The following is a 132794-nucleotide window of genomic DNA, read 5'->3' on the forward strand; positions in this document are numbered from 1 at the left end:
TGGGGGCAACCACTTCTTTCCCCTTATCTTTTCTTCCCTTTCCTTTCCTTTTCTTTTCTTTCCTTTTATCTTTTTTTTCTTCTCTTTCTTTTTCTTTCCCTTCCCTTTCTTTTTCTTTCCTTTCCTTTCCCTTTTTTTATTTCTTTTTTTTTTTGTCTTTTTATATAAGATGTGCATGAGGTGCATGAGGCGTACACCTCTAGCATGCCTCATGAAAAAAGCGCTTTTCTTTCCTTTTCTCTTTTTTTCTTCTCTTTCTTTTTCTTTCCCTTTCCCTTCCCTTTCTTTTTCTTTCCTTTCCTTTCCCTTTTTTTATTTCTTCTTTTTTTTTTGTCTTTTTATATAAGATGTGCATGAGGTGCATGAGGCGTACACCTCTAGCATGCCTCATGAAAAAAGCGCAAGAGGCGTACGCCTCAGAGGTGTCAGTGCCTCTGGCATACGCCTCAGGGCGTTTAAAACACTGATGGTATGTCTGTACATCCAAGGCCCAATCTTAGCTGAATGCATCTTTTGCCACGTTATAAGTTTGCATTAGTCTTTCATTGCCACATTCCATGATCTAAAGCATCATTATTTCTGCAAGGTAATCTTGGACTTTTAGTTTTCATTTTAAAAGGAGTAATAGGTTAAGGCATTTTTGTGTAGTTTAGTATTCATGTTGAAGTATTCTTGAAACTGGTAAGAGAGCGTAACTGATTGAGTATGTATATATATATGACACTATCTTTTCAATAAACAGTATCCAAAAAGTGGATACTTTCCACTCTCAAATAAAAGTTTTCTTCTTCAGATATGTGTCTATCCACTCTCAAAACAGTGAGAGTAGTTAACTCCACTCTTAGAAAAAGTGCTAACTTTAGATGCATGGCTACATATAGAAAAAAAGTACCCACTCCAAGCTAGCTTTAAACACATGGCTGCCTATAAAAAAGTACCCACTCTAAAAGATGTGTGACCCATATGGCCATATCAATCTTTGTAAGTCAATTCCCTAATTCAAATAAAAGACTCATTATAAAAATTTTAAATTACAAATTAAACATTATTTATTTTTATAAGTTTAATAAGGAATTTAAATTGGATATAATTACAAAATAAATAATGAATCTCAAACAAAATAAATATGGCTGTCTGTAGTTGCTCCGTACTTGGGGTCATTATCTAGTTATAAATAATTAATTATCCAATAATAATCATCTTATTGTTGGATATATGCCTGACCTGATAAAGTTGCTAAGTGATATTAGAATGGATGGGCCAGTCACTAATTGTAGATTGATGCAACTGATTTGAGAGATAATTCGAGAGAGGTGATCCTCCTTCCTCTTCTTAGGGGAATGCAGTGTGGTTTTCAATTTGAAAACCTGCTTTTCTTTTTATTGTAAATATTAATATCAAAAGTATACCCAGTTACTATTATAAATAAATCACTCTATTGAGAAAGACAATAATATTTGTATTAAAATCCAAAAAAGAGTACATGAGAAGATATACAGATATTACCCCTGCCAAACAGTCAGCAGCCTGTCATTATACAACATCTCTAATACCAGATTGGCCTGTCCATCGGCTACAGAATTTAACCTGGTGATAAAAGAATAAGAATAGTCTAGTGAAGGAGTGTAAAGATTCTTGGACATTATCTGACATAATAGATATGAAGATCATAAAAACAAATAAATGATTGTTTAGAAATTGATTGATAACATGGTATAATAAGTCAAGATTGGTACCATGTCAAAACATGCTTTACAATGATGGATGAGATGGGATTATAGAATGTAGTCATTGGATGCTAGATTTTTAGCTGTCTATTTTTGCTGTCTACTATTAGCCCAACTAAGCAGTTAGTGTGTTGGTAGTAAACATTATACTTGGCTTGAGTTTTTTCACCATGTATTTTAATGCTATATGTTCTGAAGTTTCCTTTCTCCAAGGAAAGAGCAACCAGGAAGTTGGTCAACGCCAAATCACTATTGTCAGGCTGGAAATACATGGAATGATGGAACCACTTTTCCAGTAGTTGGGGTGCTGCTACCCACCTCCTTTTGATTGGTTCCATTTAGCCCAGAATACCATGCTAGGTTGATCCTTTAGATTGTTCCCAGAAGCTATGTCCTGCATGTTGAAGTGATTCTCCTGTTTTGCAGTGGTAGAGAAAGCTTGAGCGGTTTGGAATTCTTTACCTGGAATTTGAAGTGTTAGTAGTGCTGCAAATGCAGTATCAAGCAAGCTGCCTTATAGCTTCTCTGAATACATCTCCAATGGTTAAATATATAGTTTGATTGTTTGATTAGTAGAACCTTTCATGAATGCCTAGTTTATTTGGCATAATGTAACTAGAGTTTTAAAACTCCTACAGGTTGTTGAGGAAATGTCTGCAGATCAGTTAAGGGTTCTTCTCTTCTTCTGGACCTCATTGAAGTACCTTCCAGTAGAGGGCTTTGGTGGCTTGTCTTCTCGTCTCTACATCTTTAAGACATCAGATTCTGATGATCGACTACCCTCATCACACACATGCTTCTATCGGTTGTATCTTCCTCCTTATCCATCTCTAGCAGTTATGCAGGATCGGCTTCGTATCATTACCCAGGAACATGTTAGCTACAGCTTTGGTATTTGGTAAAGTCTACTACTTTGTGATGATGAATTTGGCTACATGCAAGAGATTAAACCAAAAGCTTGTACAGTTCAGATCATTACTTCATTTCTATTTTGTAGGGCATGCAAGAGGGTTCTACATTTATCTCTAGTGTTTTCTTTAAAGGTTGCATTCTGAGTTCTCCCTTTGACAGTCGAAAGACGTAGTGAGCTTTTGTATTAAGATCTTGAAAGCCTGAAAACCCATCTTTTGGCGTGTCTTTCTGTCCAAGGATGAGTTGAAAAAACCAAAAAGCTTCATTTAGAGCTTCTTAAAAATCGCCCAAAACGGGTTTTGTGCGTCTTTTTGGTGTGATGTTTTTTGGTGGCTAGGTCTTTTTCCAACCTAATGGAAAAAGACAAAAATGCGAGCTGACAAGCTTCTAAAAATTTGACAGCCCGTGTCAAAAGACGCACCAAATGGGGCCATAATTAATGGTACACCTGAAAGATGGCACAGAAAAAAAGGAAATTTTCATATACTGCTTTCTCTTGAGTTGAGTACAGGACAGCCAAGAAACATGTTAAAAAAAAATGAAAATAAGTGGAAAAGCTAGAAATGATAGTCATAAAGGAATCTAAACGAACCAAGATGTAGGGTTAGGTTAAACAGAAAGAATGACCAAACGGGATTCATACGTTCAACCCCATATAATTGGGATCAGGCTTGGATGACGATGGATTCTATTCTGTCTTCAAGAAGGATATCAAACATATTTATTTACGTTCTCTTCTCATTCAATGGCTTCCTCTAGAATGGAACCATTATCGTAAGCCACGTGAATGGATGGTGTGACCAATCACATACATCCATGTGTAAGGGCATCACGTGTTGGAAATCTATTTGGCATTCTTTCAACTCTTAGGAGCCTGTCGCATGCCATGGCATTAGAAGGTTGTGTATAGAGGAGCTTCATTACTAAAGCACCTTGGCATCAGAAAATTCTGATTTACCGAGTCTTCTGATACCATTAGCTGTACAAGGAGTGTGGTCAGATTTATTCTCAGGTTTTAATGAATGAAAAAGGGGCTTTCTTCCGGTCTCGTATTACTTGGCAACATGTATTGTACGATCTTAAGGGAGCCAATGCTGATCAAGCAAGATTGATATACGTCAAAGGGGAAAAATATGTAATAAATGCTTCTGGAGAGTGGAGACGATACCTTTGTATGAGTGAGTATCAATCAATTTCAGAGAGGCATAATAAGTCACAGGTTGAGGGCTATGGTGCCTTGTTCATGGAACGGAATCCCATGCTAGAGCTCCATTGCCAGTTTGTTGATCACTCGTACTTTTGGTTATGCCAAAAAATGGTTATATAGAATTTTCCCACAAGGGGGGACGGGTAACGGTTAATAGATAGATGATGATCTTCGGCTCAATAAGGAGTTGCATCCCTTAAGTTGTGTGGTTTCCTAGTATTTTTTATCTCAAACCCCAGAACTAGATCACAAATTTGATTCGTCAATTTTCAAATTTTAATTGAATTTCATTCATAGGGATAGGATTTATTTCGGATTCAAATAAAGCTAACATTGCAATCGGATATTGTATATCATTAATAAATTCTATTAACAATAATCAAAATACTATATATTATTAACAAAATGAACTAAAAATACTGTCATATTCCATATCACTTACAAATTAAATTGAATGTATCCTCCAGTAAAAATTCAACATTTAAACAAATTTTACTAATCTATACTATATCATATAGCGACTCAGTCAATGTGGTATCTTCCTTTTCCAATTTTGCTCCAAAATCTCTGTTCCCTTTTTTATAAATTTTTAATTTTTTTATTGTTATTTTAAAGCCACATAATTGAACTCTTGGACCAATCAGATCTCAACACTTTCCCACCCCAACAAACAAGTTTAAAGTGGAGTCATAATTTACTGCAAAAACGATTGTTGTTCTCATGCCAACTAATCCACGATCCCTCTCAAAATAGGACTGTGCTAGCCCATGATTGTGTTCATTACCTTTCAACCAAACCAAGAGCTTCACTTTGGACGACATCAAAACAAGGGGGAGAGCAAGAACAGAGAGAGGCCAAACAGAAAGAGAACCAGTTGTTTGGGCTCACACTTTTTTAAAACAGTCCTCTCTCTCTCTCTCTCTCTCTCTTTCATAGCTGCACCAGTCCCATGGCCAACCCCAGTTTTGGTTAGTTCACTTGCATCAAACTATGTTGTCGAGTTAGGAAGATGAGTTTAATGGGATGGATTTGGGCAGCTGCTTCAAATCTGATTCCAAACCCACTATTTAAAGTTAAAAATTAGTTCACATTTGGTTTAATCACACCGGCCCAACTCTTTTTCAACCAGACAGTCCATTTCGTTTATTAACACACCAGCCTTTAATTCTTTTTAAATTACAAACCGGTTCAGTTCGTTTTTAGAACCAGTCCAGTCCAACTAAATTAATATATGAAATATCTAATAAATTAGTAATGCATTAATTAATAAATAAATATAATTACAGTAATTTTCAGTAATTGTAATGTATAATTAATACACTAATTAGTAAGGTAATAATTAATCTCTCTCTCTCTCTCTCTCTCTCTTATATATATATATATATATATATATATATATATATATATACATATTAAAACAGGTCCTGCCATGTCAGCATGTCTCTCCTTTGAGAGAAGCTATTATCTATTTTCTTATTTTTTGATTTTTTTGATTTTTTTAATTCCATGTCATTTGTGAAACAACCAATGAGATGCACTTTCCCAATAACGTAAATAATCTCTTATCCTAAAATTACTCCTAAACTACCTCCCCCACTATCTCTCACTTTTACCAAAATTATTTCTAATTCCTATTTATCTTCTAAATTATCTCTAATTCATATTTATCTCCAAAATTATTTCTAATTTAGTAGAGAGTTTCTCTCCTAAATTATCTCTAATTCCTATTTATCCTTTTCCATACTTTTTATCTATATCTATCTAAGGAAAGTTTGGATTAAAAAATTTAAGGATTATTTAAATATTCTAACAAAATTATAAAATAACTTTAAAATATTTATTAAAAACACAAAAATAATTTTATGTTTTTACAAAATATATCACGAAATTATGTACTAACAATTTAAATTATGTTTTTTTTGGATTATCAATTTAAATGTTTTTTAAATATTTAATAATATGTAATAGCTTTAGACAAATAAAATTCAAATAACAAAAAATTTTAAATATTTTAGAGATTATTTAAATATTTAAATAACTAAATATTTATCATAACTAGAGTTTAAATAGTTAAAATAACGAAATTATGTAATAAATTTAAAAAATTTCTTCAAAGTAGAAAAATAATTATAACATAATATTTAAATTAATAATAATTTAATATATTACCAATTTAATAATGAAATTATGTAATCATAGTATAAATTATGTTTTTATGGAAAATTAAATTCAATAAATAATTAATGTTTTAAAATTTAAATATTTTACATATCATTTAAGTATTTAAATAACTACATATTTCAAAATAACAAAATATTTAACATAACTGATTTTAAATAGTTAAAATCAATAAACTTTGTAATAAATTTAAAAAAATTCTAAAAAGTAGAAAAATAGTTATAACATAATATTGAAATTAATAATAGTTCAATATTTTTACATAATATTGTAAATAATTAATTTCACTTATATCAAGTAATAATTCGAGAAAATAACTTTCAAAAAGAATAATATTTACTAATAATAATTTTAAACTCTTAATCTATATTTATTATATAATTATATATACTAAAATTAATATTTATTGTCTTTTGTGATAAATGTATTTTCAATAAGTATGTATAAATTTATTTTTTTAAGTTATTTAATAGAAAACTTTCAATAATTATTGGAGATTAAATTACTATTATTGAAAATTTTAAATTTATTTTATTATACTTATTGAATTTGTTGTGTTTTTGTTATAAGTTATTGATTAATATTTAGTAAAGATTAAATTATTATTTGAGATTATACTATTTATTGACTAAGTTAATATATTTTTAGTACTTATTGTAATTTTGTAATTTTTGTAATTATTGTAGTTTTCATTATTAATATATTTGCAATAATTGTGTATTTTTGCTATAAATTTTCAATAATTATGGGAGATTAAACTATTATTATTTATTAGAGATAAGACTTATTAATTTAGCTGAAATTATGAGTATTCATGAATTGGTTCAGTGCGGTCGTAGGCTATTTGGTCAACCAAATTGACTTGGTCAAGTTAGGGAATTGGTCAATTGAAACCAACTAACCTTTTATGAAAACTGACACACTCAAATTGTATTGATTTGGTCAGTCTGTTCAAAAGATTTAAACTTAAAAATTTAATTTAATAGTTGATTAAGCATGTGGCTGACATTCAGTATATCCTTTGATACTTTTTACGTCCCACTAGTAAATAAATATAGAGGATCGGATTAGATGGTTGGATATGCATACAACGAATTCAGATAATTCCTAATCGGATTGAATTTGAAGATAGCTCACAGAGTCACAGGTTCAATGTGTGCTCATTTTTCAATGGTAATACCAGTATAAAGCAATTTAGAAATTTTCTCGTTTATTTTATTTTATTTTTATTTTTATTCCACATAATATTCATTCATGCCTCAAATAAATGATTCTTTGGTTTGTCAACGTGAACAGCCATCACCAATGGTATTTTATTTTCTAAAAATTGGATGAGACGTGTTCATGTGGAGTGTCATTAACGAACGATTCCAAGATCTTTGGTTTTGGCCTCCGTCACGTCACATTAGTGGATGTCTCTACCACTCCATCTCCAAAAGAATACTGTTCAGCAGTAACAAATGCTCTTCCCTCTACCTTTTGTTTCATGTCTTTCTGAATATGCCGGTTTTTCTTCTCAGTTTATTGAACTCGGATGTTATTTGCAAAATATTTGGCATATTTTTATTTGTTTTTATAACACGGGTGTGCATTGCTTCCACTATTTAAATAAAATTCCAAGTTTCCAACGCTGCTTTTTTTTTTTTTTATACTTGGTGAATCACTTCGGTTACAGCATTTGCAGATCTATTTCAGTTACTGGAGTTGCAGATCCGTTTGGGTTACTCATTAAGTTCAGCTCAGCAATTTGTGGCCAAACCAGATATGTTCTCCTTACCCTTATTAATTGTGTTTATGAACTGAATATTCAATATGTTTGTGAACTGTTAATCTTGCCGGCAACTGAAAATTTGACTGGTTTATAATTGAAGTATTGAACACCAGCCTCTATTAAATTGACTGTCTCTGAAAATCCTAATAGGCCTGCCTATTCTGAAATAAGAAACATAGATTCAATATGCTGTGATGGGCAGTTTCACCCATTCTTTATTTTTTTTCCTTTCGCAATCGCCACTTTCCGGTAGTGTTGCATTAGTGGGGTAGGTCCTAAAACATAGTTGACCTCGTTATTGCCATGTCCTGGTGTTAGATGCACTAGATAGCCCCGGTTTTTTATCCTTGCATCAGCCTGTAACATGGGCCCGTTTTCCTATGTACCGGTAAAGAAGAAGATGAGCTTCTTTAGACCCGTTTAAGCATTTGCTCGAGGTCGAGGATCAACTTCGACCGTAATTTAATAATGTGCTATAATAACTATAATAAATATTCTTTTCTCATACCTTGATTAATTCTTTGATTGGACGCCATTTAACATCATATAAATAATTCTTTAGATAAATTTAAAGGTATACAACTTTAGATTTGTTGGTCTTCTAAAAAGAATAGATTTGACTTTAGTTTGATTAATTAGGTAATATTAATTTAATTATTTAGATAAGTTTAATTACAGATAAACTTAAATTATATTTTAAGTTGTATCTAATTTCTATTTTAATTACAAATATTTTAAAAAAATTATGTTATAATACTTTGAGGTTATAATAAGATATTTTAATCATGGTTTTTAAAAACGAACTGGTTAGGGGTCTGGTTATCGGTTCGAACCGTCCAATCATTCGACCCGAGCGGTCGGCCTGTTCTGACAAAAAATTTTAAAATTTTAAAAATTAAAAAATTTGGAAAACGGTCAAAACCGTTCGAACGGTTAACTGGCCGGTTCAGCGGTTTACTGACCAAAATCAACGGTTTTGGGGGAAAACGGAACTAGTCAGGTGACCGGTTCCCGGTTTTTCCGGTCCGGTTTTGAAAACCATGATTTTAATTACAGATAATTAAAATAACCATCTTTTGATCGAATTTCCCCCGCACCTAGGTTGGGGGGATTATGGGTTTGGGGAATGGGCTAACCCCGCTGTGTAGCCAGTAGCCCCTTGCAGCAAAAAAAATACAAATAATTAAAATAAATATATTACAGATAATTATTTTTAGGGAAAATTCACGATAGGTACCCTGTAATTTAGGCTGAGTGTTAATTTAGTACCCAAACTTTAAAATGTGACAATCTAATACCCAAACTTTCATTTTGCGACGATTTAGTAGCCAATATTAACCAGCCGTTAAGTGATATGCAAAAAGACAAAAATGCCCTTCAAGTGTCATCTAATTTTCTTTATCAACCATATAGTAAAACCAGACCACAGTGCTGCCTATTCATCATCTCACCTCTTCTCTTCGATTGAGAAACCTTTTCAAGCACTTCCGCTTGCTTCTTCTCACTCACCAGTAGCTTTTTGTTGTTGTTCTTTGGGATACTACACTGCACTGGAATTTTTTCTGCTCTTCTAAAACATGTTGTTTTCATCACTCACAGCTTCATCCAAAACTGAGATCCGCCGATGGTACTGACCCCTGTTCTATTGTCTATTAGAGAGAGCTACGACTCTCTTTGGGTTAAAATGGTTTCTTGTGTAACACAACCGAGGAGATGGAGATTTTTGGGTTGGAAATATTGAGAAAATTTACGGGAGTTCCAGTTTGGTCTATTGGACCTTTACTACCTCTAGCATTTCTTCTTAACCTTCCCTCTCCTACCGATTCTGATTTATCATCCTTACGCGCAGGAAAGAAACCCAGCATCACACCAGAGAATTGCATCACGTGGCTGGATTCTCATCCACCTGGTTCGGTTCTATACATCTCGTTTGGATCTCAAAACACGATCAGTGCTACCCAAATGATGGAACTAGCTATGGGTGTTGAGTCAAGTGGGAAAGCATTCATTTGGGTTGTTAGGCCACTGTTGGGTTTGATATAAATGGTGAGTTTTAAGGCGGAATGGTTTCCATAAGGATTCGAAGAAAGTGTTACTGAGAGTAGACAAGGTCTCGTTGTGCGAAAATGGGCGCCTCAGCTAGAGATTTTCTCGCACAAATTGACAAGCGCATTTCTTAGCCACTGGATGGAATTCGGTTTTGGAGAGCTTGAGCCAAGGGGTGCTGATTATAGGTGGCCATTGGTAGCAGAATAGGCTTACAATTCGAAGATGATGGAAGAGGAGATGGGTGTTTGTGTGGAACTGGCAAGGGGACCAGACGGTAGGGTCATGAGTGGGGAGGTGGAGTAATTAAGTTGGTGATTGGTGAGGGAGAAAAAGGGAAGGAGATGAAGATGAAGGCGAGTGAAGCTGCAAAGAAGATTAACGCTGCAGTGAAAAAAGGAGATCAGTTGGGGTTTTCGGTTAAGGCACTTGATGGTTTTTTAGAGATTGCTTTGTCGCAGAGATAAAGCTCTAGTTTAAATGAAGCAAATGGATATCCTTCTTAAGAGAAATGAAAATGGTGAAGGGTGTGATTGGGAAAGCAGATCAAGTGGTGAAGAGAGCTATAGCAGTTTCAGAGAAGACAAAACAGTGTTGAGGTTACTTTTTATTTTAGCCTTTAGTTTTCCAATATTCTGTTATGCTCTCGATCGGCATTTAGAACAGAGTATAAAACAGAGCTATGGGCTCAAGCTTCCAAAAGACACTTGAGTGTATTATTTTCATTCTTCTGTTCAATGTGTTAATCTCCACTGATGTATTGCAGACAGGTGTTTCCGTAATCCACCTACCCACTTTACACTGGTAACCCTCCTTCAGGAGGTAGCAGTGGTGGTGGTCTTACACCACCTTTTGGAGGTGGAAGTGAACTTGTAAGGACAAATCCTCCACCTTGAACTAGTCCGACATGCCCAATCAACGCGCTGAAAGTAGGGTTGTGCTTGGATGTTCTTGGCAGTTTGGTACACATTGGATTAGAGAACCCAGTGGAAAATACTTGTTGTCCAGTGCTTGGAGGTTTGCTAGAGCTTGAAGCAGTTGTTTGCCTCTTTCATTTTCTTGAGAAAGAAGATAATGAACAGTGTCCAAGGGTGATTTTGACATTTTCAAAAGTCTTAAATCGCACATGAAATCACACGATATACATGACTGATGGTCCATTAACAACAGGTACTAGATTGTCGCAAAATGAAAGTTCGGGTACTGGAATGTCACGTGTTTGGGTACTAAATTGGCACTCGGCCTAAAGTACAGGGTACCTATTGGGAATTTTCCCTTATTTTTATTATTATTACTTTAATTACAGATAAAACTTAAGCCTTTGGGACTTTTTATTTTTACAATTAAATTAAATTTATTATATGTATAATATAAAGAATTAAATTATATTATTACAGTTAATAATATTTTTATTATTATTAAAAGTATCAATAATAATTATTATTCTTCAATTATACATAATAATAATTATTATCATTTTAATTACAAACATTTTTTAATAATAATAAAAATATTATATTCTAACCTTAAAATGTTATTAATAATTTAAGGCTAAAAGTACTTTTAATGAATTTTCAATAATAAATTCATAATAAAAAATTACCAACATATACATACTAATTATCAATAACCATAAAAAATAATAGTAATTACTAGAAATTAATAGAAACTAGCAGAAAATTACCAATAATTACCAAAAAATTGTCATAATTACTAGAAATTATCCAAGAAAATTGCCAAAAATGAATTAACATTATTTCCAAAAAAATATGATAAATTACCAAAAATCAACATAAATAAAAATAATCATTTAGTATCAAATTATTTTTACTATTTCTTATACATAATCAATAATAAAAAATTATCAACAAATTACAGAATTTATTAGTGGAAATGTGGAATTAAACATACTTTGTGAACATATGTACTTATTATGAATAAACTTAAAAAAAATAATAGTAATTACCAGAAATTAACCAAAGATTGTCATTAATTAGTAGAAACGAACAAAAATTAACCATGAAAATAACCAAAAATAAATTACCAATATTTCTAGAAAATATAATAATTACAAGAAATTACTAAAACTAGCAGAAAATTACCAATAATTACCAAAAATATCATAATTATCACTTTATCAGAAAATATCCAAGATAATTACCAAAAGTGGATTAACATTATTTCCAAAAAATATGATAATTTTCCAAACATCAAACCATTAATTATGAAATTATTTTTACTATTTCTTATACTTAATCAACAAATTATAGAATTTATTAGTGAAATTAAAAGTACTTTGTGAAAATAATTACTAATTATCAATAATCTTCCAAAAATAATGATAATGACTAAAAATTGTGGAGAATTTAAAGTATACTTTTTTATTTGCACAGACAATGCATTATTGAATTATATCGTTTTATTACATTAGCTACATTGATTTTTTTTTTTTGTATAGATTATAAATCATATAATTTAAACATTACAATCCTATGCATTTCTATTGTTTTGCTTTCACTTAACAAAGCCCGTGCATTACACAGGTCCCCACTAGTAATTTTTACAATAATGTACACTAAATATTACCGATTATAAAGTATCATTTCTGACGCGTATCACTAATACATTCTCAAAACATTGGAAAGACCTAATAAAATTATAAAATTACATCAAAATAAAAGAACAAAACTGCATGAATTCAGGGAAAATAAAATACGAAATCATCGAATAGATGGATACAGGTTTCTGGATAGAAGATGCAGGGAGCATTGGTGGGGACGTTTAGGATGGCACAGTAGTAGTACCTGGTTTCAAAGAAGTAGAAGCAGCATCCCCAAAGATGATAGGAAGACACAGGCAGTACTCTGTAGATGTCCGCTTGACTTTGGTGAAGTTTCAGGAGAAGCAACTGTCCCATTCCCAGTGGTTGTTATATTCTTTGTAATCGAAGGCAATGGTGGCTCTGCCACATCAGATTCTGTCAGGACAGGGTTTGGAGACTCAGCAGGTGGCAAAAATTCAGCAGTAATGACTTGCATGAGAGCACCAGGCTCAACAGGGTTCATATAATATGGTTTAGTTTTTCCCATCTTCAAACATTTGTTATCTGCATTAACACGGAGTACCAACACATCAATATCTTAAACTTGAAAATGTTGAATTATAAAATGGACTACAATTAGCAGGACGTAGATGGAATAATATCTGTTGAAATAGACTTATACATGAAGCATTGCATTTGTTGCAGAAACAAACACAGTAACATCTATATATAGTAGGATCAGAACTTACTTCTGTATGCTGTAGCTGTCCCTGGGAAGTCGGTGATGATTCCATCAATCCCAGCTCCCATCACAAAAGAATTGATCTCAACAACTGGGTCTGAAAAGAAGTCCCATGCTTGAGATACAAACTCATTCCTGAATAAATACACATAGACAGTTAGGTTTGATGATTGTAACTTTGAAACAATGTTGGTAGCACCAGTGAGGAAGAGCTGATTTGTAGGAAACACAGATTCCTTTGTGATTGCCACAGAATGAGCAAATTGCTTGATATCCTTGATTGATGAGTCATCAGCATCACGGATATCTTCATCAATTTTGTAGACCAACTGGTAATTGGTTTTCTCCTTGAACTTGATTAAAACAGATCTGTTACTGGATTGGATCATAACCTTCTGATTGGTTTGGTTATTATAGCCAGACTGGTTTAAAGCATCAATCACTGCATTTGTTACACTTAAACCCAGACTCTCTGCAAGATAGGCTGCATTCTGCAAGTGAAGCAAACAAATATCATAATCCAGCTGAAAATGATGACAACTCCCGAGAAGGATGTAAATGGGGCCGGTTCAAGTCAGAATGGGAAGTGGCCATCCTTCCCAACTGGTGGTATGAATGATGTATATGCATAAAAAAAGGGACTTTCCACATGACAGGAGCTATAATGCTATATCTGATGAAAACTGAAAGTAGCAATAACAGTAAGTAACCATTCTTAGCAGGGGGCATATTAGCTGAAAATTCAACGAATTGCAACTTTTTGTTCTTTTCATTTCTTTTTCAGGGGGAGTGGTTGGTTAAAGTCAACCTATTTGATGACTAATCAATTTGGACAGAAATATTTTCTGGAGGGTAATTGATCTCAACCCTCTCTTACGCCCAAAATAAAAAAAAAAAAGAAAAGAGAGAGAGAGAGAGATCATACAAAAGAGGTATAATCCTAACCTCTTGCATAAAAGTGTTTGTACCTTTCAGTCAAGATAACCTGTAAACATTCAGCATGGGTATCTCTCTTATGCAATGACTTTCATTCAAAGAGAACAAGCAAATAGGTTGTACCATATGCACTGACCTCTATGCTGATCAAAACAGAAAGTGGCTTGTCTTTTGCAAAGGCCAGAAAGTCTTTTAATGAGAAGATGCTTCCAGCATATTTATATGCAGGATTCCGATACAAAGAGAAATCCCTGGATGGGTTCGATATAACCGCTGCAGTGAAAAGGAAATTTACAATATCAAAAAGGTATTATTCAATACTTGGTTGAGACAGCAATTTTTCTACCATTTCTATTTTAAAAAATATAGGCAGTTGTAAGACCAAGATTTTAAAGGGCTAAAGGTAGTCAAGGCAATTGGTTGTGGAGAGGCAAAGTGTAGGGCTCAGGCACTTTCCTAAATTAAAAGAAAAAAGGAACATGATTTATGAACAATAAAATACATTAAAAAAAAGACTGAGAAGTCACCCTACACATGGAAGCAACTTGTCAGACTTTGTTTCAACAAAATAATCATAATTAATCAGAAAGAACAAAGAAATGAAGAATGCAAGATCTCACATGGTTTTAAAGTATTGATACCTATTGTACAAAATGTATTGCTTTTCTTTTTTTTTTTTTTTGGGGGGGGGGGGCAGGGGCAGGGTACGTCATATATTGTGAATTAAGGCATACCATGAGGTTGAAATGTTAATATTAGAAGTCAGTATCTAATAATGGAATAGACTGCCACGCAGAAATGATAAAAGAAACAAGCATCGAGTCTGACATGCTTGATACTCAACTTTTTAGTACTGGGCATATTAATACTTTGAACCATGCTCACAAATAACTGTATTAAAGATCAAAGGAAAATACCCTAACATTTCATGATGTTGAAATTAAGGGTGTAGTACAAGAAGGAACAACCAAAACCCTTTTTTTGACCAATAAAAAATGGTTACAATGAATGGGAAGCTGATTCCTAAATAAGCTTACTGGAATCTTAGCAGGATTCACCTTCAAACAAGCACTCAAAATTCAAGAATATGGATAGGAAGCAATTCAGGGTTGTTTACCATTAAACCATACTATGAGACTCTGGAGAACCAAGCTCAGGTCTATAATTGTAGGGAGCCATGGATGCAAAGGTATGATACTATGTTGTAAGTCGCGGACCGGATGGTTGGACTGTGAAACCCGGGAACTGGCATCCATTCCAGTTTTTTGATATCTTGGTTCTTCAAATTTCTGAAAAACTGGTAAACCCATCAAAACCCAGTGAGAACAATTGAAAACCAACTGGGTTTCAGCTAACCCACTCAGGTACCTAAATTGCCACAAACTTCTTTTTTTCTTGAACAGAATCTATGACCTCTTTCTTATGTATGATAACATGCTACCATTGATCTATCATCCTAATTGTTATTTGTCCCTCTTTAATATCTATACTGTTGAAAATGCTTAGACAGGAGTATTTTTAGTCTTTTCCTCTTCTCTTGTACTCTCTCTGTATTTGGGTGCCCAAGTAGGGGCTTCCTTGTAATTTTCTCTTTTCAAAATATAAAGAACTTTTGAGGGTGTGAACAGTAACTCACACACCTCTCGACACATCTCTTCTTCTATGATGTCAGCAGTCCGTACAGGTGTCAGCGGCAGTCAATGAATCTTACATGGTTTGATTCGCCCTGATTTTAGAGGAATTTTGGTATGACTCTTGTCCTTGTTCAAAGCTTCTATGATTTTTAGTGGTTTTTTCAAGGAGAAAATCACGGAAATTGCAGATCTGATGTCGAGCCTTGTACATAATGTTTAATGACTTATTCTGCTGTAAAACCTAGACCATTCAGGTTGTTTTACACTTTAGGAATCGTGGGAAGTGGTCCTGTAATTTTCTAAGCCCGGTGTAATTTTGGGGAGTTTTTCTTCTCCCTTTATTTTGCTGCCAATCTAGTTTTTTGGCCTTCTTTTGTCTCTTAACCGTGTGGTGACCTTGGTTCTTGGATCTGTAGATTTGGTTAAGTATTGGAGGTCCTTTTTGGTTGACGAGAAAGTGTCTTGATAGAATATGGAATCATCTAAGGATGTTTAGATTGTTTCCAGTGTGCTCCCAGGAAATGCAGATATTTTCAGTGGGATGATAATTACTTTCAAAACTTGATGGAATCAATTTTTTAGAGTGTGGTCTCAATCTGCTAAACATACCATTATTGGGAGAGGTAAAATAGGATTCATCACAGGAAAAGAGGTGAAGCTAAATCTTGAAGACCCAAAATTTGCAAAGTGGGAATTGGACAACTCCCTTGTTATGTCATGGCCGATTTGCTCAGTGCAACCGCATATTGCCCGAAACTACACGTTTCTTCCAACAGCCAAGGATATTTGGGATAGGGTTGTTGCCACTTATTCCCAAGTTAACAATACTGCTAGAGTGTACCAGCTTCGAAAGGAAGCTTGCAGTATGCATCTGGGGGAGAGATCTGTTGCTATGTATTTCTCTTTTTTTTTTTTGATCAATAACATCAATTTCATTAAATTAAGAGAATAGAGGGAAAGAAATACAAAGGGAGATAAAATAACTTAGATCCCCAAAAATCAGAAAACTCAGGGAAAGCAAAGAAAATAAAAAACTAGCCTAGAAAACAGCCTCCTTAATCACTCCTTGGTTGGCCAACCCATCCGCAAATGAGTTGGCACTCCTCTTCACCCAACTGTACTGAATCTCTATGTCCCTACCCAGCCATAAGAACTGTTTTTTCTCATTGTTAAAGTTCCACAAACCACTGTCCTCTGTCTTCAACCAATTAATCACCACCTTCGAGTCACCTTCCAGAATCAAATGGCTAATATTTAGATCTTTTGCTCTTCGAATTCCTTCAAGCGCTGCAAGGATCTCAGCCCTAAGAGAGTCACCTTCTCCAATAGGGCCAGAGAATAAAGTAGTAACAATCCCTTCCTCATTCCTAAAGACTCCTCCAATCCCAGAGGGCCCTGGATTCCTTACACTGCTGCCATCAAAATTCAGCTTTAAAAAGCCCAAGGGGGGGAGGGGACCAGAACGGACAAAGAGTCCTCTTGCATCTTGCAGTGAAAGCAATCTCTTTCCAGTTTCTTAGCAAGTCATCCATAGGACAATCTGAAAACAACTCCAAAGATTTTAGCCAGTGGACTGCTCTTATAAGGATTCGATCTAACAAATCTTCCAAAGTTTTTTCCTTGTCAGAAAATATGTGTGAGTTTCTTTCTTCCCACAAAGACCAGCAAACCGCTGCCCTAATACACCTCCACATAGTCTTCCCTCGCTTCTTAGGCCAACTGAAAAAAGATGGGGAAAACAAACCTTGGACAGTCTCCAGAGGATACCAAGAACACCCAAAACGGGACAAAACCCACTCCCAAACAGATTTAGCAACCTTACAAGAGACCATGAGGTGGTAGCCAGATTCCCCATCAGCTTTACAAAGAGCACATCTATTAGGAAGTAGACAATAGTTGGGTCTCTTTCTTTGGAGTAAGTCTAAAGTGTTGGTTCTTTCCAAGATAATTTCCCAACAAAAGAACCCCACCCGAGGAGGAATAGGTCTGCTCCAAATTTCCTTAACTGGAAAGGACAACCCCAGGAGGGTAGGAGGCTGAGTTAAAGTTTCAAAGAAAAAAGCACAAGAAAATGTACCAGAGCTAGAAAGGGTCCAAAATCTGGTGTCTTCCTTAGCAGGGTTTAGGAAGACACCCTCAAGGGAGTAGAAGCTGAAGGAACTAAGAAAGAAGAAATGGGTTAATTTTTCAAGTCTGAAAGAGCATACAAGGAAGGAAACTTGTCTTTCAGAGGAGAATCCAAGACCCAAAGATGTTCCCAAAAATTATTCGATTACCAGAGTTTAGACCATACCTGATCTAAGGGGAGAAAACTGAAAGCAGATTGTGGATGGATTTGCAAGGAGAAGCAGCTGAAGCCCTTGCGAAGATTCCAGGATCCCAACCATTGTCTCCCAGCCCATGAATGCTAGCCACAATCTTAGTCCACAATTTATCCCTTTCCAAAGAGAACCTCCACAACCACTTCCCTAGAAGAGCCATGTTCCTTTTCTTGAAATTACCAATCCCTAGACCTCCTATTTTACACCTAGAGACCACCTCCCAACTCACCCTATGATCTCTCTTCTCCTCTCCAGGCTCCCAGAGCAAGTTCCTTATTAATTTTGCCAAAAGATTTGAAACCTTTGAGGGGATTTTAAACACTAACAGAAAGTAAACAGGAAGGTTAGCTAGGGTAGATCTAATGAGAGAGGCTCTTCCACCTAAAGAAAGATAACTCCTCTTCCAGGCCGCTAGCCTCTTCTCAAACCTCTCCATTACCGGAGCCCAAAAGCTGACACTCTTAGGACTATCTCCTAAAGGGAGGCCCAAATAAGTCAGGGGCCAATCCGTAATAGCACAACCTAGCTCATCTACATATTCCCTTAGGTCTCTTTCGTTCACATTCACTCCCGCCACACAACTCTTGTCGAAGTTTACCTTGAGGTTAGATATCTGCTCAAAAAGTTGTATTGTCAACTTTAGATTCCGGATCCAACTGAGGTTCCCTCCTTCACAGAAAATGATAGTATCATCTGCAAACTATAGAAGAGTTAAGGGAACCTCCTCCCTTCCTACTCTCCACCCTCTTATCAGACTCCTCGAGTCTGCTCTATGGATCAAACGCCCAAACACATCAACAATAAGGGTGAAAAGAAAAGGGGAAAGAGGATCTCCTTGTCTTAGACCTCTCAACGCCGGAAAGAAGTCAACCGCAGTCCCGTTCACCAGGATAGAATAATGGCAAGTCCTAACACAGCCCTAGATCCACTTGCACCACCTGTTACCAAAACCAAAACTCCTCAGCACCTCCATCAAGAATGACCAATCAACCAAGTCGGAAGCCTTATCCAGATCCAATTTGTAGACCACTCCCTTCTTTGACTTTCTAAAGCTCTCCAAGCTCTCATTTGCAGTGAGGATCTGATCGGTGATCTGTCTTCCCTCCACAAAAGAACTTTGGTTGGGTGCAGTAATAGAGGGGAGCACCTTCTTTATCCTGAGAGACAACACCTTAGCAATGATTTCGTACAAGCTAGTCACCAGAATAATAGGTCTAAAATCTTTTGGTTGAGAGGCATCTTTCTTCTTTGGGACTAAGGCAATGAAAGTTGAGTTCAATCCCGAGTTTATTACACCCCTCCTGTGGAACTCCTCAAAGACCAAAGCAAGATCATTCTCCAAGGTATCCCAGCAATAAAAGACCATTGTGAACCCATCTGGACCTAGAGCTTTTGTCCTATCCATAGAGAAAACAGCTTCCTTTACCTCCTCCATATCGAATCCTTTTTCTAGCCACTCTCTCTTCTCTACACTTAGAGTCGGCCAATCCAAACCCTCCAACCACACTCTCTCATTATAGGCCTTCTAAAAATAGATCCGAAGTGATTTACTAGGACCTCTGCAATTTCAGCCGGGTGAGACAAAACTGTTCCATCAACTTCCAAGTTAGAGGTGTAATTCTTCTTTCTCCTTCCATTTGCCACTGAATGGAAAAACCTTGTGTTTCTGTCTCCCTCCCTTAGACACTTACACCTAGATTTTTGCCTCCAACTGATTTCCTCCTTGATCAGGATGTCCGCATGAAGGGATAGGAAATCCATCACATGGACGCCCAAAGATTGGGGAATAAAGGGGCAAATTTCAAAAAAAAATATTCTCTCCCTTCAACTGGGAATCGAATTCCCTATTTAGAAAACCATATATTCAAGGATCATTCTTGAACCATAAATTGAACCAGATCTGAACCAAAAGGAGTAGGGAGGGATAATACCTGATACAGAGATGCAGTATCTCCCAATGGAGGTGTTGCCCAAGGTAGGATCCAAAATCTGCTCCCATTGAAGATGGCGCAGTGCAGGGTGGAGCAGAATCAGTAGTGTTCTTCCAAAAGAACTTGACCCTCCGCAAAAATCAACTGGACGGCTTGTGAAAACAACTCCCACCAATCTTTTCTCCAAAAGATTGGTATCAAGATGAAATCTTGATTTCTCCTAAGAACTGGAGATCGAACTACTGTAGGAAGGAGGCGGCAAGAGAGTATTTGCAGGGTGCAGAATTCTCTCTTCTTGTAATCTCAGCTCTGAAGACAAGGATCTCTAGATTGCATTGCATGTCTAAAGGCTGCCGCCTCCTCTTCCTTTTATAGACTTAAAGGGATCAGCTCCTAATCCCATTAGAAGTTGCTAACCCAAATCATATTTGGATTCGAAGTCCCTTTAAGATAAGGGATAACCTTTATCTTATCTGCAGATTAGATCAGCCATCTCCTAATCTAATTAGGAGGTTTCCAGGTCTAAATCTCATTTAGATCTTGGACTCTCTAAGTGGATAGGGTCTAGGCCCAATTCTATCAGCTGATCCATCTCAAAATTCGCCCCTTAAGTGACTAATCAAATTAGCCCAGTTCGAAATGGGCTTAAGGCCCATTTAAGGTTATGTATTCATTTAGCCTTCCAAACTGCTGCCAAATTGGGCTTTCTTGTATGGCATGGGACCCAAACATTGATTTACACATCAGCCACATGGGTTCGGCCCAGCCTTTGTTACAAGGCCTGGCCGAATACACTGTTATGGATAGTGTACCCCCTGAAACCCATCAGATGGGCTCTATGGGCCCAACACTTACCCTAAGTGGTCCCTGGGCCAAGCCACCTTGTAACACCCAGGGACTGTGGGCAGATGCAAGATTAGCCCATCAGGTATTATCCTCAATGGTCTTACACTTAACCTCTCAGCCCATAATGATCATACACTGCCCGACAAGAGAGGATCTATCCCTCGGCTGCAAGGAACAGTGTTGCACTCTTTGCTTATATGGATCCCGGGAATTAAAACCTTTTTGCAAACATTTCGAAACCATATATATATACTTCTATATCTCATATAAAATATATTTTGTAAAACAAATCTCAACGATTGAAATCGGTTGCCGGCAGTCTTGGTTTCCATCAGTAAGAGTGCATCCCCGATCATTACCTTTGTCTGACAAAGGGGCTGATCCTATCACTATGATCACCCACTCAGATGAATTCTCAGACTGTCCTAACATACTCAGGTTTTGACCCCCGCTAAGGATCTCACTGATTGGTACAAAGACAGCCCAATCCAAACCCTAGTGTAGTATCATAATCGAGTCTAGGGGTCGGGTGTAACTTTCCAATTTTGCCCATCAATCTCCAAGGTCAAGGGCAATACTGGAAATATGGTCCAGTTCAAAGATTCAATTAATCCTACACTGTATGTGCCTAGGGTCTCACCTCGGTAGCTGAGACAAGCCACCCCAACCGACTTGGTGGCACCACAGTGTCAGCCTTGTCAGGATAGGTCTTCCCAAACCGACCCACTGGCTATGAACATTCTAAACTAACACGAGTCTCATTAAGTGTCCAGTTTAAGGGTATTACACAAAAACATACCAAGGCAACATGAATCAAATATGCACTTTTATTCATTTACAATAAACTCATAAAGTACATCATCTTGATTGAAGCTAAGGGCATACAAAACTGTCTAACAGCTCCCACTTGCACTTAGGTCCAATCAGGTACTAGCCGGAGTCCCATGCATTCCACGTGTTTCTCAAACACTTTCTGTGATAGTGGCTTTGTCAATGGGTCTGCTACATTTTCCGTTGACGGTACCTTCTGAATTAGGATGTCCCCTCTACCAACAATCTCCCTTAGTACATGGTACTTCGACTTCGAGTGGGTTCGTGGCTCTTTAGCCTGAGCTATAGCTCCATTGTTGTCACACAACAATGGGATGGGTGATGTGCTGGACGGAACTACTCCCAACTTGTGAACGAACTTCTTCATCCACACGGCTTCTTTGGCAGCCTCACTTGCGGCAATGTACTCGGCCTCGGTCGTGGAGTCTGCAGTGGACCCCTGTTTGCTGCTTTTCCAGCAAACAGCACATGATCCTATCGTGAAAACATATCCAGATGTAGACTTTCTATCATCTGGATCCGACTGGAAATCGGCATCTGTATACCCTTGAATCTGTAGCGAACTACCATCGAATACTAGACAAAACTCTTTTGTCCTTCAAAGGTACTTAAGTATGTTTTTCACAGCAGTCCAGTGCTCCTGCCCTGGGTTGGCTTGAAATCTGCTTACTACACTCACTGCCTGAGCAATGTCAGGACGAGTGCACAGCATGGCATACATGATGCTCCCAACGGCAGAGGCATAGGGAACGTCTTTCATGCCATCAATCTCCTCAAAAGTCTTGGGAGACATCTTCTTGGAGAGAGTGACTCCGTGCCTGAAAAGGACATTTCCTTTCTTGGAGTTTTCCAAGTTGTATCTTTTGACTATTTTGTCAATGTAGGCAGATTGGGATAATCCTATTATCTGCTTCGATCTATCTCTATAGAGTCGAAGACCCAGTATATAGGAGGCTTCTCCAAGATCTTTCATGGAGAATTGCTGTGAAATCCATACTTTCACCGTAGTCAACATTCCTACATCATTCCCAATGAGTAGAATGTCATCTACATACAGAACCAAGAAGGTAACCTTATCTCCACTGTACTTCCTGTAGACACAGGGTTCATCCGGATTCTGCTCAAAGTCAAACGATTTGACAGCAGAGTCAAAACGGATGTTCCAACTTCTAGAAGCTTGCTTAAGTCCATAAATGGATCTATTGAGTTTACATACCATGTTTTCCTGACCCGCAGCTATGAAGCCTTGCGGCTGCTGCATATAGATATCTTCAGTAAGATCTCCATTCAGGAATGCAGTTTTGACATCCATCTGCCAAATCTCATAATCATGGTATGCTACTACAGCTAGCAGGATCCTAATGGATTTAAGCATGGCCACAGGTGAAAATGTTTCCTCATAATCGATGCCCTCTTTCTGAGTGTACCCTTTGGCCACTAGACGAGCTTTGAAGGTCTCAACCCTACCATCGGGGCCCTTCTTCCTCTTGTAAATTCATTTGCAACCGATTGCTTTTACCCCGGAGGGCGAATCTACTAGAGTCCAGACTCCATTGGTCTCCATTGAGTCCATCTCTGCTCTCATGGCCTCCACCCACTTCTGGGAATCTATGTCCAAGATAGCTTCCGTGTAAGTCATCCTCCTCACTAGTCAAGGTTTCCACCAGGTAACTATCCTGGTCATAACCATAACGGACTAGTGGCCTGGATACCCGATTTGATCTTCTAGGTTGGTCACTACCTGGAACTTGTGGAACATCTCCCACTGCTCCTGAGCTCTCCTCATCAAGAACAATTTTTTGACGATGGGTGTCCAGGATGTAATCGGTCTCCAAGAATTGTGCATTTCGACTGCAGAACACTTTATGCTCACTTGGGTCATAAAATAGGTACCTACAGAGCCTTTTGAATAGCCTACAAATAGGCAACGACTGGTCTTGGATTCCAACTTGTCTGTACTCGTTCTTTTAACGTGTGTTGGACAACCCCAAATCTTCAAGTGTCTGACACTTGGTTTCTTTCCGGTCCAAAGTTCATATGGAGTGTTTGGAACTGATTTGGTTGGAACTCGATTCACCACGTAAATCGCAGTCTCTAATGCCTAACCCCAAAAGGATGTGGGTAACTTTGAGTGTAAGAGAAGCGACCGGACCATATCTAATAAGATCTTATTCCTCCTCTCTGAACCACCGTTAAGTTGTGGTGTAGCAGGAGGAGCTAATTGTGATACTATCCCATTGTCCTTTAAGTAGTCCCTGAATTCGTCAGAGAGATACTCCCCACCTCGATCAGATCGAAGGGCTTTAATTTCTCTCTGCAACTGTTTCTCGACCTCTTGTCTAAATTCTTTGAACTTTTCAAAGGATTCAGACTTTACTTGTGTCTCATTAGGTACACGTAACCATATCGTGAGAAATCATCTGTGAAGGTGATGAAATACACGTGTTGATTCCGTGTCCTAACACTCAGGGGACCACATACATCAGTATGTATTAGGTCAAGTGTGCCTGTACATCTTTCAGGTTTACCGTTGAATGGCCGTTTCGTCATCTTGCCTTGTAGGCAAGGCTCACAGGTGGGAAGATCTTCTACAGTTAAAAAATCCAAAGGAGCATCTTTTACCAACCTTGTGATTCGATCAACACCGATATGGCCAAGTCGGTGTTAGACAGTTTTGTATGCCCTTAGCTTCAATCAAAATTGATGTACTTTATGAGTTTATTGTAAATGAATAAAAGTGCATATTTGATTCATGTTCCCTTGGTATGTTTCTGTGTAATACCCTTAAACTGGACACTTATTGAGACTCGTGTTAGTTTAGAATGTTCACAGCCAGTGGGTCGGTTTGGGGAGACCTATCCTGACAAGGCTAACACTGTGGTGCCACCAAGTCGGTTGGGGTGGCTTGTCTCAGCTACCGGGGTGAGACCCTAGGCACATACAGTGTGGGATTAATTGAATCTTTGAACTGGACCAGATTTCCAGTTTTGCCCTAGACCTTGGAGATTGATGGGCAAAACTGGAAAGTTACACCCGACCCCTAGACTCGATTATGATACTGCACTAGGTGTCGGATCGGGCTGTCTTTGATGTACCAATCAATGAGATCCTTAGCGGGGGTCAAAACCTGGGTATGTTGGGACAATCCGAGAATTCATCTGAGTGGGTGATCATAGTGACAGGATCAGCCCCTTTGTCGGACAAAGGTAATGATCGGGGATGCACTCTCACTGTTGGAAACCAAGACTGCCGGCAACCGATTTCAACCGTTGAGATTTGTTTTGCAAAGTATATTTTATATGAGATATAAAAGTATATATATTATGGTTTCTAAAATGTTTGCAAAAAGGTTTTAATTCCCGGGATCCATATAAGTAGAGAGTGCAACACTGTTCCTTGCAGCTGTTAGACAGTTTTGTATGCCCTTAGCTTCAATCTGATTTGATGTACTTTTGTTATTTAGTGGAAATAAATAAAGTGCATGTTTGATTCATGTTGTTTGGTTTAATTCTGTGTAAAACCCCAAAACTGGACATTTATAGAGACTCATGTTAGTTTTAAATGTTCACAGCCATTGGAAAAGTCTGGGGAGATTTATCTTGCCAAGGCTGATACTGGTGTGCCACCAAGTGTTGGGATGGCCTGTCTCAGCCATCAGGGTAAGACCCGAGGCACATGCAGTATGGGATTACTTGAATCCTTGAACTGGACCAGATTTCCAGTATTGCCCTGGACCTTGGAGATAGATGGGCAAAACTGGAAAGTTACACCTGACCCCTAGACTCGATTATGACATTTCACTAGGTGTTGGATCAGGCTGCCTTTGATATGCCAATCAGTGAGATCCTTAGCGGGGATCAAAACCTGGGTATGTTGGGGCAGTTTGAGAATTCATCTGAGTGGGTGATCATAGTGACAGAATCAGCCACTTGGTCGGACAAAGGGTAATGATCGGGAATGCACTCTCTCTGATGGAAACCAAACTGCCGACAGTTGATTTCAATCGTTGGAATTTTGTTTTGCAAAATTAATATATTTATATATATATATGTTCGGTTTCGAATTGTTTGCAAATGGTTTTAATTCCCGGGATCCATGTGAGAGGAGAGTGCTGCACTGTTCCTTGCAGCCGAGGGAGAGGTCCTCTCTTGTCGGGCAGTGCTTGATCATTAAGGGCTGAGAGGTTAAGTGTAAGACCATTGAGGATAATACCTGATGGGCTAATCTTGCACCTACCCACAGTCCCTGGGTTTTTATAAGATGGCTTGGCCCAGGGACCACTTAATGTAAGTGTTGGGCCCATAGGGTCCATATGATGGACTCAAGGGGTTCATTGAGTTTTTCAGTGAATTTGGCTGGGCCTTGTATTAAAGGCTGGGCCGAACCCATGTGGCTGGTGTGTAGATCAATGCTTGGGTCCCACGCCCACGCCATACAAAGAAGCCCAACTGGGCAACAGATTGGAAAGTAATTAGACACTGAACACTTAATGGGCCAAAAGCCCATTTCGAGGTGGGCTGATATGATCACCCATCTATGGGGCGAATTTGAGATTAAAGTTAGTAAAAGGATTGGGCCTTTTAGCCTTATCCACTCTTAGAGACCAAATTCAAATTAGATTTGAATCTGGTAACCTCCTGATAAGATCAGGAGTAAGCTAACTCTATCTGCAGAAAGGATTAAGATTATCCCCTATCCAAATACTGATTTGGATTGGGATAACTCCTAAAAAGGAGGTTTCTTAATCAAGAAGAAAGGAGGAGATTTCGAACCACCTTGAAGAGGTATAGGATATCTCCTGCGAATTGAGATAGGATCTCATTCATACTCTCCAGAAAAAACAGAAAAAGCAGTTCAGCCTTTTCGTTTTGGAAATCTCCTCCTGCCGCCGCCATCTGCCATTGCAAGATTAGATCTTTGCAGAAAAGAAAGTCAAGAAATCTGTTCTTGACATCAGTCTTGCAAGAAAGACTGAAAAAGATTCAGTGTTTAATACTTCCAGAGGATTCTTGTGAAGGATCCAGTGTGTAGGACGCACCCTGCTGGTTCTGTTCCATTCGCAGCTGTGTCATCTTCAGTAGGAACGGATCTTGGAGCATTCTTTGGGCGTGAACACCAACTTTGGGAGATACTGCTTCTCCGGATCAGGTATATTCCTCCCATTTATCTTTTGGTACAGATCTGGTTTGATTATGGTTCAAGTAGGATCCTTGAATATTGTATTCTAAATTTAGGGAATATGATTCCCAGTTGGGAGAAGGTAGGAAATTTTTGAAATTCGCCCACCCATTCCGCAACCTTTATGGCGTCCATTAGATGGATCCTACCATTCTTTCAGTGGTATCAGAGCCACAGGTTCGAATCTTGAACCAAAAGAAAATCAGATCTGACCCTGCGCAGATGGATAGAAGGTGTTCTTTCAGGATTTGCGCAGATTGTTTTCTTTATTTCAAGAAACTGTTTCTTGTTAAGGGCGATTGATCTGAAATTAATTTTATTAAATCCAAAATTTATTTAGAATTGTTCTTTATTTATTTTGATTTAATGGACTGCTCGAACCTGGAGATCACAGTGCATATTTGGCGCAGATAGTCTGCGCACACTTTTTCTTTCTATTTATTTATATTCGGTTTGTAAATAATTTTTTTTTATTTTTATTTTTAGACTGAATGTATAGGATTTGATCAAGAATGTAATTAATAGAAATAGGATTTCTGTTATTTTTTTCTTGATTAAAGAAGAAGGAAGAAGAAGGCGGTGCTAGAGGTTTGCAGTTGGAGAAATCGTTTTCTGCGATTTGCAGTTTGTGAAACTGCAACCCTTGTGATTAACCTCTGTTTTGCAGGTGGTGCGAACAGTCCATAGTTTGATTTGTGATTGTTTGAAATAAAAAATTATTAATTTCAGATCTTTCATGAATTAATTCTTGAATTGAAAATCAGTTTTGGATCCTCTCGGACTAGATTGGACCAAAACTGTTTGGACCGAATATGGGGTTCGATAGGGACTGTTTTTCAATCTGTTTTTCTCACACTTGCTGTTCCAAATCTGATGTTCAATTACAAGGATTAATTCGGCCCACTTGTAAAGCCCAGTTTTAAAGGGTTAAAACTGCAAAAGGCCCATTACTGTGAGATAAGCTGTATGGGCCGAACTGCTATCTGCGATTCAGCCCATACACCTAGTAGTCATTAATTGTTAATGACTTAGATTTTAAATGGGCTATTCAATGGGCTTTACAGCAGTTAATTGATTGGATCAATTCCTCCTTTACATGTGATGTTTGCAAGAATTAAAGAGTGGAATAAGGAGCATTTTGGAAGGGTAGAAGACCAAAAGAATTCTTTGATGTCTAGGATTGATGAACTAGACTCCAAAGAATCCTAGGGAGGAATGAATGAGCAAGAAAGGTTGTTGAGAAGTAGGTTAAAAAAGGAATTGGAAGAAGTGCTCCTTAGAGAAGAGATCTCATGGAGGCAAAAGTCAAGACACAAATGGATCAAAGAAGGGGACAATAATACAAAATTTTTTCATGCGTTGGCTAATGGGAGGAGAAGAAAAAATTATGTGGCCAAATTAGAAGTAGATGGGTAGGAAATCACAAATCAAGATGAGATAGCAAAAGTGTTGGTAGATCATTGTAAATCAATTGCAGGGAAGACTCTGAACAATAGACTAAGGTTGGAAGGTCTAGATTGGCTCAGGCTGTCTGAAGAGCAAGCAAGATGGTTAGAGAGGAGTTTTGAAGAAGAGTAAATTAGGCATGCAGTGTTTTCAATGGATAGATCCAAAGCCCCTAGACCAGATGGCTTCACCATGGCTTTCTATCAAGATTGTTGGAATGTGGTAAGAGAAGACCTTTGTGCTGTATTTAAGGAATTTGAAGTTAATAGCAAAGTAAGCCCTGGAGTTAATGCCACTTTCATAGCTCTAATCCCTAAGAGAAAAGAAGCAAAAAACCCTAAAGATTTTAGGCCGATTAGTTTGGTGATTAGCATTTACAAAATCGCGGATAAAGTGTTATCCTTGAGGATTAAAGTAGTGCTACCCTCCATCATTAGTCAAGCACAAGGAGCTTTCGTGCAAGGGAGACAAATAACAGATCAGATTCTAATAGCGAATGAATGTGTGGAGGAGATGAGAAAGCCCGGAAAGCAAGGGTTTGTTTGTAAGCTGGAGAAAAGGCCTATGATCTGGTGGATTGGAGCTTATTACTAGAAATCCTAGGGTGTTGTGGGTTTGGAGTCAGATGGTGTAATTGGATAAAGGGATGCATAAGTTCTTGCCATTTTTCGGTCTTGGTTAATGGGGTAGTCAAGGATTTTTTCCCAGCTCTTAGAGGTTTAAGGCAAGGTGACCCCCTTTCCCCTTTTCTTTTTACCCTAGTTGCAGATGTCTTTAGTAGCTTGATCTCGAAGGCAGAAGGGAAGGTGTAGTGAGAGGCTGGAGGATAGGAAGGAACGGGATTAGGGTGACCCATTTACAGTTTGTTGATAACCTAATAATCTTTTGTGAAGGGGGTGATAGGGGAATAATAAGTAATCTCAAGTCTTTGATAGAGTGCTTTAAGAGAGTATCAAATCTGAAAATAAATTTGGAAAAGAGCTGTGTGGTGGGAGTGAATCTGGATGAGAAGACCCTTGAGTCGGTGATTGAGTCTTTATGTTGTCCTATTTCCTATTGGCCTTTATAGTATTTAGGTCTTTCCCTTGGAGCCAACCCTAAGGAGAGCACATTTCGGGCCCCGGTTTTAGAAAAATTTGAGAAAAGGCTAGCCTCGTGGAAAAGAAACTATATTTCTTCAGGGGGTAGAGTTACCTTATTGAGAGCTTCCTTAGCAAATCTGTCGATTTATTATTTCTCTGTGTTTAGGATTCCGATCAAGGAAGCCAAGATACTAGAGAAATTAATAAGATATTTTCTGTGGGAGCCACAGGAGGAAAAAAAGGATCACTTAATAAATTGGGGAATAGTGTGTAGGAGGAAAGAGGAAGGTGGATTGGGACTGGGGAATTTAGTTTTGAAGAATAAAGCACTCCTAGGAAAATGGTTGTGGAGATGGCCCTTAGAACAGGAGAGACATTGGCATGAGGTGATAGCTAGCATACATGGCAGTTTGGGCAATGGATGGGATGCTGGTGTATCGCATTGAGCCACTCTGGCAACTCCTTGGAAAGCAATTCAGAGTATTCTTCCTCCTTTCCTCAGCTGTATCAGGTATGATGTCAATTCTGGTACTTTCGTTTTGTTCTGGGAAGACATCTGGGTAGGCAATTCTGCCCTTAAGGACAACTTCCCTTCTCTCTATTCCATTTCTTGCTACAAGGGTAAAGCAATTTCTCATTTTCTCCCATCACCTAACTCTCCATCTTCTTTGAGTTGGGACTTTGGGTTTCATAGGGGTTTGAGGGATCATGAACTATCTTATGTTTCAAACCTGTTGTCACTGCTTGAAAGTGTGTTTCTGGACCTTTCCAATTCTGATGTGAGACTTTGGTCTCCAAACCCAAAAGGTTACTTCACATGTGCTTCCTTTTTCAAGTCCCTTTGCTCTCCCTTAGGACAAGTGGGGTTCCCAGCTAAGGAGATTTTGGTCTAAACCTGTACCTCCTAAAAATACTATGTTCCGCTGGGAGGTTTTCTATAGGAAAATCAATACTTCAGATCTACTGCAGAAGAGAAGGCTTTCTATGTGTTTGTCTCCTAATTGGTGTGTATTTTGCAGGGCTAATGTTGAGGATTGCTCTCACTTACTTTTAACTTGTCCCTTTTCTGATGCTATTTGGGGTTGGATCTTTGCTTTGTTTGGTTGCACAGATGGAATATGACCACAGCCATAGATCAGATCTTTAATCCTTCCTTCTTTGTGTGGCCCACAAAAGCTGGTAAAACAATGTGGAGAACCATTAGAGATGCTGCTCTGTGGACAATTTGGGAAGAAAGAAATGCGAGGATATTCCAAGAGGAGAGAAATGTTTAGAATGTAAAGGATTGTATTTTGACCTGGGCAATCCACTGGCTGAGATCATTAGATTCCTTCAAATCATACTATTTTGATGACATGTGGAGGAACTGGAGGGCTGTGGCCAGCAGCAGTAACAGAAAGAACAGGGTACTAGATGTGTGGGTACCCCCTTCAGAAGACTGGACAAAGCTGAATTTTGATGGTAGCAGCCAAGGAAATCCGGGGACTTCAGGGATTGGTGGGGTGCTGAGAGATAAAGATAGTAACATTCTAGCTTTGTTCTCAGGCTCTGTGGGTATAGGAGACTCTGTCAGAGCTGAGCTCCTAACAGCAGTACAAGGCATTCAGGTTGCGGATCAGTTGGGAGTTCAGAATTTGATTATTGAAGGAGACTCAAAGTTGTTGTGAGTTGGCTGAAAAATCCAGATTCAGTGATCTGGTGCTACAGGGGTATTATGAGGAAAGCTAAATGGTTCTCAAGGAACATGAATGTCATTTTTCAGTGGGTGGGTGGAACAGCCAACACCAATAGCGGATGGGTTAGCTAAACAAGGGGTATCAAGGGAACAGTTATTCTGGGCAGCTTTGTAAATTTTTTGTTACTAGTCTGAGGTAATACATTGTTGCTATGGTGGAGAGGTACCAGCTCGTGCCCCTCCTTTGGGAAGGCTGTATTGTAACATCCTATTGATTTTATTGAATAAAACTTTAATCATTTATCAAAAAAAATACCACCTATCATGTGGCTGCCAGGATGACACCCTTTCGTGCCTTACACGGTCAAGATCTTCCCACTCTATTTCCCTATGAAAGGGGTTCATCTCCAGTCACATCCTTGGAAGAATTTCTGATGCAACAAGATGCTACTTTACAAGAGATCAAACATAACCTGAACCGTTCACAACAGTGGATGAAGAACTCATATGATAAGTGTTAGAATGCTCGAGTCAGGGGTATTTTGGTTATTCTGGTGTATCTTCTTGAAGGTGAAAGGTCTAATTGTATCTGAGTTTAAGTTATGTGTCCCATCTTCTATGAGGGACAAAATTGTCTTTCTTGTAACTCTAAGTTTTATGAATAAAATTCAAGTGGGTCGGCTAGGAGAGTGATTTTTCATATTCTCTCTTCTAGTTTGGCCGAACACTCTTCTTCTCTCCTTCTTTCTCTTTTCTTTCTTCTTTCTTCTTCTCTACTTTGACCTAGAATCAACTAGGGTTTATTCACATGGTATCAGAGCAATAAGGTCTCGTGTTTTCTTGCTGCTGTCTTCTTCCTGGATTCGCCGCCAGCTTCACAGTAGGTTTCATCATCCTACAGCCGACCTGATTGAAGACTCGATAAAGGGCTGAAAAGGAGTTGCCGTTTTTAGGGCCTGGAGGTGAGAATGCCTCTGGCCGGTGCTGTGGTGGTCATTGAAGTGGTATATTAGACCCTCTATTCAACGTACGAAGAGGGTTGGACGTATACAGGTATGGACACTGCTGTCGTGTGTTCAGAAATGGACTGTGAATGCTAATTTTTTGTGCTTCAAAAGTTGGTTGTTGTGGTGCTGGGTGAAACTGATACACATATCAGTCATGTTCCTTTGCTTTCTTGCTCGCATGTGTACTGAAAGAAGAGTAGTAGACTGCTGATGTCCACGACAGCAGTGGTGTGGTGATGGTTGTGTTGTGGTGGCTGACTTATCTATGATTCTAAATGCTTAAAAGTGAACCCCTAGACGTTGTGTGTAATCAGTTCTGTAGTATGAAGAACAAGTGTTCGATGAAATGACTGAGTAATTTCAGCCGTGGTGTGTTGATGGTAAATGGTTCTGCGGTGTGCAGTCCAAGTGATTGATGTGTTGACTGAATGATTTCAGCTTTAGAGTGTAGTGAGTAATGTGCAGTTGAAGAAGGTGGAGTTGGTGGTATCATAAGTGAGATAAGTCTTGTGAAGAGTGTGAGATTGTTGTGTATATTCAAAGGTGAAATAATTGAAATGGCTTCATCTGTAGATGGGAATGACAACAAACCGGCATCATGCTTTCCCTAGATTATCTAAGTGTCCAAATGACATCCATCAAGTTGAATGGTGAGAACTATGTACCATGGGCAAAATCTGTGGAGGTGTTCTTGAAGGCCAAGAGGAAAATAAAACATGTGAGGGAGGAGAAACCACCCTCTGACTCCCCTGGGTTCAGTGATTGGGAACAAGATGATGCACAAATAATGACATGGCTTTGGAACAACATGGAACCAAAGATTAGTGTGAACTTCATGTTCCTAGATACAGCAAAAGAGATATGGGATCATGCTAAAAAGTTGTACTCTGGATAAGACAACACAATTAGGGTATATCAGTTATACCAAGAGTACTTCAATTTGAAGCAAGGAAGTCAAAGCTTAGAAGAGTATTATGCAAGTTTGAGGAACATCCACAATGAGCTAAATGTGTATCACCCTCTAACATCAGATGTCCAGACCCAACAACAGCAACGTGAACAGCTTGATGTGACTAGGTTTCTTGTGGGCTTGAAGGCTGAGTATGAGCCTGTCAGAGCACAAATATTGGGGGGATCAGCTCTCCCCTCACTTAAATAAGTTTTTGCCCATCTTAAGAGGACATCCATTGAGCCAGTGGAACATTCTTCCTTCTCTGATAGATCTGGTTTGGTAGTGACTAAAGAAAGTGGCCGTGGAAGTAGAAGTAGTGGTGGCCCTCCAAGCAACCATGGTGGACACATGTTTAACCGGGCTAGTGGCCGGACTGGAGGCCGAGAGTCAAGGGGAGGCCGTGGAAAAGGAAGGAGTAATGCTCAGAGAAAATGTACACATTGTGGCTTAGAGGGGCACATAGTTAATTTCTGCTATGATTTGCGTGGTCCACCCAACACTTAGGCTAACCATGCTACATCTAAGAGTAGTAGCACAATTACTGAAAGCCAGCAAACTGCCCCAACCCCCTCCACACCCGCTTGTGCTTCCGGGCAGGAAATGGTGAGTGTACCGCGGGCAGTATATGAGCGGTTCCTTCAAACATCTCAGCAGAACACAGCTACACTTGCCCATTCAGGTATGACTTGCTTAGCTTCCAAAGCCTCAACCTGGATCATTGATTCTGGAGCCTCGGGCCATATGTCTGAGACTCTTGATGTATTTTCTTCCCTTTCTCGCTCCTCCACATCTCAGACAGTTACACTTGCTAATGGTTCTAGATCTCCTATTTGTGGTGTTAGTGATGTTGATCTCTCCTCCTTGTCTTTAGCATTTGTTTTATATGTTCCTAAATTCCCTTTTAACCTTATGTTTGTTAGCAGATTAACCAAGTCCCTTAATTGTTCTGTAACATTCTATCCTTCTTGTGTGTTTCAGGATCTCAAGACGGGGAAAAAGATTGGTGGAGGGCATGAAGCAGGTGGTTTGTATTACCTTGATGGTGGTGGCCCCCCAGTGGCTTTTCAGTCGTCTCTTACTCCTCTCCAATGGCACTGCAAATTTGGTCATCTCTCTCTCAAGGCTTTGAAGCTGCTAGTTCCTTTCTTGAGTCATCTTTCATCATTAGATTGTGAGTCATGTCAGTTGGGAAAACATCATCAATTCTCATTTAGTCCAAGAATTGATAGTCGTGTCTCAAGCCCTTTTGCTTTAGTTCATTCTGATGTATGGAGTCCAATTAAAGTGGTGTCATACAATGGGTTTAAGTATTTTGTAATCTTTGTTGATGACTTTTCAAGGATGACATGGATCTATCTTATGAAAGACCATAGTGAATTGTTCTCTATTTTTCAGAAATTTCATGCTGAAATACGCACCCAATTTGGTGTTCATATGAAAATACTTCGCTCCGATAATGCCAAAGAATACATCTCCTCACCATTTCAGCAATACCTAGAACATTATGGAATAATTCATCAAACTTCCTATGCCTACACCCCGCAACAAAACGATGTAGCTGAACAGAAAAATAGACATCTTCTTGAAACTGCTCGGTCCTTGAAGATCAATATGCATGTCCCAAAGCATTTTTGGAGTGATGTTCTTACATCCTGTTTTCTGATAAATCGGATGCCCATGTCAATCCTTGAAAGTCAATCCCCTTTCTCCGTGTTGTTTCCCACTTTGTCTCGTTTTCCTCTCACCCCAAGAGTCTTTGGTTGTGTTTGTTTTGTTCAACACTTGGGGCCTGGAGTAAACAACCTAGATGATCGAGCTACGAAATGTATTTTTCTTGGCTCTCGAGGACTCAGAAAGGGTATAAGTGTTATAACCCAAAATTTCATAAATCGTTTGTGTGCTTTGATGTCACCTTCTTTGAATCAGTTCCATTTTTCTCAGATTTCAGGGCCTCTTCTTCTCCCTCTGTGGTTCCTCTTCCTGTACCAGTTGTGGACTCTCTTCCCGTAGCTCCTATTCCTACTGTAGATGCACATCATATGCCCGTTACTACAGAGAGGCCGCCAATTACTCAAGTGTATACCCATAGAAGTGCTTCGGCCCCTCCTCCACTTCAGCACCTGTCGACAGATCCTGCTACTGCTTCTTCTCCCTCAGATTTTGATCTCCCTATTGCTTTGCGGAAAGGTAAATGTACTTGTACTTCTCATCCCATTTCAGACTATGTTTCCACTGCTCACCTTTCTGCTTCTCATTGCAAGTTTATATCATTACTCTCATCGGTTCCCATTCCCAAGACTGTACAGGAAGCCCTTACCTCCCTAGGGTGGCGGCAAGCCATGGAAGAACTCTCTGCTCTACAACATAATCACACGTGGGAACTCACCACCCTTCCTCCTGGTAAGCACACTGTTGGGTGTAAATGGGTCTATACAGTGAAGCAACTTCCTGATGGCAGTGTGGAACGATTGAAGGCACGATTAGTGGACTATATGGAGACATTCTCTCCTGTGGCTAAAATTGGTTCAGTTCGAATGTTGATCTCATTAGCTGCTATGTATGATTGGCCTCTCGTACAACTTGACATCAAAAATGCCTTCCTACATGGTGATCTTGTTGAGGAGGTATATATGGAGCAACCACTAGGGTTTGTTGCTCAGGGGGAGGCTGGAAAGGTATGCAGGCTCAAAAAAGCAATCTATGGACTGAAACAATCTCCACGTGCATGGTTTGGCAGGTTCAGTGAAGTGGTGAAGGCCTTTGGGATGAAACAGTGTTAGGTTGATCATTTTGTGTTCAGCTATAACTCAAAGGATGGGAAAATCTTGCTAGTCGTGTATGTGGATGATATTGTCATAACTGGAAGTGACAACAATGGAATTGACAGGCTGAAAAAATTCTTACAGGACCACTTCAATACGAAAGATCTGGGAAAGCTAAAGTATTTCCTAGGAATAGAGGTTGCAAGGTCAAAACAGGGGATCAACCTATGTCAGAAAAAATATGTTTTTGATCTACTTGAAGAAATAGGGTTGTTAGGTGCTAAACCAGCAGATGAAAGGACACATCTGCCCTTGGTACTTACATAATAAAGAAAGTAAATAAAACTGAAATAAATAACAGCTAAATTAGCAAACTGACTCAAACTGACACTACTATAACTGAAACAAATACTGCTGTCCTACGAACACAGTGGGGACCACTGCAGTGGGGCCCACATCAGTGTTCTCTACACTCCCCCTCAAGTTGGGAGTAGATATCTATCATGCCCAACTTGGATAGGTTTGTCTCTAACTTCTTCCTCGGTACAGCCTTGGTGAGGATATCCACGAGCTGCATATTGGATGTGATGTACGGAAGACACACTTCTTGTGATATAACTCTTTCTCGCACAAAATGTCGATCAACTTCGATATGTTTAGTTCTGTCATGCTGCACTAGGTTGTGGGCTATATTAATAGCTGCCTGATTATCACAATACAACATTAAGGGCTTTTCATAGTCAATACCCAACTCTTCAAGTAGTGACCTCAGCCATAAGATTTCAGCCACTCCATTAACTATTGACTTGTATTCCGCTTCAGCACTGGAACGGGAAACAACACTCTGCTTCTTACTCCTCCAAGAGACAAGGTTACCTCCCACAAGGGCAAAATATCCAGAGGTAGACCTTCTGTCATCAACACTTCCAGCCCAATCGGCATCTGTATAGACTTCCACCCTCATGTGATTATTGTTCTTGAGTAATATACCTCTACCCGGGCATCTCTTCAAATATGTTAATATTCATTTTGCTGCAAGTGTTAGACAGTTTTGTATGCCCTTAGCTTCAATCAAAATTGATGTACTTTATGAGTTTATTGTAAATGAATAAAAGTGCATATTTGATTCATGTTCCCTTGGGGTGGCTTGTCTCAGCTACCGGGGTGAGACCCTAGGCACATACAGTGTGGGATTAATTGAATCTTTGAACTGGACCAGATTTCCAGTATTGCCCTGGACCTTGGAGATTGATGGGCAAAACTGGAAAGTTACACCCGACCCCTAGACTCGATTATGATACTGCACTATGTGTTGGATTCGGCCGTCTTTGATGTACCAATCAGTGAGATCCTTAGCGGGGGTCAAAACCTGGGTATGTTGGGACAATCCAAGAATTCATCTGAGTGGGTGATCATAGTGATAGGATCAGCCCCTTTGTCGGACAAAGGTAATGATCGGGGATGCACTCTCACTGTTGGAAACCAAGACTGTCGGCAGCCGATTTCAACCGTTGAGATTTGTTTTGCAAAGTATATTTTATATGAGATATGAAAGTGTATGTATTATGGTTTCTAAAATGTTTGCAAAAAGGTTTTAATTCCCGGGATCCATATAAGTAGAGAGTGCAACACTGTTCCTTGCAGCCGAGGGAGAGGTTATCTCTTGTCGGGCAGTGTATGATCATTAAGGGCTGAGAGGTTAAGTGTAAGACCATTGAGGATAATACCTGATGAGCTAATCTTGCATCTGCCCACAGTCCTTGGGTGTTACAAGGTGGCTTGGCCCAAGGACCACTTAGGGTAAGTGTTTGGCCCATAGAGCCCATTCGATGGGTTTCAGAGGGTGCACTGTCTTTAACAGTGTGTTCGACCAAGCCTTGTAACAAAGGCTGGGCCGAACCCATGTGGCTGATGTGTAGATCAATGCTTGGGTCCCACGCCATACAAGGAAGCCCAACTGGGCAGCAGTTAGGAAGGTTAAGTGAGCACATAAGCTTGATGGGCCTAAAGCCCATTTTGAACTGGGCTATTTATTTAGTTAATTAAAGGGGCGAATTCTGAGATGGATTAGAAGATAGGATAGGGTTTTAATCCTACACTCAGAGAGTCCAGATCTGAATGTGATTCAGATCTAGAAACCTCCTAATGGGATTGTGATAAAGTTAATCTAATCTACAGATAAGATAAGGGTTTATCCTTATCTCTAGAAGAGAAGGCTGATCCAAATATGATTTGGATAAGCACCTCCTAATGGGATTAGGAGCTGATCTTTTAATTTAACAAAAAGAAGGAGGGGGCAGCAGCCTAAAAAAAAAAAAAAAAAAAACAGAGAGACCAAGAAACACATCAGATCCTCTTTAGTGCTGAAATCATGAAGAGAGAATTCTGCACCCTGCGAATACTCTCTTGCCGCCTCCCTGCTCTTGTCGCCCTGTTTGCCAGTTCAATCTCCAGCTGTGGGAGAAGTCAAGATTGGATCTTGATATCAGTTCTTTGAGAAAGGATTGAAAAGGAAACTGTGCTCACGTACCATTCTACTGATTCTTGCGAATGACAGAGTTCTTGGGGAAGAACACTGATGATTCTGCTCCATCCTGCACTGCGCCATCTTCAGTGAGAGCAGTCTTTGGATCCTTCCTTGGGCGTGAACACCTTCGTTGGGAGTAATTACTTCTCCGTATCAGGTATTATTCTCTCCCATTCCTTTTGGTTCAGATCTGGTTCAGTTTAAGGTTCAAGATTTATCCTTGAAAATATGATTTTCTAAATAGGGAATGTGATTCCCAGTTGAAGGGAGAGGAAAAATTTTTGAAATTCGCCCCTTATTCCGCAATCTTTGGGCGTCCATGGGATGGATCTCTCATCCTTTCAGCAAGAAGATGAGAAGTTCTAGGGGAGTGCATGTACTGGCTGACAACACTAACTGCATAGCTGATATCCGGCCGAGTGAGACAGAGATATAGAAGCTTTCCAACCAACCGTTGGAACATAACTTTGTCCTCAAGAGGGTCCCCACCCTCTGCACTAATCTTGTGATTTTGTTCGATGGGTGTATCGGCCGGCTTAACACCCAGCTTTCCAGTTTCCGCCAACAGATCTAGAACATATTTTCTCTGAGAGATAAAAATCCCCTGTTTGGATCTAGCAACCTCAATACCCAAAAAATACCGTAGTGCACCAAGATCTTTTACCTCAAACTCTTGATGAAGGAGCTGCTTGAGAGACTCAATCTCATGACTGTCATTTCCTGTCACCACAATATCATCTACATATACTGCTAGTAGTGTCAGAGAGGACTCCATCCTTTTGATGAATAGTGTATGATCTGACTGAGCCTGTACATAACCAAACCTTCCAAGGGATAATCTGAACCTATCAAACCAGGCTCTAGGTGACTGCTTCAAACCATACAATGCCTTGTTCAGTCGGCAAACCTTCTTACCTGTCTCTGTGTCATAGAATCCAGGAGGCAACTGCATGTAAACCTCTTCTTGTAAATCTCCATTCAGAAAGGCATTTTTAACATCCATCTGAAATAGGGGCCAAGAATGATTTGCTGCAAGGGATAACAAAACTCAAATGGTGGTCATCTTGGCTATTGGGGCAAAGGTCTCCAAGTAGTCTATACCATAAGTCTGAGTGAATCCCTTTGCAACCAGCCGGGCTTTGTATCTTTCAATAGAGCCATCAGCATTATGCTTCACAGTGAATACCCATCTGCATCCCACCGATTTCTTTCCTTTTGGTGGGTCAACCAATGTCCAGGTATTATTCCTCAACAGGGCATCCATTTCGACTTGCATTGCATCTTTCCATTCTGGAACCGATAAGGCTTCTTGCACTGTTCTTGGAATAGGGACATCGGCAATGGAAGTGAGATAGGACCGGTAAGATGGTGATAGACGATCATAGGATAGGAACTGTGAGATGCTATGAGCTGTAGAAGTGGTGCAATGTCGTTTCCCTTTGCGAATGGCAATAGGGAGATCAAGGTCATCCATAGGAAGGGAAGTGGCAACAGCGAGAGGTATCTCAGTAGGCTCTAGATCTGGAGTCGCAGAAGGAACTGGATCTGGCCGGGACTACCGAAGACTAGGATCAACCTGCCTGCATCGCCTGTGATAGACTCTCAACTCCAGCTCCCTCTAACCACCCTCACCACTACAACCTTCATTACCCAGTGGAATAGGTAAAGGAACAGCCCCACTTCCACTCTCACTGCTCTCCCCCTGAGGAAAGAAACTCAAAACAACCCCACTTTTACTGCTCTCCCCCTGAGGAGAAACCCTAGGATAGTAGGGTGTCTCCTCAAAGAAGATGACATCCATAGAGACAAACCGTTTCCCTAAAACCGGATCATAGCAGCAATAACCCTTTTGAGTTTGTGCATAACCAAGGAAAATGCATTTGGAGGCCTTAGGGTCAAACTTGGAATGATGAGGCCCGAGAAGCTGGACGAAACAGGTACAACCAAAGGTTTTAAGGGGAACAATGAACAACTCCTTGTCTGGGTAAAGAAGGGAAAAGGGGGCTCTCATATCAAGGACCCGGGAAGGAACTCGATTAATGAGATAAACTGTCGTGAGGATAGCATCACCCCAGAAGCGAATAGGTACATTGGAGGTAAACATAATGCTTCTAGCCACCTCCAAGATATGCCTATTCTTCCTTTCGGCAACGCCGTTCTGTTGTGGTGTATAAGGGCAAGTGCTCTGGTGAATAACTCCATGGCTACGAAGGTAGGAGGTCAATGGTTGAGCAAAGTATTCCTTTGCATTATCAGATCTGAGGACTTTGATTTTAGTTCCAAACTGAGTGAGAATCATTTGATGGAAGTTTTGGGTCAGAGCAGGAACCTCATCCCGAGAACGCATAAGATATACCCAAGAAAACCGGGTATGATCATCAACAAACAGTAGAAAATATCTGTACCCACCCATAGAAGAGATATGATATGGCCCCCAAACATTAGTATGCACAATATCAAAAGGGAAATTATTCCTTTTATTACTTAAAGAATAAGAGGTTCTACAATGTTTGGCAAGCTCACAACTCTCACACCTCAACTCTGATATCTCAACAAACTCAAATAAAGCAGGAAACAGACTCTTCAAAGACTTAAAAGACAAATGACCTAATCGGTTACGCCAAAGCATAACCGAACTCACAAACTGGGAAACAAAAGACTTCTTATCCACTGACTCTTCCCGTCAGGTACTCTCCCCAAGCAGATAGATCCCGTTCATCTCACGGCCAGTTCCAATCACCTTCCTCGTCTCCAAATCCTGAAAAACACATCGGTCAGGGAAAAAGGTTACTGAACAGTTCATGTGTTTGGTAATACTACTAATTGAAAAGAGGTTGGTATCAAGCTTAGGAACATGCAAAACAGAAGATAAAGAGATAGTGTCCGATAACTTGATGTCCCCCTTGCCCGAAATGGGAACAAGAGAGCCATCAGCAATGGATACTCTATCTCGGCCAGAGGACAAGTGATAAGAGGTAAACAAAGATGGCAAGCTCGTCATATGGTCAGATGCACCTGAATCTATTACCCAGTAGTGATCAGTATTACCTGAAGCTGAAGCATGGTAAGCTGAGGCTCGAGTACCTGAATGTGCAAATGCAGATGTAGCAGGAGCTGATGGGGACTGAGATGGCTGAGCTGAACTTCCAACTTCTTTTTCCAACTGTATTAGGGCAGCCCGAACAGCAGCTAAAGTCTCCAGGGATGTACCTGATGAGGATGTTGAATCAGTGTTCACTGCCATATGAGCATTACCCTTCTTATTTCTCAGTTTTGCTGGGACCAAGTGAGGATGTAGCTTCCAACAAGTATCTTTTGTGTGCTTGGGTTTCTTGCAATGTTCACATACCAGATCCCGTTTATCTTCCTTCTTCCGGTCCCTTTCTGAGTCACCCCCTGGCTTGGGTTTAATAGCTGTCAAGGCTGGGAAAGAAGGCTGAGGCCGCATCATAACTTTCCTCCTGGTCTCTTCACTATGCACCAAGGAGTATGCTTGAGAAAGGGTCACACTATCTCTTGTCAATATCTGTTGTCGCACAATGTCATATTCTGAATTCAAACCAGCCAGAAACTCAAATACCCTATTCGTCTCAACTTGTTTTCTGTGAGTTTGTGCATCTTTGGGACTCTCCCACTCAAGGGTCTCCAGATGGTCAATCTCATGCCACAAGGATTTCAAGGTAGAGAAGTAGACAGAAACAGGCTTCTCTCCTTGTTTAAGGCTGTTCACCTCACACTTCAGTTCATAGGCTCTGGCAACATTGAGGGGTTGGGAATAGGTTTCTTTCACAACATCCCATATTTCTTTGGCTGTCTTTGCCCACAAGTAATTTCGACTGATATGTGGCTGCATGGAATTACACAGCCATGCCATAACTAAATAGTTCTCTTGAACCCACTTGGTGTATATTGGGTCCTCCTTGGAAGGTTCTTTCACATCTCCCAAGAGGTAACCCAGTTTTCCCCTTCCTCCAATAGCCATCATGGCTAATTGTGCCCACTCCAAATAATTTGACCCATCAAATCTCATAGTTGTAATCTGAAACCCGGTTTCAGATACATTACCATAACTGTGGTTTCCAAAACTACTATCTCCCTGACCCTTGAACTCCATCTCCGATCAAGATTCAGTGGCTACAAACTGTTAGAGCAGTTATACCAGAAAATAGAGTCAAGGAAGTAAGTCTGAAAGCTGATCCGAAACTGATTTGATCTGAAACTGATCTGATCCGATCAGAAATACCAACACAAAACCGATCTGAAACTGATCTGAAACTGGCCTGATCCGATCAGGAATACCAACACAAAACTGATATGAAATCAATCGCCTATCAATCTGAGATGTTCTCTGAAACCACTACTATGGGGCCCACTACTGTGAGAGCAAAAATAGGGTTTCAACTATAGGTTTGAAGAAAATTAGTGATCTGAAATCACTAAAGTGCTCAGCTGCACTCTCCAAGCAGTCCGCACTAGTAGGACTTGTCGTAGGGCACTGTGAAACCCTAAAAACTAATCCCCTTTGAAGAGGGGGTTCGGCCAAACAATCAAACCCTAGACACAAACTTAATCACAGTTCGGCAAGCCAAACCCTAGAGCAAACTTGAACACAGTTCGGCCCCTCTTTCTAGATAGGTCCAACCTATCTCGGCTGATTGCAATCTCTAAAAATCAGTAAAGAAACAAACTTACTTACTGATTACCTGCCTTCGGTGTACTATCTTCTAGGGTTACCTGAACCCTAGCCTTCGCTGCCTCTTCCTGATTACCAACTCTCTGCAGGCTGCGGCAAGTCTTCAACTGCTGCGAACCTCTCCTGGTAATCTCCAAGATTCAGCCGCCGAAAAACTTCTTCAAGGCTTCCAGCCCTAGCTAGTTCTCATGTGATCGGCTGGACTAGATACACATGAGAAGCCCTAGATAGGCTCTGATACCAAGTAGAAGATCAAGACTGTAATCAGTCTTGAATCCTAAAAGGTTTTAGGTTTGTAAAACAGAAAAGAAGATGAGAGAAAAGGGAGAGAATAGAAGAGAAGCAAGAGAACACAAGTTGCTGAAAGGAGGGACAGATTCTAACAGATCTGCCGCCGCCACTCTCTTAATATTTATAGGTTTATGTTTAGTACATGATGAAAGGACACATCTGCCCTTGGTACTTACATAATAAAGAAAGTAAATAAAACTAAAATAAATAACAACTGAATTAGCAAACTGACTCAAACTGACACTACTATAACTGAAACAAATACTGCTGTCCTACGAACACAGTGGGGCCCACATCAGTGTTCTCTACATGTAACAAGCTGAGACTATTGTATCTGAGTTTAAGTTATGTGTCCCATCTTCTATGAGGGACAAAATTGTCTTTCTTGTAACTCTAAGTTTTATGAATAAAATTCAAGTGGGTCGGCTAGGAGAGTGATTTTTCATATTCTCTCTTCTAGTCTGGCCGAACGCTCTTCTTCTCTCCTTCTTTCTCTTTTCTTTCTTCTTTCTTCTTCTCTACTTTGACCTAGAATCAACTAGGGTTTATTCACAATAAGCACCACCACAAAGTGGAATATCAAGTCGGTGAATTTGTGTACTTGAAACTACTTCCCTACCACTCCCTCTCTATCCAGCAGCAATGCTGGAACAAGTTAGCCCCACACTACTTTGGACCTTTCAGGATCATCGACAAGCCCGCCTACCGCTTGGAGCTACCTCAGCACTCTAAAATTCATCCAGTCTTCCACATTTCAGTTCTGAAGAAATGCCTTAAGCCAGATGCAGTGAGCCAACCCACTCTACCAAGATTCACCGATGACATGGCATTAGTCACGGAACCATAGTCCATTATTAACTTTCGTTGGGTGAAAAAGGGAAATCATGTGGAACCAGAAGCTCTAGTAGTATGGTCTCACTTACCCAAAGAGGATGCCACTTAGGAACCATACATCCAGCTCCACCACCAATTTCCCAATCTTGACCTTGAGGCCAAGGTCCAGCTTAACAGGGGGATAATGTTGGAACAAGCAGTTATACTGAACCCAGACCTGTATAGGCAGTAACCAGCCAAAGCTGAAGCCTTGTAAAAGAAGAGGTCAACGTCACCTCAACTAATAGACAAGTGCCATAACTAATTGTAACAAGAACTGGAATGTAAGCACCAAGAACATAATAAAGTGTACCACCCTCTCTCTCTCTCTCTCTCTCCTTAATTTAGGAGGTGGTTCTTCTTAGAACCCTGAGTTAGGCAGTTCCTAACAGAATGTGGCCAGCAGATCCAGACTCCTGTTGGAGTGCCTCCATGATGGATTTTGACAAAGAAAAATCTTACTTCTAGGTTCATTTCCTAGTTTTATCAAACAGCAAGCATACAAACTGTAAAATAACAAAGTTTTTAACAAAATAACAAAGAACTTTATATCAAGACATGGTAAATCATCATATCCAAAACACAGTAACATTTTAAATCTATCAATTTCAATATTTTAACATAATATAGCAATGTAATACATATTTAATAGAGAATTGCATGTCAACAAAATTAGCAGCTAATGAAAGATTTAAGAGAGAGAGTGATGGAGAAACAAACACACTAAAACAAACACTAAGGTGGGAGAGCCACTATTCTTTCCAAGAAGAAAGAAGCATAGAAACCCTCCTTGTCCACTAAAATAAACAAAATCCTTGGATCTCTTGTATATTAACTAACAGTAAGATCCTAAACAAAACACAAGTAATATAATGATAGTATGCATCATTAGACATGGAAATAAGATGCACACTAAATAAAATTACAATCAAGCACCTGCCTGGTTATTTTGTCACCAAGGCAAGAACCTTTTTGCCTACACAGGCAACTTTTATACAGGCAAGAAACACACCATAGCATAGTTTTCAAGGCGCCAAGGCGAGGCTAGGCAATAGGGGATCACCTTGTCGCCTAGTCACCTAGGCAAAGGATTTTTTCATGTAAAAAACATAAATCCTAGGGTAGTTTCCTAGGTTCCATAGCATGTTCCTTAATAATTATCCATAGTTTTCATAAGAAAAGTATAAGCTTCGTGTTAAAGTATAGAAAATCAACATTTTCATAAGAAAAAGAAGAAAGAAACGAAAATTCAAAAAATATAGGGGATGAACCCCTATTTTGTTATAGGAAAGTAGATGTCGAAGAAGATAGTGTGTTGATTAGACACAATTTTAAGTTTGTCCTTACTTATTGGTTCGGGTTTTGAAGTCTTTGAGGTTAAATGCAACATTTACCAATGTTTGTGTTGATTAAACCCTAAAAAATAGGAAAAAAGAAAGAGAAATTAGCATATAAGCACACAAAATGAATATTTTAGTTTAATCATGTCTATTTTATAATTATAATCTCAAAAAATTAGGAATATAAGAGTATTTTATAACACAATGTAAAAAACTGCTTAGCAATTAGGCGAGGCGAGCCTCCAAGGGCACCTTGTCGCCTAGGCATCGCCTTGACAACTATGCACCATAGGGTGTTTCATTATGTAGATCACTGCCTAGGCAAGGCCTTGACAATTATTGGAGGAAACTTCACGGCTCAATAATCTCTACTTACATATTCAGACAAATGGACTATCTTTGAAGGTCATATTAGAAAGTCAGAAGTGATAGTGGGGGTGATGGGGAGGGAGGAGAAATTTGCTAAACTCACTGTATATGTAGACTGGGACTTTGGGAGTTTTATGCATTAAAGCTCAAAACGTTTGTCTAGAAATAAGATTTAGATGATCCATCACAGATGTATTTCAGGTAAAATGATTGATCTTCATTCTATGTCAAGATTATAAAGGTTAAAATTTTCTTAAGAAAAACTTCAAAATTTTAAAACAAGAAAGTTTTCCCAATCAGATAATGGAAGTTCATATTTCAGTCAATCAGATAACAACAAATTCCAACTTACGCTTCAAGGTCTTAATCTCTTCCCATGTAAGGTTGAAGGTAAAAATTCCTGGGATTGGCTGAATCTGTCTTATGGTAGTGGAACGAGAGTTAAAATCTGTTTGAACAACATTTGTGCCATCCATAAGATTTATAGAGCCTAAACATATAGAAACCCCGTCCTGTGTCATTTGAACAGCACAGTCAATGACATCAGCACCATCGTCAAAAGCTTGCTTATATGCAATATCTGTAGAACTAGGGTAGATTCCACTAGCCCCATTATGTGAGATAACAAGCGGCGCTGTAAGACAAACAAAATAGACAAATAAGTTGATAGCGATATCCTTTTGTCATGCTTTTGAAAGAAAGACCAACGAGTTTCAGAAAGAAGCCAATATAATACTGGCAACATACCTTTTCCAGAACTATTTGTGCTTAGGTGAGCAAAGCAATCTGCAGCAGTGGTGGGAAGCAATTAATATCCTGAAGAAAAGAGTTTGCTGAAACTGAACAAGTGATATGGATGAATTTGACAAATAGCAGAAGTTATCAATGTTAAATGATACACAGATAAAATACAATTGTAAATTGTAATTAAGGATAGTTTTACTTGTTCTTTATTCTTATACAATCAATCAGCATGTAATCCAGGGAGTGGGATCCATATTTTTACATACTCGAAGATTAGCTGTATTGCTGAATTCAGACAAATCAGTTTAGCCTTTTGATTGAGCTACCACCATAAGTCAAAGATATTGAAGTATTGAAGTATAATAGCTTACTAGAAGAAACAAGTTCACTGTTGATTTATCTGCTGTCACAACCTCAAATGTCTATAACAAAACCTTTGATGCTTAGATTAAGATTTTTGTGCTTTTCTTTTGGAGGAAGGTGTTACAAACGTTTACCAACATATATGTTTTTTTTATCACCACTTGGATCAGAATTTCTATTTGAATGGTTACAAAATTGTTGTGACACAACTCCCCCATGTTGAATTACTCATTGGGAAAAAAAAGGTTTCTCATAGTGAGTCTCCCCATTTTTGTTCTGACAGTTGCAAACAATCTCTCCTATATCTCTCTTAGTTCTTGCAATGACAATAAAATGTACATAGTGTTGGAATAATGTTAAAATAACTTAGTTGCAGATGTTAGGGCCTGTTTGGCTAATTAAAGTGTTTTTTATTTCGTTTTTTTTATTTATGTTATGTCTGTTATTGTACTCAGGGGCACAAGGGTCTTTCCCCTTGTTATTTCTATCGCCCTATATATAGTAAAATAAACACTGGCGCCGCCAATACTGTTACATTGCAAACCTTCTCTCTTCTCTCCTCTCTTCTTCTTCTCTTCTCTTCTCTCTTCCGCTTATCTTTGGCCGGCTAAACTGTCAAGATGGTATCAGAGCAGGAATGCTGATTAAAAGAGAGCAGATCGATCAACCCTACTGTCAAGAGAAGATCGATCAACCCAAAGAACAGATCGAACAGACTGGCAGAAAAGAAATCTGATTCTGCACTACAGAATAGCTACAACTGATACAATTCTCCCTATTTCTTCTCTTCTTTACTCTCCTTGGTCATGTGCCGAGTGAAAACCCTATGAATCTGGGGCGGCTGAATGCTATCGAACCTGTGTAACCCTAGTTTTATTGGATCGTGTGATCCTGTTCATGTGGTTAAGACAACTGTAGGTCAATGCTGACCTGTCTTCTCAATGGTTTGAGTTGACTATCAGTGAGAAGGATCTCTCCTGCTGATTAGTGGCTGTTAGAATCTAGAATTCTGGTAGGTGGGGACTGATAAAACTATATAGGTCTTATATATGCCGAATATTACCTCAGTTTTTGTCCGGAATTTAGTACTGTTTGTGCTCAATCTGGTTGGTAAACCCAAGTGTGTGGGTGTGAACTGAGTGGAGCATTGTTTTGTGGAGTAAGGAGGGGTCCTAAGTCCGGTGTTTGGGACTGATTAACTGCTTGACCATGTCGACTGAGAATTCTACTACTTCAGAGATCTCAGGGAGCCACAATGGAGTGAGTGGGGGAATGGATATGAGCTTTCCCATGGCTGTCATTCCCTTTGATGGTCTGAATTACCTTGAGTGGTCTAGGGGGATAAAACTCTACATCACTGCTAGGGGCGAATAGGATACATCAATGGGAGAATAAAGGAACCGAAGTATGGAAGTGCTGAGCATGATAGGTGGAACCAAGAGAACAGTATGGTGATGTCTTGGCTCTTGGTTTCAATGCTGCCACGAGTAAGGAAGACTTTTATGTGGGCTGAAACTACTTGTGAGATATGGGAACAAGTGAAGTCCACTTATTCAGAACAGACATTAAGCCAAGATATATCAACTACAAGCTGAATCTTCTACTTGCAAACACGGGGGAGAGGAGTCTCTCGATGTACTATTTTGATTTGACATCAATATGGAAAGAACTTGATCACTATCAGAATGTGAATTGGAAGTGTGATGAAGATGCAAAGGCCTATAAGTCACTTGTATCACAGCAACGCGTGTTTGCCTTCCTCCTAGGACTGAATTCGTCATATGAGTCAATCAGGGTACAGATCTTGGGTAGTAAAGACTTGCCATCAGTCCAGGAAGTGTATGCCTTGGTGCAGTCAGAAGAAAGCAGAAGAAGTGTGATGAATGGTGTAGAAGGGGAGTCAGTTGCCCTAGCGGTCTGGGAATTTCAGATACAAATGTCGAAGGTGGCTTTAAAAGGGGTGACACTCAGAAAAAATCAGAAAATAAAAGCAAGCTTTGGTGCACTCACTGCCAGAAGACACGACAGACTAAAGATACATGCTGGGATCTCCATGGAAAACCTAAATGGGCACAAGATTTGGGTAAGAAGTCAGCACCGGATCAGGGCAAGAAACTAGGCCGACAGAATAAAAAAAGGTATAACTCAGCTAATATGGCATCGATAGAGACTAGTCCTTCCGTAACTCAGGAGAGACATCCCGGTTCTAACCCTAAGAAAGATATTATCAACTCCTTCCGTGAACATTTGGAATTGTATCGTAGGACTCTCCGCCAGGTGGATTCTGGGCCTACTCCTACCTCATTTGCGTCTACATCAGGTAATGCCACAGCCTTCCATGTGTTATCTCATACTACTGATTCACCTTGGATTATTGACTCCAGAGCCTCAAATCACATGACCGGTAAGTCAAATTTGTTCCAGGCATATAACCTTCTCTCTAGGAGAGATAAGGTAAAACTGGCTGATGGTTCTTTTTCTACCATAACTGGCCGAGGCACCATATCTCTCCCACATGGCCTTACTCTTCCTAATGTCCTGCATGTTCCGAAATTACCTATTAATTTGTTGTCCATTAATAGTATTACTCACTCTTTGAACTGCTCAGTCACCTTTTTTCCGTCTTCATGTGTGTTTCAGGATTTGACCTCAGGGAAGACGATTGGTAGAGGAAACATCGTGGATGGTCTCTACGTGTTGGAGAGTAATGTTGGTCTAGTGGTGACTGAGTCCACAAGTTCGTCGAGTGAGAGTCAGGCCTATTTATGGCATAGTCGTTTAGGTCATCTTTCTTTTGAATCGTTAAAAGTTATGTTCTCAAAGCTGTTTGAGTCCTTGTCAGTGAGTCAGTTACAGTGTCAAACTTGTCAGTTAAATAAGCATGTAGAAGTTCTTTACCTTTAAGAAATAAAATATCTGAATTTCCATTTCATATTGTTTATTCTGATGTTTGGGGCCCTGTTACTCTACCTACTACGGCTGGCTATTATTATTTTGTTACTTTGATTGATGATTATTCTCGATACACTTGGGTTTACCCTATGCGATCTCGAGATGAAGTGCCACAAATTGTGAAAGATTTTCAACACATGGTGTTCACTTAGTTCCAAACGGAAATTCATATTTTCCAGTCAGACAATGCAAAGGAATATTTCCATAGTGATCTCACAAAGTTCTTTGCTTCGAGTGGGTCACTTCAGCGAAGCTCTTGTGCCAGGACACCCCAACAAAATGGTGTGGCTGAACGAAAAAACCGTCACATTTTCGAAGTTGCTCGTGGCTTGCTGATTTATATGAATGTGCCAAAACAGTTCTGGATGGATGCAGTATTGTGTGCGGCATATATCATCAATCGCATGCCCTCTCAGCTACTAGAGTATAAGGCACCACATCAGCTCTTGTTCTCTACAGCCCTGTTGTCCACCATTTCGATGCGTGTTTTTGGGTGTCGTTGTTTTTGACACAACCTGTCACCTACTCGTGGTAAACTTGACCCTCGGGCTATTTCTTGTGTTTTTCTTGGTTACCCTTCATCTCAAAAGGGGTATCGTTGCTATGATCCCATTGCCCGCAAGTACTATGTTTCCATTGATGTCTCATTCTTTGAGAGTCAACCGTTCTTCTCGGTTTCTCCTCAGGGGGAGAGTAGGGTTGAGGAGAAACAGGCGACGACTCAGATTCAACTACCTCCTTTACCCGATCCTCCTCCGTTCCGGGTTTTTCATCGTCGCCATAAGAGCCAATAGAGTTCAAGGGCCGTGGAGCTGGACACTATGCAACCAACATCATCGGATTCACCCGAGGCAGATCCGTCTCATCAGCCAGGTACACTTGCTCCCATTGCTCCTTTAAATGTTGATTCACCTGCCCCCAATGATCTTAATATTCCTATTGCTAAGAGAAAGGGTGTTAGATCTTGTACCACTAATCATCCTATCTCTAACTTTGTGTCCTATGAGCATGTTTCACCTTCGTACTGTGTCTTTCTCTCTTTTGTGGATAGTGTCCCCATCCCTAAGATCGTGGCAAAAGCTTTGTCAAAACCTGAATGGACAGATGCAATGTAGGAAGAAATTAATGCCTTACACAAAAATGGTACGTGGGAGTGGGTAGATCTTCCTGAGGGGAAGGAACCAGTGGGGTGAAAATGGGTGTTCATAGTGAAACACAAAGCTGATGGAACTGTTGAAAGGTACAAGGTTAGACTGGTAGCAAGAGGCTTCACATAGGTATATGAAGTGGATTATGCAGAGACTTTTGCTCCAATAGCGAAGATGAACTCTATCCGGATTCTCCTTTACTTGAAAGCAAATCTTGACTGGGATCTTCACCAATTGGACATCAAGAATGCCTTCTTGAATGGTGACTTGGAAGAGGAGGTGTACATGACCCAACCCCCAAGGTTTTGTGCCAAAGGCAGTGAACAAAAGGTGTGCAGGTTGAAAAAGTCCCTATATGGGTTGAAACAATCACCTCGGGCTTGGTTTAGTAAGTTCCATTCAGTAGTCCAACAGATGGGATTCAAACAATTCCAGTCAGATCATACCCTGTTAGTAAAAAGAGGTGAAAGTAAAATTGCAGCTCTTATTGTGTATGTGGATGACATAGTGATCATAGGAGATTGGGAGGCTGAAATCCAGAGACTAAAAAAATTCTTAGCCACTAAATTTGAGGTGAAGGATCTAGGCCCCTTACGATACTTTCTTGGAATTGAAGTTGCCCGCTCTCACAAGAGCATCTTTATTTCCCAACGGAAGTATGTACTATATCTATTAGAAGATACAGGCAAGTTGGGGGTAAAACCATCTGAGTCACCTATTGAACCTAATCACCATCTAGGAGACAATCAGGGAGAGTTTTTGAAAGATGTAAAGATGTTCCAGAGACTCGTGGGGAGACTTCTGTATTTGTCTATGAACAGGCCTAATATTGCCTATGCAATGGGTGTCCTTAGTCAATTCATGCACAGCCCGAGGACAACTCACTTTGAGGCTGTAGAGAGGATCTTGAGATATCTCAAGAAGTTTCCTGGGGCTGGTTTGTTGTTCCAAAAACACAATCACTTAAAAGTGGAAGTATATACTGATGCAGATTGGGCAGGAGTGGTCAATGACCGAAAGTCTACCAGTGGTTATTGTGCCTTTGTAGGAGGAAACCTTGTCACATGGAAAAGCAAAAAACAAAGTGTGGTGGCTAGATCCAGTGCTGAAGCAGAGTATAGAGCAATGACTTATGGGGTTGCAGAAATCATGTGGATAAGAAATCTATTAGGTGAACTGGGTTTCGCAGTAAGCAATCCTACGTCACTCTACTGTGACAATAAAGCTACCATCAATATTGCTGCTAATCCAGTTCTGCATGATAGGACGAAACACATTGAAGTGGACAAGCATTTTATCAGAGAGAAACTTGAAAGTGGAGAAGTGTGCACACCATATGTCAGCTCGAAAGAGCAACTTGCAGATATCTTCACCAAAGGTCTTCATCATGTGCGGCACAAAGATTTGTGTGACAAGTTGGGCATGATTAGCATCTATGATCCAACTTGAGGGGGAGTGTTGGAATAATGTTAAAATAACTTAGTTGCAAATGTTAGGGCCTGTTTGGCTAATTAAAGTGTTTTTTTATTTCGTTTTTTTATTTCTGTTGTGTCTGTTATTGTTCTCAGGGGCACAAGGGTCTTTTCCCTTGTTATTTCTGTCACCCTATATATAGTAAAATAAACACTGGCGACGCCAGTACTATTACATTGCAAACCTTCTCTCTTCTCTCCTCTCCTCTTCTCTTCTTCTTCTCTTCTCTTCTCTCCTCTTCCACTTATCTCTGTCCAGCTAAACTGTCAAGACATAGAATTCCCATTCTTTTTAAATTGAAAAGATAAAGACATCTACTTTTTTATTCTATCACTGATGTGTCAATGTTTTCACTGGCTGGTTACAAGAAAGTCCATATGGGCTTCTAATTCAACCCATCTACGTGGTCCCATATCATTTTAAAAAAAGTATCTATATGGGCTTTCAGAATGTGCCCATTACTGGCCTTTCTTCGATTCAAAAGAAGAGCTTTATATAGCTAGCCTTCTTGGATAGGCTTAAATAGTCATTAACTATTAAATAATAGAAAGGCCCGCTTGGGTCCTTAGATCAGCCCATTAATTGTATGCCACCTGGTGCATCTGAATAAAATACTTTCATCTTACACTTGATCATCAAAATTTCTATTTAACAGTGTTGTACCTTGATTGGATTGACTCCTACAGTAAAAGATACACTTAGGTTCACAGGTGAGGCTCATTTTGTGAGGCATGTCTTTTGGTCAAAAAAGAAATTGATAAAATCTTCATACAACATAATACACTCAATTAAACAATGAAGTTTTTATTATTTTGGGTAAGGCCCATTCGGGGTATCATATAGATGGTCTTCTTAATTACATCTCTACAACAATGAAGAGAAAATCCTTTGGTTTTAACTTAAAGAAACAAATAAAACTTTAGATATGTTAAGAAAGTATTCTTCTCTTTGAGAGGGTTATTGAACTGCCCACCTCTCTTAACCATAGAATATGTGGTCCTCAAGGGTCCCAAGTGAGTTCTTTTAGAGAGAGTAGTCCCTCCTTTAGATAAGAGCTTGCATCTGCCGTGACCATGGTCAATGAATTAACCTTGAATATGATGTTTGAATAAGCAATTATTTTATTTTTTTTATATGTAACTCTAAAATTATCTTTTTGAAACAGTAAGATAGAATACTTCATTAAAAAACAACCAAGATTACAAAGACTGCCCCTGTACAACGAGGGACAGTACAAGGATATACCCAGAATTAAAGCTTATGCCAATAAAAAAATGCTGCTGATTTGGATGTGGAGGATTCATCAGGGTGTCAAGATGGAGGGGGGAAGGGATCAGGTGCTGATAGGTGGAAGAAAGGTCTCCAATTTATGTTGGTTGATTTGGAAGGATGTTGGTTGTAAGAGTAAAATGGGTGGCACAATCAGCCAATGCTTTGGCTGAGTGTCTAGCCAAGCAAGGAGTAGCCAGGGATCAATTGTACTCGGCACAGTTGTAGGTTGTTATTGCCTTGGAGAGTACGCAGCTCACACCTCTCCAAGAATACTTGTATCAGTTTTTTCTCATTAATTTAATATAAAGAATTACTTTACTTATCAAAAAAAGGGGGTTGTTGTTCTTAGGTTTTGGGAGTTTTTAGTTTTACAAAGGTGTTTTGATGGTTGTATATTTGTAGAGGTGTTTTTGAGGTGTTACCTTAACACATCTTTGTATTCGTACTCAGTTCCTTTTTTATTTTAATAAAAATTTTCTTTTACTATTAAAAAAGAATGCTATTTCCAACATACCCTGCGTTTTGAATAGGTAATTTATTATATTGCATGTTGTATTTATGTTTTCTAGAGTTTAAACAATTTAGCCTTTTTTTTATAAGCAACAAAGGGAACATATTTATTAAACACCAGGCTGCAAGTACAGCCAGAAAAGTGTACAATGCTGGGACTCCCAAGAGGCCAACTGTTTGAACACTTTGACCCTTGAGTTTCAGTAGAGGAAGAAGAGAGAAGGAGAGAAGAAGAGAGAAAATAGAGAAGAGAGAGAAGAGAGGAGAGAATATGAGAACCACAATCCGGTATAGGGAGAACAAATCCTCTTCCTAGCCGACCCAATCTTATACAGATATGATAAAAGTAAAATGACTGATATACCCCAACTTAAGTGTGGCGACAGTCACTTAAATTAAGACAAAACTGACAAAGCACAACTTAATAAGAATGTAAAAGACCATACCATTCCTGTTAAGTCGACTCTAACAAACCTAACCCTAAGTAACCACTAAACAGTTCTCTGTAATACACATTAACATCTTCTTTCAGTTCATTGACAATAGAGCTCTTACTGGTCACTAACCTTACCCAGGTAGAAAGTAGACTGCAATTCTCTTTGTTTGGTCAGCCTTGCCGGCTTGGAGGTCTCTTGTCATTGAAACACCATTAGTGATTCTATATCTTGTTGGTTGACAGATTCACATTTGTTGTCAATTAATTTATTCACCTTCAGGGCCTCCATTTAAGTTTCTATATTCTGATTTCTGAAATTTGTTCTCAGTTCTCATGTCCCATTGTTGTCAATTCATCAGTTACACAGTCAAGGTTGTTTTGGTTGGGACTTGGGATTGGATTGAGAAGAGAACAATCAAATGAATACCAATTCGATTATTCAGGTAAGTTTTGTCCTTTTTTAACACAATTTTGATTTTTCTTCCACCGAAAATTGTTCAAACAGCCAACTGACCAATTAATGCAATCTTGCTTTTCCCCTTTAGTCTTTACTACTGGGAATTGGAATACTAAGTTCATTAGAAGGAAAACCTCAGGATGCCTTCTTTTTCTTTTTTTTTTTTCTTTTTCTTCTCTTTTCTTTTCTTTTCTTTTTCTTTTTTTTTCTCTTTTCTTTTCTTTTTTTTTTCTTTTTCTTCTCTTTTCTTTTCTTTTTTTTTTTAGTTAGGCAAATTTCAGTTGGTATGGAGGGCATCAGGGACATTGATAGACTTGTCCTTTCTTTCCATTTTTTCTATTATAAATATGCTTTTAAATAACTGCAATTTCTGGGGCACAGAAACAGTAAGCATTATAGCTTCCCTTTCTCACATTCAAGTTTCAACCTTTTTTATAGAACCAATCTGGTTTGCTTCCAATACCATTATTTTTTGAGAGAAAGGTAACTATCAATTTTCTGCCAACACCACTATCCATTGCATGATTATGTTGGTTATTATTTTCTTCCTCATTTACCTGCAAAAAAAAATGAAAGTGATGGGAGTTTGGTGAGGGATTTTTATTAATAGAATTTTTTTAAAGAAATTGGAGGTTGAATACAAAGTGTTTTATATTCTGACTTCAGGAAACAAGAAGAAGATGACTTTGAGTTGGGTTAGGGTTGAGGAATTTTAGGTTTGGTTGAGTTAGGATTGAAAACAATGGGATGAAGGTAGACTGGGTTAGGGTTAGCACTGGGGGTTCAACACCTCAGGTTGGGTTAGGGTTAGCCTCAACCTAACCTGGCTTGCACCCCTACTTACAAATAATGATATATGACACTAGTGCTAGTTACTACATTCTGTATCACATAGTTGCAACCATCCAACATGAATTTTTCTAACTGATGTACATTTTTATCAGGAGTGCTACTAGAAAAAAAAAATACTAGGTAAGATCTTACCTATGGCCTCTGATGGAGTAATAGGGAAGTCAGACAAGATGCCATCAACAGAGAATTTACCATTGTCGATGAATGAAAGACACTCCTTTATTGGATCATAACTGTAATTGTAGCTAAGAGGTACATCATTAGCAAAATCTGATGCAAAAACCTCAAGCCCTTTCCTATGAGCATTCAACACAACAGAGGTATGGGGTTGTAGATATAGATCAGTGTTCACAGGCCATATGTAATTCTTTGGAACAAGGATTGCAGAGGCAAACGTCTTGACAAAGGTAAGATTTTTCAATATTGAATCATAGGTCTGGTTTGTTGTAGGTTCAATATCATCAGCCCTTAGAAAGCGGAAGACCAGTTTCGTTGTACTTTGCTTAAATCGTGCTGTAATACTCCTGAGAAAAGCTACTTCTGGTGATGAGATGTAACTAACAATTACACGTCTTGATACAGAAAGCACAAAGCTTCTCATATTCAAATTGTGCTGTGTAAAGAATGCATCATGCTGCAGAAAAAATGTAAAAATAGAAACCAGGTTAATGCACAGCATATACTTCAAGAATTTCTAACATTGAAATTTTCTTACATGTTACTTTTTATAAATACATCATACATGTATCATTTTGTAGAGTACAATGGCAGGACAGGATCCACATAGCTGATCCTCAATGTTTGTGATTAAGGCAGTGTTTGGAACCAATGCTGTTTCATGAGAGGCGTTTTCTCAGAAAATGGTGCAGCATAGGCATGTTTTCTCAGAAAAACGGTTTTTAAGGTTTTCTATTTGGTACCATTGCTGTTACTGCCACATAAGCATTTTTCAATGCCATGTCAGAATACTGTTGCACGTTTTCTCAGACCACACCTTTCCTGATTTCCAAGGCATGGCCTGAGAAAACGTTTTTCGGAAAAATGGCTAACAAAACATCAGGTGTTTCAGAAAAAAAAATATGGATTTCAGACGTGGTACCGTTTTTCCGAAGAAACAGCATAGATGCCAAAAACCTACCAAGAATGAGTTAGGTACAAGTAACTTTTTAATATATGGAACCTTGCTCCAATTTGTCTATACCAAACACTTTTAGAGAAAGGAGGGGAGGGGGGCTTCCCATCAACCCTTCAGAATTGGACTTTCAGAAAGGTTCATGAACAAATAAAAATGTCGTCATTTTAATGTAGTGTGGATGCTTCATTTTTTATACCTGTGTCATGTCTATCACATGGTTGACAACTGTTCCAACTCTTGGCAAATGGGTTTCTCTTCACTCTTCAGTGCTTGGAGAAGTGTTACATGGACACTCCTAAATGGATAAAGAATCTATGCAGACACATGTCTGATTACAACACTTAAAAGATTCATGAGGAACACTTCTTTCATGGTTTCCTCTTTCTCCTTCCTTGTCTGACAATAATAAACACCTATAACATGCTTATCAACAACAAAGATAAACTTCTAGATTTATGTACTGATGTTGGGCATGTCCCTGATTCCATGGTTATTTATCTTGCTATGTCAGACTCCTATACATGCATTGGATGCTGACACCTACATCTTTGTTGATTCACGCAGTGTCAAGCATTATAAAAGGCCCTTTTCACCAATAATTGATTACATGCTGGATGATATGTATACTCGGTAAAAAAACTAATAATCTATATTTTTTTGTTGTTTTGCTTAGCTTGTTAGTTAGGATAAAACTAACAAACTTGGAAGTAGGAAAATATCATGGAAATGTACCCTATAAATTGCTGGACTTTTGGGGCATTTTTGTCAAAAACCACTGCCTAGGTGCCTAACTTCATCCTACTGACTTGACAACTTGTTAAAATACAGTGTTTGTTCTCGGTTATTTTAGTCTTTTTCCCCCTCTTTTGGTTCTGTTTATCTGTCTCTAGCCTTAAGTCTCATAATCAGGGGTAATATTGTAATTCCTCCTTTCATTATGATTTAAACATATTGAGGCGGCAACTCGAGAGAGAGAGAGAGAGAGAGAGAGGCTGAATAGCCCTGTTCTGTTTATATTCTTCTTCTCTTCTTCTTCCTCTCTGTTCTCTCTTCCAGAACTCATTGCAGGTGTGTTTTTCTTCATTTATTTGATTAAACACAGGTATGATAACATGGTATCAGAGCTTTGTTGATCGTCCAACTCGCCTACATCAGTAAAGGACACGCAGGACTGAATTGGTTGAAGTTTTCAGCTCTTTAAAAGTGAAAGGGCAAGGAAAGACTGAAAAGGACTGATCGTCCAAGGGTTTAGGAGGCTTCAATGTCTCAAGTTGCATTGTTGGTTGGTTGGTTGATAGTGTATTAGGCTCCCTCTACTTGGCACTTGACAGTTCAAAGAGGGACTGTGAATGTGCAGGTTGGATGTTCGTTGTTTATGTTTGGTGGATTGGTCTTTGTGAAAGGTGAAGTTGGTTGACTAATAGAGGGGTTTCCAGTATTAAAGGGTTGTGGCTATGTTTTTTGATGCTTCCAGACCAATAGAGAAGTCGGTTGAGTGTTTTTATTGTCTCTGAAAGGTGTTCGACTTGGGAGAGTGTTGCAGAAATAATTTATTGTAACTGATGGCAGCTTCTGGTAGTGAAAACAAAACAAGTGTGATGGTGCAACCAGATTTCATGGCTATACAGATGATGTCGGTTAAACTTAATGGTACAAATTATGTGCCATGGGTAAATCTGTTGAGGTGAATTTGACAGCTAGAGGAAAACTGAAGTAGATTAAAGAAAACAAACCGGACCCAGGGGTTACAGGGTATAACGATTGGATTCAGGAGAATGTGCAGATCATGACATGCCTTTGGAACAGTATGGAGCCTCATATTAGTGTGAACTTGATGTTCTTTGATACTGCAAAAGAAATTTGGGAACATGCCAAACAGTTGTATTCTGGACAAGATAATGTCACCAGAAAATATCAGTTGTACAAGGAATATTTTTAGTTGCAACAAGGTGATAAGAGTGTGGAGGAGTACTATGCTAGTTTAAAAAGTTTAAGCAGTGAGTTGGATTCGTACCAGCCCCTTCGATTGATCTCAAAGACAACAGAGAGATCAGTCGGCCAATCATGCTGCTGTAGAGAGGGATAATGGTGCTACAGGCGATGAGTCTTCTGCTTTAGGAACTAGGAAAAAGAAGGAAATGGTCTCCATCACCCGAGAAGAGTATGACAAACTTTGTCTTTCCTCCTCTTTCCCCAGTAATACTACAACTCTTGCAATATCAGGTACAACATGTCTTGTTTCCTCTTCTAAACCATGGATTATTGATTTTGGGGCTTCAGATCACATGATTGGGTCCTCAGATCTATTTACATCTTTATCCCCTCCCTTCACCACCCAGTCGGTTACTTTAGATTATGGTACTACCTCTCTTGTTTCTAGTAACGGTTATGTAACTTTATATTCTGATTTAACTTTGCTTCGGTGCTCTATGTTCCCATATTCCCATTTAGCCTTATGTCTGTTAATAAGTTGACAAAGTCCTTAAACTGCTCCAACTCATTTTTTCCGTCCTATTGTATTTTTCAGGATCTCGAGACAGGGAAGACAATTGGTGGTGGGCATGAAGCCGGAGGATTGTATTATCTCGATGGTGGTGGATCACAAACAGCTCTTCATTCTTCTGTTACACCGCTGCAATGGCACTGTCGAATGGGTCATCCATCTCTTCTAGCTCTCAAAGAGTCTTATTCCAGATATGGTGTTTGTTCATGAGTTACAGTGTGAAGTTTGACAGCTTAGTAAACATCACTGTGTCTCTTTTATTCCAAGGGAAATTACTAGATCCTCGAGTCTTTTTGGACCGGTTCATTCAGATGTTTGGGGTCCTTGTCTAATATTGTCTTACAATGGTTTTAAGTATTTTGTGTCCTTTGTTGATGATTTTTCAAGGATGACTTGGATTTATTTAATGAAATCTCGTACTGAAGTGTTTGATATATTTCTATCCTTTTATACTGAAATCCAGAATCAGTTTGGTATCTTGATTAAATATTTTCATTCTAACAATGCAAAAGAATATTTTCAACAATCGTTTTGTATATTTTTTGAATCTCATGGCATTATACATCAATCATCCTGCTCCTCTACTCCACAACAAAATGGAGTGGCTGAGCGGAAGAATAGACATCTTCTTGATACTGCTCGGGCACTTTTAATTCAAATGTCAGTTCCAAAAAAAATATTGGAGTGATGTTGTCCTCACCTTTTGCTTCCTTACTAATCAAATGCCATCTTCAGTATTACATGGTTCTTCTCCCTTCTCTATTGTCTTTTCTTCTCAATCTTCGTTCCCTTTGCCTCTGTGTGTCTTTGGTCATGTCTGCTTTGTTCATCATCTGGGTCCCAGTTTGAATAAGTTGGATGCTCATGCTCTTAAATGTGTATTTTTGGGGTATTCTCAGACCCAAAAAGGGTATAAGTGCTACAGCCCTTCTCTTCATCACTCCTTTGTTCTTCCTGATGTGACCTTCTTTGAGAATATTCCCTTCTTTTCCTCAGCAAAGCCTACGCCTCTTGATAACTTATCCCCACCTCCTCTCCCCTTACCAATGGAGGAGGTGTCTGTTCCTACTCCGATTGTTCCAGAGCCAATGCAACCACCAACCCATAGAGTGTATGCTCCCAATCCCTGTGGTATCGTGTTTCAGCCAACTCCAGCTTCGCCTTAGCCATCACCGGCTTCTCCGTCGACGGATCAGTCTCAGTTAGATCTTCCCATTGCCCTTCATAAAGGTAAGCATGCTTGTACTGAACACCTTATATCTCGTTATGTTTCGTTTGATCATTTATCTCCATCTTATCGGAACTTTGTGTCCCTTCTCTCCTATGTGTTTGTTCCTAGATCTCTTCATGATGCCCTTCTCTCTCTAGAATGGAACAGGCCGATGGATGAGGAACTTCAGGCTCTTCAATCTAATCATACTTGGGACCTCACTTCTCTTCCTCCATGGAAGAAAGCAGTTGGTTGTCGATGGGTGTACACTGTTAAACATCTTGTAGATGGTGGAGACATAAAGTGTGCTTAGTAGCTAAATGGTACATAGACCTATGGAGTTGATTATACTGATACCTTTTCCCCTATAGCTAAAATGGGTTTAGTTCGTGTGCTTATCTCTTTATCTACACACTTTGATTGGTCGTTGTTTCAGTTGGATATCAAAAATGCTTTTCTCCATAGTGACCTAGAAGAAGAGGTTATATGGAGCAACCTTCGAGCTATGTTGCTCAGGGGGAGGAAAGAAAGGTGTGTTGTTTGAAGAAAGCAATTTATGGGTTGAAACAATCTCTGAGGGCCTGGTTTAGGAGATTTAGTAGTGTGGTACAACAGTTTGGGATGATACAATGTAAGGTTGATCACTCCGTATTCAATAGAGATACTACCTCTGGAAAAATTGTGTTGGCAGTCTATGTTGATGACATTATTATTACAGGAAGAGATGAGCATGGCATTGAAGACCTCAAACAGTTCCTACAAAGTCAATTCCAAACTAAGGACTTGGGACAATTGAAATATTTTCTAGGGATAGAAGTAGCAAGGTCAAAGTGAGGAATCTCTCTCACAAGGGAAGTATGTGCTTGACTTGTTGGAAGAAACCGGTCTATTAGGGGCAAAACCAGTGGATACTCCTATAGACCCAAATGTGAAGATGTCTGATAGTGAGGGGAAGCCTCTAGCTGATCCTAGATGATATAGGAGAGTAATTGGGAAACTGATTTATTTAACCATCACAAGACCAGACATTTCCATGGTATTGGATTATTGAGGTAGTTCATGCAAAACCCAAGGACAATCCATTGGGAAGGTATTGTTAGAGTTCTACGCTACTTAAAGGGTGCTCTAGGTCACGGGTTGTTGTATAAGAAAGGGAGAGAATTCTCCTTGGAGGGATATACAGATGCTGATTGGGCAGGATTAGTTATGAAGAAAACTGAAGAGAGTAGACCTTGAGAGTTCGGCAATGAGGGTTTGAGAGTGAGAGTTTCAAACATTACTCTCTCTCAGCACCCTAACACTATTTTATTAAGATAGATTTGAATAATTACAAGGAGGCCCTTAGTTGGGCAACAAATTACAAAGAACATAATATAAACAGCCTATGGGCCATTCGACCCATCTTCTCTACACTCCCCTTCATGCTGAGCATAGATGTCAATCATGCCAAGCTTGCTAGTATCATGTTGAAGTTTTGCCTTGGGAATGCCTTTGGTGAGAAAATCTGCCAACTATCCTTCAGATGTGATGAAAGGAAGATATATTTCACCCGAAGAGACCCTTTCCCTAATGAAATGTCGATCAACTTCAAGATGCTTAGTTCTATCATGTTGCACTGGGTTGTGAGCAATGTTGATGGCAGCCCAATTATCACAGTACAACATCATTGGCTTGTCATGTTCAACCCTAAGTTCCTCCATCAATGATTTTAGCCATAAGAATTCAGAAACTCCATGTGCCATGGCCCTGTATTCTGCTTCAGCGGAAGACAGAGCAACGACCGATTGTTTCTTGCTTCTCCAAAAAACAACATACCAGCCACCAAGCTGCAATACCCAGAAATAGATCTTCTGTCATCAATGTTTTCGGCCCAATCAGCATCGGTGTAGGCTTCAAGTTTCATATGACCATGCATGGAAAACAGAATTCCCTTTCCTAGGGAGCCCTTCAAATAACATAGGATTCGCTCTGCTGTTGCCATATGAGTGTCTCGGGGAGCATGCATGAATTGGCTAATGCAACTGACTGCATATGCAATATCTGGCCGAGTCATGCATATGTACAAAAGTTTCCCAAGAAGTCTCTGAAAGATTCCTTTGTCTACTAACAATGTCCCATCTGAGGCTGAGAGTTTATGACTTGTTGGAATAATGTTAAAATAACTTAGTTGCAATTGTTAGGACCTGTTTGGCTAATTAAAGTGTTTTTTATTTCGTTTTTCTTATTTCTGTTATGTTTGTTATTGTACTCAAGGGCACAAGGCTCTTTTCCCTTGTTATTTCTGTCGCCCTATATATAGTAGAATAAACATAGGCACCGCCAGTACTGTTACATTGCAAACCTTCTCTCTTCTCTCCTCTCTTCTCTACTCTTCCACCTATCTCTAGCCGGCTACACTGTCAAGATGGTATCAGAGCGGGAATGCTGATTAGAAGAGAGCAGATCAATCAACCCTACTGTCAAGAGAAGATCGATCAACCCAAAGAATAGATCAAACAGACTAGCAGAAAAGAAATCTGATTCTGGACTACAGAATAGCTACGACTGGTACCGTTCTCCCTATTTTTTCTCTTCTTTACTCTCCTTGGACATGTGTCGAGTGAAAACCCTATGAATCTGGGGCGGCTGAATGCTGTCGAACCTGTGTAACCCTAGTTTTCTTGGATCGTGTGATCCTGTTCATGTGTTAAGACAACTGTAGGTCAATGCTGACCTGTCTTCTCAATGGTTTGAGTTGACTATAAGTAAGAAGGATCTCTCCTGCTGATTAGTGGCTGTTAGCCATTCTGGAATTCTGGTAGGTGGGGACTGATAAAACTATGCAGGTCTGAAACAATCGAATATTACCTCAGTTTTGTCCAGAATTTGTTACTATTTGTGCTCAATCTGGTTGGTAAACCCGAGTGTGTGGGTGTGAATTGAGTGGAGCATTGCTTTGTGGAGTAAGGAGGGGTCCTAAGTCCAGTGTGTGGGACTGATTAACTGCTTGACCATGTCGACTGAGAATTCTGCTACTTCGGAGATCTCAGGGAGCCACAATGAAGTGAGTGGGGGAATGGATATGAGCTTTCCCATGGCTGTCATTCCCTTTGATGGTCTGAATTACCTTGAGTGGTCTAGGGGGATAAAACTCTACATCACTGCTAGGGGGCGAATAGGATACATCAATGGGAGAGTAAAGGAACCGAAGTATGGAAGTGTTGAGCATGATAGGTGGAACCAAGAGAACAGTATGGTGATGTCTTGGCTCTTGGTTTCAATGCTGCCACAAGTAAGGAAGACTTTTATGTGGGCTGAAACTGCTTGTGAGATATGGGAACAAGCGAAGTCCACTTATTCAGAACAGAGACACTATGCCAAGATATATCAACTACAAGCTGAATCTTCTACTTGCAAGCAGGGGGAGAGGAGTCACTCGATGTACTATTCTGATTTGACATCAATATGGAAAGAACTTGATCACTATCAGAATGTGAATTGGAAGTGTGATGAAGATGCAAAGGCGTATAAGTCACTTGTATCACAGCAACGCATGTTTGTCTTCCTCCTAGGGCTGAATCCGTCATATGAGTCCATCAGGGTACAGATCTTGGGTAGTAAAGACTTGCCATCAGTCCAAGAGGTGTATGCCTTGGTGCAATCAGAAGAAAACAGAAGATGTGTGATGAATGGTGTAGAAGGAGAGTCAGTTGCCCTAACGGTCTGGGGAAATTCATATACAAATGTCGGAGGTGGCTTTAAAAGGGGTGACACTCAGAAAAAATCAGAAAATAAAAGCAAGCTTTGGTGCACTCACTACAAGAAGACACGGCACACTAAAGATACATGTTGGGATCTCCATGGAAAACCTAAATGGGCACAAGATTTGGGTAAGAAGTCAGCACCGGATCAGGGCAAGAAACCAAGCCAGCAGAATCAAAAAAGTTATAACTCAGCTAATATGGCATCGACAGAGACTAGTCCTTCCGTAACTCAAGAGAGACATCCCGATTCTGACCCTAAGGAAGATATTATCAACTCCTTCCGTGAACATTTGGAATTGTATCGTAGGACTCTCCGCCAGGTGGATTCTGGGCCTACTCCATCTACCTCATTTGGGTCTACATTAGGTAATGCCACAGCCTTCCATGTGTTATCTCATACTACTGATTCACCTTAGATTATTGACTCCGGAATCTCAAATCACATGACCGGTAAGTCAAATTTGTTCCAGACATATAACCTTCTCTCTATGAGAGATAAGGTAAGACTGGTAGCAAGAGGCTTCACACAGGTATATGAAGTGGACTATGCAAAGACTTTTGCTCCAGTAGCAAAGATGAGCTCCATCCGGATTCTCCTTTGGCAGCAAATCTTGACTGGGATCTTCACCAATTGGACATCAAGAATGCCTTCTTGAATGGTGACTTGGAAGAGGAGGTGTACATGACCCAACCCCTAGGGTTCTGTGCCAAAAGCAGTGAACAAAAGGTGTGTAGGTTGAAAAAGTCCCTATATGGGTTGAAACAATCACCTCGGGCTTGGTTTAATAAGCTCCATTTAGCAGTCCAACAAATGGGATTCAAACAATGCCAGTCAGGTCATACCCTGTTTGTAAAAAGAGGTGAAGGTAAAATTGCAGCTCTTTTTGTGTATGTGGATGACATAATGATCATAGAAGATTGGGAGGTTGAAATCCAGAGACTAAAAAAATTCTTAGCCACTAAATTTGAGGTGAAGGATCTAGGTCCCTTACGATACTTTCTTGGAATTGAAGTTGCCCACTCTCACAAGGGCATCTTTATTTCCCAACTGAAGTATGTACTATATCTATTAGAAGATACAGGCAAGTTGGGGGTAAAACCATCTGATTCACCTATTGAACCTAATCACCATCTGGGAGACAATCAGGGAGAGTTTTTGAAAGATGTAAAGATGTTCCAGAGACTCGTGGGGAGACTTCTGTATTTGTCTATGACCAGGCCTGATATTGCCTATGTACTGGGTGTCCTTAGTCAATTCATGCATAGCCTGATGACAACTCACTTTGAGGCTGTAGAGAGGATCTTGAGATATCTCAAGAAGTTTCCTGGGGCTGGTTTGTTGTTCCAAAAACACAGTCACTTAAAAGTGGAAGTATATACTGATGCAGATTGGGCAGTAGTAGTCAATAATTGAAAGTCTACCATTGGTTATTGTGCCTTTGTAGGAGGAAACCTTGTCACATAGAAAAGCAAAAAACAAAGTGTGGTGGCTAGATCCAGTGCTAAAGCAGAGTATAGAGCGATGGCTCATGGGGTTGCAAAAATCATGTGGATAAGAAATCTGTTAGGTGAACTGGGTTTCGCAGTAAGCAATCCTACGTCACTCTACTGTGACAATAAAGCTACCATCAATATTGCTGCTAATCCAGTTATGCATGATAGGACGAAACACATTGAAGTGGACAAGCATTTTATCAGAGAGAAACTTGAAAGTGGAGAAGTGTGCACACCATATATCAACTCAGAAGAGCAACTTAAAGATATCTTCACTAAAGGTCTTCATCATGTGCGGCACAAAGATTTGTGTGACAAGTTAGGCATGATTGACATCTATGCTCCAATTTGAGGGGCAGTGTTGGAATATTGTTAAAATAACTTAGTTGCAATTGTTAGGGCCTGTTTGGCTAATTAAAGTGTTTTTTATTTCGTTTTTTTTATTTTGTTATATCTGTTATTGTACTCAGGGGCACAGGGATCTTTTCCCTTGTTATTTCTGTCACCCTATATATAGTAAAATAAACACTGACGCCACCAGTATTGTTACATTGCAAACCTTCTCTCTTCTCTCCTCTCTTCTCTTCTCTTCATTCTCTCCTCTTCCACCTATCTTTGGCCGACTACACTGTTAAGATGACTCATATCAATAGGAGTAGCAACTGGTCTAGCACCCATCTTTCCAGTTTCAGAGAGCAAGTCAAGAACATACTTCCTTTGGGAGATAAGAATCCCATCCTTGGATCGAGCCACTTCTATGCCAATGAAGTATCTCAATTCCCCCAAATCTTTAATCTCGAACTCTATATGGAGAAAAGATTTTAGATCATGAATTCCTGAAACATCATTACCAGTCACTACAATATCTACCTACACAATAAGGTATATTGCCAAAGGTCCACTCCTCTTCACAAAGAGAGTATGATCGGACTGTGTCTGCACATAACCAAAGTTAACAAGTGCTGTTCTAAATCTCTCAAACCATGCTCTAGGGGACTGTTTTAGTCCATAAAGGGATTTCTTCAGCCTACATACCTTTCCTTTCATATCAGTTCCATACATCCCTAGAGGAAGAGACATAAACCTCCTCATGTAATTCACCATTCATAAATGCATTCTTCACATCCAATTGATAAAGAGGCCAGTCAAAGTCAGCAGTTAAAGATAGAAGAACCCTCACAGATGTCATCTTGGCAACAGGTGCAAAGGTCTCCAGATAATCAATCCCATATATCTGTGTATAGCATTTTGCAACCAGCCTGGCCTTGTACCTTTCAATGGTGCCATCAGCTCGGTATTTGATAGTAAAAACCCACTTGCAACCGACTGGATCCTTCCCTTCAGGCAAATCCACCACTTCCCATGTGTCATTCTTGTGTAGGGCATCGATTTCAGATCTCATAGCATTCTTCCATTCTGGAATCTTAAGAGCTTCTGACACAGACCTGGGAATAGGGTTAAAAGCAATAGAAGAGAGAGAGGAAAAGTATGAAGGTGAAAGCAATCTGTAAGAAAGGTGCTTGGAAATACAATGTGCAGTGCACTTTCGTTTTCCTTTCCTAACAGCAATGGGAATATCAAGGTCAGGGAAGGATGATCCCAAAGGTGTTGAAACTGTACCTGTTGTCTCATCTGTGATTGGAAGTGTATGAGGCTCATGTATTGTAGGAGAAACAACCTGCACAGTTCTAGATCTTTGCCTTTGATACACTTTGGGATTGAGGATAGGACGAGGAGGTAGAGGTTAAAGAGTATTGGGACAGGGAGAATGGAACGACTGATCCACCCTTGATACATTTGAAGGAGAAGCAGACACATCAAAAGACTCAACTAGGATAGGAAGAGGAAGAGCAAACACCTGTGATAAATCCTCCCCTTATGGACAATGTCCTTCTAGAGAGGAACCATAAAAGGGGGAAAGCTTATCAAAAGTGACATCCATTGAGACATACCGAGTGCTAGTCTTTGGATCAAAACAACAATAACCCTTCTGTGTGGGGGAATAACCAAGGAAGATACACTTTTGAGCTTTGGGTTCAAATTTATGCCTTTGGACACTTGGAACATGTACATAACAGGTACAGCCAAAGACACGAAGAGGAACAGGAAAAATGACCTTGTCTGGATGAAGGAGATTGAAGGGAGATTTAAACCCCAAAACCCTAGATGGAATACGGTTTATAAGGTAGGTAGCAATAAGAACAACATCACCCCAAAAACTTGTAGGAACATGTGAGGCAAATAAGATACTTCTTGCAACTTCAACAATATGCTTATTTTTCCTTTCAGCAACTCCATTCTGTTATGGGGTCCTAACACAAAAGCTTTGATGAATAACCCCCATGTCAGAGAGATAGCAGGATAGGTTCTTCTTAAAATATTCTTTTGCATTGTCAGATCTGAAAATTTTAATCCTGGTATTAAATTGAGTTAGAACAAACTCATGGAATTGTCTTACAAGCATTGGAACTTCATCACGGGATTTCAACAGGAATATCCAAGTGAACCGAGAAAAGTCATCAATAAACAGGATAAAATATTTGTAGCCACCCATGGAGGGTAAGTGGTAAGGCCCCCACACATCAGAGTGCACAATATTAAAGGGAAAAAGAAGATCTTTTATTGCTCAAAAGATAATTGTTTCTACAATGCTTTGATAACTCACAAAACTCACAATGAAGACTGGACAAACTAATTCCCTTAAACAATTCAAGGAATAGATGACTCAAGGCAGAAAAAGACAGATGACCAAAACGACGATGACACAACATAATCCGACTAATAGACTCTGAAGAAACAGATCCGAGAGCAACATTCCCATGATGATCAGTGCATTGTCCCGGAGTATCAAGCAGGTATATTCCGTTCGCCTCATGGCCACTCCCAATCACCTTCTGAGACTCTAGATCCTGAAAAACACAGTAAGAAGGAAAAAATGTTACACAACAGTTTAGTAACTTGGTCAAACTACTTACAGACAACAAATTTGTATTTAGTTTAGGTACATGAAAGGCAGAAGGTAGGAACAAGGAATCCGTAGCCTTGATGGTTCCCTTACCAAAGATAGGGGCAAGTGAACCATCAGCTAAAGTGATTTTATCACGTCCAGGAAGCAAGTCATATGAAACAAACAAGGTAGAAAGGTTGGTCATATGGTCAGACGCACCTGGGTCAATAATCCAAGGGATCTTGAGATTACCTGAAGTGGTTGCATGATTGGCAGAAGCCCTTATACCTGAGTGAGCAAATGCAGAAGAAGCTGAATTTCTTGAAGGGTTGGAAGGAGAAGTCACATCACCCAACTGACAAATCATCTTCCCAAACTTTTCATATTCTACTCTCATGGCTGCCAACTATGCACAAGCAGACATCTCTTCAGTATAGTACTTATCACTATTTGGCACGGCAGCTACATTTGCACTTCCTGATCTTTTACTATCATGTTTTTTTTTAAACCAAATGGGAACAAGATTAGGATGTAATTTCCAACACTTGTCTTTGGTGTGCTTCGGCTTCTTGCAGTACTCACATATAACTTCTTTCTTTCCTGTGCCACCAGAAGTTCCAGCACTCCCTTTAGTTTTAACCCCCATATTTGCAAAGTGATCACTAATATCAGCCCCTTGAACCTAGACAACCCTTATGCTCTCTTCACTACTCACCAATGCATAAGCTTGTGACAATGAGACACTCCTTGGAAAGAATATTCTGTTTTGTGATATCATATTTTGGGTTTAGTCCGGTTAAGAACTCAAACACCCTGTTCCTTTCAACCAATTTTCTGTAGGTCTCTACATCATTGGTGGTGGCCCAAGTTACAACTTCTATTAGGTCAATCTCTTGCCATAGAAACTTCAGGGTTGAGAAATATACAGCTAGAGGTTTCTCCCCTTGCCTTAAATTCTTTACATCACTTCTCAATTTATATGCTCTGGCCACATTGAGTTTTTGGGAATAGGTTTCTGCAACACTGTCCCAAATTTCCTTTGCTGAATTCATCCATAGGTAGTGTTGGCTAATTTGTAGCTGCATTGAATCCACAATCCACCCAATGACGGTGTAATTTTCTTGCATCCACTTCTCGTAGGATGGATCATCTTCTGGGGGAGCCTTCTTGCTCCCGGAAATGAACCCCCACTTTCCTCTACTACATACATAAATCTTTACTGATTGTGACCATGCCAGATAATTAGTTCCATCTAGTTTGACTGTGGTTACAATCAATAAAGAATCACTTGGAGTCCCCTGAACCAGTCCATATTCAGCACCATTCTTGTTTTCAAACTCTGAGGAGTACATCATGTAAACACTTCAAATATGATTTCAGATGACTTCTATAAGTATACTGAATGAGGATAAGCAAGGACTGAGTTCAACCGACCTCAAGAAGGCAATACACAAGGCCAAACTACACCTGAAAGTTCTGAGAACCAAAACTGAAGCAGAAAATTTTACACGAGTCACCAAAAAAAAAACAGCTTGGTTCGGCCTTCAAGAAGTAATCAGAAACTTCTAGGCACTGTGCACTCAACCGAAGTTCGTTTTCAAATCAGGGACTTCAAGGTAATCACCAAAGAAATATCCAAAAAAGAAAAAAAAGGCCTCAAGAGTAGTCCGTACAGTCCCCAAAAACAGCCAAATAGAAGAAACAATCTACAGCTCTTGATACAAGGATGTTTCGGCAGTTTTGACAATCCAAGAAGGAGTGAAAACAGCCCAGAAATTTTTGGGTTAAACCAGATTAAAGGGCAGCCAAAAACTGTATAGAAACAACCCAGAAATTTCAGACACTTCAACAGTCAAAACACACCAAAAAAATAACCCAGAAATCTGAGCACAACTTACAATTTTGAGCTTCAAATCAGAACCGAGTTGTTCCCCTTCCCTTTTTTTTCTCTGATTCTTCCTGGCCACCGAACCACTTCTCCAAGAGATTCGAGTCTTGGGCACTTCCAATGACCTCCAGGAATCAGGCAACACGAGCTAAGCTTCCAGCCCTAGAATATTGAAGTTCAGGCCTGCTCTGATACCATGAAGAAAACTGAAGAGAGTAGACCTTGAGAGTTCGGCAATGAGGGTTTGAGAGTGAGAGTTTCAAACCTTTCTCTCTCTCAGCACCCTAACACTATTTTATTAAGATAGATTTGAATAATTACAAGGAGGCCCTTAGTTGGGCAAGAAATTACAAAGAACATAATAAGACAGGATGGGCCCAGAATAAGGCCCATTACAAAAAAACATAAATAATAAGAAAGAATAAACAACTTATGGGCCATTCGGCCCATCTTCTCTACAAGTTACTAATAGGAAATCAACAACTAGTTACTGTACGTTTTTGGCAGGCAATTTAATCACTTGGAAGAGCAGGAAGCTGAATGTGGTGATGAGAAGTAGTGTTGAGGCCAAGTATAGAGTCGTGGCTCACACTACATGCGAGTTGGTGTGGTTGAAACAACTGTTACAGGAGATGGGAATATCAGTCACAACTCCCATGAAGCTGTTTTGTGACAACCAGGCAGCAATTATTCATATTTCCTTCAATCCAGTGTATCATAAGAGAACCAAACACATAGAGGTGGATTTCAACCTTGTAAGAGAGAAGGTGATCAGTGGAGAAATCATTACCCCATATGTGAAGTCTGAAGATCAACTTGCTGACCTATTCACCAAAGGATTGAGTGGTGCTTAGATGAAATACATTTGTAACAAGTTGGAGTTGTATGATATATATCCTCCAACTTGAGGGGGACTGTTAAAATATAGTGTTTGTTCTGGGTTATTTTAGTCTTTTTCCCCTCTTTTGGTTCTGTTTTTTTGTCTCGTCTTAAGTCTCATAATCAGGGGTAATATCATAATTCCTCCTTTCATTATGATTTAAACGTATTGGGGCAGCAGCGAGAGAGAGAGAGAGAGAGAGAGAGAGAGAGAGAGGCTGAATAGCCCTATTCTGTTCATATTCTTCTTCTCTTCTTCTTCCTCCCTGTTATCTCTTCCAAAACTCGTTGCAGGTGTGTATTTCTTCATTTATTTGATTAAATGCAGGTCTGATAACACAGCTATTGATGAAACTTAATCAGAACCTCACTGAACCACAGGGGGGGAGATTCCTCAAGATATTTAATTACAAAGATAAAGTGAAATGAAGCATAGAAAGAAGGGGAAAGAGGGAGAAGAGAAGAAGAGAAAGAGGAAAAATGAGAGAATAATCCCAGAGCTGGTTTTGTTATTCTGCAACTAGTTAATTATGCTTTCTTTTTTTTTTTTTGATAAATGCTAACTATGCTCTTTCTTAGAGTGCATGTTTCATCATTAGGGCTTCTAACTAACTGAGCTGACGTGGCCTCCTGGAATAAACCAATGTGATTGGTGGGGTAAGGCACCTGATCCTTCCCTGGGCTACAGCTAAGTCCAAATGTAAATCAACCCAAAAGAAAGAGGATATTTTAACCTGAAAATATAAGAAAAGAGAAAAGATAGCAAGAAATAGAAGAGAACCAGATTCTGGGTGGAGCGTTGATTGCTTATAATCTTCAAGATCTGCACGCAGCAAGACTCAGACTCGCAGGATTGAAGCCTGAAGATGTTCCTAGATGCATCAGTCTGCTCAGAGATGGTCTCTGGTTGAAGGTCTGGGTTCTGCTAGAAGTCAAAACGTCACTTTGAACGAAATGCTCTAAGGTAGAAGACGATGATTTTCTAGAGGTGTGGGTTACACGTGGAGGGAAAAGGACAGGCAAAGGTTCAAAGGTTATTGGCCAAGGTTCAAAGGAATATGGTGAGATTGCACGCAGATCTGATGAGAAGAAAATGCTTAATAAAGTTTGTAATTCAAAGAATTAGGTGCAAAATCTTATGCCGAGGCTATCATGGGCGGTGCCATGTCATCTAAAGCTTTGGGACCACATAACTTAAAGTCTACTAAGAGGTGGCCCAAACCGGTTCGAGTTCAAAGGATGGGACTGGATGTAGGGCCTGGTCTGGTTAGCAAAAGCAGATCATGTTAATAATCACATGACTCGAGGGAAAAGGCCTTTGAGCAGTTCGACAGGAGACAAGTTGCCTCGTCCATCATCATCTTCCTCCATCCAGGGGACCCACCTGAAGCTCGCATCTCATCCAAGTGAAGTTCCAAATGGAGATGAACCTCACAGTGCTGGTTTAGGGAAGGAAGAAAAATCAGAGGAGGAAGAATAGAGTCTACAAGAGAAAGGTCTTAGATCTTAACAGACCAAAGTTTAAAAGAAGTGGGACACTGATTAGAAGTGCTTTGGATGAAAGTAGAAAGTGTAAGGGAGAAATGTGGATCTGGGTGATCGCCAAGTATGATAAGAGTGGTAAGAAGAGTTTTATTGTGAAGCAGGTGTGAATCTTGTGATTTGCCCAATTTCTTCAGCGAATGAAGATTCTGATATCTGTCCTCTGGGTGGAAAAGGTGTCGAGGTATTTTGTGACTCTACCGAGATTGAGGTTACAGATGGGAATAGGTATGACTTTGGAAAGCCTGTTGGATTGACTTTGGAAGTGGATTTCTCTGCGGATTTACAGAGGTTGGAAGGAGGGGAGGAGAAGGTTGGGAAAGAACGTGCTTCTGCAGGTGATGAACATGAGAGATAAGGTGAAAATAAGGGGAAAGTGGAAACAGGTGATGGTGAAGACATAAGGTGTCAGGAGGAGATCTACAACGAGGACAGTTTTCACCTCGAGGAGATGAAGGCAAGAAAGCTGGGTGTTGATTTGGGCCAAAGGAGCAAGATTGATGAAAAGGAAGAGAACCAGATAAGCAAGGTGATTAACAAGAAATCACATAGTTCAAAAAATCACAATGTAGTGCATGTGACAAAGACCTTCTCCAGGCTAAAACTTGGTCTGGCGGGGGCAGGACCTAGGTAAAACTACACACGGGTTTATAGGAGGAAAAGATTAAGAGGCAGTGGGACATCTGGCACTGACAATAGGGGACAATGGTGCAAAGCCCACCGGCCTCCCATTTAGGGAAGGAGCGACAAAAGAACAAATTGAGTGATGTTGACTTTGTTTCTGGTAAGAGCGAGACAATGCAAAATAATGATGGCACTATAACTAGGTCAGGGTGTGGGACTCTCCAGAATTTGGTGGATAGAGAAGTCGCAATTGGAAAGAGTCTGGGTTTGTATTTCTAGGGTGGTGAGGAGTTTGCTAGAAGGGCCTTTAAGGAGTTTGAAAGAGGAAAAGGGAAGAGAAGGTGAACAGAAAAGCTCATCGGGAAGGTGAGCACCGGAAGGAAGATGATTCAAGTCAGGAGGATGAGTTCATGGAGGAAGATTGAGGTCTTGGTCATGGAGAAAGGAGGGATTAAGTTTCTATTCAGGGGTGGGGTTGGATGTATTTGCTCCATGGGGATTTTTTTGGTTGTTTCCTTGGCCTTTGCTTGAGATTGTTTTGAGAGAATCTTAAAGTTTCGTTAGTTGTTTGGTTTTTTGGGTTTTAGTACGGGACTCTTGAGATCTTTGTTGGGTTCTTTGGGTTTGCTTCCTCTTCGGGTGATGTCTTATCACCTTCCTATTGTATTCTATTTTCTTTTCTCTAATGAATTTTTATTTTTATTCTTAAAAAAAAAAAAGAAATAGAAAAGTAAGAAGAAGAGAGTTCAATCAGTTCTATCCTTTCTCCTATCCTAATCACTTTTATTAATCTAATCTTAAAAATCATAATTAGAAAGATGCCCTTAATGGGGCAGCCAGCTGATAACATAACATAAAAGAATGAAAAAAAAAAAAAGTTTGCAGGTCCATATAGATAAGGCCTATTAACATAAACATAACAAATAAAAGAAGGTAAGGAATGAAAGAAGTACTAGGGCCCATAAGACCCAGTTTCTCTACACTCCCCATCAAGCCAAGCATAGATGTCAATCATGCCCAGCTTGTTTATATAGTGTTGCAGCTTCCCCTTTGGAATTCCCTAGTCAAGACATCAACTAATTGTTCTTCAGAAGCAATAAATGGTAAGCAAACTTCCCTTGAAGCAACTTTCACTTGAATGAAATGTATATCTACTTCAATATGCTTTGTTTTGTCATGCTAAACAAAGTTGTGAGCAATGTTGATAGCTACTTGATTATCACAGTATAACATCATCAATTTCTCATAATCAATGCCCAACTCTTCTAGAAGATATCTAAACCACAATAACTTGAAACTACATTTCGAAAACCAAACCAAACCAGCCAGTCAAACCTATTGAATCATGACTCGAAACCATAACCGGTTCAATCACACCCCAAGAACCGTACTTGCTAAAAAGCCAATGAAAACCGATCGACCATCAGGTTTAACTGGAAAACTAGTAAACTGGTCACAATTTCATGAAACTGCCTAGGTCATTAAATAATCGAAATTTTAAAACATGTGTGACAAGACTTGAACTCATGGCCTCTTATTTTCATGTATTAAGTACCACTAGTCCACCTCTTTATTTGTGTTAATTAATGATTCTTTATTGTATATATTACTTTATTACACACGTATTTTAAAGAAAGTGTAAATTAAGAGACTTGAACCCTAGCCATTTGCTTTAAAAATTAAAGAACACTAGTCCACCATATTCGAGTATAATAAAATTTGTAAAATATATTATATATAGTATTTATATAACTCATAGTATATATATATATATAATATCAATATGTGTCACATCACCATGATTTGACCTTCAGTTCAACCCCAAACAGATAGAGTGGCCAATCTGAATGAGCAACCAAAGATAGTAGAACTGGGTGCTGATTATGATAAGCCATTAATGTTATATTGTGATAATCAGGCCGCCATCAACATTGCTCACAATCCGGTGCAACATGATAGGACTAAACATATTGAAGTTGACAGGCATTTTATCAAAGAAAGAGTGGCTCTGGAGAAGTTTGTCTACCATTCATTACATCTAAAGAGCAATCAGCTGACATTCTTACCAAGGGAATCTCCAAGGCCAAACTTCAACATGACACTGGCAAACTTGGCATGATTGACATCTATGCTCAGCTTGAGGGGGAGTGTAGAGAGAATGGGCCGAATGGCCTATAAGTTGCTTTTATTTGTTTATGTTCTTGTTTATGTTGTTAATGGGCCTTCTAACTAATGGGCCTTTTTTATGTTATCCTTAATTAAGTTAATCGCCCAATTAAGGGCCTCTTTGTAAATATCAAAAGTTGTAAATTATAGTTAATGAAAAGGGATTAGGGAAGAGAGAATTCATTTGAAAGTCTTCTCTCCAAACCCTATTTGCTGCCAACTTCTTCTCTCCTTTTCTCTTTTCTGTTGATTCCTAACATCTTTTAACACCTTTTTAGTCAGTCCTTTATTTCTAATGATTGTTTTTCTTCTATAAGAAAGGCTATAAAAAGGACTAGATTCTGCCAAAGTGACATCCATAGAGACAAAGCGAGTGCCACTAACTAGGTCATAATAGCAATATCCCTTCTGTGTGGAGGCATATCCCAAAAACATACATTTACGAGCCTTAGGCCAAACTTGTGCCTTTGCTGGCTAAGAATGTGAACATAGCAAATACATCCAAAGACCCAAAGAGGAATAGAGAAAAGATCCTCATTAGGAAAGATGATACTAAAAGGTGACTTGAAACCTAAAACCCGAGAAACCACATGGTTTATCAAATAGGTGGCAAATAATAAGAACAACATAAAGGGATAGGAAATCAATCACATGGACGCCCAAAAATTGCGGAATAAGGGGCAAATTTCAAAAATTTTTCTCTTCCTTCAACTGGGAATTGAATTCCCCATTTAAAAAATCATATTTTCAAGGATCATTCTTGAACCATAAACTGAATCAGATCTGAACCAAAAGGAGTAGGGAGAGATAATACCTGATACAGAGATGCAGTATTTCCCAATGGAGGTGTTCACGGCCAAGGTAGGATCCAAAATCTGCTCCCACTGAAAATGGCGCAGTGCAGGGTTGAGCAGAATCAGCAGTGTTCTTCCAAAAGAACTTGACCCTTCGCAAGAATCAACTGGACGGCTTGTGAATACAACTCCCACCAATCTTTTCTCCAAAAGATTGGTATCAAGATCAAATCTTGATTTCTCTCAAGAACTGGGGATCGAACTGCTGTAGGCGGCGGCTGCAGGAAGGAGGCGGCAAGAGAGTATTTGCAGGGTGCAGAATTCTCTCTTCTAATAATCTCAGCTCTGAAGACAAAGATCTTTGGATTGCATTGTTTGTCTAAAAGCTGCCGCCCCCTCTTCCTTTTATAAACTTAAAGGGATCAGCTCCTAATCCCATTAATAGTTGCTAACCCAAATCATATTTGGATTAGAAGTCCCTTTAAGATAAGGGATAACCCTTATCTTATCTACAGATTAGATCAGCCATCTCCTAATCTAATTAGGAAGTTTCCATGTCTAAATCTCATTTAGATCTTGGACTCTCTAAGTGGATAGAGTGTGGGCCCAATCCTATCAGTTGATCTTATCTCAGAATTCGCCCCTTAAAGACTAATCAAATTAGCCCAGTTCAAAATGGGCTTAAGGCCCATTTAAGGTTATGTATTCATTTAGCCTTCCAAACTAATGCCCAGTTAGGCTTCCTTGTATGGCGTGGGACCCAAACATTGATCTACACATCAGCCACATGGGTTCAGCCCAGCCTTTGTCACAAAGCCTGGCCGAATACACTGTTATGGACAGTGCACCCCCTGAAACCCATCAGATGGGCTCTATGGGCCCAACACTTACCCTAAGTGGTCCCTGGGCCAAGCCACCTTGTAACACCCAGGGACTGTGGGCAGATGCAAGATTAGCCCATCAGGTATTATCCTCAATGGTCTTACACTTAACCTCTCAGCCCATAATGATCATACACTACCCAACAAGAGAGGACCTCTCCCTCGGCTGCAAGGAACAATGTTGCACTCTCTGCTTATATGGATCTCGGGAATTAAAACCTTTTGCAAACATTTTAGAAACCATAGTGTATATACTTTTATATCTCATATAAAATATATTTTGCAAAACAAATCTCAACGATTGAAATCGGCTGCCAGTAGTCTTGGTTTCCATCAGTGATAGTGCATCCCCGATCATTACCTTTGTCCGATAAAGGGGCTGATCATGTCACTATGATCACCCACTCAGATGAATTCTCAGATTGTCCCAACATACCCAGGTTTTGACCCCCGCTAAGGATCTCACTGATTGGTACATCAAAGACGGCCCAATCCGACACATAGTACAGTATCATAATCGAGTCTAGGGGTCGGGTGTAACTTTCCAGTTTTGCCCATCAATCTCCAAGGTCCAGGGCAATACTGGAAATCTGGTCTAGTTCAAAGATTCAATTAATCCTACACGGTAACTGCCTAGGGTCTCACCCCGGCAACTGAGACAAGCCACCCCAACCGACTTGGTGGCACCACAGTGTCAGCCTTGTCAGGATAGGTCTCCCCAGACCAACCCACTGGCTGTGAACATTCTAAACTAACACGAGTCTCATTAAGTGTCTAGTTTAAGGGTATTACACAGAAACATACCAAGGGAACATGAATCAAATATGCACTTTTATTCATTTACAATAAACTCATAAAGTACATCATCTTGATTGAAGCTAAGGGCATACAAAACTGTCTAACAGCTCCCACTTGCACTTAGGTCCAATCAGGTACTAGCCGGAGTCCCATGCATTCCACGTGTTTCTCAAACACTTTCTGTGATAGTGGCTTTGTCAATGGGTCTGCTACATTTTCCGCTGACGGTACCTTCTGAATTAGGATGTCCCCTCTACCAACAATCTCCCTTAGTACATGGTACTTCCTCTCGATGTGCTTCGACTTCGAGTGGGTTCGTGGCTCTTTAGCCTGAGCTATAGCTCCATTGTTGTCACACAACAATGGGATGGGTGATGTGCTGGACGGAACTACTCCCAACTTGTGAACGAACTTCTTCATCCACACGGCTTCTTTGGCAGCCTCACTTGCGGCAATGTACTCGGCCTCGGTCGTGGAGTCTGCAGTGGACCCCTGTTTGCTGCTTTTCCAGCAAACAGCACATGATCCTATCGTGAAAACATATCCAGATGTAGACTTTCTATCATCTGGATCCGAATGGAAATCGGCATCTGTATACCCTTGAATCTGTAGCGAGCTACCATCGAATACTAGACAAAACTCTTTTGTCCTTCGAAGGTACTTAAGTATGTTTTTCACAGCAGTCCAGTGCTCCTGCCCTGGGTTGGCCTGAAATCTGCTTACTACACTCACTGCCTGAGCAATGTCAGGACGAGTGCACAGCATGGCATACATGATGCTCCCAACGGCAGGGGCATAGGGAACGTCTTTCATGCCATCAATCTCCTCAAAAGTCTTGGGAGACATCTTCTTGGAGAGAGTGACTCCGTGCCTGAAAGGAACATTTCCTTTCTTGGAGCTTTCCATGCTGTATCTTTTGACTATTTTGTCAATGTAGGCAGATTGGGATAATCCTATTATCTGCTTCGATCTATCTCTATAGAGTCGAAGACCCAGTATATAGGAGGCTTCTCCAAGTTCTTTCATGGAGAATTGCTGTGAAAGCCATACTTTCACCGTAGTCAACATTCCTACATCATTCCCAATGAGTAGAATGTCATCTACATACAGAACCAAGAAGGTAACCTTATCTCCACTGTACTTCCTATAGACACAGGGTTCATCCGGATTCTGCTCGAAGTCAAACGATTTGACAGCAGAGTCAAAACGGATGTTCCAACTTCTAGAAGCTTGCTTAAGTCCATAAATGGATCTATTGAGTTTACATACCATGTTTTCCTGACCCGCAGCTATGAAGCCTTGCGGCTGCTGCATATAGATATCTTCAGTAAGATCTCCATTCAGGAATGCAGTTCTGACATCCATCTGCCAAATCTCATAATCATGGTATGCTACTACAGCTAGTAGAATCCCAATGGATTTAAGCATGGCCACAGGCGAAAATGTTTCCTCATAATCGATACCCTCTTTCTGAGTGTACCCTTTGGCCACCAGACGAGCTTTGAAGGTCTCAACCCTACCATCGGGGCCCTTCTTCCTCTTGTAAATCCATTTGCAACCAATTGCTTTTACCCCGGAGGGCGGATCTACTAGAGTCCAGACTCCATTGGTCTCCATTGAGTCCATCTCTGCTCTCATGGTCTCCACCCACTTCTGGGAATCTATGTCCAACATAGCTTCCGTGCAAGTCACGGGATCCTCCTCACTAGTCAAGGTTTCCACCAGGTAACTATCCTGGTCATAACCATAACGGACTGGTGGCCTGGATACCCGAGTTGATCTTCTAGGTTGGTCACTACCTGGAACTTGTGGGACATCTCCCACTGTTCCTAAGCTCTCCTCATCAAGAACAATTTCTTGATGATGGGTGTTCAGGATGTAATCGGTCTCCAAGAATTGTGCATTTCGACTGCAGAACACTTTCTGCTCACTTGGGTCATAGAATAGGTAGCCTATAGAGCCTTTTGGATATCCTACAAATAGGCAACGACTGGTCTTGGATTCCAACTTGTCTGTACTCGTTCTTTTAACGTGTGCTGGACAACCCGAAATCTTCAAGTGTCTGACACTTGGTTTCTTTCTGGTCCAAAGTTCATATGGAGTGTTCGGAACTAATTTGGTTGGAACCCGATTCACCACGTAAATCGCAGTCTCTAATGCATAACCCCAAAAGGATGTGGGTAACTTTGAGTGTATGAGAAGCGACCGGACCATATCCAATAAGATCTTATTCCTCCTCTCTGAAACGCCGTTAAGTTGTGGTGTAGCAGGAGGAGCTAATTGTGATATTATCCCATTGTCCTTTAAGTAGTCCCTGAATTCGTCAAAGAGATACTCCCCACCTCGATCAGATCGAAGGGCTTTAATTTCTCTCCCCAACTGTTTCTCGACCTCTTGTCTAAACTCTTTGAACTTTTCAAAGGATTCAGACTTGTGTTTCATTAGGTACACGTAACCATATCGTGAGAAATCATCTGTGAAAGTGATGAAATACACATGTTGATTTCGTGTCCTAACACTCAGGGGACCACATACATCAGTATGTATTAGGTCAAGTGTGCCTGTACATCTTTCAGGTTTACCGTCAAATGGTCGTTTTGTCATCTTGCCTTGTAGGCAAGGCTCACAGGTGGGAAGATCTTCTACAGTTAGAAAATCCAAAGGACCATCCTTTACCAACCTTGTGACTCGGTCAACAAGGACCCTAACACAACATTCCCCCAAAATTTTCCCAAAACATGGGATGCAAAAAGAAGGCTTCAAGCAACTTCAATTACATGACGATTCTTCCTTTCCACCACTACATTTTGATGAGGAGTGTAGGTACAGGAGCTCTAATGAATAGCCCTAAAGGTATCAAAATATGATGAAATGTTATTTTCAAAATATTCCTTAGCCCTAAAGGTATCAAAATATGATGAAATGTTATTTTCAAAATATTCCTTAGCATTGTCGGGCAAAATATTTTGATACGAACATTATAGTGAGTAAGAATAAGTTCATGGATGCACTACACAATGATTGAAACTTCATCACAACAACATAGATTTAAATCTATGTAAATCTAGAGAAATCATCAACAAATAGAACAAAGTATTTGTAGCCACCCATGGCAAGTAAATGGTAAGGCCCTCGCACATCAAAGTGGACAATATGAAAAAGAGAAGTTGACCTTTATTACTTATAAGAATGTCTACAATGCTAAGGGTTGTCAATGGGTCAAATTAGACCCAATGGACCCAAACCGATTGGATTGGTTCTGGTTCCAACTGGAACCATTGGGTCAGTTCTGATTCCTAATATATTGTCCCGATTCTTATCGGGTCAGAACCAGTCCGCCTAATCCCGAACCAATTCAGACCCGACTATCTATCTATCTATCTATCTATATATATATATATATATATATATATATATATATATATTAAATGTATAATATATAAATGTATTAAATGTATAATATATAGAATATATTAAATTATAATCGGGTTCATCAGGTCGGATTCGGTTGTCCCAAGAACCGATTGGTCCGGTTTTGGGTCTAAAATTATTGACCTTATTGGGTCCAATTCAGTTTCATGTCCTTAATGATTCTTGTCGGGTCGATTCCGGTTCCACCTGGACCTGACCCAGGCTCAACCTGCAACTGTGATCACAAAGTGATTTATAAGTCTTCCATATTTTCCAAGTTCTGCCTTTGCAACTGCCAATTGCTCCATAGCTGATTTCTCATCACCATGCCCTTTCTCACCCTCAAGAATAGTAGCCATGTTTGCATTTTTAGTCTTCCCAATCTTCTTATTATTATTGTTATTCCAAAACATTTTTGGTAGAGGATGTGAATGTAGTTTCCAACAAGTGTTACTGACATATCACTTCTTTCTTCTCATTAGTCCCCTTAGACTTCATCCCTGTATGTGCAAAATGTTCTAAAACTGGAGGTGGAGCCTTCAATTTTACTCACCACATGTTCTCTTCATTATTAACCATGGTATATGCCTGAGCAAGAGTCACTTCAACCTTTGCCAAAATACTTGATCTAGTTATATCAAATTCAGGGTTAAGTCCAATGAGAAACTCAAATACCATGTTCCTTTCTACCAACTTTCTATAAGTCTCAACATCCTTAGTACCTTCCAATGCAACTACTTCGTTACATTAATCTCCTACCATAGGGACTCTAACATAGAATAATATACAGCCACATATTTCTCCCCCTGTCTTAAATTATTCACAACATTCTTCAATTTATAGGCCCTGGCAAAATTCAATTTTTGGGAATAAGTTTTTGTGACACTATCCCAAATCTCCTTGGTTAAATCAGACCACAAGTAATGCTAACTTATGTGGGGCTGCATGGAATTAACTAACCAACCAATAACTATATAACTCTCCTGCATCCATTTTTCATATGTGGGATTAGTTTCTTCTAGCTTCTTCTCATTGCTTGTTAAATACCCCAACTTGCCTTTGCTACAAACATGAATCAATATAGATTGTTCCCAAGCCAAGTAATTCCTTCCATCTAACTTAATTGTAGTCAAAGCATTAAACAACGGTTCTACAAACCCTACTAAACCAACTCCGAACTCTAGGCTCTACTTTGTCTAGAGTCCAAATTGTTCCATCTGATCAAATGAAAATCAAATTATGGTATTACTAATCCAAATAGACTAACCCATAATCAACCCAACACTAGAATCACAAAAATCTAGAATTCCATCAAACCCTACAACCGGGAGAATAGGGAGAACTACAGCCACTCCAACCAGCGACTCCAGACACCTTACCATGAACTCAATCTCTTCTAGAAGGTAAATAACATCTGCCAAGCCTTGAAGGCCAACCTAACTCAACCTCCTTGGCCCTTAACAGTGAATCTATCTGCCAAGTCTTGAGCACCAACCTAACTCAATCTCCTTGGCCCTTAACAGTGAATCTCTCTAGTCATCTAGGGTTTTGAGCAAGAGAAAAGATAGCAACTTCTTGGCATTCTAATAGCCAGATTCTAGATCTCTAAATAGGCAGCAACCAACTAAGAATAATCAGCAATCTAACTCTCCATACGCTCTTCCAATCGAAGAGTGTATGGGATTGAAGTGAAAGAAGAAAGAGGGAAAGGATTGCTTTGATACCAATATGTAAATCAACCCAAAAGAAAGAGGATATTAATGAAAAGAAAAAGGGTCAACAAGCCTATATGGACAAGGCCCATTAACATAAACATAACAAATAAAAGAAGGTAAGAAATAAGAAAGGTACTAGGGCCCATTCGACCCAATCTCTCTACAAGTCCTTGGTAGCATGGCATGGACTGAGTTCTTTGGGCCTGGATTAGGATGAGAGCCTCGGTTCTTATCAGCTATGCTCTGATATAATGCTGTTTATTGCATGGACAAATTTAATCTATAAAATTAGAATATTCTAATTTGGCAAGATATAAGTATTGAAAACAATGCTTCACTTTAAAGGGATTAGAAATAAAACTGTGGTATCATCATATCAGATAGGACAATTGCTTCCATATCCATTTCCTTGAGTTCAAGAAATGGAAATTCCTAGCTGTTTCTTAAACCCATGTCCATATCAGGGCATCTTAGCTTATGATTCAAAATTGTTTACCTGAATATTCAACCATAAGCCTGGAGGCTTCAACTGCTTTGCCACATCTTCAACAGTGAGAATCTTGAACATATTACCATCAAATTTATTTGCTCGGGAGTAAATTCCTTGAGTTACTGTTCAAGTGGAAAACAAACCGTCAGTAAAATCTGTGATATCTCAGGCTACAGAAAGTAATCAGCCACACAAAAGATTCAGCAATTGGCCTAAGGAGCTCTTATAGGCATTAAACAGTTTTTTCGTTCATTAGTTTGTCAAGGCACTAATCTTTTTTTTGATAAATAAAATTTCATTAAAAGTTAATTATCGGTACAATAAAAACTGTTACAAGTATCCCAAAGGGAGGCGCGAGGTGCAGCCTCACCCTTTAAAAGAAAATAACCATCACAAAATTACAATTGGGCCCAATACAACTGATCCCTAGTTAATCCTTGTTTGGCTAAGCAATCAGCAAATGAGTTAGCCTCCCTTACCACCCATTGTGTGACTAAATTCATATGTTGTGTCTCCCATTTGAATTTCTTCAATTCATTTCTGTAGCACCATATCACTGAATCTGAATCTCTAAGTCAACCCACCACCACCTTAGCGTCCCCCTCTATCACCAAGCACTCCACCCCTATTTCCCTTGCAATCTGTACACCTTGTAGGACTGCATACAGTTCTGCCCTTATAGAGTCTCCAATCCCCATCGGTCCGGAGTAGATTGCTCTCAGATCCCCATCCTTGTCTCTGATAGTTCCTCCAATTCCAGAAAGTCCTGGATTTCCTTGACTACTCCCATCAAAATTCAGCTTCATGAATCCTTCCATGGGTGGTGTCCAAGTCAATCATACCTGAGTCAATAATTTGCTGCTTACTTCTCTCCTTCTCTTGGAAGATTCTGACATTTCTTTCTTCCCACAATGTCCAAACCACTGCTGCTCTAGCACATCTCCACATCATCCTTCCCCTTTTCTTCGGCCAAGTAAATGTAGATAGATCGAACAGCAATTTAATCTCCATTGGCATATTCCACCAAGAGTCCACCTCTCTGAACTATGAACTCTGAAGTTTGATACAGTCGCCGCTCGCCAGCGAGAAACAAGGCTAGAGATCTGGTCTGGTGTTGCCCAAACTCGGTGGTGTTTGTCAAGGCACTAATCACCCCTTATAATGCTAAATGATATAACACCATAATGATCTAGTATGCTTTTCTGTAATAGCAATGTCAACATTCTGCAAAGAAGTTGGGCAGAAAGGTGTGCATTACTATTCCTTGTACATTAGGGATTAGTTTTCAAGAATCTGTGGGTACCTTATGACAGCTTCAAGAACCTCCAACGGCAAAAACATATCAGACTCAAAATGTAAACTAATAAAAACATGGCAAAAGATCTAATTTGTGAAATAATTTACAAAAGGAAAAGTAGTATAATTTAGTCAGTTACAATTCTGAAAATCTCAGGAGTTTGATATCGGTGTCAAAATATATAATCCTAGATTTCTAAATTTATGCAGGAGAATGTTAAATTTAAAAAACTTAAGAAGTTGCACTTACAGTAGACATTTGTCAAGTCATCTAGGCTAAAGTCCACAGAAAAGAATCCTTCCATAAGTTGCCCATTAACACGGTACATTTTAGTATCGTTGAAGACATATGATATGCTAGAAGAGTTCCCTAGATTGAGGTATGGAAAGCATATTCCATTTCCATCTTTTGTCAACTGCACATCACACCACAGGACCACACTGGGCAAACTAGTAATCAAGGCCAAAGCGTAGGCATGATAACTTGAATCCGGAAAAATCCCTGAAAAGCCACCCTTCGCTATGACTAAAGGTGCATTTCCTGCAAACAAAAGCCAACAGATAGGATCTGCTTCACATGATAGCTCTCCAAGAATACCAGAGAAAATAGCAATATGTCTACAAGAAAATTCTAGCTAACATTTGGATACTGGAAGCCGATGTACCAAATTCTTAATGGATAACCAAGAAGACAGTAACTTGATCAACAGCAAAAGATAAAAGGACATAAAAGCAAAATGGTTGAGGTGAAAATCTTCTTTGCAAGTGTAAATGAACAGCACCACAATATGAAACACAAACTAAAGATGAAAATATGCTTCACAACTTCATATAAACATGTGGGTGAAACAATATTGTAATTTCTTTCAAGAAATTGTAAGATGATAGATGATTGTGTAGATCAATTCAAAGTATAAGCATAGCTCCTGTACAGTGAGCAGCTATACAGTTTACAAAAATAACATGTCAAAATTAAAATAAGACTGATGATTCAAATTTGGGAAATCCTTGTGTACCACCTAGGGACAGGTAAAAAAAGCATACACTTTAGGTCCTTTGGGTCCACTAAGGAGAAAATATTGTGGCCCAGGGAAATGCCTTGGGTAGGGCCCAATGAGAAATTAAGAATAGCTGTTGGGCAATGGGTTCACTAAGCTATTGCCCAAGATGCATTAGGCGGGGCCCTATATGAACCCAAATTGGAAAGGTTAATGGGCTTCCACCCTTGCCACTTGGCTTTCAAGCATGCCAGCCCTATATGGTAAGGTTACACATGGGGTAATCACCTACCTTTTGGTGATGGGCAAAATGACAAAATCATCAACTGGAAATCTTCTCAAGCTAATATGACAAGCCCTAATTAAATGGTAATTGACATTTAATGGCGCTTAAGTGATAAAAAAGGAAATGATAGTTGACTGATTGATACAATGGAGAATCAACTTGTTAGACAGTCTTGTATGCCCTTAGCTTCAATCGGATTTGATGTACTTTTGTTATTTAGTGGAAATAAATTAAAGTGCATGTTTGATTCATGTTGTTTGGTATAATTCTGTGTAAGACCCTAAAACTGGACACTTATAGAAACTTGTGTTAGTTTTAAACGTGCACAGCCATTGGATAAGTCTGGGGAGATTTATCCTGCCAAGGCTGATACCGATGTGCCACCAAGTGTTGGGATGGCTTGTTTCGGCCATCAGGGTAAGACCCAAGGCACATGCAGTATGGGATTGCTTGAACCCTTGAATCGGACCAGATTTCCAGTATTGCCCTAGACCTTGGAGATAGATGGGCAAAACTAGAAAGTTATACCTGACCCCTGGACTCGATTATGACACATCACTAGGTGTCGGATCGGGCTATCTTTGATGTGTCAATCAGTGAGATCCTTAGTGGGGGTCAAAACCTGGACATGTTGGGGCAGTCCGAGAATTCATCTGAGTAAGTGGTCATAGTGACAGGATCAGCCCCTTTGTCGGACAATGGTAATGATCGGGAATGCACTCTCTCTAATGGAAACCAAACTGCCGGCAGTTGATTTCAATCGTTGGAATTTTGTTTTGCAATATATATATATATATACAGTTTCAAAATATTTGCAAAAGGTTTTAATTCCCGGGATCCATGTGAGTGGAGAGTGTGGCACTGTTCCTTGCAGCCGAGAGAGAGGTCTTCTCTTGTCGGGCAGTGCTTGATCATTAAGGGCTGAGAGGTTAAGTGTAAGACCATTTAGGATAATACCTGATGGGTTAATCTTGCGTCTGCCCACAGTCCCTGGGTTTTTATAAGATGGCTTGGCCTAGGGACCACTTAATGTAAGTGTTGGGCCCATAGGGTCCATGTGATGGGCTCAAGGGGGTCACTGAGTCTTTCAGTGAATTCGGCTGGGCCTTGTAATAAAGGCTGGGCCGAACCCATGTGGCTGGTGTGTAGATCAATGCTTGGGTCCCACGCCATACAAAGAAGCCCAACTGGGCAGCAAATTGGAAACTGGTTAAACACTGAACACTTAATGGGCCAAAACCCATTTCGAACTAAGCTGATATGATCACATGTTCATGGGGCGAATCTGAGATTAATGTTAGTAAAAGGATTGGGTCTTTAACCTTATCCACTCTAAGAGACCAAATTCAAATTAGATTTGAATCTGGTAACCTCCTGATAAGATCAGGAGTTAACTAACTTAATCTGTAGATAGGATTAAGATTATCCCCAATCCAAATACTGATTTGGATTGGGATAACTCCCAAGATATTGGGAGGTTTCTTAATCAAGAAGAAAGAGGAGAAAACCCTAACCGAAATATCAGATTTCGAACTAGGAGTTTTTGGTATGCAAGAGACACCTCCTGCGAATTGAGATTAGATCTCTCACAGACTCCAGAGAGAAGACACAGTTCAGCCCTCTTCGTCCCTAGATTTCTCCTCCTCCAGCCGCCGCCATTCCCTGTTGCAAGATTGGATCTTTGCAGCAATAGGAAGTCAAGAAATCAGTTCTTGACAATAGTCTTGCAAGAAAGACCAAAAAGATTCGGTGTTCAAAGTTTCCAGAGGATTCTTGCAAAGGATTCAGTGTGTAGGACGCACCCTGCTGGTTCCGTTCCATCCACAGCTGTGTCATCTTCAGCAGGAGCAGATCTTGGTTTCTTCTTTGGGCGTGAACACCAACTTTGGGAGATATTGTTTCTCCGAATCAGGTATAATCTTTCCTGCTTCCTTTTGGTTCAGATCTGGTTTGATTATGGTTCAAGTAGAATCCTTGAATAATGTATTCTAAATTTAGGGAATATGATTCCCAGTTGGAAGAAGGTAGGAAATTTTTGAAATTCGCCCACCCATTCCACACCCTTCATGGCGTCCATTAGATGGATCCTACCATTCTTTCACAACTAACCAGCTGAATGGTATTTCCTTTTATACAGGCCCCTCGTCCAATCACACACATGGCCTAATTCACAGGGGACCAATTAGATCTTAGTAAGAAGGGCCCACTGCCATAGCAAGACATATCGATGATCAACAAAAAGTGACAAAGAGAATCACATTAATAGATGGAAGAGTTTATTTTTTTCTTTCAATCCAATCTAGTTAGACCCATTTGATGGAAATTAACATGCAATAGTGCCTAATGAATGACCATATAAGCGGAAACTAAGGTTGGCTGACAGATCCATTGAAGATCAGCCTAATAGACTACTAGAATATACTTTTATAACATTGAAATCAAAATTAAAATAGGGCGGGCTCTTAAAATAGAGACATCCACTATAAAATGGGAGGACAACAAAGGGGTCCTTCTCTGGGCTCGCTTTCTTTTGACAAAAAAGAAGAAGAGACGGCTACACCAAAATCAAGGTTGACAGACCTCAAACTACTATAACTAAAGCCTTTTACGATCAAAGATAAAGTCTTTCAACCCTCAAGTTGCTGCAGCAAATGTCTTTAGAGATCACTCCGAGGGAGCATCATCAATTTTCCCTAATTGAGTTGGTATTTCTCTCCTCTAACAACCAAATCCTTTTGCAATGAACCATCCTTAATGGAAAACTTCTCTATCCAAAATCAATGTTAACTTTCACTCATGGCTACAAGTTACAGTGAGCTCATTTGTATGTTTCTCTCTTGAAATATCTCAAAGCAAGTATTTTTACGATATCGGGCCTCAAAGCTGTTGTGCAGGTTCTATTCAAAGTGCAAGTGATCTAGGAAAAAGAAATTTATTACATTCTTGGATCCTACAAACAACAAGAGAATTGGAGGGTGTTCTTTGTTGTAAAAGAAGAAAGAAAAGAGAGATTGTACCCCACCCATATTTTACAAAAATAATAAAAAAATCAAATTTATTTGAATTTGTCCTTATTTTTTGTGCTTCAAATTTATGCACAAAATTTGTGTAACACCACCATCCAGGAATGTAGAGTTTCCATCGTCCTTTCAAACACCTTGTCCCTAGGGCTACTATGCCTTCAAATATTCTTTGATTCTTTTCGGTCCACATAGGCCAAACGACCACTGGTGGAATCATTTTGTATAGTATTCTCCACCTTTCATTTAGGCCCTTTAGTTGCCACCCAGCCGCTAATTCCCTTATAGCTTGGGAGGCACCATTTGACATTCAACATGTTGCAACAGTAGAGCACTTTACTGGCCACAAACTAGCCATGAATGAAGAGGTGGTCCGCCGACTCTTAAGTTATGGTCAGAATACACATGCCATGGAGTGGATGCTCATATTGCAAGTGACTAGTTTATTTCTTGTTGGTCATTTTCCTAGCACCACAAGACAAATCAAGAATGCTACCTTAGATGGAACTAGGGGCAACCATATCTTTTGCATGTCACCAGGTGTACCATTGCACTAGTCAGTTGCCTGTAGAACAATCTCACCAAGAACAGACTAGAGTTGTCCCACTTCCACACTCTAACATCCTCATTTCTTGGTTGTGGGAGGCATTCCTATAGCTAATGCAAGAGCTCCACCAGGCTACCGTTTCTCCCTTTAGTTCATAGAGGTCCACCACCAGGGCCTCTCCACACTTCCACAGGTCAATCCATTTAATATTACCAGCATCTGCATCGTCATCCATGGAATAATTAGTTATTTGAGTTTCAACTAAGTCATTGGCATCTGATTTTTGTGTACTTCTCTTTCTTTAATAACTAGTGTTAAGATGTGCCGAATAGGAGTAGTTTAGTCTTCTTCTGTTTATCAAGTAACTTGCTTATGTGGCAGTGTTATTAGAGTTACTCTGCCCCACACTTGAGTAAAGGCATTTCTGTCTTTGTAAACATTATTAGAATCTAATATAGATTAAGGGGGTCGACTGGATGGGTAAACCATCAGATTTTCAACTGACCCTTCTTCTTCTTCTTCTTCTTCTTCTTCTTCTTCTTCTTCTTCTTCGTGAAGGGATAGGAAATCCATCACATGGACGCCCAAGATTGCGGAATAAAGGGAGTGAATTTCAAAAATTTTTCTCTCCCTTCAACTGGGAATCGAATTCCCTATTTAGAAAATCATATTTTCAATGATCATTCTTGAACCATAAACTGAACCAGATCTGAACCAAAAGGAGTAGGGAGAGATAATACCTGATGCAGAGAAACAATATCTCTCAATGGAGGTGTTCACGCCCAAGGTAGGATCCAAAATCTGCTCCCACTGAAAATGGCGCAGTGCAGGGTGGAGCAGAATCAGCAGTGTTCTTCCAAAAGAATTTGGTCCTTCTCAAGAATCACCTGGATGGCTTGTGAATACAACTCCCACCAATCTTTTCTCCAAAAGATTGGAATCAAGATCAAATCTTGATTTCTCTCCAAGCAATGGAGATCGAACTGCTATAGGCGGCGGCTACAGGAATGAGGCGGCTAGAGAATATTTGCAGGGAGCAGAATTCTCTCTTCTGTGATTTCAACTCTGAAAACAAGACTATCTGTTGCTAATGATTGTGTGTCTAAAGACTGCCGCCCCCTCTTCCTTTTATAAACTTAAAGGGATCAGCTCCTAATCCCATTAAGAATTGTTAACCCAAATCATATCTGGATTAGAAGTCCCTTTAAGATAAGGGATAACCCTTATCTTATCTACAGATTAGATCAGCCATCTCCTAATCTAATTAGGAAGTTTCCATGTCTAAATCTCATTTAGATCTTGGACTCTCTAAGTGGATAGAGTGTGGGCCCAATCCTATCAGTTGATCTTATCTCAGAATTCGCCCCTTAAAGACTAATCAAATTAGCCCAGTTCAAAATGGGCTTAAGGCCCATTTAAAGTTATGTATTCATTTAGCCTTCCAAACTACTACCCAGTTGGGCTTCCTTGTATGGCGTGGGACCCAAACATTGATCTACACATCAGCCACATGGGTTCAGCCCAGCCTTTGTCACAAAGCCTGGCCGAATACACTGTTATGGACAGTGCACCCCCTGAAACCCATCAGATGGGCTCTATGGGCCCAACACTTACCCTAAGTGGTCCCTGGGCCAAGCCACCTTGTAACACCCAGGGACTGTGGGCAGATGCAAGATTAGCCCATCAGGTATTATCCTCAATGGTCTTACACTTAACCTCTCAGCCCATAATGATCATATACTGCCCGACAAGAGAAGACCTCTCCCTTGGCTGCAAGGAACAGTGTTGCACTCTCTCAAGTATGGATCCCGGGAATTAAAACCTTTTTGCAAATCATTTCGAAACCATAATTTATATACTTTTATATCTCATATAAAATATATTTTGCAAAACAAATTTCAACGATTGAAATCAGCTGCCGGCAGTCTTGGTTTCCATCAGCGAGAGTGCATCCCCGATCATTACCTTTGTCCGACAAAGGGGCTGATCCTATCACTATGATCACCCACTCAGATGAATTTTCAGACTGTCCCAACATACCTAGGTTTTGACCCCCACTAAGGATCTCACTGATTGGTACATCAAAGACAGCCTAACCCGACACCTAGTGCAATATCATAATCGAGCCTAGGGGTCGGGTGTAACTTTCCAGTTTTGCCCATCAATCTCTAAGGTCCAGGGCAATACTGGAAATCTGGTCCAATTCAAAGATTCAATTAATCCCACACTGTAAGTGCCTAGGGTCTCACCCCGGTAGCTGAGACAAGCCACCCCAACCGACTTGGTGGCGCCACAATGTCAGCCTTGTCAGGATAGGTCTCCCCAGACCGACCCACTGGCTGTGAACATTCTAAACTAACACGAGTCTCATTAAGTGTCCAGTTTAAGGGTATTACACAGAAACATACCAAGGGAACATGAATCAAATATGCACTTTTATTCATTTACAATAAACTCATAAAGTACATCATTTTGATTGAAGCTAAGGGCATACAAAACTGTCTAACAGTTCAGACTACTGTAGTAGCAGCCGAAACATGGTATCAGAGCCATGCTCCTGACCTACGTCAGTTGGTAAAGCACCTCAGCATTGTTTGTGACTCTTCACCTTCGTTTCTGGTCAGTCGATGGAGAGAACTAGTTCGCCCTAGGTCAAAAACATTACAGCTTGCCTCTCTGCTGCGCATAACCTTCTTCAACAAGGAAAGTGACTTCAGTAGTGAATGGTTGATTGATATTCTCAAAGGAAGGTCAGTTCTCTCTTCTTCTAGTGTTACTTATATTTCTGGGTAGAAACCCTACAAGAAGCTGTTAGTATTGAGTAGAACCTAGAGAACTAGGTTCATTGTTGCCCTAGGAAGGGCTGTGTGTGCAGTAGCTGAATGGTGTAGGGCTGTTGTAAGTTGTTGAATGGTGTTAGGGCTGCTGTAAGTGGCCGAGTGGTGTAAGTGGCCGAGTGGTGTAAGGTAGAATGTAGTGACCTTGCCGAACTCCTTGTGGTTGTGTAATGCCCTCTTAAGTGTGTTAAACAAGTCTGAACTGGGTGCAGCAGATTTGGCTGTGTTGTGGTGCTTGAGTGGTTGTAAGAGGGCCTCTACTTGTGATTAGTGAATGGTAAATTGATGCTTATGTGGGACGTAAGTGTGTGAAGTCAGCAGTAGTATGAATAAGAACAAGTGTGTGCTTCCACTGTGGTGTTTTGAGGCTACAATAGGTGCTGAAATATCAAACTGTGAACAACCTCAATCAGCTTGTAGCTGAGAAGTAAAGTTAGAGACAACTGTGAAAGAGTACAATGGCAGCAATAGGAGATGGCTACAATGACCAGAAACCTAGTGTAATAATTTCCTCCGACTACCTAGGGGTACAAATGACTTCAATTAAGCTAAACGGGGAGAACTATGTTCCATGGGCTAAATCAGTGGAAGTTTTTCTCAAGGCAAAGAAGAAAGTAAAGCATGTAAGAGATGAAAAGCCACCAGTTGACTCTCCAGGATTTGATGATTGGGAACAAGAAGATGCTCAAATCATGACTTAGCTGTGGAATAGTATGGAACCCAAAATCAGTGCCAACTTCATGTTCCTTGATACAGTTAAGGATATATGGGAGCATACTAAGAAGCTATATTCTAGACAAGATAACACAACAAGAGTATATCAAATGTATCAGGAGTACTTTGATTTACAACAACGAACCAAAACACTAGAAGAGTACTATGCTGCATGAAGAATATAAGGAATGAACTCAATGTCTATCATCCCCTTACTCGAGATATTCAAGTTCAGCAACAGTAAAGGGAGCAGCTAGATGTTACAAGATTTTTAGTGGGGCTAAAGTCAGAATATGAACCAATTAGAGCTCAAATATTAGGGGTCTCTACTCTTCCTACACTTGAGGAAGTATTCTCAAGACTTCGTAGAATTTCTTTGGGCTAGACAGAGAACCCCACACAGTATGATAGATCAGCACTTGTGACAGCTAGAGGTGGTGGACATAGTACAAAAGGGGGATGTCATTCCAGAGGGGGCCGTGGCAATTCTATGATTGGTCGGGGTGGCCGTGACTCAGGGGGAGGCCGTGGCAGAAGAAAAAACAACTCTACAAGGAAGTGTACTCATTGTGGTAGGGATGGACACACAGTGAATTTCTGTTATGACCCACATGGCCCTCCCTCTAAATGGGCTAATCATGCTGTAGCAGACGAGGTTGCTATTAGTGACAGTAAACTGGCAGACCGAACACCTCCAACATCTACATCTACTTCTGGGAGGGAAATGGTGAATGTTCCGCGTGATGAGTATGAACAGTTCCTTCAAACTACTTCACAGCATACCACTGCCACATATGCCCAATCAGGTATTGCTTGCATGTCATCTAAAACTCCTTCCTGGATTATTGACTCTGGAGCCTCAGATCATATGACCGGGACTCCATGGTGTGTTCTCTTCTCTTTCTGAAACCTCCACATCACAAACTGTTACACTTGCCAATGGGTCCTCATCTCCCATCTGTGGTGTTGGTAATGTTGACTTGGCTTCTGTCCCCTTATCATCTGTTTTATATATACCTAAGTTTCCATTCAATCTTATGTTTGTTAGTAAAATAACCAAAGCTATTAACTGTTCTATTACCTTCTTTCCTTCCACTTGTGTTTTTTAGGATCTCAAGACGGGGAAGAAGATTAGTGGGGGGCATGAAGTTGGTGGATTGTATTACCTTGACGGCGGTGGTTCTTCAATTGCACTTCAGACTTCCCTTACTCCTCTACAATGGCATTGCCTACTGGGACATCCATCTCTCAAGGTTCTCAAGATGTTGGTTCCATCATTGAGTCAGTTGTCAGTTTTACAATGTGAGTCATGTCAGTTTGGTAAACACCGTCGTGTGTCCTTCAGTCCAAGAGTTGAGAGTCGTATGTTGAGTCATTTTTCTTTGGTTCACTCAGATGTTTGGGGTCCGATCAAAATAGAGTCTTATAATGGGTACAAGTATTTTGTCTCCTTTATTGATGATTGTTCAAGAATGACATGGATTTACTTAATGAAAGAAAGAAGTGAATTATTTTCCATTTTTCAAAAATTCCATGCTGAAATACGCACACAATTTGGTGTTCCAATCAAAGTTCTCCGTTCAGATAATGGTCGTGAATACTTTCTTACTGCATTTCAACAGTATTTAGAACAACATGGCATTATTCATCAGACCTTGTGTGCTTTCACCCCTCAACAAAATGGGGTGGCTGAACAACATGGCCTATGCTTCACTACATGCATGTTCCTAAACGGTTTTGGAGTGATGTTGTACTCACTGTATGTTTTCTCATTAATCAGATGCCGTCTTTTATTCTTCATGGTCAGTCCCCCTTCTCCATCTTGTTTCCCACTTTATCTCCGTTTCCATTAACTCCTCGTGTCTTTGGTTGTGTGTGCTTTGTTCATAATCCGAGTCCTGGAATAGACAAGCTAGATGCACGCTCAATTAAATGTGTCTTCCTTGGCTACTCTCGGACTCAAAAAGGGTACAAGTGTTACAATCCTATTGCCTGAAAGTGCTATGTCTGCCCTGATGTCACATCTTTTGAGTTTGTCCCCTTCTTCTCCAGTCATGAAGCACCCTTGTCCTCACCCTTACCTCCTCTTCCTCTTCCTGTCAGTGGTTCAGTTCCAGAGGCTGTTGTTGGAGTAGACTCATCTCCTCATCTAGTGCAGGTCACCACTAAACGACCACCGATCCGACAAGTGTATACACATCGAACGACACCGGCCCCTCCTCCTGCTTCTACCTCATCTGCGGATCCTCTCATGGCTCCTTTTGCTGAACCTTCAGATCTTGACCTACCCATTGCCTTACAGAAAGGTAAACGTAGTTCTACACTCCATCCCATTTCCAATTTTGTTTCATTATCTCGTCTTTCTACCTCACATCACCAGTTTGTTTCACTTTTGTCTTCTATTTCCATACCTAACAATGTTCAAGAAGCTCTTAGTTCACCTGGATGGCAGCGGGCAATGGAGGAGGAACTTTCTGCTCTTCAACATACTTAAACGTGGGAACTTACTACTCTCCCACCTAGTAAGCATGCTGTGGACTGTAAATGGGTGTATACTGTGAAATACTTGCCAGATGGTAGTGTGGAGCGTCTAAAGGCCAGACTTGTTGCTAAAGGTTACTCACAGTTGTATGGTGTGGACTACATTGAGACATTCTCTCCGGTGGCTAAAATTGGTTCCGTTCGTGTCCTAATTTCCTTGGCAGTTATGTATGATTGGCCTTTCCTTCAATTTGACATAAAGAATGTCTTCCTCCATGGTGATCTAATGGAGGAGGTATATATGGAGCAACCACCTGGGTTTGTTGCTCAAGGGGAGGGTGGTAAGGTGTGCAAGCTGAAGAAAGCAATTTATGGGTTGAAGCAATCTCCACGTGCTTGGTTTGGGAAGTTCAGCGAAGTGGTGAAGAGTTTTGGAATGAAGCAATGCCAGGTTGATCACTCGGTGTTCAGCTATGACTCAGAAGCTGGGAAGATTTTATTAGTGGTCTATGTGGATGATATTGTCATCACTGGTAGTGATAAATTGGGGATTGGCAAACTAAAGGTATTTCTGCAAAATCATTTTCAAACAAAGGACCTTGGAACATTAAAGTATTTCTTGGGAATAGAGGTTGTTAGGTCAAAACAAGGTGTGAATCTGTGCCAAAGGAAATATGTCCTTGATCTATTAGAAGAAACAAGACTGTTAGGTGCAAAACCGATTGAGACCCCTATGGAACCAAATGTTAAGTTGAGCAGTGATACAGGAGAAGTATTTGAAGATCCTGGAAGGTATAGACGACTAGTGGGAAAGCTGAACTATCTGACTATCATGAGACCCGACATCTCCTTTGCAGTTAGTGTGGCGAGCCAATTCATGCAGAACCCTCGTATACCTCACTGGGATGCAGTCCTTAGAATTGTGAGGTATCTGAAAGGAGCTCCGAGCCGTGGGCTATTGTATAAACCAGGAGGAAAACTTGAAGTAATTGGGTATACAGATGTAGACTAGGCAGGCTCAGTGAGTAACAGAAGATCTACTATAGGCTATTGCACATTTCTTGGAGGAAATCTTGTGACATGGAAGAGTAAAAAGCAGACGGTTGTAGCCAGAAGCAGTGCTGAAGCCGAATATAGGGCCATGGCTCACACTACCTGTGAATTAGTGTGGTTGAGGAATCTCCTACAAGAAATTGAGTTTCACATGGATAAACCTATGAAATTGTATTGTGACAACCAAGCTGTACTCCATATCTCATCCAATCCTATCTTTCATGAGAGAACAAAGCACATAGAGGTTGATTGCCACTTTGTGAGAGAGAAGGCTCTTGTCGAAGAGATAAATACAGAACATGTGGGCTCCAATGACCAGTGGACAGATTTGTTTACAAAAGCTCTAAGCTCAGGGAAAGTGAACTATCTATATAACAAGCTGGGATTATATGACATATATTCTCCAGCTTAAGGGGGAGTGTTAAGATGTGCCGAATAGGGGTAGTTTAATCTTCTTCTGTTTATTAAGTAACTTGCTTATGTGGCAGTGTTATTAGAATTACTCTGCCCCACACTTAAGTAAGGGCATTTCTGTCTTTGTAAACATTATTAGAATCTAATATAGATTAAGGGGGTCGACTGGATGGGTTAACCATCAGATTTTCGACTGACCCTTCTTCTTCTTCTTCTTCTTCTTCTTCTTCTTCTTCTTCTGTTCGGACTACTGTAGCAACAATCGAAACAACTAGCTTCATGTATATCTTTTTAAAGAAGCATAAACCAATTTCTTATATCGAGTTCTCCCAAAATCAGAGTAGTGGATAAGCTTAATAGTCAAAACTAGAATATTCTAAGTTTCTTTTTTTTTTTTTTGTATTTTAGATAAGAGGGCATTTTGATCGTTTTTACCTGTCCGTATGGATCTGACCCAAGAGTTTGGTTTGCCTAGTTATATTTTTGTTGTTATTAAAGTTTCATCTCATTGATTAAGTAGTTTAGGTGTTATTGAGTTTTCTCATTTATGTAGAGGAACAAATAGTCTATTTGAGTTCTTACAGCTTATTGAGTAATTATCATCCCCCCCCCCTAGATCTTCCTTACTTTTCATTCTACCAAATTTTATTACAAACTCTATTGAAACCCTATTTTCTGGAATTTTAGTTGTTTTTCTCATTAAAGGTGTTTTTGTCCTTTTGTTATGTTCATAAGGATTTCAAATTAAATTGCCCAATATGATTTATTATACTAAACATCTCAGCAAAGTCTCACTAAAAAATTTAGTCCACAGTCCCTATACTTGATTTTTTTTAATCTTGTAGTTTTCCATCGTCCTACGGAGAATTCACAATTCTCAGCAATTTGACCCAGAATCTTTGTAACCCTTCTTAACTCTTACCTTTCATCCTTAAACTCTCCTAGCCAATCATTATTCCACAGACCCATCCCTGGGTCATTCTAGCCCTACATCAATTGGTAATAGAATAGCCTACCCTACAAGTTGGGAGTACACATCACCTGCAACCATTGTCACAGGACATACTTGCAACGGCACAATAAAACAGGGACACGCTAATGGCCCAACCAAAAAGAAGATCGCCTGGTGTTTTGATGTCCCTGTTTTTTTGCGCTGTCGCAAGCATGTCCTGCAATGATGGTTGTAGCTGATGTGAGTTATCAAGTTGGTATTAGAGCTGCTGATCCTACATCACAGACATTCAACTTTCAAATATGTGAACCTATAGGAAAAAGGAGAGGGAAGCAAGTAAATTCTTGATAGGGAATATGGCTTTTTCAGATTCTTCAAATAACATCGTGCTACTGTACTCTAAAAGCAGAAACAACTTTCAAATATGTGAACCTACAGATTGACGCAAGTATTGGTATTTTATGGCATTTTTATTTTCTTGTTTGATTGCTTCATAACTCCTAACTGATATATGGAATTATGGATCACAATAAAGCACTTATTTATTGCAAATGAAAGGAAAAAAAAACACGTCGATGTGAGAATGAAATAAATATAGGCCAGACATATGGCATACAATAACTGAAATAGTTTAAAATAGGATAATTTCTATGATGTCGGAAGGGTATAATTGGCTTTTCGTTTTCCCCGCTCCCACACCCGCCCAAGAAAAACCATAATACTGAAACAAGCCATTTTCAAGGAAATATACGAGTACGAAAAGAAAAGTCATGCTCGTTTGTAGTCATGATCATCGATCTTTCATAACATAAGTTCCCCGCTTAAGCTTTTTCTCAGAAAAATCAAACCCAATAAAGCTTTTCTTAGAGAAAAAATCTGTAAGTTTCTCATAGAAAATCCGCTCAAGAGACTTCCGCCTCATGAACCTTTTGTTTTATTTCAAACAAAGTTCAGAACAAAATTAAAATAACAACAATAAACAAATTCATTCTAATTTTCCTCTTTTTTCATCTAACAAAATAATCCGTCATTTCCGCATAGAAAACCAACCAAAGAAACAGCAAAGGAGAGAAGACAGGCAAGAAGGGACAAAAATTGCTCCCATAATTTATTCAGACAACAAAAGAACGCATGCAAAACCTCAGCATTCTACATTTCAAGAGCAAGTTATTATCGCAAGTAAAGAAATAAAACCGACAACAGAAAGCAGAGGTACATGGAAGAGGAGAAGAAGAAGAGGAGGAAATACAAACCACTTAGCGTCTGCCACGGGCTGGTAATCTTCTCAGAAGAAGCTATGGATCTCCGAGCGACTACCAGAACTGCCAAGTGAAGAAGAAATAGAAGAAATAGAGAACGAGAGACCGGCATTGCAGGAAAACTGGCCGGAGAGAATGCTGCAAAACTCTGAAAGTTCCGGTGAGTCCCGATCGGATTTACGAGGTCCTTATCGGGAAATGAGAGAGATGTAGCTAGAGAGACAGAAGATGGAAATAGCGGTTTTTGTTGAGCTTCAGTCTCATACTGATCAGAAGGGGTGAGACCGTGAGAGACGGTAAGCCGTACTTTTCTCACGTTGGTTTTAATTATTTTGGGCAGGGCACTCTTGATTTTTTATTTTAACTTGATTAACCAACCACGCACGGTTCCACAAACCCACGCCTGCGAATGCGAAATCGGATTTGGTCCCCACATGACCGTCCTAACAGTTACTTGCAGCGGCATATTGATACAAAAAAAAATTGGGTAAATTGTTAAAAATCTACTAAAGATTCAAATCATTGCTGAAACCTCCTTTCAAGTTTACTAATTTCAATCACCTCCCCTGAGTTTTCATATACAGTTGCAAATAGATTCTGTATGATAGAATTTTCTAAAAAAGGGCATGAAAATCCTCAAATACCCATGCAATTACCATTGAAGCTGGTTTTATCAAAAAAATAATAATACAAATTTTACAAACAATAAAAACAAAGAGAATTTAAAGTTGCAACCCTTTGAGTGATTGAACTGTATGGGCAAATTTGAAAAATAAATCAATTTCATAAAAGAGATCGGAAGGGTTTGGAGTAGCAATTCATATGAAGAGAAAATTTGAAAAGTAAACATTTTTGTCAAAAGCAACTGCATGGTTATTTTAGACATTTTAGTTTCTCTTTTTAGAAGATATTACCAATGGAGATCTATTTACAACTGTTAAAAAATTCAAGGAAGGTGATTGCAATTATCAAACTCCAAAGAAGTTTGGTAACAACTAAAAACTTCAGTTGAGGTTTCAGCAAATTACCTTAATATAGGTACAAAGATATTCCCAATGCACATCTACTGCCACCGATCACACTATATTGCAACACTCAAACAGGACACAGCTGCAATGAAAATGAATAAGCAAATTAGTCAATATCTTGTAGGAAGGCTAGACCTCCTCACAACTAGAAAAAATGTTCCCTTCCAACATGTTCTAATACAATAGAGTCCCTAAGTCGCAAACATGGTGGGTCCAAGTTTCATGTTGGTGCAATTTTTGTTTTGAGCATACCCCATTGTAGGGTCATTGCTCCATAGAATTTCACATATTCATTATTGAGTCCCAATCTCCTACCCCCAATGACTCTGCCCACATGAGATTACAGTCACACATGAGGAACATCTCTAGCTCTTACATGTTATTATGTATGGGGAGATGTTCTCAATGCATGAAGGTAGTATTTTATGGGTAGGAGATTCGGAGTCAATCTTTTAATAGTTACCACCCATAATTCCTCCAATCCAAATTTGCTTATCACAAACACAAATTTTACAAGCAAAATTTATAATAAATCAACCGGAACAGTGGTGACCAATCAAGTGATATTAATGAAAATGGAGGGAAGGGTTCTGATTAGTCAAATCACTTTTGTTTGTCAACATATAATGTGAAAAAAATGATACAACGCTGTGATGGTGAGAAGAAATTTACACTTGCCCAAATCACGTCATTGTTGAAATTTGTGTTTGAGCGCATGGAAAATTGTTGTAACTTGTAAGAAATACGCGTTTCCGTAATAATCGGCAAGGATGGCCGGAGCAAAGCTCCCTACAATGACTGTTCGCATCAGAGTTGACAGTCGTTTGTTTTTGAGTTGACTAATGAGCTGAAGCTCAAGTGGTTGAATTAAATGACTTTGATTATTAAAAGTGTAAAATACGAAAACATTTTTGAAGTTTTTGACAATTATAAAAACCCTCTTTATAATTTTATTTTAGCAAAAAGTTTTCCTTTATTTTTGACAAAATTAATAAATACCTCCCTTCAGTCAATGACTAAGACGAAAAACGTTAAAGAGATGATATTTTTTTCAAAATACCTATTTTACCCTTTCTAAATACTGTTCATCTTCTTCTCTGTTCGAACCCAGAAGCAAAGGCAACACAGGTCAGTGAGAACATTCAAACTGTAATACAGGGATTGAAACCGTATATTTTACTATTAATTAAACAAAGGTTAAGAATATTTTATTTTACTATTTTTTATAAGAAATTGAGAACAATTTTCTTGAAGGAAGAGGACAGTTGTCAAGAACAGATTTTCTGAGTTTAATGAATAAATTCGTTTGGTACCCAAAAAAGAATTTCGAATCTCATGTAAATTTACAGAATGTACATCAAGACTGTTTATTTATTTATTGAATTTAAAATTCATAATATTCATGAACGCCCAAAACCCCTCGGCGATCTTTCAACAGCCCTATAAAGAAGTGGGATATTTCAGTATCTATGATTGGTTTTTATCAGCCCTCGCAGTCGTAGTATCTAATTATTCGACTTGATGTTAGGTCTCATTTTCAGTTTTGAAATGACTAGATTTTTGGCTTTCTCGAGTAGTAGGAATGCAACTTTTATGAGAATTTAAAGTTTTATCTAAAGGAGGATGGTTTGAATGCCAATAGGTTGGGAGGAAAGCTTTTAAGTTATGGAAACCTAATGTCTCCACCTAGGGGCAGAGCTAGGAAATTTTCATGAGGGGACCAAAACCTAAGGTGGATTGGGGGGAGAGGGGGAACAAATATGGATGGTCATAGGGGGGGCCAACCCATTGGAGTGAGGAATGGGGGAGGGGGAAATTTACATGAAATAGTGGGGATTTTTGGGCCATAGGGGGGGCCATGGCTCCCCTGGGTCCCCCTAGCTCCGCCCTTGTCTCCACCACTACTCGGTGTTGGGGAGGGACAGAGCAATGTCTCAATTGTTTCATCACCCTCTATTGATGGAAGCTGCCTGAATGGCTTAGGATTGAAAGAGAGTAACTACATGGGATTATCTGACTGTTCTTCGGTGGACAGTTCTACAATCTCTAGCTTAGCTAAAGAAAATAAAAGCAGTCTGAATCTGAAAGCCACAGAGCTTAGACTTGGGCTTCCTGGATCTCAATCTCCTGAAAAGAATCTTGAATTGTGCCTTCTGGGCATTCGTAAGGTCGAAAGGTCACCAAGGGGTTCTGGGCGTTCATGAATATTATGAATTTTAAATTCAATAAATAAATAAATAGTCTCGATGTACATTTTGTAAATTTACACGAGATTTGAAATTCTTTTTTGTGTACTTATTTAAATTCAATAAATAAGTGGAGCTTGGAGATGGCAAACTCCAAAGTGTTGAAGGAAAGGGTGTTGTTGTAGTTTAAGCAAGGTAATTCTAAGCTCATCTCAGATGTTCTTTATGTTCCTGGTTTGACTCAAAATTTGCTTAGTGTTGGACAACTTATACAAAAAGTTTATGAGGTGTACTTTGACAATGATGAATGTGTAATAACTAATAAAAAGAAAGGTCAAATCATTGCATGAGTAAAAATGGTTGCAAATAAAGTATTTCCATTAACCATGTCCTATGATGTGAAGTATGGACTGAAGAGTGAGAAGTTGGATGAGTCCATGGCACTTGAGATATGGACACTTGAATTTCAGAAGTCTCTCTTTCTTAAATAACAAGAATATGGTGATTGGACTTCCTCAAATTGATAGAAAACATAATATGAATGTTGTGTCTATGGGAAGCATCTATCATTTTCAGAGAGACCAGGGCATTTAAAGGCACCATTAGAGCTAGTTCATGTTGATATTTGTGGTCCCATGAGGACACATTCCTTCAACAACAAGAGGTATTTTCTTCTCTTTGTTGATGCTTTTACTAAAATGATGTGGGTATACTTCTTAGATGCAAAATCACAAGCATTGCCTACTTTTATTCAATTCAAAGCTTTAGTTGTGAAGCAAAATGATCATAAATTAAAAATTTTGAAGACTAATAAAGGAAAAGAGTTTACATTGAGAGAATTTGGGAAGTTTTGTAAAGAACAAGGCATCAAAAGAGAGTTGACAATAAGACATACCCACAACAAAATGGGGTATCTGAAAGAAGAAATAGAACCATTGTAGAAATGGCACAAAGCATGATGCAAAGTAAAAATCTTCCAAAAAATTTCTGGGTAAAAGCAGTTCATACTACTATCCACATATTAAATTGCTCTCTCACCAAAGCTGTGTAAAATAAACACTTTTTTGTAGCATGGCACAAAAAGAAGACTGTTTTTAGCTCATTTAAAGTTTATGTTCATTGCTTATGCTCATATTTCCTCAAGGAAGAGAGAGAGAAGTTTGATGGAAAATGTGAGAAATGTATTTTCCTTGATTATAGTGATAAATCCAAAGGTTACAAATTGTTAAATCCAACTACAATTGAGTTAGTAGTTTCAAGAAATGTAATATTTGATGAAGAGAGGGAATGAAACTTTGAAGAAAATTTTCCATAAACAAAGAAATATTTTATAAAAGATGAAGAAGAAGTGATGCCCAATGACCATGAGCATGATACAACTACATCAAATGTAAGGCCAATAAACTCAAGAAAATCAAGCTCAACAAGTTTCATTCCAAGAACGGATCCCTCAAGTTCAAGAAACCAAGATCTATGGCAAGTAAGTACAAGTTATGTAGATTCAGATACTCCACCAAGAAAAGTATATTCACTTCAAGAAATCTTTGATTCTTGTGATGTTGCATTTGTTGCATTAGATTTGATGTAGTTGTAAAAGCTATGTTAGAGAAGAACTAAAATGATAGAGAAGAACAAGACATGGGAGTTGGTAAATAAACCCAAAGAAAAGAAGTGATTGGACTAAAATGCATTTACAAAACAAAGTTCAATGAAGATGGGTCAATCCAAAAGCATAAAGCAATATTAGTGGCTAAAGGCTATGCCCAATAGCCGGGGGTAGATTTTCATGAGACTTTTGCACCAGTTGCAAGAATGGAAACAATTTAGAATTGTGCTTGCACTTGCTGCTGAACTAAAACTGCACATATTTTAATTTAATATGAAATCGGCCTTTCTAAATGGAGATTTAGAAGAAGAAGTTTATGTTGAACAATCATAAGGATATGTGATAAAAGGAAAGGAGGACAAGGTTTATAAACTTCGAAAAGCTTTCATGGCCTAAAGCAAGCACCTTGGGCATGGAATAGCAAGATTGATAAATATTTACGTAAGAATGGATTTGAAAAAAGTCTAAATGAGCCATCACTCTATGTTAAGAATGAAGGTATGCATGATTTTATTCTTGTTTGTCTTTATGTTGATGATTTGATTTATACAAGTAACAACACAAAATTGTTGAATGAATTTAAATTAACAATGACCAAGGAATATTAGATGAATGATTTGGGGTTAATGAGATACTTTCTTGGGATTTAAGTGAAGCAAAAAAAAAGTGAAATTTGTATGTCCCAAGAGAAGTATGTTAATGATTTGTTAAAAATGTTTCATATGTCAATATGTAAACCCCTAGTTACTTCTATGAATGTCAATGAAAAGTTGTCAAAGGAGGATGGAGCAGAATTGGTAGATGCATTAATCTACAAAAGCCTTGTTGGTTCCTTGATTTATCTCACCAACACAAGGCCAGATATTGTTCTTGTTGTGAACATTGTTTCAAGATACATGAACAAGCCAAGTAAAGTTCATTTTGGGGCAATAAAGAGAATACTCAGATATGTGAAAGGAACCAAGAACTTTGGGCTGAAATATGAAAATGAAAATGATTGCAAGTTGGTTGGATTTTCAGACAGCGATTGAGCTGGTTCCATAGATGACCGAAAAGGCACAATTGGATATGTTTTCTCTTTGGGAAGTAAAATGATCTCTTGGTGTGAGCGTCGGAAAACAACTCACTTGCCACTTGAGCTGGAAATGGAGTTGCCACCCATCTGTTTAAGAAATGGAGGTGATGGGACCTCAGAGAGTGATTCTCGAAATGCTTTGTTTTGATAGTGACTCCAAAACCCAAGGCACCGATCTAACTAGTCTAGATAAGACTCGGATGAGAGAGGAAAGGGGTGCCTGGGTCCAAGAGGTGGGGCTCACATGAGGTCTGAAGCAATCAAACACAAAAAGGCAATTATGCGATCGACTAAGAACATGAAACAAATAAAGAACAAAACTCCACAAAATTCTCCACTAACTATTTATTTTATTTTATTTTTTTTATGTTCTTATGGAATCCTATTTGACTATTGAATTTTATCTTTTTATTATATTTTTTTAATTTTTATCCTTATCTTTTTATTTTTAGATTTTTTTTATCATCATTTCCCTTTTTTGTAGCTTAATCTCCCTACAAAAATATCCTACTTCTCAAGCTAAAAATGAGATTTATTGGTCAAGTCCATTATTGCAAATCTTTCAATTTTTTTTATATTTTTTTCATTTCTTTTATTTTTCATTCCCCTCTTTCTTTTAAGGGATTTTATTTTCTGTAATCGACATCCTCCCCTTTCATTTCCCTAATTTATTTAATGTTTTTATATTTTTTTCTTTATTTTTTGTTTTCCCTTTTTATTGAGTTAATTTGTGCTCCCGACCAATTACTCTCTTACTCTGTTCTATTAACACTTCATTCCCTACCATCAATTTTCTCTTGCACTCTAACCTGCATATTTCTCTCTTACCAGATAACAAATGATTTCTCTCTTTATTTTAGTCTTAAGAGGGATAACCCGACAACCATTCAATCCTATCTTCAGAATAAAAACAAATACCGAAACTAATCATCAATGATGAAAGGAATAAAGCATATAACGCATGCACCATAAACAAGGCGAGATGACAGACACTAGCCGCTAGACCAACCGAAAGACTAGGACTGAGAACACTTTCTCTTCAATCTGAACAGACTTAGAATTTTAACAATGAAATCAACAATAACATCACCAATTCATAACATATTTTCAATGAGAAAATATGATTATCAATAAACTAAGAAAATACCGATTTCATATCTATGGATAGGCTGTTACAGGAAACATGAAGCTACAGAGAAAATAAAAAAGCAATGCATGCACAACACGAAGATGAGCTATACGGAATTGAAAGGATGTCCAATATTTTATAGGAATTAACTCGACAGTGGCTTTGGATTGGATGTCCACCTGAACTCAGTTGATGTTGCAAATGACAACTTGGCTAACTTTGTCTCTGTCATTTGTTTTTAAATAACGGCTAACTCTGGAAACATGATGATAGAATTGTGGAAAGATTGATCTAGATCAGGAGAGAAGTTCGGTATCACAAGGAAAATTCAAACCACCGCTGCCAATAATCGCATCGTGTCGGTGAAGAATAGGAAGTACCACTAGGTTTAAGGAATCAACACTGACAAGGAAGGCTGATGAGGAGTTTTAGAGTATTATGCACCCTGGAAGATGATAGTGAACTGCTGGAATCCGGATGAAGATTATTGAGATTACTACTGTCACTACTCTGTTCTTCCACTGTGTGTTAAGGGAGGAAGGGAGTGATTGGTCAAAATGGATGACTTTGGTTGATTCGATAGGGGAATTAAGAGGAGAGGAAAAAGAAGTTAGAGGGATTAAGAATGGGAGGAGGAGGCTGGAGATGGGGAAGGTTGGCACCGCTGCTCCGCCTCTAGGTTTGAACGGAGAAGATGATGAATAGTGTCGAATAGTGAAGGTCTGGTTGTTTTGTGATTAAGGGCGAAGAGAAGGGAGGGAAATAGTGAGAATGATGGAATTAGAGAAAGAGGAAAAGGAAAAGATCGGAGGAGGGAGGAGGGGTGCACCGTTGTTGTCGCCTCTCTTCTTCGTTCGTGTGGTGAAGAAGAGGAACAACACCTTTCCTCAATTAGAAACTTTAGGTTTAATTCATAGGTAGGGCTAATGGTAGTTTTGTAATTTTGGGGACTTTAATAAGTATTTTTGTAGTTTCAAAATTTTTGGGTTAAACCGGGTCTAGGGGTCGGATCGGGTCCTGGTTCAATGTTGGGTGGTTCCAGGTCATAAGGTGGAGGGCTAAGATGGGTCTAATGGTTGAGAAGGGTTTTGATGCGTGAGGGCTAGTGAGATTGGCCGAAATAGAATCTTTTTGGATGAAGAGGCGAACAATGGTAGTTTTGAATGAAATTTCATGGGGTGGGGTTTTTGGATATTCTAGGTTGATTGGCGGGGTTAGATTGGCCCAACTAGGCCCGGATTGGGCAGATCTGGAAAGGGTTCAATTTGGTTAATCAAGGGGTTTGAAATGAAATCTTTGTGTGATGAAAGGGAAAATAAAGGCAATTTTGGGTGAAATTTCTCAAGGTAGGGTTTTTGGGTAGTTTGAGATGATTGGTACAATTAGATTGAGCCAACTGAGCCCAGATCGAGCAGACTTGTAATTCGGTCAATCTGAAACCTTGAAACAGAATCTTGGTATGATTAAGGATAAATTGAGGTGTTTTGGGATGGAGTTTCATATGTAGGGTTTTTTTTTTTTTTTGTATTCTGGGGTGATTGGAAAAGTTTTATAGGTTTAGATATGTTCGGATCAAGTGGATATGGGTTGTGGGTACGAGAATGGTTGAAATGAAATCTTTGTTTGATGGATAGGTGAACGAAAGAATCTTGAATTCAAATTTCATGGGTAGGTGTTTTGGGATGTCATGGGTCTGATGGTTGTGTCTAATATAATGGTTGAGGTGTAAGTGAGGGTCAATCGTGGCCATCGGATAGGTATCGGGCAAGTTTAACGGTGGACCTAAGGGCTCTCGGGGTGAAACTTGGGTTTTTTTTTGTGTTTTGGAGAGGTCAGAAGGGTCTGATCGGGTGCTTGGGGTGAATTGGAGGCTCAGACGGTGGATCAAGCAAAAATTAGGTGCTAACACTTGGTTATCTACGAAGCAAAATATTATGACACTTTTTAGCTAAAGCATAATACATTTCAGCCATTAGTGCATCTTGCGAAGCAATTTGGCTTAGAAGACTTTTGAAATATACTATTACAATGACTAAAAATCAAGTTTTTCATGAAAGAAGAAAGAACATTGAGCTAAGACACCACTTCATCAGAGTATCAACTGTGAAAGGAGAGATTGAATTGAAGTTCATCAAGACTAAAGATCAACTTGCTGATGTCTTCACCAAGCCCCTAGCTTCTGAAAAATTTCTGCATTTTAGATCTCTAATGAAAATTACAAATTAAGAGGGGGTGTTGAAAAGTAAGAGTGGTAATTTTGTAATTTTCTTTTATATTTTGTCTTTTGTATTAAGTGGGTTACTTTGCGAGTTGGAAGCTGAGAGGTCTAGAATGTAAAAGTAAATCTCCTTTATATATCTTGTAATTTGAAACATTTTGTAACAGAGCTCAAGAAGCTAAGAACTTAGTAAAACCCAGAATTGTACGTTGGCTTTTCATCTTCTTCTCTTCATTCTATATTCCTTTTCTCTTCTACGGATTTTTTTTTTGTTATTCCTTTGATTTTTACTACCACACTTCTGTTGCTCCAACAAAAGGAGAGTTAGTTATAGGAGATTCACTTAAGCTAGATGGCATGCCTGATTTGGTGGGTTTACAACCGACATATTTGGATGTATTCCCAACTTCCAACGAACAATTGCCGACCAGACTTGTAGAACCGATAAACGTCTCAAGTAGAGCCTACAACTCCAATGTGTCCCAATTGGTACCATCGAATTAGCATTCATTTCCCCGATCAAGCATTGAAGCTCGAAGCATCAAAATGCCCAACCCGAGTACTTTGATCTTCTAGTATTTATACAGTTTGGTGGATCGATCTCATCAGCCTATTCATCTGAGTTGTCCTCTAGCAAGGAGTTTGAAAATTTCATGCAATATCAATAATATAATTAGATTTGGATTTTAATTGGATCCAATGGAGTCAAATCCGAATCCAATCCGATTATTAATTAGACGCATATTACAAAATCCGAATATGATCCGATTACAAAAACACATTATCCGAATCCAAGATAATAGGATCGGATGTCGAATTAAGCCTCGGATTTCAGGCCTACCTAAATCTCTGAGACTCCCACTAATGCAGGGTGTGAGAAATGAGAATGGACATATATATATATATATATATTAAAACGAAGTGGTCAAGAAAATTTCTCATTTTTTTGAATTTTTTATTTTTTTATTCCATATAATTTTCAAAACAACCGATAAAATGGAATATCTTTAATTTTTAATTTATCTCCTTTTTTTTTTTTTGCTTTCATATACATATGTTGATAAAGAGATGAGGATACACATCTCATCCACTTTAGAGTTTTGTATTTTCATGCCACTATCAACCCACCTCTTTCAATCGTCTAATGTCAACCCACTTCTTTAATCCTATTTTAATGGTATAAAAGAGAATGAGTGTTTCTATTCACGTCATTCTCTATTTTTGAGAGAAAAAGGGGATGGAAAGACATTCTTGCTCGACAAGAACACCAAATCGGGCGTGACCAAGCAGATCAAGCTGACTAGGCGGAAAGCTAAATCCTGTGCTTGACAAGAACACCAAATCGGGCGTGGCCAGGCAGAAAGACATTGTTGCTCGACAAGAAAAAAGGAGAGAGTAGACCAGGCGTGATCAGGCGAAAGTAGACCAAGCAGAACAGGCGTGTTTTGATTTTGTATTCTGCGAACAGAGTATAGAGTATATATTATTAGTAAGAAAAATAGTAAAAAACGCAAATAAAAAGTGTATTTTGATTTGAATGTATGCTGTGGACAGAGTAGATGCTATTAGTAAGAAAAATAGTAAAAAAAAAACACAAATGAAACACTTTTTTTTTTGTTGTTAAAAAACCTGTTTTTGCTTAGCCGGGCGAAGAAGATGAAGATAAACGGGTCGGTGTCGACCCGTTTTGACAAAACTTAACGGGTCGACACCGACCCGTATTAACCACAACATATTTATACTATTTGCTGTGTTATACGTTGTGCTATACACAGTTGACAGTTCGTGCTTATAGTTAGCATTTATTAATAACGGTATTACTACTAATTCCATTATTTAATTAGTATTTTAACAATAGTATTTATTATTAATAATAAAAACGGTATTAATTATTTAATGACAGTATTTATTATTATGGTCTTTTTTAATAATTTTGGTATTTATTTTATTTAATTATGTTATTAAATTACTGTTAATTAATTTCTGTGTTTTTCATTAACTACTGAATTTATTATTAATAATAAATACGGTATTAATTATTTAATAACAGTATTTATTATTATGGGTTTTTTTATTAATTTCGGTTTTTATTTTATTAATTATGGTATTAAATTACTGTTAATTAATTACTGTATTTTTTATTAATTAATGACTTTATTATTAACTGTATTTATTATTAATAAATATTTTTTATTTATTATTCAATATTTTAAAAACATAATCTTTATTTATTATATATTTATCTATACTAAAATTAATATTTATTGTATCTCAGTAATTTTTATATATTTAATTTAATTATGGTATTGATTTAAATATCAGTAAAATTTAACAGTATTTATTTCAACAGTATTTATTTAATATCAATATTTTATTATTAGTTATAGTCTCAAATTACTGTTATTTAATTATAGTATTTTTTATTAATTACAGTATTTCATTAACAGTAATCGTTAACATTATTTTAAATACCATACATATTTAATTTAATTATGGTATTTATTTAAATACCAGTTAAATTTAACAGTATTTATTTAATTTAATCATGGTATTTATTTTAACAGTATTTATTTAATATCAATATTTTAATATTAATTATGGTAATAAGTTACTGTTATTTAATTATAGTATTTTTCATTAATTACAGTATTTATTTCTACTGATGGTATTTATTTAATTCATTAACAGTATACATTAACATTATTTTAAATACCGTATATATTTAATTTAATTATGGTATTTATTTAAATACCAGCAAAATTTAACAGTATTTATTTAATTACTGTATTTTTTTAATTGCAATATTTATTTAAATACAATCTTTATTTAATTATGGTATCTTTTAATCTAATAAGTAGCAGTATTTAACAGTAATTAAGGTACTTATTAACAGTAATTAAGGTATTTTTTAACAGTACTTATTAAAATAAAGTATTTCTTTTAGTTAACAGTATTTATTTACCTACAGTATTAAATTACTGTTATTTAATTACAGTATTTTTTAATAATTACCATATTTATTTTAATAATTATAGTATTTTTTATTTAAGAGTATTATTAAATGAAATTAGGGTAAAATGTAATAGTATTTATTTAATATAAATAGCAGTAAAGTGTAAAAGTATTTATTTAATTTAATTATGGTATTTATTTTAACAGTATTTATTAATTACTGTATTTATTAAATATCAATACTTTATTATTAATTACGGTATAAATTACTGTTATTTAATTATAGTATTTATTTCTACTAATGGTATTTGTTTAATTCATTAACAGTATACGTTAACATTATTTTAAATAGCATAAAGAAATTTTCTCCTGTATATGAATTTTTTATTTTTTTTATTCTATATCATTTTCAAGACAGCCAATAAAAAAAAGAGTATATGTAACCCTATTTTTCACTCTTGCCTATCCGGTGTAGAGTATCTTTAATTTTTAACTTTATCTCCTATTTTTTTTTTTTTGCTTTCATATACATATATTGATAAAGAGATGAGGATACACACATCTCATCCACTTTGGAGTTTTGTATTTTCACGCCACTGTCAACTCACTTTATACCAAATCGGACGTGACAAGCAGACCAAAGCTAAATCCCGTGCTCGACAAGAACACCAAATTGGCGGAAAAACATTGTTGACAAGGAGAGAGCGGACCAGGCGTGATCAGGCATGAAAGCAAACCAAGCAGAACAGGTGTGTTTTGATTTTGTATTTTGCGAACAGAATATACAGTTATCATCAGAATTTTCAATTCCAGACATTAAAATTTATATTAAATTAGCTTTCCTGTTTGTTAAGTTTTTTTTTTTTTTTTTCTTTTTCTAGTTTAATTTTACGTGCTTCTGATACCAGGACATAACCTGCACTCTAAATATATGGGTTGTTCATATGATCAATCACAACCACCATCACTCAATAGTGCAGATTTGTCAGATTCTGCAACATCTTTCAACATGAGGAGGGCTGGATATGAGGTTGCAATAGATTCCACGGACATTCTTTCCAGGATATTTCATAGCATTGATCTTGCAGATATTGGCCTAACAGGAAACAAGCTTGACGATGCCAGGGAGTTTATCATGCATGCTGAGCTGCTGTTTGGAAATATTACCTTAAGCCATGCAGATGGCATGGCAAGCTTCCTTACAGGCCCCCTGCTTGACAAGTTGGATGCTCTTGCTGATACCTTTTGGAGAAGTTACAGTTGTATTCTGAGTTTCAAGGAAGCCAAAGAAGGTTTCCTACTTAGGAATTCTCTTTTGACTGTATTATAGAGTGCTTGGACTCCAAATATAGTCATTACTGTAAATCAGGATACAAGAGATGGGCGGAACTGCCACTGCACATGAGTAGTTCCGCCCATGAGTAGAGAGTTGCTGCTACAAGAGGTCTACGATGAGGTTAGAAGGTGGTCTGATTTTGCTGGAAAAACCCAGATGAGATAATAGAGAGGGAGATGAGTCATGCGATGGGGAAATGGACAGATTTTGAGATTGAAGCATTTGAGGCGGGTACTGAAGTCGAGTTGGACATACTAGACATTTTGATGGATGAAATTGTTATGGACCTTTGGCAATGTGGAGCTACTTTCTCTTGGATACTATAGAAAATAAGAAAACCCCCTAACCCCTAACCATGGCTTCTTATAAACAGCTAATCACTTTGTTTGCCTTTCTCTCTCTGTTGAGTTTTTTTGTTTTTTTACTTTTGTGTATGGCTCCTCTATCGAGAGTGTTGTAAGTTCAAGCTGCAGATTCTAAGTGCTATGTTGTAATTATGCGTCCATTGAACAGGCTATAGAATGAGGGAACCACTGTTGTAACTCCATATTTCTCTACGATAAGTAGTATTTATTTGTACAAATAATTGGGCTTCACCTTCACAGCGGATTGTGTTTCTTGGCAGATTCAGCATTGGTTTTTGTTCATGAAGATTGTATTTCACGGTTTTATCAAAGGGAGCCAAATCATTATACATTATTGACTACACTAAACAATATATGAAAAACATTTTAATAAGTAAAAACAAAATCAAGTAAAAAAGAAAAAGGGAAACTGAAGAAAACAATGGTAGGAAAAAAAGTGGCGTTCGCTGATCGTTAAGTTTGATGAAGGGTGATTTGGCCCGACCTAGCAAAAAGGGGACATGTGGACATGAACTGACTAAGAGATGACAGCTCAGCCTGGCATGCCTATTTCGCAACAATTAAGCTCGGTATTCAATCACCTCGGCACAGGGTCACCACGACGCATAGTTACCTCGACACTCAATCCAGTTCAGAACTAAAAGACTGAAGTATCAGCTCGGGGCTACCGACTTGGACCGTCGCGTAACGATCCCGGAAGTCTCTCCAACAAACTCCGAACCTCACGGGATCACGCCGCGTAACGGAAAGCTTATCTTCTCCTCGCCCGGATTGGGCAGAATTGATAATCTTTATTAATTGATAATGCTACTCCCTAATTAAAGTGGAAACGGATCCCATCAGGACGAAAATCCCAGAATAGATCCGCAAAACCCGCGAGGGCTCAGCTATACAAAGGCACCAACCCCAATGACAAAGGCACGCATGATTTTTCTATTCTCTATCTCTCTAGCTCTCAAAGCTCTTCAGCTCGCATCACAGTTTACTGACTTAAGCATCAGAGCAACCTTGCCGGGTTAGCCACCCCGAGTTCTCTGATTCGTTGTCTTGCAGATTCACCTAGCTCGCTGCCTGACTAGAAGCCAGATCATCCTCTAGCAGGGAGTAGTCAGATCGCGCTACATCAATTGGCGCCGTCTGTGGGAACACGATAAAAAAGCCTTCTTTACAGTCATCAACTTTCCTCTGAATCAATGGCATCTTCCAATCACGCCAGACAGACCAACGAGATGAACGTCTCCGGGGGCAACCCCAACTTCCTTCAGTGTGCATCGGTCAGTTCACCATCCCGCTTATTGTGACTGGGGCTCCAATGTTGACCATGCCACCAAACACCACACAGGTGAATGCCCCACTTCCCCCAGTGGTAGGTGCAACCTTTTCTGAGCCGTCTGTGGTTCCCCTCGGAGTTGGACAGTCACAGTTTGATGACCTGGTGTAGTGTGTACGGCCCATCCAGGTCCAAATCCAGCAGGTTCAGCAATTCCAATAGTACCAACAATAGTTCCCCCATTGCCGCAGAGCTAGTAGCCGGTTCCACCTCGGCACCCAGGGGCTCGGCAGAATCAGAACAGACCTCGCGTGAACTAGAACATTTGATCTCCCCACCTAGGCGAAGAGACTTCCCAAGTTCCAGTTCCTCCCAGGAGTCAGGTCTCACCCCATGGGAGGGGAGACAGTCAGGTTACTCTACCTAATTTGCAAGGGAACCTTGAAAATAGGTTCGGGGATACTCAACCTAACAGGGCTAATCTTCCTTGGCATTTGCAGCAAGATGGGTCGCTCGCAGGTAACTGGTTCGGGGTTCTGGGTGCAAACTCAGAGCAATGCTTCTCCGTCCATGATAACCAGCCCCAAAATCCCACGAGAAACCAGGAGCTACCTCGCGGAAGAACAATACCAGAGCATATCGAGATTAGCAGCACTAATGCCGAGCCGAAAAAGAAGCAACGGAGGCATCGCAAGGCACGTCGTACTTCAGCCCAGAATAGCCAGGTAGGGAGACTAAACCAACAAGAAGGACAGGCTAAAGGTAAGGAGGAGGCAAGCTCGGTAGCTACAAAGGCTGCTCCTCCCCTACTTTTCGGGTTGTCTCCCCTGTCTCTCGAGCTTTTGGTGACCCCGATGCCCAAAGATTTCAAGATGCCTTCCCTGGACAAATATGACAGGTTTTTTGATCCTAATGATCATGCGGACTCCTTCCAGTCCCAGATGCACCTAGCTGGGGCTGACGAGTCTTGCATATGCGTGGCTTTTTCCACCACTTTCAAAGGGGTAGTTCGGATATGGTACCAGAACCTCACGCCGGGATCGATCAAGAGTTGGGTGTAATTCGCAGAGTTGTTTACCTCACATTTCATCACCATCAAGAAGTGCCTGAGGTCATAAGAGAGCCTCCTCAACGTGGTTCAGAGAGAAGGGGAGTCGATTAGAAGCTACATCAAACGCTTCAATGACACTTGCATGCAGATCCCCAACTTAGACCTGGCAGTAAGACACGACAACCAAGAAAGGAATAACTCATAGAGAGTTCAAATGGCATGTGGTGGCCAATAAACCAAAGGACATCACAGAATTCCTCAAGCTAGCCGAACAGTTCATCAGAACCGAAGAGGAAATGAACCAGAAGACTGACAACCTAGCAGAAAAAAGAAAAAGAGACAATGACAACACAAGTAATGACGGGCACAAAAGGAGAAAGAGTAAGTCCTCGAGCAGGGGAGGAAACAAGTCTAGGAGTCGATCTCCTTCGCGACCTCGCAAGTCAGGTCGGCGCTCCAGGACCCCACCTATTGAAAGGATGAACTATACACCTCTCAACGCTAAGCGAGGAGAAATCCTAATGGCCATCAAGGATTCCTCCTTTGTCAAGTGGCCTCCTAGGTTGAGGGGAGATCCTGCAACAAGAAACCATAACGTCTACTATCATTTCCATAGAGACCACGGGCACAGTACAGAGAACTACAGAAACCTCTGTGACGAGATAAAGGAGCTCATCTGCCGTGGGTACTTGAAAAACTTTGTACAACGAGAAGAAAGAAGCCAGGCATATTGGAATGCGGACCAGGAGGGAGACCAGAGAAGGAATGCCCTCGAGTTCAGCAATAGGCAGAATGAGTAGCTACCACGGTAGTTGCCCGAGGAGAGATCGATCCGTGGAGTAATCAATATGATTACTGGCAGGTCCATCATCGCAAGGTGTACTTCAGCAGTCGGACGAACCTCAATCTGCAAACTAGAAAATGAAGAGGAGAACCCTCCAAAGCGACCTCGACTTGAAGAGCCAATTTACTTCACGGATGACGATGCACGCGGGATCCAGTATCCTCACGATGACACTTTGGTGATAAAACTGAGGCTCAATGACTTCGAAGTCAAACGCATCCTACTGGACTCGGGTAGCTTGGTAGACATATTGTTCAAGGACACCTTCGACAAGCTGCAGCTCTAGAAAAGAGACCTAAAAGCGACAGATATTCCCTTGGTAAGCTTCAGCGGCGAGGAGGTCAGACCTCTCGGGCGAGTCTCAGTATCCATAGAGGTTGGCACGTGGCCGAATATCGTGAGGTTCAAGCACACGTTTCTGGTGGTCGCAACTCCCTCTCCTTACAATGCCATAGTAGGCCGACCCATTACACACGCCCTATGTGCGGTAATATTCACCTACTATCTAGCAATGAAGTTCCCAACGGACTATGGGGTAAGAGTTGTGCGAGGTGATCAGCTTGAATCTTGCAAGTGCTACGTAGCCGCCCTCAAGGGGAAAACAAAGCTAGCGGCTGACATCGAGCTCAAGTGACTAACGGAGTATGCCGACGGGCGAGCTGCACCAACAGAGGAGACGGTCCACATCCTGGTCTCAACCGATGACCCAACCAAAACTCTCCAGATCGGCGCTTCGATCGAGGAGCTACTTCGCTCTTAGCTGGTAAGCTTCTTACTACAAAATTTAGATTAATTTGCTTGGTTCGCGGTAGAGATGCTCGAAATAGATTCCAAGATTCTAACTCATAAGTTAGACATCGATCCCTTAGTCAGGCTAGTTAGATAGAAAAAGTGCAACCTCACCCCAGAACGCTGGAGGATAGTCGATGAAGAGGTCGGGAAGCTCTTAGCGGCAAACTTCATCAGGGAAATCCATTACCCGAGCTGGGTAGCTAACCCAATTCTGGTGAAGAAGGCCAACGACAAGTGGCGCATGCGCGTCGATTACACCGACCTGCATAGAGCCTGGCTGAAAGATTGCTTCCCGCTGCCCAAGATCGGCTGCCTAGTGGATGCGACCTTAGGGCATGAGTTGTTGAGCTTCCTCGATGCCTATTCCGGTTACAACCGGATTAGGATGGACCCCACCGATGAAGAAAAAACTGCCTTTATCACTGAACTCGGGTTGTATTGCTACAAGGCCATGCTCTTCGGACTAAAAAATGCTGGGGCAACCTTTCAAAGACTTGTAAACAAATTTTTTGAGTCGTTAATCGACAATAAAGTCAAATGCTATGTTGATGACCTGGTCGTGAAGACCCAATGTTCAAATTTTTTGTTAGATGATTTGCAAAGTGTTTTCCAAATTTTACGAAAATATAATATGAAATTAAATCCCAACTAGTGTGTCTTCGGGGTCACCTCGGGTAAATTTTTGGGTTATATAGTCAACCGGTGTGGCATTGAAGCCAACCGGAAATAATAAAGGCCATCTTAAATATGAGACCACCTCGCAAATTAAAAGAGGTTTAGAGGTTGAATGGCCGAATAGCCGCCCTGAGCCTTTTTATGTCTAAATCGGTAGATTGCTACCTACCCTTTTTTAAAGCCATAAAAAAGAGTAGAGACTTCGAGTGGATTGCAGAGTGTCAGCTCGCCTTCGACGAGCTAAAAAGATACTTAGCTAGCACCCTGGTTCTGACTCGACCCGAGGAAGGGGATGTATTAAAGTTGTACCACTTCGCGAGTGGCGAGGTGGTCAGCTTAGTACTAATCAAAGAAGTAGATCGGGTCCAACGACCCATCTACTATGTTAGCAAAGTTTTGTAGGATGCAAAAACCAGATACCCAGAGATCGAAAAACTAGCATATGTGCTAATCATAGCAGCTCGCAAGATTCGTCCATACTTCCAAGCCCACACCATCGTCATCCTCACCAACAAGCCTCTGAGACAGATCCTACTCAATCCTGAGGTATTTGACAAATTGATGAAGTGGGCTATCTAACTAAGTGAGTACGACATCCGGTATGAACCTCGGGTGGCAATCAAAGCCCAAGCTTTGGCCAATTTTGTGGCAGAATGTACATTTAGTACCGCAACTCCCGAGTTGACCGAGCTTGAACACACGATGGAAGCTTCAACTAGTGCGGCACCGGTCTTGGTCAGAACAGGTTCAACCTGGGATGAGGAGCCCTAGATTCTCCACGTTGATGGCTCATCCAACTAATAGGCAAGCGGTGTAGGAATAATTATGTACGGCCCGAGCGAGGTGAAGCTGGAATACACACTCCGGTTTGGGTTCGTGACATCGAACAATGAAGCAGAGTACGAAGCATTGGTCGTCGGGCTCACCCTAGCAAGGGAAATGAAGGCAAAGCACCTCGTCATATGCAACGACTCTCAGCTCATAGTCAACCAAGTCAGCGGTGAGTATGAAGCCCGCGACCTCACAATGACTGCTTACTTGGCCAAAGTTAGGGAGATCCTGCGCGGCTTCATTTCTTACTTCATCAGACAGATCCCGAGGTCTGAGAACGCTGAGGCTGACACCTTATCCCGATTAGCCAGCACAAGTAGTAACACCATGCGAACCGTGTATATAGAGGACTTACCTCAGCCTAGCATTCTCGGGGGGGCAGGAGAGGTCGCTCCTGTAGCACAAGCAGAACCAACCTAGATTGACTCACTCGTGAGTTACCTGCTTCACAGGACCCTCCCGGCAGAACACAATGCAACCCGGAGGGTAGAACGCCAGTCGGCTAAGTACGTCATTATAGACGGACAGCTGTACAGAAGGTCCTTCACGCTCCCCTACTTGCGTTGCTTGCGACCCTCAGAGGCTGAGTACGTACTCCGCGACACCCATGAAGGCTTGTGCGGCAGACACTTGGGGGGCAGGGCTCTCGCACAGAAGGCATTACGACAAGGCTACTATTGGCCCACGATGAAGGCAGATGCACTCGAGCTCGTTAAGAAGTGCGACAAGTGTCAGAGGCACGCCAACATCCACCACTTACCTTCTGTCGATCTAAAATACCTCACTAGCCCATGGCCCTTCGCATAGTGGGGAATCGACATACTTGGCCCATTCCCACTGGCAATAGGACAGAGGAAGTTTCTAGTCGTAGAAGTAGACTATTTTACGAAGTGGGTGGTAGGTGAACCTCTAGCAACAATCACAACCTGCAACGTACAAAATTTCTTTTGGAAGAACATAGTATGTCACTTCAGGCTACCTCGGGTACTCATATCTGACAACGGGAAGCAATTCGAGGATATCAAGTTTCAGAATTGGTGTGCCAAAATGGGAAATTAGCAAAATTTCACCTCAATGGCACATCCCCAGGAGAACGGGCAAGCGGAAGTCACCAACAGAGACATACTTCGCGAACTGAAAGCTCGCTTAGCTAGAGCCAAAGGATTGTGGGTAAACAAACTGCCTAGTGTACTTTGGGTCTACTGGACTACCATCAAGACTGCCATAGGTGAGACTCCTTTTAACCTCACTTACGGCACAAAAGCGGTGATCCTAGCAGAAATCGAGGTGCCTACACTACGCTTGGAGGCCTATGACGAAGAGACGAATGATGACGAGCTCTGTACCAAACTAGACCTAGTGGAAGAAGTACGAGACCTGGCATACATCCAGACTGTAGCTTTCCATCAGAGAGTAGCTCGGTACTATAACGCCCTAGTACAAAAGTGACACTTCCGCGTTGGCGACCTGGTTCTTCGGAAGGTTATGGTACCTAAGCTCGGTGTCAGTAAGCTCGGACCGAATTGGGAAGGTCTGTACCAATTAAGATGGGTATACAGGGAAGGTATGTATGAGCTCGAGACTCTGGAAGGGAAGCAAGTACCTCGAGTGTGGAACATCGGTAACCTAAGAAGATATTACTTATGATCACCGAACTGGAGAGAGGACTGCGAGTCACTCCCAGAAGCCCAAGGGCCATGATGCCGAGTTGACATAAGACCTCGGCACTACGATAAATCCCAATCGCCTCTTCGGCATGGGCAGACAAGTCCAAGCCGCCTCTTCGGCATAGGCAGACAAGTCCTAGTTGCCTCTTCGACATAGGCAGACAAGTCCTTGTCGCCTCTTCGGCATAGGCAAATCAGTTCTCATACTAAGGCATAGACAGTTCGGGTACAAACCCTACTATGTCTAGCCCACCTCGGCGTATAACAATGGGTTAATCCCATTTGAAGTCAGGCCCGATGGCTTGGCACTGAGGGATAACTGACACCTAAGCGAGTAGCCCATGTGCAGATAGGTCGGGTATATACCCTATAGTGTACGCCCACCTCGGCCTACAATGATGCGAAGTTACCCCTACTCGGAATCCAGCTCGTTAGCTTGATAGTTCGGGTAACCAACACTTGAAAAATCTACTTTGGTTATCTCTACTCATAGTCCGACTCGTTAGCTCGACAGTTCGGGATAACCAACACTTTTTTTACTGGTTTAGTTCGCCAGTTCGGGAGTTATTTACACAATTTCTTGCATAGAGATAGCCAAAATACTTGTATTTCATTGATGTAAACTTTTGAGTACAAAAAAAATAAATAAATAAGAGAAACTTTCACTATGAATCGAACTCGGAGGCTTGGAGTATACGTCATAAAGGATCAAGAAGAGGCTTTTAGTCATTTCGGGGCTCCTCGTCCTTGGTAGAGGCTTCGCCAGCATCGGTCTCCTCATCATCATCGAACAGGTCACTGTCACTTTTTGCTTTGGAGTCCGGATCTTGGGCAGCTTCGACGACCATCTCCTTTATGACCCATGAAGTAGTTATGACATTGAGGTCGAGCTGGGGGAACTCACGTCGGGTCAGCCACCTCCATCGCTTGAAGGAGTATCTCAGTTTGCTCCTTCATGTGAGCCTTGAGGTTCTCCACCTCCCTCTTCAGTGTTGCCTCCCGCTCCGCAAGCTCCCTCTTCAAAGCCGCCTCACGATCTTCGAGCTCCTTCTTCTTGGACATTAGCAACGTGATCAACTCTTTCTTAGCCCGCACATCCTTCTCAGACTTCAGTTATTGTCATTGCGGGCAAAGTTCAGCTCGGTGTGGGCCTTGCGGGAAGATTCCTCGACTACGAGGGCCCGATTCAAGTTCACCTCGGACTGATAAGCAAGGTGTGGATGGCGGAATTCACTGCCAAGAGAAGAAAACAAGTGTCAGCATATAAAAAGCGAAGTACAAGACAGATCAAAGAAAGTCTGAAAACTTACCACCATGCAGTGATTGGGCTCTGAGCTGAGCAACTGGCAATTAGGCTTAGCTAGCAACCTCCTCGGCATACACTGCGCCTTTGCTCTTGAGGAGGCGTATTTTGAAGTTAGAATGCTCCGACTTGCGTCGTCTCTACCTAAAGAAGCGATAGCTACCGAGGCAGGCTCCAAAGAGGTAGCCTCCTCAGGCGCGTGGGGCGAGGAGAGCTTGCTTGATTCCTCCTCGACTAGGTCTATTACTAGAGGATGCTCGGTGGTTGATGGCTGCTCGGGCTCTGGAACAGCAGCCAGCGGGGACTCAACACGAGCTCTTTTTGAAGCTCTCTTCTTCTTATTCCCCTTCTTCATACTCCTGAAGAGTTCGTTCGTGGGGATGTCCAAGATAGCTGCAACAAAAATGAACTGTCAGAAACAATATCGAAATTAAACAAAGGAAATACAATAAAGAATGACCTACCAGGACTCAGACTGGCTTGCCTTTTCTTCAGGTCCAACCTGACACTGGGGTCCTGGATGGCTGCCCTCCATTGGGTCAGGAAACGTCACCCCTCAGTGTTGTGGATCACAAAGTTACGTCTCTTCTAGCCAGGGACCTTGTTCAGGAGCTCGTTCAAGAGCTTGAAGCCAGGACAAGGTGACAGGTAATAAGTTCGCCTATGCTCGGGAAGAACACAGGATGAGTTCTTCTTGATGGAAAGAATAGAAGAAAAGATGTCGAGGTCGAGAGGAAGGTTGTAGTCGTGGAAAAGAGAAATGGTGCCTACAACATTACGGATGGAGTTTGGGTGCAACTGGTCTATGGTGATGTTGAACAACTTTATGACTTTGACTATTAGAGGATGAAGTGGAAGACGAAGACCAGTTATGAGCTGTTCCTCGAAGATCACGATCTTGTCATGACCGTGCTCCCAAGGGAAATTACCTAAAGGGATACTGTAGACGAGGTTGTTTGGAAGTCTGTACCGGGATACTAGGGATAGGAGCCTATCCACCGTCATTGTCGACGGGCCAAAGTTACTGGCAGCCAACCTCGATGCAAGGTGAAAGCTAGGTCATCAGAGGCCTTTCACTCCCCCCGAAGTGAGTCCACCTCGGGAGGATCGTGGACCACATCTTGACCCGAAGTAACCTCCTCGGTAGGACGAAGATCTACAGCCTTAGCTGAGGTATCCACCTCGGCTCCAGCGGATTCACCGCTCTTGTCTAAAAGGCTATCGAAACTAAAACTAGACATAATTAAAAGACGCGGAATCGAAAAAGAGAGCTAGGGAAGACTCACCAAAAGAAAGACTAGAGAAAGGAAGACTACCTCTGAAAGACACCGAACTGAAGGACTCGAGTGCGACCTCAGATTGAAGATTGGTGGGCTTGTGGCGAAGAAAATGAGTTCCTTGCCCCTATTTATAGCCAGTGTGTCCAGGAATCAATGGTAAAGATCGTCATGATCAACGACTCATAGGAAAACCGGTTGCACGACCCCCAAGGTTTAAATCGGTTTAGCGCATGTTTTGACATCCGCGGAGTTTATAAAACGGTGTGACGTCCGCACGTACACCTAACGCTACCTGGGTTATTCCTAGTTGAGCCGAGTGGCCAAACTGGTCTGACCAATGATTTGCCTGTCAAACCGCCTAGACCTCATGCCAAATCCACCTGGACTCGTCATGAACTCCCCGCACCGGGTTAAGACCCTTGGCTCAGGAGTGTGGGGCAATCGATGAAAGGTGATTTGGCCCGATCTAGCAAAAAGGGGACACGTGGACACGAACTAACTAAGAGATGACAGCTAAGCTTGGAAAGCCTAGTTCGCAACAATTGAGCTCGAGTATTCAATCACCTCGGCACAGGGTCATCTCGGCGCATAGTCACCTCAACACTCAATCCAGTACGGAACTAAAAGACTGAAGTATCAGCTCGGGGCTACCGACCTGGACCATCACGTAACGATCCCGTAAGTCTCTCCAACAAACTCCGAACCTCACGGGATCACGCCGCATAACGGCAAGCTTATCTTCTCCCCGCCCGGATTGGGCGGAATTGATAATCTTTATTAATTGATAACGTTACTCCCCAATTAAAGCAAAAACATATCCCATCAGGATGAAGATCCCGGAACCGATCTGCAGAACCTGCGAGGGCTCAGCTATATGAAGGCACCAACCCCAATGACACAAGGTACGTGTGATTTTTCTACTCTCTAGCTCTCAAAGCTCTTCAGCTCGCATCACAATTTACTGACTTAAGCATCGAAGCGACCTCGCCGGGTTAGCCACCTCGGGTTATCTAATTCGCTGTCTTACAGATTCACCTAGCTCGCTGCCCGAATGGAAGCCAGATCATCCTCCAGCAGGGAGTAGTCAGATCATGCTACATCAAAGTTCATTTCTTGGCCCAATTTACTTAAGTTTACTTATCAAATGTACTTTTTACTTGATAGTTAAAGAGTATCAATTACATTAAACACCTCAGATTCAAAGTATTAAGAAATTTTCTCATTTTTTTTGTTTTTATTCCATGTCATTTTTGAGACAACCAATAAGATGCACTTTCCCAATAACCTAAATAAACTCTTCTTCTAAAATTTATCCTAAACTACCTCTCCCACTTTCTCCAAAATTATCTCTAATTCCTATTTATCCTCTACCCTACTTTTTATCTATACCTATCTAAAGAAATTTTGGATTAAAAGAATTTAAGAATTATTTAAATATTCTAAAAAAAGTATATAATAAATTTAAAATATTTATGAAAACACAAAAATAATTTTATATTTTTACAAAATATATCACGAAATTATGTACTAAAAAATTAAATTATGTTATTCCAGATTATCAATTTAAATGCTTTTAAAATATTTAACAATATGTAATAGATTTAAATACATAAAATCAAATAACAAAAAGATTTAAATATTTTTTAGATTATTTAAATATTTAAATAACTAAATATTTGTCACAACTATATTTTAAATAGTTAAAATAAAGAAATTATGTGATAAATAATTTTATATTTTTACAAAATATATCACGAAATTATGTACTAACAATTTAAATTATGTTTTTCTGGATCATTAGTTTAAGAAAAAAATTAAAACATTTTATAGATTATTTAAATATTTAAATAACTAGATATTTATCATAACTATATTTTAAATAGTTAAAATAACGAATTTAGGTAATAAATTTAAAAAATTTCTTTAAAGCAAAAAGTTATTATAACATAATATTAAAAATAATAATAATTTAATATATTACAAAATTAATAATGAAATTATGTAATAATAGTATAAATTATTGTTTTATGGATAATTAAATTCCATACATAACTAGTATTTTAAAATTTAAATATTTTTCATATTAGTTAAGTATTTAAATAACTGGGTATTTGAAATAACAAAATATTTAACATAACTAAATTTTAAATAGTTAAAATAAAGAAATTATGTAATAAATTTAGAAAATATCTGAAAAGTAGAAAAATAATTATAACATAATATTGAAATTAATAATTTAATATTTTACATAATATTATAAATAACTAATTTCACTTATATCAAGTAATAATTTGAGAAAATAACTTTCAAAAGAATTAGTATTTATTAATAATGATTTTAAACTCTTAATCTATATTTATTATATAATAATATATACTAAAAATAATATTTATTGTATTTTCGTAATTATTTATTGTTTTAGTGATAAATGCATTTTCAATGGTTATGTATAAATTTATTTTGTTTTGTTATTTACTATAAAACTTTCAACAATTATTGGAGATTAAACTATTATTAGTGAAAATTTTAAATTTAATTTATTGTACTTAATTATTGTATTTTTGTTATAACTTATTGGTTAATGTTTATTAGAGATTAAACTATTATTTGAAATTATAATATTTATTGACTAAGTTAATATATTTTTAGTACTTATTGAATTTTTGTAATTATTGTATTTTTCATTATCAATATATTTTCAATAATTGTGTGCTTTTGCTATAAATTTTCAATAAATAATGGAGATTAAACTTATAGTCATATGGGACTACTGACAACCAAAGATGTAGTGTATAATCAACAGGAAATTAAGAGGATGAGAAGAGGAAGAGAAAAGAAGAGAAGAAGATTTCCAAGGAAGGATTTCAAAAAAGAAGAGGATGCTTTATCTATCGCCCCCCCGCTTTCTATTTATATTAATTCTGAAGTGAGGATAAGACTGCTTACAAGGAAAAATTAAAATCCTAATAAAAGACAACACTTAAAGTCATAATAAAAGACTAAAAGACTAAAGTCCATAAAAGACTAAAGTCCTAATAAAAGACTAACAACTAATTGTGGACTGACACTTAAATAACTAGTAGTTGTATACGAGTACAATAGAAAGAGGTGGGGACCACATCAGTGGTTTTTGCACTCCCCCTCAAGTTGGGAATAGATGTTTAACATTCCCAACTTGTATAGATCTGCTTCTAACTTCTTCTTTGAAACTGCCTTGTTGAGAAGATCAACAAACTGCATGTTGGAGCTGATATATGGAAGACAAACTTCTTGAGATGCAACCCTTTCCCTAATAAAATGTCGATCGACTTCAATGTGCTTAGTTCTGTCATGTTGTACCGGGTTATGAGCTATATTAATAGTAGCCTGATTATCACAGTACAACATTAGAGGTTTCTCATAGTTAATACCCAATTCATCAAACAGTGATTTCAACCATAGTATTTCAGTCACACCATTTTCCATGGACCGATATTCTGCTTCAGCACTAGAACAAGAAACAACATTTTGTTTCTTACTCCTCCAAGAAACAAAGTTACCTCCTACAAAGACACAATTTCCAGAGATAGACCTTTTATCATCAACACAACTGACCCAATCTGCATCTGTGTAAATTTCTATTTTAATGTGATTATTATCCTTAAATAGTACACCTCTGCCTGGACACTTCTTTAAATATGCCAATATCCTCTCAACAACAAGTAAGTGGGTAGTTCTGGGAGAGTGTATATACTGACTAACAACACTAATTGCATAGCTGATGTCTGGTCGTGTAAGACAAAGATATAGTAGTTTACCAACTAATCTTTGCAACATATCTTTATCTTCAAGAGGCTATCCACCTTCTACACTAATATTGTGTTTCTGTTCAATAGGTGTATCAACTGGCTTAACACCCAACTTTCTCGTTTCTTCTAACAAATCAAGGACATACTTCCTTTGAGAAACAAAGATTCCATGCTTGGACCGATCTACCTCAATGCCCAAGAAATATCATAGCTCTCCTAGGTCCTTTACCTCAAATTCTTGATGGAGAAGTTTCTTAAGAGACTCAATTTCATTGTTTTCACTCCCTGTTACTGTAATGTCATCCACATATACAGTAAGTAGAGTCAAGGATGTATCTACTTTCTTAATAAACAAAGTGTGATCTGATTGAGCATACACATAGCCAAACTTTTTAAAGGCTTGTCTGAATCTATCAAACCAAGCTCTAGAGGATTGTTTTAGTCCATACAAAGCTTTATTCAACCAACAGATCTTCTTACTTATCTCTATACTATAAAATCCAAGTGGTAGCTACATGTACACCTCTTCTTGCAAGTTTCCAATAAGGAAGGCATTTTTAACATCCATTTGGAACAAGGGCCAAAAGTAACTGGCTGCAAGAGATAATAACACTCTGATGGTGGTCATTTTTGCTAATGGTGCAAAAGTCTCCAAGTAATCTATATCATAAGTCTGAGTAAATTCCTTTGCAACTAATTGGGCCTTATACCTTTCAATGGAACCATCAACATTATGTTTCACAGTAAACACCCATCTACATCCAACTGGTTTCTTTCCTTTGGGTTGATCAACTATCTCCCAGGTATTGTTTCTCAGAAGGGCATCCATTTCTACCTTCATTGCATCTTTCCATTCAGAAATGGTTAGGGCTTCCTATACTATTCTGGGAATGAGAATATTAGAAATTGATGCAATAAAGGACTTATAGGAGGGAGATAGGTAATCATAGGACAAAAATTGTGAGATGCAGTGGGTTGTGGATGAGGTGTAATGACGTTTGCCTTTACGGACTGCAATGGGAAGGTCAAGGTCATTCAATGGAAGTGAGGGCTTAGAAGATGGAGAAGGATCAAAATTAGAAGGCTCATTTGTAATGGGAGCTGGAAGAGATGTAGTACCTGGATCTGGATCTTCATAATGAATTGGGGCTGGCCTGGACTACTATGACTGAAATCAACCTGCCTCCATCATCTGTGATAAACTCTCAAATCCCGATATTTTTTACAACCCTCCCCATTACACCCATCTTCACTCAATGGAACAGGTAAAGGGACTTCTGATGTGTTAACCCCAACCATACTACTCTCCCCCCAAGAAGAAACCCTAGAGTAATAAGGAACATCCTCAAAGAAAGTAACATCCATGGATACAAGTTTCTTTCTTGAAGCAGGTTCGTAGCAGCAGTATCCCTTTTGAGTTTGTGCATAACCAAGGAAAATACATTTTGAGGCTTTAAGGTCAAATTTGGAATAATGAGGGCCAAGAGCTTGCATGAAGCAGGTGCAACCAAAGGTTTTAAGGGGGACAAAAAACAACTCTTTATCATGATATAAAAAGAGTGAATGGGGGTTTTATGTCAAAAACCCGTGAAGGAATTTGGTTGATGAGATACATAGCTGTGAGAATGGCATCTTCCCATAAATGTATTGGCACATTGGAGTTGAATATGATACTTCTAGCTACTTTCAATATGTGCATATTCTTTCTCTCAGCCACCCCATTCTATTAAGGGGTATGAGGGCAGGTACTCTAATGGATGATCCCATGGATCTAAAAATTTTGATTTTTACCCCAAACTAGGTTAAAATCATTTGACAAAAGGTTTGGGTTAGGGTAGGAACCTCATCCCAAGAACGCATCAAGTAGACCCAAGAAAATCGGGTGTAGTTATCAATAAACAACAAGAAGTATCTGTATCCCCCATAGCAGTGATGTGATATGGTCCCCAAACATCGGTATACATAATGTCAAAAGGAACACTACTTCTCTTATTACTAAATGAATAGGTTGTTCTACAATGATTTGCAAGCTCACAACTTTCACACTTTAAACTGGACATCTGGATAGATTCAAATAAACTAGGAAACAAGCTATTCAAAGACCTAAAGGATAAATGACTCAATTGATTATGCCAAAGCATGACTTGACCAATAGACTGAGAAACAAAAGACCCTCTAACTTTACTACCGTCCCACTATGGACTTTCTCCAAGCAGATAGATTCCATTTGTCTCATGGCCAGTCCGGATCACCTTCCTTGTCTCCAAGTCCTGAAAAAAACATCGATTAGGAAAAAAAAATTTATCGAGCGATTCTGGTTTTTAGTAATACTGTTAACTGAAAGTAAATTGGTGCTAAGTTTAGGAACATGCAGAATAGAAGACAGGGAAATGGCACTAGACAACTTGATGTCTCCCTTGCCAGAAATGGGAATATGTGATCCATTAGCAATAGACACATTGTCTTTACTAGAGGATAAGTGATAGGTAGTAAATAGTGAAGGCAAACCAGTCATATGATCAGATGCATCTGAGTCTATTACCCAACAATGTTCAGTGTTACCTGGAGCTGAAGCATGATAAGATGAGGCCTGTGTACCTGAATGAGCAAATGCTAAGGTGGGAGGAGATGATGTTGTGACTGGCTGAGATGATGATGTTGAATTACCGATCTCCTTTTCCAACTGAGTCAAAGCAGCTCAGACAACAGCTAGAGTGTCTAGTGGTGCTGCTCTTGTGCCTGATGAGGTTGTACAATCAGTAGTAACTGTTGTATTAGCATTCCCCTTTTTGTTCTTAAGTTTTTTGGGAACTAGATGAGGATGTAGCTTCCAACAAGTTTCCTTGGTATGCTTAGGTTTCTTGCAATACTCACATATTATGTCCTTCTTGTCTTCCTTCTTCATATCTCTCTCCTTATCCCCCCAAACTTAGGTTTAGTTGCTGCCAAGGCTGATTCAAGTGGCGAATGCTGCAACATAATTTTCCTTCTACTTTCTTCACTATGCACTAGAGAGTAAGCTTGTGATAGAGTCACACTGTCTCTTATTAGAAGCTGTTGTCTCGGAATGTCATACTCAGAATTCAGACCTACTAGAAACTCAAATACCCTATTAGTTTCAACCTGCTTTCTATAGGTTTGTGCATCCTTCTGGCTTTCCCACTCAATTGTTTCTAAGTGATCAATCTCATGCCATAAGGATTTCAAGGTGGAAAAATAAGTCGAGACTGACTTCTCTCCTTGCTTAAGGTTATTCACCTTACATTTTAACTTATAGGCCCTAGCAACATTGAGGAGTTGGGAGTAGGTTTCTTTCATGATATCCCAAATTTCTTTAACTGTTTTTGCCCATAAATAATTTCGGATGACATGTAGTTGCATGGAGTTACACAACCATGTCATAACCAAATAGTTCTCCTGAACCCATTTGGTATATATTTGGTCCTCCTTGGCTGGTTCCTTGAAATCTCCTAGTAAATAACTTAGCTTTCCTCTACCCCCAATAGCCATCATAGCTGGTTGGGCCCACTCTAGGTAGTTTGACCCATAAAATTTTACAGTGATAATCTGAAAACTATTCTCAGGTATGCTACTTGCACAACCAGCCCCTAAATACCTTGGCTCTTAAACTCCATTCTTTGTCAAGAAAAGATTAACAAATGCCTTTTGTATCACTGGGATTGGGTAATTACACCCAGAATTTGCTAGCTGAACCTACTTTATCCTTCTAGGTCCGCAATCCACCTCAAAAAGATAACCTTCCAAGTACAAATTAGAGTGCAAGGCTGAGAGTGCAAGGATGAAACTAACTGCAGCCCTAGAGTTGGCGACAATTAAGAAACTAGAATCTTGAACCTAGAACCAATCAAAGGTCAAGAGCCAAGAACACAACCAGTTCAGCAGCACCTCTTAAAGTAACCAAAAAACTATTCTTTAATGTATCAAGAACAATTAAGGAGGAAAACACTTTCAATCGAACCTTCGAAATAACCAGAAAAGGTAATCCTTTTAATAGAAAAGATTGACTTATTTCAACAAAACTCTAGCCGCAACCTTCAAAGATAAACTTGAACCCTAATCTTGAGGGTTCTTCCTTCTGACTCTTTGTTAGACAGTTCAGTATGCACTTAGCTTCAATCAAGATGATGTACTTTATGAGTTTATTGTAAATGAATAAAAGTGCATATTTGATTCATGTTCCCTTGGTATGTTTTTGTGTAATACCCTTGAACTGGATACTTAATGAGACTCATGTTAGTTTAGAATGTTCACAGCTAGTGGGTCGATCTGGGGAGACCTATCCTAACAAGGCTGACACTGTGGTGCCACCAAGTTGGTTGGGGTGGCCTGTCTCAGCTGCCAGGGTGAGACCCTAGGTACATACAGTGTAGGATTAATTGAATCTATGAACTGGACCAGATTTCCAGTATTGCCCTGGACCTTGGAGATTGATGGGCAAAACTGGAAAGTTACACCCAACCCCTAGACTCGATTATGATATTGCACTAGGTGTCGGATTGGGCTGTCTTTAATATACCAATCAGTGAGATCCTTAGTGGGGGTCAAAACCTGGGTATGTTGGGACAGTCTGAGAATTCATCTGAGTGGGTGATCATAGTGGCAGGATCAGCCCCTTTGTTAGACAAAGGTAATGATCGGGGATGCACTCTCACTAATGGAAACCAAGACTGCCGGCAGCCGATTTCAATCGTTGAGATTTGTTTTGAAAAATATATTTTATATGAGATATAAAAGTATATATTTAATGGTTTCTAAAAGGTTTGCAAAGGTTTTAATTCCCGGGATCCATATAAGCAGAGTACAACACTGTTCCTTGCAGCCGAGGGAGATATCCTCTCTTGTCGGGCAGTGTATGATCATTATTGGCTGAGAGGTTAAGTGTAAGACCATTGAGGATAATACCTGATGGGCTAATCTTGCATCTACCCAAAGTCCCTGGGTGTTACAAGGTGGCTTGGCCTAAGGACCACTTAGGGTAAGTGTTGGGCTCATAGAGACCATGAGATGGTTTTCAGGGGGTGCATTGTCCATAACAGTGTATTCGACTAGGCCTTGTAACAAAGGCTGGGCCGAACCCATGTGACTGATGTGTAGATCAATGTTTGGGTCCCACGCCATACAAGGTAGCCCAACTGGGCAGCAGTTTGGAAGGCTAAGTGAATACATAACCTTAAATGGGCCTTAAGCCCATTTCAAACTGGGCTGATTTGATTAGTCACTTAAAGGGGCGAATTCTGAGATGGATCAGCTGATAGGATTGGGCCCAGACCCTAT

At 39.5% G+C, this 132794-nt stretch overlaps 2 protein-coding genes and 1 pseudogene across 5 annotated transcripts in view; 2 read left to right on the forward strand and 1 right to left on the reverse strand.

Moving 5' to 3' along the window:
* LOC148875142 (E3 ubiquitin-protein ligase UPL5-like) overlaps positions 1 to 2947 on the forward strand; it is a 7461-nt gene extending 4514 nt beyond the window's left edge. For 2 of the 4 annotated variants that reach the window (XR_016105426.1, XR_016105427.1), the window contains exons 3-4: positions 2154 to 2270; positions 2366 to 2504. Coding sequence is in view for 2 of the 4 variants with exons in the window: in XM_088965856.1 (XP_088821982.1) it covers positions 2366 to 2625; positions 2725 to 2782 (318 nt within the window). In the remaining 2 variants the exon portion in view is untranslated. Of the gene's footprint in view, positions 1 to 2153; positions 2271 to 2365; positions 2626 to 2724 lie in introns of those variants that run through there. The other 2 variants (XM_088965856.1, XM_088965857.1) reach the window with 1 other exon arrangement.
* Positions 2948 to 3657: 710 nt separating this feature from the next.
* Positions 3658 to 10308, forward strand: LOC148875143 (UDP-glycosyltransferase 92A1-like; annotated as a pseudogene).
* Positions 10309 to 12315: 2007 nt separating this feature from the next.
* LOC148875144 (glycerophosphodiester phosphodiesterase GDPDL3-like) lies at positions 12316 to 100424 on the reverse strand. Its single transcript, XM_088964849.1, has 9 exons — positions 100098 to 100424; positions 85793 to 86083; positions 84253 to 84368; positions 56159 to 56660; positions 46567 to 46605; positions 46172 to 46453; positions 14198 to 14334; positions 13133 to 13616; positions 12316 to 12947 (listed from the first exon to the last, which is right to left on the reverse strand). Exons 1-9 carry the CDS (start codon positions 100213 to 100215, stop codon positions 12652 to 12654), a joined length of 2265 nt encoding a protein of 754 aa, XP_088820975.1. The 5' UTR covers positions 100216 to 100424; the 3' UTR covers positions 12316 to 12651.
* Positions 100425 to 132794: the final 32370 nt, after the last annotated feature.

The sequence above is a fragment of the Nelumbo lutea genome, chromosome 1 (assembly GCF_056320005.1).
Source record: "Nelumbo lutea isolate HS-2025 chromosome 1, American lotus-T2T, whole genome shotgun sequence".
Classification (NCBI taxonomy): Eukaryota; Viridiplantae; Streptophyta; class Magnoliopsida; order Proteales; family Nelumbonaceae; genus Nelumbo; species Nelumbo lutea.

What these genes read in the sequence shown, in the direction of transcription:
- LOC148875144 (XM_088964849.1), bottom strand. Translation starts at nt 100,215, where the DNA reads ATGCCGGTCTCTCGTTCTCTATTTCTTCTATTTCTTCTTCACTTGGCA. An exon ending in TGACTTGACAAATGTCTACT is followed by an intron (nt 84,369 to 85,792) that starts GTAAGTGCAACT and finishes CCACTTGAACAG; the next exon opens with TAACTCAAGGAATTTACTCC. An exon ending in GCTTATGGTTGAATATTCAG is followed by an intron (nt 56,661 to 84,252) that starts GTAAACAATTTT and finishes TTTTTTCTGCAG; the next exon opens with CATGATGCATTCTTTACACA.